General features: G+C 39.8%; 1 protein-coding gene across 1 annotated transcript; it reads left to right on the top strand.

The window, feature by feature from the left end:
- The first annotated feature begins 50,112 nt into the window (after positions 1 to 50,112).
- LOC139213056 (polypeptide N-acetylgalactosaminyltransferase 10-like) lies at positions 50,113 to 112,764 on the top strand. Its single transcript, XM_070843669.1, has 12 exons — positions 50,113 to 50,312; positions 66,568 to 66,670; positions 68,720 to 68,858; positions 73,041 to 73,207; positions 97,303 to 97,488; positions 99,701 to 99,884; positions 102,867 to 102,984; positions 107,272 to 107,379; positions 110,062 to 110,283; positions 111,373 to 111,489; positions 111,822 to 111,971; positions 112,600 to 112,764. Exons 1-12 carry the CDS (start codon positions 50,154 to 50,156, stop codon positions 112,762 to 112,764), a joined length of 1,818 nt encoding a protein of 605 aa, XP_070699770.1. The 5' UTR covers positions 50,113 to 50,153.
- Positions 112,765 to 144,179: the final 31,415 nt, after the last annotated feature.

The following is a 144,179-nucleotide window of genomic DNA, read 5'->3' as shown; positions in this document are numbered from 1 at the left end:
AGCTGAATGGTGCCGCAGACAAATACTGTCAGTGTGTGTTTGCTCATTTGGCAGCACTTTTAACACATTGAGTTTTTCAGAAAGCTTTTATGCAAGGAGAAACGCCACATGGGAGCAACAGCTTGTGTAAACAAAATCTTAAGCAAAACCACCCACCCGTAAATAGCAGACAGCCTCGCACTCACGCACACATATTCCAAGCACAAACGCCGTACCCTCCACCACCTAGAGTGCATCACTAGAACAGCACTTCCCCTGCATAATGTCATCACACCACAGGTTTAGATGCCAATAACAGACTGAGCTGCTGAGATAATCAAACCAATTAGGAGCCCAAATACGCTTCTCTAATGGAGAGACGAGACAAGGGGACTCAAGCTGAGCTCATCGGAAACACCTATCAGCTTTGTAACTTAAAGAAATCTTCCATCATTTAATGTGCACAGAGATGTTGAGATTTTTTTGAGATGGTATGCAAGTATTGTTAGAGAGCAGAAATTGCTCAACGAGCTGCCAGGACAACAACTTTAAGAATTTTGTTCAAGAAAGATTTCAGAAGTGCACACAAAACAACACTTTTCAGTTGGCTGTAATAGATAATTTAAGGGCACTTTCACACTGGCAGTCCAAGAACGGTTTGGCTGAATTTTTTTTTAACACAAATAGTGTTATGCCTGGAGGCGAACAGAACCAGAACCCACACGCACGACTCAAGAGTATCAAAATAAACTTTATTAAGAAAAGACAAAACAAACAAGCACAGGGGCAAAAAGCTAAGACTATGGAAACAAAAACAACTCCGTAAAAGCAGGAGCGAAAAACAAAACAAAACACAATAAACAGAAATACTCAGGCCAAAGGTAATCTATACAAAAATGAGAGACAAAGTCAACAAAGGAAAAATATCAGACTAATCTATGTACAAAAAGTAACAACAAAAGGAGCAAGACAAAGGTCCAAGGAAACAGGACCGCTGGTTGACAAGACAAAGGTACATGACGAACCGGCGCAGGACAACAAGGGGAGATGGAGACTAAAATACAGGAGGTAATGGGGAACAGGTGGAAACAATCAAGGCGGGGCCAGACAATCACAGAGGACAAGACACAGGAGGACAGGAAGTAAAATATCTGAGGACAGGGAATTTCAAAATAAAACCGGAAGTGACACGAGACGAGACAATAATTAAACTCAAGATCATAACAAATAGTTTTGCCCAAACTCTATTCTTGCATCAAATATAAACTCAAGAAAACAGAAAGATAAGATTCCCCCAGATACATTTGGAAACACATTTAGATTGTTAACCACTGGAGCATTCATTTTAGCCAATAACATTACTGAACTAAAATGTGCACATGTTCTTTTTCCCTATCGGTCTTTTACTGTGTTGTATTTCTTATACATCTGAAATATTTGCTGCAAGATTTGAAATGCAAGTGCAGAGCCTTTAAAATATAGGAAAACTTCATATAAAAGGAAAGTAACGTACCGAAATAGGCATGAAGTGCACAGCCTTTCTGTTCGCTCGCTGTATGGAAGACGCTCTTGTCTTTACACCTTGTGTCAGCATGCACTGTCAAACTTGTTTAGTACAAGCATCTACAAGACCACTCCTGTGTGTTTATTGCACTTTGTGTTTAAAGTGATCCTGATATGGCAAACAAGCTCCTCTCCCTCACCCACTGACTCACATACTGATGTGCTTTATATTGATTTCCTGACTGGCCAGATTTCCTTCTCTTCCCAGCGTGTGAGCATCCTGAGGAGTCAGTTAATGGTGCGTTACTAACTCCAGCCCAGTCATCCTTTACATGCTGCTCTCACAAGAACCCCTTCACCCTGAATATCCATTACTGCCGGACTGTATAGTAACGGCAGGCCTTGCTCATAACATATTTATGAATGCGGCCTGAGGGAGGATTGCGCTCTGAATGCTGATCTAATGTTCAGACGTCGCATTTTTATCAGTTTTCCCTTCTCTGCTTTTCTAGCCAAAGGAGTGACAATGTTGGATTGAAATGTGAGTTGGACCATCCTGAAACTGAAATGCTGTGAAATTTTGTATCGACACTTGCCAGGAAGTTGCAAGTCAATGTTTCCTGAAAAAGTTGACTCAGGTTGAGAAACATTCACATCAACAGACAGCGAGACCCAGTCTGCTTGTTTGAACAAAATGTAAAGAGGAATAAAGTTGAAAAATTGATCTGGGCGGTGAGAGATGTATTTTGTTGCTTTTTGCTGCTTTCTTCAGTGCAGCTGCAGAAAATGGTACATCTAACCGTCTATAAACTATTTCCCTCCGTACTAGATAGCTCTTGGCAGCTTTTGGCTTCGATTTTCAGCCTTTGCAAGAGATCATGTGTGATCAGTATGACTGGCTCTAAAAAAATGTATCTGAATATTGTATAACACTACAAATAACAGAACTGATATTAAATGCATGCCTTGGGTCTTTATATTATACTGTATCCAGCTTAATTCATATCATTTAGATATAAAAAAAAAAAAATCCTTGGTGTTCTTCAAACTATTTGCCTTTAACAATGTTCTGATGAGAATAAGAATAAGAAGCTAGGTCTGATGACATGAACAGGATAAGGGCTAAGATACCGTCCAAACAACAGTGCCAAGAGAAGTTAGGACTGAACCTCTTAGAGTTACCTCAACTGCCTTGATGTTGCTGTTATAAACATAAAAGTAGTTTTCCTGCAATTTCCAACTTGGGAAGCCAAAAGATCTCAAGCGTTACACTTTCCTGGAAAACCTTGGCTCAAGAAGAGGAGAGAGGGACCACAACTTCCAAAAGCTGATGGATTCTCCGAAAGTTGACTAATTTGTGTTTAGTTTAGGTCTATGAGACAGTAGCCTATGTGTAACATATTACAATATGAACATGAAATATAACAGGCAATGCAAAAATATATTAAAAAATGTACACTATTAATTATTGTAACAATTTCACGAGTGTCAAAAATATTCATTTAGTGTCTGCTATTGTTAATGATATGCTGATAATAACTTTTACCTCCACCTATGTTGTAGTTCCTGACTCAAAACAATCAAGTCATTTGTGCTTATGGAAGGTTGGAGAGTAGAGAATACACAGGTTTGATGCTATCTTTCACTGCCACAATGTTTACCAATATTCACATCGTGAATATCATCACTCACTCTGTGTGAGAGCATCAGCTGAATGTCTGCAATGTAAATGTAAATGTGATGTTAAATATAAATGTAAATGTCTCTATAAACATGAATCCCCTGTAAAAGCTCTCCTGTCTCAGCTGAAAAATGGCAAATACTGTGATGTAAAACAGCCCAGCGGGACGCGAATGAGTTCGGCTTGGAGGCAGATAACACAAGCATTAATGGTGTTGAATTTTTAGTTTGTTAGAACCTGTAGTGAAGCTGCAGAGAGATTGGATAGCTAGAGAGAAAACCCTTTTTTTTTACACAGAGATCTCACTATATCACACTAAGGACGACTCGCCATTAAGCCAGCTTTGCTCTTTGACACTGAATCAAATAATACTGGTATAATGCTGCCCCACTGTGTGCGTTTCGATTGCATGCTGGCATTCTGGAAGCAAAAGAGGCATTGATGTCTAGTGTAGTCACGTCCTGTCGGATCATGATGATTCACAAGTCTTAGTGAAAATATATCCTCATTCAAAGAGAATTTCAAAGTGAGAGTAACTGTGTCATAAGACAGGTTCAGCAAATCACAACAAGAGACTTAACACATGAACACAACTATTGTATTGCAACAATTGTGGAGCACCATCTTTTTTAGATTTCACAGCATCTGGCACTCAGATATTGGCATTTCTGACCCATTTAGCATCTATTTATAAGAACGTGTTGTCATTTGACTGCTGAGTCCACAGAGATGCACGGGCGTTGGCCATTACAGGCAGTGAAAGCACCCAGTTAACTATTTACATGATTATAAATCGGTGCTTTGACATAGTGTTAGAGTTATTTTTCCATTACTACTCTATTATCAAACAACCTTTCTGGTAGGCTGGTTTCATACCCATGGGTGCTTAGTAAAATGAACACCATGACACTGACACTGGTTAAAAAAAAAAAACCTCATTAGCAGCCAGTAAACCCATTATTGGCTCATTATTAACCCATTATCGTATCTCTGCTATATTGACTCACACTGGGTCCATTTCTTACCCAGTATTACTTAGTGTGCATGTATGCTTTTGCTAATCAAAACTAGATCTGGCCCAGTCCCCGTGTAATTAAGCTGGTGAGTTTTTGAAGTAGTTATCAAACACAATTAAAGCACAGTGGTATGCTGTTCACATTAAAGTTTAACTTTGCCTCCAAGTCTGAGCCTAACTGAGCCTGCCAACAGTATACAGAGCCCAACCACAGCATCATTTTGAAAAAAGGGGACATAGCTGAGTGAGGCAGGAATTGCTCAGTGACATGATCCCCTGGCCAGAGAAAAATGGACAGCGACATAGAATTGCATGGCGCCTACACCACAGAGGGCTGTTTTGAGGTGGAGGACATTTCCCCTCCAGAATCCCTTGAAGCAAACATTAGTATGGTGGGGAACCACGGTCCTGAGCTGAAGCAATTCGCTGTATCAGTTTGAGATGTTGGCTCCAGCCCCAGCAACGTCCAAAGCCAGAGCTCTTGGCTCTTTCTCTCTGAAGAGACAGCTTGGCTCTCCATTCTCTCTCTATACCTTAATTTTAAATGACTGATAAGTCTCTAAGTCGCAACATTAATGTTAATTACAAGACAAATAAACATCTAAATCAGTAACTCCTACGAATGAGTCTTGATTGGCGCATATTTGAAAATGAGTGCACTTTCACAGAGCTGGACATTAACATTCTAAGTTTAAAAAAAAAAGATGCATCCCAGCCAGTCAACTCTACCTCAGCATTGGCCTTGCAGGGTTCAGGGCTGAATAGAAACAGTAGATGGCATTTTGAGTCATTTTTAATCCTTAAAATGTAGATTTTTGGATACCTCTTTAAATCACATCCACCTTGACTGACAAGCTGGCCAAGCATATTTAAACTGTATACTGAGTCTCTTGGATCTGAGAGCTGGACTGGATGCCTCTCTAATCAGGATCCTTGGGATGCCACACACTAAGTTGCATGGGTAGTGCCTGGCATCCAGGAGCAATCTCACGTAGAAAGATTTGTGCCCTTTGTGCAGCTACTTCTGGAGCTCCTCCGCTTGTTTTGGAATACCCCTCAGTTTGGAAGGCCCTCCAAAATAACAGCTATGACTGGCCAAGGTAAAATACCCCAGCTATGGAATATGCCACTCATGGCTTGTACAAATCATTAGAGGTCAAAAATGAAAGGGAATCCATGGCAGGGCTGTGGAGAGTGATTTTCTTTGTACTTTGGTAGATCACGTCCAATTGTGTGATGTTATTACCTGAAACTTCATGAACATCACTATTATGCTGGAATTAAATTTTACAGTTATATGCAGATGTCAACACTATTAAAAATGGCAGTAATGAAGTTATGTGACCTACATTGATTTTTCTTAATTGCAAAATCTGTAAACTGAAGTGTTTTATAAGTCCTCTAGGAAGCTTGTATTTCAAAAGGCTGTCACTAATCCACTGATGAAAGACCTGCAGGTCTGTCTCATTGTTTGGCTCTGACTTAATCAAAGAGTGGGAATTCTCCTTTGATCAGAGTGTGTGGCTTTTCTTTTTAGATCCTTACCAGATGTGTTCATTTAAGCAACAATCGGACAGTGATGAACAGTGCTGCACTCTGAACAAGGACAAAATCTTTTGATGTTCCAAATTGCTTTTTTCACAGTTATATATTTGGCAAACATTTGCACATGCAAAATTCCCTTTGACGGCCCTCTGACAAGGCTACCTCTTCTTTAAAAGACCAGTGTTCTCTAGGTAGACATTATCCTCCTAGAAATATCATATAATATTAATAGTTACAATGCACCACTAGCCTCACACTGGTAAATTGTGTATAACATTGTAATCACACAACTGACCAGGAAGCATAGCAGCTGTAGTCAGGTTGTATTCAGAGCAATTACTGTACCATCAATTCAATGGGGACCAAATGTCATGGCAAAGCAAAAAAAAGTATCACAAAGTCCATTGAATAGCCAATCGATTATTGTATTGTGAATATTGAAACGATAAAGTCTTAGTATTTGTAAGTCTTTATTAGATCCTTTTTATTAACAATATCAGTTGTGTTTTAAAAAGGAAATAGACCAGTTTTTTCATTCAATGTCCATCTTAGAATAGATTTTTTTGTTATTTCCTTATTATGGATTTTCATTCAGTGAATCAGTCACAGAAAATCCAGTTTCTATTGTTTCTACACAAAATGCAAAGTTACATTTAGTGCAGTTAAACACCTTGGATAACAAGGTATTTATTCCTTTAACTGGGAAATTATTCCACCTGAAAGCATAATCATTGTTAGCAGCATCAGTAGGCATATTTTCAAATAACAACAGACTGTGCATTGACCTTTTCCATACTTTCATTAGTGTAATAGGGGAGGAAAACTCTCAGATGGAATTTCAAGCCAAAAACACGCTACCATCAACGTATGTAATAAGTAGGTAGAGAGAGTACACAATATGTGCTGCTGTAGGCCAAAGTTCCATATAGCTTTTATTTACTTAACTGCTGGATCAAGCTAATGTTGACAGTTGATAATAGATGTCAGTGGTATACTGATGACCTGGCATACCAGGACAAATCCCAGTGGGTTGTTGCACTGGATAGCCAGTGGACTGTCAAAAAATGAATAAAATTTTTATTGGTCGCCTGGCAGTGTCTGTCTTTTTACACTCTTGGAACATGGTATCCAGTTCTCACAATGCATCCAGGTACAGGAGTTCAAGTGGACCTATGTGAATGTGATTAAATGATGAATGATTTTCTCAAGAGACCCAATTCAATAGAGAACCGGAGGACAGTCCAATATAGACATGGGATAATTAGACCTGATCGAAAACTATTGTTAAAAAAAGCAGCAATGCATGTCATTTTCCTTGAATCTCACTGTTCATACTCTTGTCATTTGTTTGTGTCAGACTGGCTGGGAGGGCATCATCAGCAATTAATTCAGACTGAGTTTAAGGTGGCATTTCATTTTCCATTTTGAAATATCAGTGAGCCAGGTTGAGATCTGTGGCAAAGCTGAAGGGTCGGCTGGCAGGAAGGACAGATAGAGCTGTGTATCATCAGCGTAGTGATAATGGTGGTGTAAACTTAGAAGAGAAGGGGATTATGTACCAATCTTTGAGGTTCTGCAGTGGAAGATAATATCTATCAGTGATAGATCAGCGATCCTCAGTGAGACCAACATGCATTTCTTAACTTGAGATGGGCTCATCACCATTCTTAATTGTTAATGTGTGGCTGATGTGGAAATCATGCTGAGTTCGTGTTTGTTTTACTGAAGCATCACAGCTTGGTGAATGTGAGTTCTGGATGGGCATTTGCTTGAGGGCAGTCAAAGCTATGTGTCCAAACTGGTAAAAAAAAAACAGAGGGCAGCATTTAGGCAGAAATTATTGTCTTTTAAAGTTTGAGTGTGTGTGTTAGGCTCAAATCTGAGGTGCGGTCATTTTATCTCCCAGAGCTGAATTTGAAAACAATCAAAGAGAGACATGCAAAGTTGAAAATAACTATCAGCAAAATTGAAATAACACCTGGAGGATATCTGGCACTGAGCAGCACCTGCAGGAAGACATATGGTCTGCTTGCTTTTGTTTACTTTAGCACCATATGTGCTGGGAAGTGCCGCAGCTCTAAGCATTCATATTTACACACATATGCTTATGTGTGGGTGCACACAAATAAGCACAACTCCTAAACATAATCACATGCATCAGCTCACACATTTTATGACATTTGAAAATGTATTCACCATCAACAACCAAATCAACAGGAGAGGAAAACAAAGCCAGATGAACACATGGTGCTGAGAGCAGTGATGAATGGCAGAAGGGAGGGTGAGATAGAGGCAAAGTGGCTCCAGAGATCAAGTTGACGAGGCTGCAGGTTTTCCCCTCTCTATATTATTTTTTTTTTCCAGATGCTTCATGACAGACAACTCCTTGCCTTTTACAGAGATGTCTTCCATCATTAATTAAACATTAACCACCACAGCTCCTGAACGTCTGAAAGTCTTGGAAGTTTCTCATGACAGATGCCAGTGTTTGTGAGGTGCCATGGTGCCATAATGTCAGTCAAGGAAGGAAGGGAACCCAGTGCAGCTGTACAACCATTCAAAGATAAATCTGCTTTCTGTGACATATTTTCAGATGAAGTTCGGAATACAGAGGCAAAAAGAATGAAGCAGCGCACTTATCCATTCATTCCCCACAGAGCTGAGGAACCGTAGTTATAGGGTCAATTTTGTCAGCTGATATTTCCTTGTCCAATTTTTCATTCAGTACCCATACTATAACCCCACTTTCTTTTTTTGCAAGATGAGGGAGAAATGAACCTCAGGCATTCAATGTAAATGCAAACAAGATCTGTCAGGACAGTGTGACCCATTAACCAAGTTGCTTGTGTGAACACACAGGGAACATTTTTACATCTATTCTCTGGACATCGCCACTTTTGTCTTGGCCTCATACAGAACCGTAGGAAAAAAATCATATCTACTTAATATATTAATGCCTCAGAATGAGTTCTGTTTAGCCTCTGGGAAGCGTGGATAAAAGTAAAGTAAAGAAACCGGGTAGAATAGGAGGGAGATAGATAGAGCTGCACAGGGACAGTAAAGGGAATGACTATGTCCTGCTTTGCAAACGTTGAAACTGTTAAACTATATTTTCTGGGAAATGCTATTGACTTCCCTGCACATCACAAAGAAAATTGCACTTAAAGAGACGTACTCTTACTTTGAGAAATGATTGATTTGGATAATACATAACAACTGAAAGGAATGCAAGCCTCTAAACAACAGCAACCACACAGTACATTGTACATTTAGTAATTTCCTAGACAGACAGAAAACATCCGCACAATTAGTCTTGGTTGTTTTTGTTATTTTTGTAATAGCCTATATGAGTAGCCTTTGCTTGAATGCAGATGTGTTTTCCAGCAATACCAGTCTGAATAAACCCCTGACTATGACGGATGGGGCTTGTTCCGTGTAGGCTTCATTATTATTTCTATTAGTAGTAGCAGTAAAAATATCATTACAGTTAGCACACTAATTACTAATTCAAGGGAATGATCTGTTATTTCTATAATATATTTCTAAGTAGAGGTACATTTACAAGTTCCCCCAAACACTTACTGAGCTCGGAAGTTATTCAGTGAAATACAAATGGTCTTAGAAATGTTCGTAGAGTCGAGTCAGCACCAACCTAAACAAAAATGACATTTCACAAAAGTTTGTTACTCAATGAGTACCTTGAATATATCTTTTTAGCATGTTGCCCTCTGCTTTTATGAAGTGGTGATTGCTTGCATGACCAATTTAGCCTGTAAACCTAATTCCCTCCACGGGGACAAAAAGGATTTAAACTGGGGTTGCGGCTGGGGTTCAGGCTGCAGCTTCTGTTTACAGCACACAGCTCGGCTGCTTGAAGGTTGTTAGGTTGGAGAAATGGAGGTCTGGAGGCTAAAAGCCAACAAATTGGAGGCCAAGGTCAAGGCAGGCTAACAAACTGATACCAGGATTCTTATGTGTCAGACCCGAGGGTCCAGTATGGGGATTCAGGTCAGTTCACATCCAGATCTCAACACCGCCCACAGACAGTGGACATTTCTGCTGTAGAGGTCAAGACTGAAAATGTGAGCATGGCTAATTGTTGGTGAAGTGCAGAAGTGCTGTGACTTATAATAAAACATGTCAGATTCAATCACCTCAGCTCCACTGCAACAGGGAGACACTTTGTTTTACTTGACTGCTTTGTGATTGATCTCCCAATACACACACACACACACACACACACACACACACACACACACACACACACACGCACTCCCACTACCCTTCACTCATGAATGTTATTTCACTCCATGAATACAGTGACACACTCAGAGTCATCATCTCCCACCACGAGAATAAGAAACCAGCTGCAGTGAAGTGTGTCACATAAATCTTGGACTCATGACAAGAGAACATCCAACTAGTTGTGAGTTGTGATATAAAATCTAAATTCTCATTTGAAAGTTTATTTCTTTCTTTCTACAAAGCAGCATTTCACTTTTGCAGGCACAGTCCACACTGGCAACATGAGCTCTGCTGGGCATCACATTCAAAAGTGACATAATAAAATTATCCTTTACTCTCTGTCTCAGCCTTTCTTCCACTCTAACTCATGTATCCCCCCAAACTGGAGCTTTTTGGGAATGGATTAATCTGAAAGCCTTGCATTGTAACATGGGCAGATAAAGAAAGAAGGGAATCAGATATGGAATACACACACAAATGTACGCAAACACACTCTACTGGTGTGTTATTCTCTGTAACCCTCTTTTCCAGTAACAGGAGGAACTTGTTTTTTGCTTCAGGCTCCATCTGATAAAATGATTACCTGCCTGATCCGACCTCTCTGCTGCTTCAGAGTTTACCAGCACAACCTGGACAACAATCTCTCCTCTCACGTGAGCTCTGACATGAGCGTCACGTTTTGTCATTTGAAATAGACGAAAGCGCTAATTTTGTGAGAATAATAAAATGAGTCCACATCTCTACCAGTGACGGAAATGACAGCTGTTCCAATGATAGAAATTTGTATCTGGCAGCTTTTAGTTCGACCAATCCTGCAAGCCACTTTGGCAGGAAAACAGAGGTTTGTCGGTTCTCTTAATGGCTCATGATACATTGACCCTATAGTTCCATTAACATGCTCACAAGCTAACTGCTACACTACAAGCAAGGTAATTAAATACTCAAATTTAAAAGTGCTACCAGTCAAATATGGCAGCTCTTGTGGCAGCTCTAACAGCATTCCCCCGTGTTATTTGAATTCTATACTGATATTTAACCAACAAATTTCATGGATACCACTTACTCTCTAAACACAGTACTCTAAAGACAGAAAAACTGAAGCTATCAAGAATATATTTGGTTTAAATTGCTTGACCAAAAGCTAAATTTAGCATGCCTCAAATGCCACAAGTTTCGTCTTGTTATTCCACTCCTTTCACAGACCAGCAAAGACAGTGAATGCATGTTGGCAGCTTTCACGGGTTGCTCAACTCCAAAACAATTCAGAAATGATGTGTCTGCGCTATTTATTTCAATTTTAGTCAAAGCAGAAGTCAAAGCTGGATGCATTTTGTTCACATTTGTAAAGTTGACTTGTCAAGTATTTTTACACCCATGTATCCACCTTCTCTGTCTATGCAGATACATACCTATGTTTCCTGGCCATTTGATCGGGCTGCTGTTCAGATAATCAATGAAATAATCAGATTGTTAATGGAATAAAAGTTAGAAAAGTAGTTTAAAGTTCAGTGATTAAACAGATGCTGGATGTTGGTGTGAAGTGTTTTCCTCCCTTCCAGCAGTGATGCTGATTACACTCTGAGGTGAGCAGTGAGCCTAGCTGCTGATACAACTCATTTAATAGCGCACTCTATGCTTTTGTGGTCCCATTTAGATGATTGATTCTGGGCATCTCAACCAGCTCAGCTATGCATTAGTGATGAATGGCGCTGTGATTTAATGTTCTCTTGTGGAAGCACTTGGCAATCAGCTGATTTTGTAAACAACACCTGTACTCTAGTGGTCTTTCCATCAAGGGAAAAGAACAATGAATGTCACAATAAACATGATTTCACTGAGGAAACAGTACTGCGATGTTTAAAATATTATTTACATCAATAACTCATTAGTATGACTTTGCTGATGAGTTATCCTTCCCATATACTTTGGTATCTGACTCATGGCAAAAGGCACGCTATTAGCGCCACACACACTGTGTTCTGCAACATGACATTTTATCTGGAATGTCATACTGAGAAATTTATGTCCTGGCTTGCTGTCATGAAATATCTTTAATCAAGTACCTCTTCATGTAAGGCATCTGCGGGTTAAATGGCTGCATGCTTGAAGCAGATTTCTATAATCTCCTTTGATAAAAGTGCAATTGCAGGATGAACAACCAAACCCTGAGGGTACAATGACATAAATCCTCTGGTGCCTTGATTACAGTGCACTGTTGTGAGTGGTAGCTAAACCACCATGGAGGACATTGTGTTGCATAGACTGTCAGTGACATTATTTGTGTCAAAACACATCATTCCGAAAAGAGCAAAGAACAAAAGACCTATTTTCTCCGTCTCCAGTACAGGAAGATGGGTAAAGGATAAAGATGGACAGAAATTCTGATCAAACTTCAATGTCTGGCAGAAATAGCCTCAAGTCTGTGTGGACAATAGGCGTCTCAGCCATTATGAGGGTAAGACAAGTCCCACTGACTTTCTAAAACGATTAGTGCAGACCTCTCTACTTTTACAATGTTGAATATCAGTGCATTGTCTTCCTGCTCATCATATCATATCCATTCTGCTTTCTTATTGAGAGAACGTACAAATCAGTGAGATTCCCTTTCATGTTTTCACTGCTGCCTTGTAACCCAGGCAGATTCTCACATAGCACGCATGGGTTGACCTGAGTGTCAGATCCGCATGGGTTAGCTTATTAGAAAATATCATGGGTTCGGTTTGGCGGTTCAAAAAGTTACATATCAGCATTCCAAGTAGCCTATAAAGTTATTTGTAAGCTTTTAAAAACCTTTAAAAACCTCTCTCTCTCTCTTTCAAACAAACACACCACCCTCACTCCTCGTCTGTCTTTGTCTCAGCTCTCAGTCCTGACAGCTGTGCTTCTAAAATGCATAAAGTTGGTGGTTTGGGTGTTACCTCAGGTTTATGTGGTTGATTAACACGTTGATTAACACTTATTTTTGTCGATTTGGTGGTGGTGCGGATTGGCTCTCATAATGGGTGAGTGTGGGTGTTCAAAAAACTTGAGCACCACCGATGCACACATTACACACAGACACACGGTGCACAGCGAACAGTCACTGATGGTCAGATGTCAGGTAGCTGAGTTAAGGTGGATCACACCATTACTACAAAATGTTCAGGAAATTGAAAAAGAAAAGTTTGGAATTTAACTAAATCCATTTTATTACAAAGTCTCCATACTGACTGACTGTTATAGCCAAAGTATATGTAAGTATAAATGTATATAAAATATGTAGCTATATATATGAGGGGCCTGTGCCACAAAGCTATTGATGTTATCCAGCTAACTTGATGTATTTGCTCACACACATTCCACAAATATATTCCGCATATGAATTCAAGGCTATTGTTTTTCATGAAAGGTGGCAGATGGTTGTTACACTGATTGTTTTTGTCATGAAATATCTCTGTATGTATTCATGTGATGTGCCTGTCAGTGCTGGTGTTATGTGTGCAAAACAATGTGTGTAAAAGCCTCCCAGACAAGTGCCTAATAACATAACGTAGCTTTGAGACACAGGCCTCAGGTCCCGGTGATTCTTCATAGTAGTAGAAATGATGGAAGATGAATGGGGACACTTAGATAATAGCTGCCCTCTTCACTTTACACATTGATCTGATTATATATGAGAGTTTAATAGGATTGCAGTTGCATGTAAGCATAAAGAGATGCTCCAGTTTAGATAAACAAAGACTGGTTATTACTAAGGGTTGCTCCGAATTAGTAACCAAATTACTTTATTTACTTTTAACTTTTTAATATCTTCATATATGAGATCTGGGACTGACAGCTTCGTCTGGATAAGATCACAAATTATACTCTTTTTCTAATGCTAGTGTTTAGGAAGGTTATTAAGTAGATTTCCACGGACCTTTTCACATATACTTTCTCTAAATTTCTTCATTAAAAACAGGAAACAAAGCACTGACGAATAATGCATGCTAACAACCTATACTACGTTTTAGTTTTATTCAGTATTCTAATGTAGTATAATTAGCTGAGGTGGAAAAGTTGACCTGATGAGGCGAAAGTAGAATAAAGGATAATAGAAATCTCAACAAATAACTGATTGCATGATTCCACTAACTCAACATGCAGTATCACGACTCAATACAGGTTTGATTGCCAGAAAGATGATATATATATATTACATGAGAAGATAAATCCCTATGGTTTCAAGATTTTCACTTGCACACAAGAGATACCTAAATCCATTTGACAGCTTTTTATGAAACGTACTAACTCTATTCACTCTTCTCAGAGGATCCAATCTTTGCATGTTGGAAAATTCATGAACCCGCATTTAGCACCAGCCTCAGGCCAAACTGTCAACGTTAGCTGACTGCTACAAGTTGCTCATTCAACAAATATCCAGTTGTCTGTATTTTGCATTTTGCAGTTTTATCATAAACTCTTTTTGACTTGACCAATCAGGTATTCCTCACCATATTACTTACTTGGCATTATGCTGATCCTGCAATACCTGAGCAGGTGCAATATTATCAGAGCACAGGCCGCGATCACTGATCCTTGCAAGATGCAGAGAGGGAGCAAGGTCATCACCAAAGTTATGAGCTAAATTTATTGCTGGTAATTAATGTGACTTTTCAAGCGATCTTTGGCAAGAACACACGAGGGCTCAATCTATTATCCCAGGGCATTTGGGGAATATATCAGCACATTAAGTGGTTGACAGTACAATTCATTATCAATACTGATAACCACCTGCATCTCACCATACATTTGGATGTCATGAGACATGTCATTAAACTACAATTTGAACAAGTCAATAAAGATGAAAGAAAGCACCAGGGAGGATGCAGCATCAACACTGACCTCTCCCAACAGTTTACCTCTTACTTCTTCTGAAAGCCTCATTAGTCTCTTTCTTCTCCTCTCTAGATTAAGACACCCTTGTGCTGGATTTAATTTATTTCAATATGTGTTGTAGGCATACTAAAAACACAGCTGTTGCTAATAATGTAGCCTTTTGAATAATTTAGTTTGCCGCTGCCGCTACCTGTTTTTTGCAAATTAAAGCAACGCAAAATTGCTTCGAGCTGAAATCCGTCTTGGTTTTTGATTTTTATTATATCGGGACCTCATCCATTAAAATGACTGCAGGTCTTACGTAGGCCTATACATTTAGACATTTGAATATTAGTTTTCACTTCATTATTCAGACAATGTAGTCATGTCATTTCATGTGTGCCATTTATGTGTCGCCATCACATTCACATATTTTTCTGGTTCTGGCACAGGAGGATGATGCCCACATGCTTTATCCCACCTAAAAAGCTCTGATTGCCTCGGCTGTTTCTTTTGGCTAGAGAATCAGCAGTCAGTCACACTAGACCTATATAAATGTACTTTAACTGTATGTGTGGGTACATGGGAATCTAGGTTTGGGTATATGGCCATGGATTATGTGCGTATGTGTGACCACATGTAAATCAAATCAAGTCTATTTTCAAAAAAAGAACTGAGTGCTGCACACATTAGCGTGAGCAGCTGAAAAAGGAAAAATAACGTCAGCAGCATAAAAAGCATATATGGTGGTAAAGAAAAAATCTCAGATGTGGGCAGCAACCCAGAGATTTAAAACCAGGCCAAATTGTTTCTATAAAATGATAAATTGATCTCCAAATTGTCAATTGTTCAGAAACTATTTGCTAGGTGTAGAAATCTCACGATTTCAAAACTTTGTCAAATCAGGAGGAAACTACAGTCTGCAACTACAGTCAATATCTGGACAGTTACATATTTCATTGTTTTGACTGAACTTAAAATCAAATGTGCAAAGTACAAAGTGGTGATTTAACGTTTTGGAGATACTAGGATTTCATGCAGGTTTTAGACAGCTGTTAGTATTCATTGGAGACGCCCTTCCATGAGTACCATTGAGAGTAAGCAGTAAAAGTAAATTTTATGACCATTGCACTCATAAAAGGTATTTAAAGACACGTTGGGAATGGTTTACAATATTAGTGTTATCCTCCTGAAAACTCGTTTTAATGTGGTTTTCACGGGACAGCAGTGTTACAGCTGATGGCCTTTAGATGAAAAAGGCTGAATGTTAAATCTGTGCAAACAGCAGAGCAAAACACACAGCGAGCATGACAGCCACGGAGGAGATAATGGAGGGAAGAGGGAGAGAGAGATGAAGAGGAGGGCACGCTTGAAATATCATTTTGGCAAAAACGAAGGTTCGCTTTCGAGCCGCATCTAGAAAACAAATGGCTCTTCCGAGCCTGCACGGCTGAGGAGACTGTTTACACAATTTGCTTACGCGTGGCTAATGTAATAACTCACAGCAAATATAAAACCTAAATCAACACCATCATTTCTCACATGTGCAGAATTTGCTGAGATTAAAGCCCTTTCTGATGACAAATGGCCCCTGCTTTAAAATGTACAGAATCAATAACTTGTGAGAGAGAAGCTAATTTTGTTGCTTTTTCATCTATATCATCAGCCAAGCTTGCCATCTGCGTGTCATTAGGCACCGTGAAACATATTGATTGTAATATGTAAAAGATGAAAGAAAGTTAAATGAACTTGTGGTCATGTGATGTCTGGAATAGAAAGCAGCTGTTTTCACAGTGCCTCTGGCTCGCACAGGCATGGAAATTGATTGGATGTGTGTTGCTGAAACAACGCTGTCAGTTGCCCGAGGACACACTTTCTAACATCAGTCAGTGACAAATATGCAGATATACTTTAATCTGGTGAATTACAGCAAGGACGCAAACCAGGCTACAGTCAAACTACAGGACTTTACAGATTGTAATTCGAAAAGAAATTAATGTACTGGATTTGTGCAAAGCTGGATGCTACTGGTGGATGGACATCCTCACACCTGTGCACACATCAGTGGGATTAAAAGCTCGTATGTTTTGAAGCTTTTAACTGAGAGTGAAAAGTAAACAGAGACAGACCCAGCAGGTATCCTCAGGATGTTTAAGCCTTGTGTTTACTACAGTTATCATGCATTATGGGCCATTTGTCTCTGGGCTGCTAGATATGAAGAGGAGCTTTCAGAGATCTCTGCCCAAAGGCTGATAAAGGGTTACTTTAATGTGTCCCATAGAGGGAGGTGGCCTTGGATTATGAGAACGATGTGCAGCAAGAGCCTTCCTCCATGTTACCAGCCTAACAGCTGTGATTAAAAAAAACCCATCCAATGATTTTGTGCCACTTTATTTGATACTGTGTGCGACTACTAAACTATAAGCTACGATCTCCTGTTTACATAAACACTATGTTATCGCTGGGATGATGATTGAGGACTAGAAATCCACAGTAGAAGAAGCACCATGAACAACTTCTGTGCAATTCTGAAGGTTTCTCAAAAGTTTTGAAATGGGATAATTCTTTAAAATGATTAAAATGTGACTACTTGCTCAACACAATGCCTTTTTTTCATCCTACAGTTAGGAAAAGTCAGAAATGTTCAAGTCCTACACATTAGAGCACATGTGTCAAACTCAAGGCCCGCGGGCCAAATGTGGCCCGCCACGTCATTTTATGTGGCCCACGAGAGCTTAAAAGGTCTTAAAATAAATAAATCAAAAGGGTGCATTTACCATAAACTACATTTCCCATAATGCATGCCGATTATGTTACCCGCAAAGTGACGGCATCGATTTTCCGAACAAGTGGAATTTAGAAATACAAACAATGATCCCAAAATGTCCAGGAAGAGAAAAATTGATGCAGATGGAAGGCGAATACATGTTTGTGCTTCAAGGAGAAAAACCGGTATGTCTTTTGTGTTTATGAGGCGGTGGTGGTTGTCAAAGAGCACAATCTACGTCGGCATTTTGACACCAAACACGGAGCTAAGTATGCCAAAGTGAGCCTTCAAGAAAAACAACAAATTGTGCAAGAATTAAAAGGTAAACTGCGATCGCAGCAGAATGTGTTCACGAAAGCCACAACCAGAAACATGGAGTAATGTGGGTTTCATAACCTGACAAATTAAAAGGAGTTATGTTATGATAACAGAGCAACAAGCAAACATATTTTCTTTATTTAACATTAAGGAGTAGTTGCATTTATTTTACATTACATTTAGTTACATTTATACTGTCTTACAGTTACATCTGGCCCTTTGAGGGATACCATTATGCTGATGTGGCCCTCGGTGAAAATGAGTTTGACACCCCTGCATTAGAGCTTTAATTCATTATTTAGTTTATTCATTAATCTCTATAGTTATTTCTTTGATAAAGTGGTATATTCTGGAGTACACAATGGTTTCTGACAGAGTAACCAGTACTAATTTAACTCTCAAAGTTCAAAAATCAGTGCTCTACCATGTACTTTTCTGCACAAACTACATATGTAGTCCCATTTTAAGGATCTGCACTCTGTCAGTCACATTCTACTGCAATCACAGCTCACATCTTGACCAGTTTTCACTTCTGCTCTTTTCACTTTCCTCCTCGACTTGAACTGTCTGTCTGTCTGTCTGTCTGTGTGAAAGCAGCTTCATCACAAGCTCACATTAGTTGGCAATAATGTATAGAAACATGCAGGAAAAATTATGCAATAATGCATAAGGTGCTCAGCTGTTTGGCAGAAGTGGCCATCATCACGTTGTTCACATTTTTGAATATAAAAAAATCACAAAAGGATGCAATTCACATTTATTTCCATGTCTGCTTTTAGAAGGAATTGATCATTTATAAAAGCTACGTTTTAATTTGATTATTCAAGTAAGTCTTTGTTTGAGACACATGCGATACATCATTAAAAAACAAAACAAAAGCTATAATGTTAGAATAAATATAAATATATATATAAATATCTACAGTGCAAACACTAAAAGGCCTTGTGTGTCCAGTCGATCATTTTCACATAATGGGAATAATTTCATTCACAGCTGGAGTCACAGCTGCTGACGCTCTTCAGATAGAATTGAAAAGATTACAAGGTTGTTTATTCACTGACTGAAAAATAATCCGCAATCTTTTTTTTTTCACTTTGCTGGCAAGTCTCCACCACAGGGATGGTGCAGACTGAATGTCAATGCATCAGTATTATAGTCACTGATCAATTAATCAATCAAGATTTCAATGTTGTAAGACACCCTTCTTCATAATAAAAGTCCTTCTTATCACTTTCCTCTGTCCAACATAACTAAAGCAGCACATGACACAAAAATGAGGATATTTGCAAAAGCAAACTTGATATTTTGTTGCTATATGATAAGTAAATAATTATATGGTACGAATAAGCAATTCTGCATAATTACTTTGTCATATTCTCCATAAACCAACAATAATAGTCCTCATATAATAAATGGTTTGCAATCAGATTTCCACTTATGTTAATGGACTTTCACCCTCCCAATGTGCCCTGAATAAGAAAATGGTAAATGGTCTGTATTTGTATAGTGACTTTCTAGTCATTTCAACTACTCAAAGCACTTTTACATCACATATAAGTCGGAGGAGAGTATTCTTTCACGCACATTCACAGACTGAAGCTATGCTTCAGGAGCAGGTTGGAGTTTGGTGTAGATACGGGTATATGAATAGAAAGCCATATATGAATGTATTTAATATACAGCACTAACATTAATGTGACTTTAACATCCGGTGGGTTTAAGTGGTGAGTGACAGCTTGATTCATTATTTAGTTCACAAATCAAATGGCGATGTATAGTTAGACTTTAAACCAGCATTAAAAATAGTAATGCATTTACTTCAAAGAACTGTATTCTAATGTATGCCCCAACCATTTCATTTGATGAATTATTTATATTTGCTCTGCATTGATTGGCCATGATGATGCCTTGGAACATCCAGAAACCTTCAGTGAAGATGAGCACAGCGTGTTTCCACATTACTTCCCCCTTTTAAAGCAACAATAAATTGCAGTAATTACACTCTTTTCAATGCATTTGGTTTGCAGTGCATTAGACCTAACACAACAATAATGTCACATTGTCATAGGAAAAAATAATAAGTGTCAATAAGGAGCACTGTTTCATTAGCTTCTAAAAGCTTAGCATTTTTTTGAATGCAGGTTATTGAAATGGATTATTGTGGTTTTTCACAATTGCTTCGGCACACTCTTCACAGCAGAAATGTCTTGTAAACTTTTTTCTTCTTTTTCAAATTCCTCACCATCACTTGCGTCAGGTACATCTTCATTATCAGTACTGCTATCACAAAAACCCTCCAGTATCAAAGAAAGTTTGGTCTGAACTAAACCTGACCCGCAGGTGCTTCACCATCATGTTACTGTGAAAGTAACTTAAAGGAAACAAGCTTTCTGTGTCTGTATTTTTTCACAGTAACAATGAGACAACACTGCTCAGCACAGATTAAATACTGTAACACTCCTACATACACTGGGTCTCTAGCCATAGCATAAGCTTTTTAGAGAAAACATTAGAAAAACAGTGTTTTTTTATCATTTGACATTAGACCACTGCTAAAACAAACAGTTTGAAGAATACCACGGATCTGAGTGCTTAATTGACTGAAATTAATTAGACTGGATTAGACTGTAATGTATAATTCCCAGGTGGTCCCTTAAACCTTTATGTATTCATTTAAGTGTTAAACAGAAAATGCTGCTCTTAAATTAGATTAGATCACATGCTTAGTCCTCAGAATACAGCCAGCTACCACAAGTTTAAATGTGCACTCCTAGAAAATATATTTATACTCTGTTTTGTCAGTGAGGCTTTGATGGGAAATGTAATTTTCACTTGCTGTTATGTTTACTGGCTGAATTATTCATTTTTTATTTTTTTCCTGTTTCCACCTCATACAGACTGATATGAGGCCTACGTGTTGATAGGTTTAGACATCATTGTCATCCACCATTTATGTAGACAATGACAGATACTTGGAAGACTTGACATATATACATACTGCACATGACATATCAAATAAAACAAAGTGTAAACCAGCCTGCAGTTTAAGTATAAAACTAAAAATGAACAAATCAACAGGCCACATTCAGGCCGTCATCCACACTGAAGATTATTTTTTAAAGGCAGTGGAAGACAGCATTAGCTGCAGGCAGAATAAAAACAATTGTACAGAAAACCTGTTGAACTCTCTTCTGCTTAACTGCACACAAATAATTGATATATTGCATCTGTAATAAGATCCGACATCCATCAGAAAAATAGCACCACACTGCCTGCAAACACAACCCCGAAAGCATTTCATTATCCTCAGATTTTCTTTCTGTTAAAAGACAAGAGCTGGATTAATCAAAAACAGCATCCGAGCTAAAAATGGAACATGATTGACGCACATGTGCATATAGTGAGACGAGATGCAACCTTCACAATGAGGTAAACAGGAATCTACATGAAAATGAAATGTTCTCTGCTGCAGCTGAGCAAACATCTCTCCCCTTTTTACTTTTGGAAATCTTCCCTTCCTCTATGTTTTTTGCTCTTTTTCTAACTTCCTATCTTCCTTTCATTCCACCCTGTTCCTTTTCTCATCCTCATCCTTCCCATCTTCCTCACTCCCCATACCTTCCCCTCCTCATCGTCTTCACTCACTATATTTGCATCCATTGTCCCCATGCAAACTAATCCTTTTGCACTTTTATGCAGTATTTCTACAAATTACATGGCAATTAAATCCTTTTCTTACGTGTAGTTGATCAGTTTTTCAAAAATATATAATTTCCATATTAATATTTTTTGCGCATGAAATTATACAATATATTTGAATCAGTCTCCGGCCACCTATCCATCCATCCTCCATTATATATGGTTGTCACAGCTGGTGTGAGCAGAGCAACAAGAATAAGATCCAAATGCAAACAAACATGCTGACTGGTTCAGTTCAGGGATTTATTGTACAAACTGAAGATGCATAAGCTAACAGAGTAATGAAGCAGGCAAGGGTTAAAACCAGGAAGGCAGTCCAAAACATGCAAACAAATCCAAGCGGAGAAGGCTGAAAATCCTAAAGTCCTAAAACATTAGGCAAGAAAAGGCAGATAACAGATTACGGAGGCTTGAAAGCAAAGGCATGGTGTAGATGGGAACTTTGATGATCTTGCAAAGGACAATAGAAGTGAGCTGGTATAATTAGTGAGTGGCTGATGAGATGCAGGTGAGGAGGTGGGTGGGGAAGGCCTTTTAGGTGATGGGGAAAGGACGGAAGGTCTGAGGGCATCTGGTGGATGGATGAGAAATGGCAAATAGGGGCCTGAGGAATAGGGAATGTGGCTGGAGAGGAGGAGCACAGAGACAGACTGTGACAGTAATATAATATATTGTGCATGTTGTGCATTTGAATCAACACAAACAAGAGCACAAACCGTCTCTTGAACACAAGGTACCAGCTCGTGCCCTCAGTGTAATAAATCATGGCTTTGAAATATTTATGGCTTGGAAGGGACCATCCATTTTGCACTTTTGGACTATTTTTGTTGCTGCATCTCTGAAGTTGTTGCTGTTTTTTTGTCTTGTGTAACACCTCTGTCTGTCTTTCTTTGGGATTTTTTAAAATGACTGGAAAGTTAAAAAAAACAAAAAAAAAAAGTATGTCAGTAAAGTGTGGAAAGGGAATTCACCTTCATCATCACAGACAAACAGAAATCACAGTACCAAGAACACGGGAGAGTAAAGTTTTAACCTTGAATAATTTGAAATGTAATCTGACTTATATAATAAATGTTTTTACCGAAAGGCTACACGACCAGATATCTAAATTCTTAACATGAACATTGAGCACCGTGCATCTTTTCTAAAATGTTTGTCTTTGAAAAAAAGTTTAAGAACTGAAAGAACCAAATGAGTTGAAAAGTTTCTCCTCAAGACTTTGTTGAAAAACTGCTTCTACACATGTTGACTGGGAGACTTCTGAGACAGAGTATCTCATTGAAACACCTTGGCTATTTCTATATGTATGCAGACTTGAAGGTGACAGTGAGGGTCACACTGTATTTCCACAGCAGAGACTAGCTTCTCATCCACACCTTATTCTGACTTTAAACGACACGTTCTGTATGTACACGCTTTGGAAGAGGAGGGGAACACATTAAGGATGTTCTATAAGCCGACTCTTTCGCCCGTCGACTCTGTTGATTGTATTTTCCTGTCAGTGAACGTACATCCACACTCTGCTGAGCGGGGACACATCGACGAACCCAAGGCTCCCTTCCCTCCCATGCTGTAACAGACCCTTTGCTGTTGAGCATGATACATGGGTGATGAGATATTTCTCTTCTTTCCACCCCCAATCCCCCTCTTTCTCTCTCCCTCCCTCTGCCCCCACGTCCCCCCTCTCCATCTGTTAGTCAGATGAAAAATTGGAGAAACATTGCTCTCACTATTTCCCATAACCCAAAATAGACCTGGCCTACTAAAATGGCCTCTTCTTCACCTTCCCATTGGAATTGAGCCAAGAATATCTCCTTGGAAAAAAATTTTGATCTGAAGTTTTTTTTTTTTATCTCATAATTAAATGACTTTTGTTAACCGTAAAATGTTTTTTATTTTGTGGTAACTTCATGGTGTATCAACAGGTGTACTCAAAAACAAATTTGCTGTTTTAATCTTTGGCACAATCACATCGCTGAGTTCTGCAGGCGGCTCCTTTAACATCAGGAACATCTCAGATTTTCTCTTGAACCCTCACGTGACTCGCATAAGATGTCTTGCATCTCACTGAGCTTGCTCTGTCGTCCTCAGTGTAGATAAACGAGACATAAACTCGAGCGGTAAAACAGGAGGGAAAAGAAATCAATAAAGTTAACATTTCATCATGCATTACCTAAAGATTATTTGCTCATTTTCATGCAGACAGGGAACTGCTGAAAATCAGGTGTCTCCCAGTAGATTCACTATTGCACTATTTTTCATCCACGTCCTTCCAGAAATAGGAAACTTGTACCTTCTTTATCTCATCATCCGACTTCTTCTCTACATCCACACATTTATGTCATCAAGGATTTTAACACTCTGACTCCCCTTGACATTTTACTGGTGTGAACACTCTTAAACTGCAGCTGTAGGCAGTTTAGAATTAAAGCAATTACACTGGGTTCCATTGTTTTGAAGAAAAGATTTTCAAATGACCATTGAAACCACTGCATCATAAGGTGTATTCACATAAAGCTCATCTGATCGGGTTCGTCATACGTCTGCCCACTGTCACTAGAAGTTACATCCATATCGGACGATTCTGCACCTCGTGATTTAAGTCCAGTGCCAATGTGGGAAGTTGTGCTCATTACTCTAAATATCTACAATAGCATTCACATTTTTAACTAACCATGAAGATGGTCTTACCCTTTCCTTAACCCTAACAATTGCCAGACCTTCACCATAACTCAACCACTGTGTTTGCAGTAACAACAGTCTTTCCCTAACCTTGACCTTACCATAGTTGTCATTGCCAGATATTGTAGTAATATTGTCAGTGGATGTAAAATGTGCCTCTCTTGATGACAGTGAACACAATGTGTGAGCAGACCGCAGAAGCATCATGTTCAGCAGCTTCAGTCCTTCTGTGTCTACACACTGGACAGTAATGAGTGCAGGTGACCTGTGGTCAGCATGCACAGGAAGTGGAAGAAAATAGACTTCACACTTCAAGTCTGTTTAGACATCTGGACTGATTAAAATAGAAGTTCGCCTGTTCCATCAGACATGCGTGAGATGGTTGAACCAAAAAGCGGAGCTGAAATGCTTCCTGTGCAGACATGCTGTGAGTGTGTTAAGTGTAAGTTGTTCCATGACTGAATATAATCAAACCGAACGCAATCAATAATTCAATCGGTTCTTTAAATAAACGTTCCATTAAATGATTCAATAAATACTCCTAAAAGTCACAACATTGAGGCAAAAAATCCCTCTTAAAATATTAATTCTTGACAGACACATACATGCTCACTCTGGCATTCTCTCATACATATTCACCACCTGCAGTCCTTGTATAGAGGCAGTGGACCTAATCTCTTCTACATAGTGTTGGGTGTAACACAGCATGAAAGATGCATGCACGACATGTCTGAGAGGTTACACTCCACAAGGGAGTGACTTTCAATCTGTTTTGGGCAGACTGGTTCATTGTTCGTTTTTGAAAGTAGCACAATTCTCTCTGCAGGGCTGCAGAGTTTGAATGTGAAGTGAAGGTCGATCTTTCGGTCCACAGCTGAGCCTTACACGGTTTTAAAAGAAAAGAGTTCTATCAGCTGTGCTAAGACTATAGAGGGAAGGTTATTTTGTGGTTTCTAACTACATTTCGCTGAGTAATGAAGGTCATTCTGTGTCTTCTCTGTGAGAAGCCATGGAGTTTTATCTCTGAATTGCAAATGGGAATGTCTGTAGAATTAAGGTCACCTTGTGGGTCCATAATAATTTGCTGTAATGTTAAAATGTAACACTTTTCCCAATGACCTAAATCTGTTTGCTGGTTGAATTTAATCAATTGTTTATGTCAAACAGAATATTTCAAGTCTGACTACACTGCAGTCCACATATGTGTCTGTGCTATAAAGTCAACAGCTGAGAGGAAGAAACCTCAGGCTGACACTGGTAGTAGCTGTATGTTTGCATCAGCACTTAGCAGCTAAAACAAAATGGTCTCAAGGCTGCAAAAATGTATGATGGGAATCACGTACAGCACTGGTGCCCTTTTGAATGCTCATCTATGGACATATACGTTTTGTTGTGTGAAATGTGTTAAAATGAGCAAGAACAAAATTATTCATGGTTCCAAACACTTTGCATGTTACATATCTGATGCAGTTAGCTCCTGGTTACAACCTTTTTGACCTGTGATCCTTAAATGAGGAGCATTGTCCTCTTGTCACCCCATTGTCAAAGGTTGCTAATGAGTTGTGATCAGTTCAGCCAAAAAGTGAAGTTCCAATCTCAGATTGTTTAATATGAAAAGTTTAGAGGCCTGAAAAGGTCAAACCAATTCCAAAATGTTACAGTGACAAAGAGAAGATTGGAGAAATGTCAGAAAAGTCATAATTTATGTGACATAATTTGTGTCTTTTTCTACCCAAGAGAGAGAAATTTATCTTGTGACCCCATGAGGGGACATGACCCCAACGTTAGTAACCACTGACTGTGTCACATGGTTGATTGTTATGAGTATTATTAAAGTATTAAAGTTATTAGGACATAAAGACCCAGTTATAATATAAAAAATATCTCCAAATAAATAATCGACCATTAAGATTACAGATGAAAATGTCAGTTGGGAATCTATTACTACTCAAAGACATACTAACTGTTAGTTTATCATTCCAGGTTTAACTTTGTCTTGCCAACGTGGTACAAAAGGTTTTGACTAACGTGAATTTAAGGATAAGTTCAGACTTTTCCAAGTTTATCTTCAAACAATACCTCTTCTCTTTGGCTGTAAAGAGATCCCCTCTGAGAATGTGAAGCTAACGTGAGGATTCAGTGGTCTGAGTTAGAGAAATCACAATGTTCTATTTAGATTTAGCATTGTATTAAGACAGACTTGGAAAAATCTGAACTTATCCTTTGTCTCTAAAGCATTAAGGTTCCATAATTTTAATGTTTAAACTTGCATAAAGCTAAAACTTTTGACCCTCCAGTGGCGGTAGCAAAAGAGACACTGTGGCACTGTGTTAGTCTGAATTGAGTATTTGTCTGCAACTCACTTCACAATTACAGAAATTCAAAGGACAAACTCTCAGAAAAAAAGTAGAATTTCACATGAAGAACACACTGAAACAGGCTCATATTCGCAGGTTATTGCTGATCCACCAATCACAGGCGAAGCACAGGAGGAAATGATGAAACCGAATACTAGCAGCGCATTGCTTTAGTGTCCATCAGTGAAATTATTGCATAGCAGCTAACATCAGCCAGAAAATAGCAGCCACTTAAATACTGCAATACGGTGACTCTGAAAAGATGCGTCCATTTCATTATAGCAACAGACACACACGCCCACTCATACATCTCTCTATGAGGGTCCAATTAAAGTAATGCTGTCTGGCTTAATGTGCTGCCCTTGCTATATTGCAAAATTAAACAATAAAACAAGAATAATGTTTTTTGTCTTAGACAAACAAATCTTTTGCTTGGCTCTGAATGGCCGCAGCTAAGCCAAGTACTTGTTGACTGCCAGCAAATCTGTAGTTTGAGGGCCAACATAAACATAAAACTTGAAAAAGAGAACTCACCGGCTTGTAACATTTACAGGCCAGTACCCTGGCTCCAAAAAAAAAATGTAATGAATAATAAATTCTTGGACAGATGTAGCCTTTGCCCTGCCAAAGTCCCACATTTTTACTGCGAGCCTGCTGAACTACAGCTGAACGTTCGCTTAATTCTCAGAGGGAATTGGAAAAGTCAAGACTGGACTTCTTTCAGAAGCAATAAAGTTGGTTTGATAACTCTGCTGGGAAATATTAGTTTTGGCTTACAGTATACTAGTTTAATTGTATAAACTTTTTTTTCTTCTTCTAATAACTGAAGCTGTTGCTAAGACACAGTTAAGTCCAGGTTTATTTCCTGTCAACTGTGTTCAAGCACTTAAGCCTTAGATTACAAGAGAGCAATAGTGTTTGTACAGAAAATATGTTGAAGTACTCTGCCCCATTCATTTCAACAACTCTGACTGCCCCCGTCCACCATCATGTCCAGGACATTCAAATTCATAATTATAGAGATAAGACTCATTTCAGTTATTTAAGGTCATAAAATTGGACTTGACTTGGAAAATTGGAATTGAAAAAAGCGCCCTGAAGGACTAATACGAGCAAAATCAATGCAATTAAAATGGTTTGAACAGAAATTGCAATTCACAGGTACTCTCTCCTTCTATATCAAAATAAGAAGAAATCAACACACGGGGACCCTAGTGTCCAGTCGTTCTGTGCATCATCCATATCTACGCAGAGCACATGGGAGCTATTCAAGTAGCAAACCAAATATAAAGCTGATGCATACATTAATTTCACTGTGGCTGGCTGCTCATGATTTACATACAGTCAAGGTAAAGAAATACCACAGAGACGTGCAAGTGGTTATAGCAGTGAGCAGTATCCATAGCAACAACCTTATTCTCCATAATGTCCCCAACAAAGGGGAACTAATTATCTATAACAATTCATATCAGTTGGGAAAAAGCATGAAACAGGAGAGGCTTCTACATTTAAAATCACCATAGGATATGGTTTAGAAAGAAGAATCCGTTATTAAACTGAGGGGCACAAATATCTAAAGCTGATAAATATAATTTAAATTCTATGACTTTGTTGTCCCACAGTGTGAGTGTGAGGACAACCATAGAATTAAAAAGGATGGAACTGTTATTAGCATTCACAGAATATTCCTCCACGTCAAATACACAAAAGGAAATAACCAAACCACTGGGATCCTTTATTATGCTGTCCTCAGTGGCTATCAGAGGGAACCTGAACATTTCTGTCGGTCAACCATTAGGCTAATACAATTTGCTATGAAGAGAATGTTAATAAATATTATCCTGGCGACATATCAGGAGTGAAATACGTGACTTATGCCGTCTTTTAAGCCATATTGCATTTTCAACATTAAAAAAAAGCTGAAACAAAAAAAAATGTTTTCAGTCATTTCACATTGGAGTAATAATCTCCAGTCTTTCAGAACATCCTCCATCTGAAGACAAGCCTCTGGATGTACGAATTACTGCTTCCACTGAAGCTACAGGCTGCAGAAGGATGCAGTGTTCTTCAAGTACATCCTCAGCTTGTGTAAAATGTGTTTTCCAGTTGACTTTAATGGTGTAGATAGCCTTCATTTTAAATGTGTCAGCACACACACTTTAGCTAAGCCAGTGAATGTTAGCTATTGTATCAGTGACTCAAAGGTTTCTCCTGCTTTACTGTAGATGGTTACAGTTGCTGCTGCTTGCGTTTGTCATCACAAGTGTTTTGCCTCAACCATTTTAAACAGCTTCACACTGTGTTCAGAGAGAGATAATCGTGGACGTTCACCCTACACAGTCTAGATTCAGGGCCTCCTCATAAACATACATAATGAACCCATTTTCTTGGCGAATGTCTAATTTTATTTTTACAGCTAGTGTATTATGCTATCAAAATTAATTAGATGATGTTGCATTGACTGTTCTACATGTTGCAGTTATAAATGTATAAAATAATCATTTGCATAAATCCAGGACTCTGGAGAGAAGCTTGTTATTTACAGCCTCCATATCAATGCATAATTATGTACTCACAATGCAGTTTTGCTGATGCAACTCCGACCCAATCGCTGTCTGTCAATTACGTCTCCACTTTTACTTATTTCTGTCTTTAGTGGCTGTAGGTTGCGATTCGTCTCTCTGCTGTCAGAGTCCCTGTGGCTCTGAGTTATCAGTCAGTTATTCTCTAATCTCTCCGTCCAGGAGCAGCCTTGGTCTGGCTCCATATGGCAGAGAGCTGAGGTGGCAGCTGGTCCTTTATCGCAGCACAGAGCCCGACCAGGTTACACACTGACACACACCAGGAAAACACACACAGGCAAACGGAGACAGTGCAGGCTGCAGCAACACCTGCACTCCTGCAGGGCCTGGCCAGATTACACACTGCGTGACAAACACACACATGCAATATAAAATGTACATAGAGACTAACATGCACTGGAACAAAAGCAGAGGCTGCACAGAGCAAACATGAGCATTAGTGTACATACAAATTGTCAGAAAACTGGCATAAACATTCATGGCAGAAAGTAGATGCATGTACACAGCATGTACACCAAAGGGAATGGTAAATCAGGCTAGGGGTATAACCAGTTTGGTTAAATGTATTAATATTATTGAAAATGATTTGCAAAGAGAGCACAAACAAATCCAGCTGTAATCAAGATGTAAGTCGATATGTGAGAGCACACGGGAGCAGAATCGTATGTTTTGACCACAGAATCTTGATTTCATGCACAGTTGATTCAAAAATCTTTCTATCACGCTTCCTGCAGCTCTGTCACTTTCCCCCTCCATCAAAGGTTTATTTTTGCATTTTAGTGAAGAGGGTACAGCTGTTGGAAGTCGAGTGCCATCTAAGTCTATCATTTTGAGCAGCCCCGCATTGTTCATTCAGAGTGATGCGGTGCTCTTCATGTCTCAGTTAGAAATCACTTCCTTTGTCAGTCCTGCGTAGACTGCTGGAAATCCTACAAGGTACATTTACTTTTTCATCTTGAAAGTACATCCTTTGTTGTTTAGTAAGTGATGTCTTGTGATTGGACAGATAATGACTGGCCTCTCTCAGAATCCTCTGTCTGAATGCAACAAAATCTGCCAAAGAAGCACCGTACATTTGTTTAATCTGTATAAACGAACAAACAAATAAATAAATGAATAAAAAAACTGAAGTGTAAAATTGATGAAATGTTGAACTGTGGAAGTGCCCTGAAGATGCACAGCTTCTATTAACAAATATTGGTGCTCGCTCCAAACACACGACAAAAGAAAAAAAACATCAGTTGATCAACAAACAACAGAAGAAGGTGGTGGTGACATGCTCAAAGAGCCAGCTCAGTCTGTGGCCACCCCCTGGACTCCATAGAGGTGGTGGGGGAGAGGAGGACCTTGACCAAACTGCCCTCCATCATGGACAACACCTCCCACCCTCTGCATCAGACGGTAGGGGCCTTAAGCAGCTCCTTCAGTGACAGACTGATACTCCCTAAATGTAAGAAGGAGCAGGTCCTTCATTCCGACTGCAGTCAGACTGTATAATGCTGCATTATAGTCTGCTGCACCAACCACAATCACAACCACAACCACCACCTGTGCACTTTATTACTATTATTATTACATAAACTGTGCAATAATTCACATCCCATTCCAGCTCACCCTGTTGTTGTTTTTTTGTAATTATTGTGTATATAATTGTTTCTTTGTGTATATAGGTTTTTTCCTCTGTATATATTATATTATTGCTATTTAATTTTCTATTTCTTTTAACTGTGTGCTTTTGTCTGTCCCCTTTGAACTGCTGTAACTTTCCCCACTGAGGGATCAATAAACGATATCTTATCTTATCTTATCTTGTAATCCTGAGCAACGGCAACGTCAGGAAGAAGGAACACGAGAAGCTGGAAAATCACCAAGAGCTGAAAGAGGAGCAAGAAAAGATGTGGCCAGTGGTGATTGGAGCACTGGGGGCTGTGACCCACAATATATATATATGTATATGTATATATATATATAACTGGTAGTATACAGTTAGTTTCATGGTGTTACATTTTGAGTCTGTGATCAAATGACTGAACTGAACTGTCTTTCCACATTCTCCTTTTCAAAGGCTGATGTGAATATAAAGTGTTGCCTCACATTTACAATTAATCTACTTGTGGATCTAGCAGCCTGGTCCAGTCAGACACTGGCTGCTTTGTGTAATGGATGGGACAGAAGCTGAATCATCTAGCAGTATTATGTATTATCAATTACTTGATTTCTGCCCGCTCTAGGTCAGATGCATTGATATAGTGTGGGTTGACAGTGACAGCGCCATTGTCCAGGCTGTCAATGGAGCTCAGCTAGAGGCCAAACTGGCATTACTAATCTATGTAATGTATGTGGTGAGTTAGGGCTATAGACACACTGTGTGAAGGCAGCTCATTAATCAGGTGCAATAATCTACTGTATTATCAATAAGTTGATTGCTGCCTGGCCTGAGCCAAATCTATTGATACAGCAGTAAGTTTCTTCTCTAATGTGTAATGAATGGACAATGTTGTGCATGTGTGTGTGTGTGTGTGTGTGTGTCTGAGAGAGAGAGTGTGTGGAAGCAAACTCTAACATGACTAGTCCATTAGAGTCTTGTTTGTAAGGCCCCTGAATTCATTATGCTTAAGGGGATCAGAAGAGTGTTTCCTGTTGCAGGCCTATAATATATTATCTGTAAAATCCTTAACAGTCCAAAAGTGCCATGACCTCATTTAAAGCTGTATTGATTCATTTTTCTGTAGCACTTGGGGGCAACAACATCCATCAGACAAAACGCAATGTAAGCATTCATTTGGAGTCATGTTTCTGCAAGAGATGTAAGTCTAATATTCACTCACATTTTAGCTTGGTTTTGGTCTCCACCAACTTCTGAGGAGATGCTAAAAATGACTGTAGAGCTGTAGCGATAGTTTTGGAAGTACCCTTGGAATCAAACACATTGCCAAGCTCATGTTTTATGTGCTCAGTCAGATGCATCTGGTCCCCCTCCTGTTCAGAGATTGTCAGCTGATGTGGTCACAACAGCCATCGTTGATGTGGAACAAACCTTTCAGCAGTATTAGCAGTAACAAAAGCATTAAACAAACAGGGTGTTGTATTTTCTGTAAGACAAGACAACACAACTGGACTCAAAGCTTTGGTTGATAAGAAAGATGTGTGTGTCGTACTTCAGGTAGGATTTGGTAAAAGTTCAATTTACACCCAACAGATTGGTTGTAGGTCTGTCTTATTGCGGCAAAGGTTTTTTGGTCTGCACCCATCAACAATGCCCCTGGAAATCGAAAATGAACACAACTACAAGCAACACTTTTCACATTACAGATGAACCATTGATAATTTGAAAATATGAATTGGAGGACACAGCAGTCCAGCAGCTACTTGTAATCATGAGTCAATACAGTCTTGTTTCCCTTTAAATACACACTGGACAAAATGATATTTCATATGCTGCCACCTTTTGTTTTTCACTGTTTTGTGATAAGCATTACAGTCTCGTGGCCTTAGGCCTTCTTTCTCTTTTCCAGCAGCTCTTTCTTTTGAACATCTTATGAACTGTTGACTCATACCACTGTTCAATAATTGATTTGATTGAATATGTTAGAAAGATGACATTTTGATGATTAGACCATTTTAAATTCATATTTATGTCCATGTTTTATTAACAACAGACAGAATATTGAGATGTTTCTTTTTCCTCTCTTTAACCACAGCAACACAAATTTGGAACTGAAACGAAGTATAATTTTTCCCTTCAAATGTCAACGAAGCACTGAAGCCACTTTAATATGCTCACACAAATGTATGTTCATGGAGATAAATAAACATGGGCATATTTTACCATTACACAAACATGTGCATTCACATCAAAGGTAAATACTGTAGCGAACATTACAAATACAGAAGCAAATGCTTTCACTGATGATATCTCTTGAAGCTGTTGGGATTCTTACAGAATGAAATGCATAAGCCTGTTCAATCAGCCTATTCTCCTCTCACACACAGAAGCGACGGCAATGAGCAGTTAAAGCAGTCATCTTTCTCTGTCAATCAATATGGAAACAATCGCTTTGCTCAGCTTTCGTGAAGAAAAATCACACGGGAAGTAAAGGGAAAAAGAAAAAGATGGAATGGGGGTGGGGTGGGAGGGGGCAGGGATTTCTCATTCATGAATTCAGTTCGACCGTATCTCCCTGTGCCTGAGTAGCTCATATCTCTGCTTAATGTGGTTTCATGCAGACGAGGATCTGAAGCTGTTAAATGCAAAAGAGGCAGATACCGTGCGAGTCATTCACAGCCTCAGTGAGAAAGGGAAAGAGGACTTAGGGAAATCTATTGGAGGAAAAAAGAAACCGAAAAAATGGTGTGAAATTTTACCAAAGTGCACTGATACATGTGAGGAATTGAAACGCCGACCAACTACAATCTCCATCCTTTAGTCCTGCCGTTAGTGTTAATGTATAATACTGAAACTTGATATATTCGCAAGACATAAAAAGTGATGCAGTAGTTGTATACTGAGTGTATTTGTTTAATTCAAATGCACAAGTCTTAATATAAGAAATTGCAGCATTGATTTTAACGGCTTGACTGCAGCTGCAGGAATCGCAGCTGAATCTCATATTTATTTTACTCTCTAAAAATGTCATCTAATCTGTTTCTTTCTGAGCCTTTGAGCTTGAGCTGTCAGTTTCATCCGCCCAGCGAGGGTTCACATCATGTACACAGCTGCCTGTCATTTAGAAGCTCTGTTGCCCAGTGTCCCAGTCGCTTTGTCAAAAATGTTGACAGCTGGAGAGCAAACACAGCCACACAACAAACACCTGCAGTGCAAATAAAAATCACTTTGGGTTTTATAATGGAGCTGGAAAGTAGGAAAAGTGTGACTATAGGTGAAAAAGTTCCTGAGTAGAAGAAGAAGCAGAGGCACCAATCTACTACATGTGATTGATTGTTGGCCTACATGAAAATTCTCTCCAACCTTTATTTTGGAGGAAGGCAAAGGCAAAGTAGACCCACTTCTCCACCCAGTAAAGGAGCACTCCATCTGTTTTACGTATGAAGATCATCAAGAAAACAATCTTTTTCTAACCTTAACCAAGTGTACCTGAACATAACCATACTTTTATTTTATGCTTTGGTGGTACAAGCTGATATTATAGGGAAAACAAATGGCATATGTTGTCTGATTGACTGATTTTTTAAGATTTATCTCTGAGACATCACATTATTGATTTTGTACCAAAATGTGTAATCAGTATGAGAGGGAAAGATAAACACCCCAACAAATGATTTAATCTTAGCCTAATCAGCCTGACGAATGGCTTTCTCTTACTGCACAACAGTTCAAAAGTGGCTTTTGGCATTCTGAAGTGTTTTATGTGAAAAACTGCAACTTCTTTAACATCCAACCGCGTCTCTGTAATGAGTGAGACAGCCCTCCTTCTGTTTTTCCTCTCAATCTGTTTTTTTTTCCTTAAAAGCATGCAGTTAATTTAATTCAGATAAGCTCACAGAAACACATTTAATTAACACTGACTTTCAGTTTACACTTTACAACTTTTCTAAAGTTGGTTTACTTTAGATGGATGAAAACGTAGCTGCTGTCCCAGCATTTGGCCCTTCAGGCATTCTGAGTGTTGGATGAGATCCTGCATTATTTGACTTTAATGAATAATAGATAGAAGCTCAAGCTGAACACACTCCATTCTCTTTGACTTGAAATATCTAGTATGTCTATTCAATTACAGAGACATGGCACTTGTAGTGGGGCTGGAGCAAGGAGGCACTGAAGTGTAGCTGTATGATCTCTCTTCTTTTTATTCTCACAATCTGGTCTGTCTCTTACATTCAGACTTTATAACTCAGCACACTCTTGTTTCCTCCCTTTGCCTCTTGGCTAGGGATACAAAGCCTCCAGACCGGTGTATGCATATTTTAATAGTCGTGACACATGGATATGTTTCAGGTTACAATTCACATTCACTGCTTCCTTGCATGAAAGTAACAGGGTTTTAAACATATCTTTGCGTCATAGCTGATATGCTTATCCAAGGTGACTTATGGATCTACAATAAATGATTCAAAGTTCACTTTTAGTTACAATGAGGCCCTGAATTGCAAGAAACTGAGCATTCATACACTGGGGGTTTGAGTCCTGTGAGAAACCAAATGTCAATTCAGGTTATCATTTTCAGTTTTATTTTTAGACTTATTTGACTGTTAATTTTCAATTTGTTTCAGTTTGGGTTAGGTTTAGAATTACTTGGTTGGTTTTAAGCATCAAAACTGCAAAACTGACACTGACTTTTGGTTTTACATGGGGCACAAACAGTGGCTTTCTAGCAAAAAGCCCTGAGGGCAAACTTGTCCCACATGCTAGCTATGTGCCTCAAAGCTGAAGGCACTAAAGTGAGATACAAATCTAAATGGTTGGGTACATTAAACACAAAACAGAAAAAAAACACAAAACAGAGAATGCATGCTTGACAGGTGTGGCCACATTAACTAAAGGGGCTGGTGATTAGCATATGGACAATGAATCTACAACTGTGTGCAAAAATGGTTGGCACAATCTCAGTTAACTGGATGGAATGTGCTAATCCATGTTCCTTTAAATGCAGCATTCATCATCTTCCATCTGTGAAGGTCAGCAAGCCAGAAATTAGTATTCCTACTTTTATCTCTCCATCTCAGGCAGATTCACTGTCCTCAAGTAGATAAGTTGACAGCACCGTCTGTCTTATTCATTAAGCTTGCTGTTTGTTTACAGGCTGCTGAAGGTTGTATTAAGGCAGCAGTGGGGGGGAAATAAGTTGAAAAATGCGAAGAAAAGTGGATGGGCTGGCTATGTTTATGGAGGGGGAGGGGGGTTATGAAAGTATTTGGATTGCAGGGAAAATACTATATTTGGCTGGCTGGGTAAGATCACTGTTCAGTGGCTGATGAAGCATCAGGAAGAAACAAACAGAGGAAAAAGAGGTAGAGGAAGGAAAGAGAGGGGCCGACAGACAAGGTTTCCCAAAGTATAGGGGTCATAGGCCAGTTATATTACTGTCAATAGGAATACGACTAATAACAAGCAATATGGTAACAATGAGTGACATGACAATAGATAATATATGAATAATAATAATAACATGACTAATATTAGTGAAAAAGTGTCAGCAGCCGACGATCTGCAGCAGCGATTCATGGAAGCCAGAGAACCGCAGCCAGGAGAACCATGAAAACTCAGAGGAAGATACCAAGTTAGTGACACAGGAAGAGGAGGAGGAGAAAGGAGCCCATTGCATCATGGGAAGTCCCCTGGCAGTCTAAGCCTATAGCAGCCTAACTAGGGGCTGGTCCAAGGCCAGAGCCAACCCTCTCATCTTTGTTCCTAATGGAGCTGGATGAAGTCTGTGAAGTCATTCACATCAAACTCAAGGTCTGTTACTGTCAAAGGTGACACTCAGACCGGCATAATGGTAGCGATATTTACATAGCGGGGCCTGTATTAGTGAGGATACAACAAAGCCATGCAAATGCAACGCTTTTTCAGAGACTAAAAGGCAACACACATACTACTTGCTATATCTCTTTTGTAGTGCACAGAATCAAAGCCCTCAAAAAAGACAATTCCAAGGAAAACAAATGTTAATTACCACAAACACTCTGCACTGATTCATTCAGCATTTCAGTCGCAAGGATCTTATATCTTGACATGGAGCAGATCATAGACATAATTAAAACACTACAAAGGATGATGTTTGCTGAAGCTGACAGTGGCCGTGATTACTGAGACCCATTATTTGGAGGATCAGGAATTTGTTATGCTTTCGTTAAGTAATGCTTTTAAGCCTGTCGTCCCAGAATTGTGATTGTTACAATTTGATATCATAAAACTACTTTAACATGACGAATGCTGTCATCTCATAATAACGTGTTTTATCATGTCAGTGTGGTTTTTGATATTTTGACGTTGGCTTGATCGTGGCACATGCTTGATGGCCTTGAATCGAACACAAATGCAAGAAGATGATGTAAGCAAGCTTACTCATAGCATTAATATCACTACTACACTATGACCAATATCTATTATCCTGAGATGAAGAGATGGATTTGACATGAAAAATAAAGATTAAATACAGCACCATGAAGAAGCCTGTCAAAAATGAGCTGATGGTGGTGGCCGGAAACGCCGCAATTTCCATACAGGAACAAAGGAGGGGTTGATGATGCTGTTTCTACCCTAACTAACCTCATTCTTAAATGCCTTGAAGGCACGAGAACACATGCCTGTTCTGTTGTTTTTAAATTTCTCCTCTGCTTTTGTCACAATCCAGCCCCACATTTTACTCAAGATATCACTGTCTAATTTTAGCGTGAATCCAAGCATTGTTGGGTGGATATTTGATTTTCTGGTAAATAGATCCCAGTCTGTCAGGGTGAGCACCATCATGTCTGGTTTGCAGCATTCTTCCACAGGTTCGCCGCATGTCCTTTCCCCTGTCCCATACATAGCCTGCTGTTCGTGAATGATTTGTAGTTTGTTCCAATCCTGACAGATGTATTGAAAAGTTTGTGGATGATTCAGTCATTGTGAGCCTGCTAGAGGGGAATGATTCTGCTCCTGGTTCAGTGGGTTGGTGATTTTTGTTGGTATACAGTAAGAAGAAAAAATTGCAAATATGTGCCAACACTCCTCATTAAGAGACAGATCCTTTTCTTGGCTCATTTTTCTGAGTAGCTTCACTGATAATCAACTAACATTCTATGACAACACCATGGTAAAAAGAATCTGTTAAGGTAGAGACAAGCTGAATAATCACACCAATCTATGACTGGGGGAGATGATAATGACTGGATATATGTAATGCTGTCACTGATGTACATTGTTAAATGTGTTTTGTATTTATTGTGGTTTCTATTCAAGTCTGTGTTCTGTGTTTTACCTGGCTGCAAGACAAATGTGGGAATTTGGTTTTGAAAAAACACGATTTCTAATCTAATGAAAATTGAATAATTTCCCTTTTTTTTTATCCACATTTAGATTTTCTTAGCAATAGCTTGTCAGTGTCTTCATTGCATGCTTTAATTGCCTCTCTGTATAGGAGTACATTGATGATGCAATGAATCCTTTTAGCCCACGGTTTGTCTGGCTGTGCTTTAAACAGATACCCACTTGCTCCTCTTCTGTTGCGTTTCTGACAGAAAAGCACATAAAACCTTAAACATGCAAAAAGATGTTTTTGTTTTTTGGCCACTTGGGGTCAGCTAACCTGATGCACCAGATAACTCATCACACAGAATCATTTGGGAAGTTGTCAGTAGAAACTTTCTCTAAAGAGGCGGGCATTTTCAAAAAATACTTGGCAGGCGATTGGATGAACCACCCATCTGCTTTCGTCTTCACCAACTCCAGTGGAAAAATATTGTCTATTGAAGTGCCTCTCTCTCATTCTTCGGCTCAGGGGATGTGCGCTTCATGCTGGTAATTCACAACAGATTTTGCCAGACTTTGTATGTCATTCCTTTTTCATTCAGTCCAAGTAAAAATATTGGATGGGTCTATTACAGGTCTCTAAAATAAATTGCAGACACTGCCTTTAACCATGCTCACCAGGGAGTTGCTAAATATGTATGTCCGCCTTTGGGTCGTGTTCAATGGGTTTTTAGAACTTGTTCATAAAAAAAGAAGAAAGAAAAAGAATGGCTGCCTGCTGCACAACAGGGTGATAATTAGCTGTGGACCCTTTCACACTGCAACTTGACCATTTGATCCATTGTAATTTGAAAATAATGATTATAGCAACTTAACTTAACCTAACCTCAGGTTGTTATGACTAGAAAATAGTTTATATCGCCGTAATGAGAACATTTTGTTGCGTGGTCTTAATCTGACCGGATCAAAAAGTTATGACAAACATGGCTTCCTCAGTCAACAGTTAAAGTTAGATACTTTGCTTGTAATTGTGTTCAAAATGTTTATATGGTACGTCGTACATACATAAATAAAGCAGAGTAGAATAGAATAGTGGAATCTTTATAGTGGAAATTTGTCTTCAGCTCACCAAACACAACAAACAACAGCATAAAAAGCACTTCTAAATTTAAGCAGAAGTCTGATCACCCATAACACTAGAAAACAGGTCAGATATGAACTCATAGACCCACAAACAGACCTGTTTAAGGCTTTTTCCACTTGGCATCTATGTCTTTCTCTCATCGCTTTATACAGGATTGATGATCAAAACACAAGTAGGGGAATAATGATAATAACGAGGTGTAATGTTTTGTAGCAGCAGAGAAGGAACACACCAGACAAATGTATGTAAATGCATGCTGAAAGGGAAAGAGCTTCTCTGTCTGTCAGCCTGTTCAGATTGTCTAGTTCTTCACTCTAATTTTCAACAGGACGACTTTCTTGCTTCACTATCTCACTATCTTAACTTTTCTTGGCCAAAACAATCACCAGAAACCTACAAAGACACGGTCGCTCTCTTGCATAAAGCTAAAAAGTGTAAACATTTAGAATGTCATGAGAAAAATGCCAAACCTCAGTGAAATATGACATCAAACTTGTATATCCTACAGACAAAAACTAAGAAGAAAACTGGCATCATTTATGAGATTTTTGTGCATCGTGTGCATCATCAGAGAGGCCGAGCCTTTGGTGCACAGAAAGAGAACATGAAATAGGGCAAAAAGTGACTTCTGAAACATTCATTCAAGCAAACAACAAGTCTGCCAAAAAACCCTGAGGTCGGCAATTTCACAACAGCGCAAGAGAGAGAGGCACATTATGAGCTGCTTGGGGGCCAGAAGTGACACATCGGAAAACAACAAAAACCAACAAGAGGCGAGAGAAGTCTGAAAATGGGCACAGCAGACAAGCATGATGGGGCCTATCTATTTTCTTACAACTGGGATTTTATCCAAGCAAGCCTCTACACAACAAGAGAAGTTACTTTTGGAATAATAAATGGTATGTGACCACCAGGCAGTGTCTGCGATATTACAGAAGAAAGTTACAGCCAAAGCTGTCAGGGTAAATAAGCAAATACAAGGAGTTAATGTAATGTAAGGGATGTAGAAAGTACTGAGGGACCAGAGGAGACAGATTTACAGAGTGCACAAGACCAGGAGCAGCTCTGGGAGTGTAGCAGCCTCATCTTTCTTTCTCCGCAGTTACACCACAAGTCTGAGGGAATACTGATGGCACATAATTAATTTACGCACAAAGAGAGCAGACCCCATTAATGTCAACACAGACGGATTCTTGCATGAAAAATGTTTGATTTGGCTGACGCACACCACAAAACAGAGCGATTGTGTTTATGTAAGGAAGCCAAGATGGAAGGTTTTTTGTTAATGAAATAAATAAATGAATAAATTCAAGTGACAAATGTGATTTTAATCTGTGACATTTGCATTCCAGGATTATTGCACGATACAGTGTTGTAATTGGCACAGTTTTACTTTCTCTCAACCTGCCTTGTCTAGTGATTCCTTTTTCCACAATACCTACTGATGAGGCTCAGAGAAAAGCAGTGACGCTCATATCGTTGTAACTGAGAACACTCATTTTAAACCCCAGTCCATCTACAGATGACCACCATTGGATATGGCTGATTGTGCTGGAGGGAATGTAAAAACTTCATGCAATATCCAACAGAATTTAAAAATAAACCTTTACATATACAAAACAAATAAAACACGTGAAATAATAGCAACAGTCAGGACATACTTACATCCACTGAAAGCCTGAGGATCAATTTGTTCCCTTGTCTAGCTGATTCCAGATATAGTGGCACCATAAAATGGGAAGCTGCTAGAGGCTTTATGGTCTCCTTACTTTGAGAGCTACCTTCCTCACATGCATGCCCACATGACAGATTGCTCTGTTATAGTTTTAGCCAAAAAAGCTGAGCAATTATATAGAAGTGATCAGATAGGAATAGTAAAGTGGAACCATAAAACAGTTCTGCTTCAGTTCTATATTCCACTCAGCATACCAGTCTTGCCTGATATTATTTTGCTCGGTCTTGCCATGTGCGATGGTAATTTCTCTGGTGAATTACCACTTCTTGACCTTTCATGGCATTAAGAAAGGGCACTTTCACACATAAATTGTGTGTGGAGTGTTTCTTCTGCCTCTTTATCACCGACAGAAAGAAAGCAAAGGCAGCATGGGAGTTTCATTATGGGAGTTTTTTTTTTTCCATGCTGTATTAGTGATTAATGGCATTTTTTCTGCCCTTGAGTGTGCTTATCACCAACAGTGAGACATCCATTATACACACACACACACACATATGAGTTACATACACACATGGCTGACTCAGGTGTTGTTGCATATTTAGTCTTTATACAAAGATATAATTTACATTTAATAATTCAATGTATGGAATCTTTCTTTTCAGTGCATTGTGCTCGACTGGTGTGAGGCACAGAGGTGCGGTGTTTAGTCTTTGGATGTTATCAGCCCTTTTAAATGCCTAACATCTGTTATTATCCCCATTACAATGATTCAGACGGAGTAGGCCAGAAAGGTAATGAATATGTCCGTAGCAACAGCAGGGCAGCAGCATTTTTCGTCATGGTAACAAGTGGTTAAGAAGTGAAGTTTCGTTATGCACAGCACTGTGAAAAGGTTTTAGACTGGTGTGAAGAAATGCTGTAAAGTAAGAATGCTTTCTAAATTATAAAATTGAATTGTTTACATTTATCAATTTACAAAAATGCTAAGTGAGCGACCAGAAGAAAAAAGCCCTTTGCCCTCAAAACGGCTTCAATTGTTCTAGGTACACTCGCACACAGTTTTTGAAGGAACTTCCAAACATCTTGCTACAGATCTTCTGTGGATGCAGTCTCCTCTTGTAATCCAGACAGACTTGACGATCAGGGCTCTGTGGGGGCCACACCATCACTTTGGGGACTCCTTGTACTTCTTTATGCTGAAGATAGTTCCTAATGACATTGGCTGTATGTTTTGGGTCCTGCTGCAGAATAAATCTAGGGCCAATCAGATGCCTCCCTGATGGTAATGCATGATGGATAAGTATCTGCCTGTATTTCTCAGCATTGACGATACGACACCATTAATCCTTTTGTATCATTCTATATTGTATATCTCGGGGGTTTTGGACTGTTAGTTGGGCGTGCATTTTCCACTCTTTTGTTGACATTTTCTTAACAGGACATTCAACACAAACAATAATTAATTGATTAACTGATAACAAATAATCATTATATGCCGCTCTCCCTCATAGGTGTATTGGGAACAGCTGAAAATAGGACAAAGTTTGGAGGCTTGAACAGTGACATTGGAAAGCAGATGATTTATCACAATCGAGCAATTTTTGAGTCATTGGTATCGATCAGCCCCCTTATCAAATCACCACAGGTAGTGTGTATTATAGTCATTTTATGCTGCATGGCAGAAAGAATTATCCTTAGTTCCCCACAGGGAAAATTTCAGTTTCTCATTTATAGAAACGTGAGATGGTGCTTTGGCTACAGCTGCTGGAGCAGAAATAATTGCCCACATTTATCTGTTTTGTCTCCAGGAAAAGAGTGCCAGCAGTAATGCTCAGCTAATCACAGTTCGCCTAAATTAAAAAACATCATTGTGACGTTAAACAGAAAGAGAAGAAGTGTGCACATGGCACAGGGTATTATTAGAGAAAATGGTGTTATTTGTTATGTTCCAGTGGTGTAGACTGTATCTACTTCTATTTTTGCTGTGATTTTGTGTTTTTTCAGAGATTGTCATGCCTTTTCACTCTCTAATTGCATACCAGCTTTCAGTCACAGACCTTGAAGCATCCAGGGCAAGCAGAATGAAAGAACACCAAGGTGTAGACATTTCAGTAATTAGGCCCAGTGCAAAGAATCTGTTTATCCCCGACAAAAGATCATAATGTCGTGTCAGTGTTGCTGTGATCCCGAAAGTTAATGTAATCAAATGTAATGGACTACAAAAAAGTAGACAAAGACACCAAAAAGACATCTAGAGACAATTGCAAAAACACGTTTCCTGTTGTCTTTCCTCGATTTCTTTATGATAAGAGCAGCCATCAGCTTCCCAATTCTTTAGAACTAAAAGCAGGTAACAGGGTTTTCGAAAAAAACACAACATATCCTAAAATAATGAAAAACAATGCATGAAAACACCTTGCTGTGGAAGTGATTAACTATATTGTGTGCCAGTATAGTGGCAACATATGAAACAAGCTAATTACATAGTCATCACAAAGATGGCTACATGCTTCAGTATCAGGAGACTATCTGTCTTGTTTCTACATATAAGAGCTCTTGTTAGGGATGTGTTCATTAGGAATAATTACTGTCATGTCGACATATGCACCCAAGTGTTACTCTGTTTGCCGTATGTTTCGTTTTGTATTCAGGTGTGATTGCGCTCTATGGGCCAGAGCCTCACAGCCAGGTGAGAGGTGGACACTGTTCAGGACATCTCGCAGAAAGCATCATCTGGCTCAGTTCGAAGGTGGGAGTTCATGCATTCATTTTTTTTTTTTGCTTTTCATTTGACATCACTGAAACTCAAATCAAAGTAATTTTTTGCCGCATAGTCCGACTGTCACTTACAGCAAAGGAAGTGCTGACCTCTCTCCTCGACCTCAAACTGCCCCATGATTCATTATTGTTTCCTGTGGCAGCCGATTTGCCTCTTCCCTGTAACCTCTGACACACACAATGAACAAATCCTCTAAACCAGTCAAGCATCTGACTAATCTCCTCTAACCCTTGTATTTGACAGACATACACATACAGAGTAGAAAGAATGAGTTGGGGTTAACCGAAGATTAGCCACATTGTTTAACAGAGTGGACTTGAACCCAGGATACGTTGGTGCCTCTTCCCCTGCTAATCCTGCTCTTCCTATTCCAGCTCTGGACGCTCAGAGGGGAAAAAAAAACAGCTCATTCCTCTCTCCTTCTTCCTCTCCCGTCTGTACCAGCCTGAGTTGTGACAATTCAATCTGTTCAGCGTCCTCCCACATGAATTATGGATGAACCCAGCAACCTCTGAATGTGGTGGGGATTTACGCTGTATAACTGCTCCTGCTCATGTCGCAGGCTCAGTGTGGATTTGAAAGAGGTTGGAAAAAAAAATCAAGGTAATTCGCTGAGCATCAGTGCAGAGGAAATGCCAATATTAATACCTTCTGATGGCAGACCACTGGTTCACCTCTCTGTGCTGAAAGCCATTAGTACAGCATATACAACATTCATATTCATATGTAAAAATAAGCACCCGGCTAGAAAATGTACATTCCCAGAACACCTTTAGTGCGTTCCTGCAAGTGTAAAGGGTTGAGGGATGTTCCCATTACCTTTGCTGAGCCATCAGTCACAGGAACATTAATGAGACCAAGCGATAATGTTCTCTTTTGGTCCTACTTAGGTGCTTTTATCATATTCCCAGAACATTTTCAGAACTTTCAGTAACATTACAGGATCTAAAAATTGGTTTCATGAAATACCATCACAACATGTTCACACCATCCATTCCTTTATCTATATGCTTATCCTTAGCAGGTTACAGCAGGCTGGAGCCAATCCCAGCAGGCAGTGGGAGAGAGGTGGGGATTACACTCTGGACTGGTCGCCAGTCACAGGACTGACACATAATGTTAGACAACCATTCACGCTCCCACCTACGGGCCGACCCACCAATAACCAGTATGTCTTGTACACACGTGGACAAAATTGTTGGTACCCCTCTGTTAATGAAAGAAAAACCCACAATGGTCACTGAAATCACTTGAAACTTACAAAAGTAACAATAAATAAAAATTTACTGGAAATTAACCATTGAAAATCAGCCATTACTTTTGAATTGTGGTTCAACAGAAATATTTAAAAAAACAAACTAATGAAACAGGCCTGGACAAAAATGATGGTACCTCTATAAAAGATTGAAAATAATTTGACCAGAGGGACATGTTTAACTCAGGTGTGTCCTTTAATTGGCATCACAGGTGTCTTCAAACTCATAATCAGTCAGTCTGCCTATTTAAAGGGTGACAAATAGTCACTGTGCTGTTTGGTGACATGGTGTGTACCACACTGAACATGGACCACAGAAAGCGAAGGAGAGAGTTGTCTCAGGAGATTAGAAAGAAAATTATAGACAAGCATGTTAAAGGTAAAGGCTATAAGACCATCTCCAAGCAGCTTGATGTTCCTGTGACAACAGTGGCACGTTATTCAGAAGTTTAAGATCCATGGGACTGTAGCCAACCTCCCTGGACGTGGCCGCAAGAGGAAAATTGATGAGAAATTGAAGAGACGGATAGTTCGAATGGTATCCAAAGAGCCCAGAACAACCTCCAAAGAAATTAAAGGTGAACTCCAAGGCCAAGGTACATCAGTGTCAGATCGCACCATTCGTCGTTGTTTGAGTCAAAGTGGACTTCATGGGAGACGACCAAGGAGGACACCACTGTTGAAAGCAAATCATAAAAAAGCGAGACTGGAATTCGCGAAAATGCATATTGACAAGCCACAAAGCTTCTGGGAGAATGTCCTTTGGACAGATGACACAAAACTGGAGCTTTTTGGTAAGGCACATCAACTCTATGTTCATAGACGCAAAAATGAAGCATACCAAGAAAAGAACACTGTCCCTACTGTGAAACATGGAGGAGGCTCGGTTATGTTCTGGGGCTGCTTTGCTGCATCTGGCACAGGGTGTCTTGAATCTGTGCAAGGTACAATGAAATCTCAAGACTATCAAGGCATTCTGGAGAGAAATGTGCTGCCTAGTGTCAGAAAGCTTGGTCTCAGTCGCAGGTCATGGGTCTTCCAACAGGATAACGACCCAAAACACACAGCCAAAAACACCCAAGAATGGCTAAGAGAAAAGCATTGGACTATTCTGAAGTGGCCTTCTATGAGCCCAGATCTAAATCCCATTGAACATCTGTGGAAGGAGCTGAAACATGCCATCTGGAGAAGACACCCTTCAAACCTGAGACAACTGGAGCAGTTTGCTCACGAGGAGTGGGCCAAAATACCTGTTGACAGGTGCAGAAGTCTCATTGACAGTTACAGAAATCGTTTGATTGCAGTGATTGCCTCAAAAGGTTGTGCAACAAAATATTAAGTTATGGGTACCATCATTTTTGTCCAGGCCTGTTTCATTAGTTTGTTTTTTTAAATAATTCTGTTGAACAACAATTCAAAAGTAATGGCTGATTTTGATTGTTTAATTTTCAATAAATTTTTATTTATTGTTACTTTTGTAAGTTTCAAGTGATTTCAGTGACCATTGTGGGTTTTTCTTTCATTAACAGAGGGGTACCAACAATTTTGTCCACGTGTGTATATCTAATCTGACCCTGAGAGAACCCACACAAGCATGGGGAGAAAAATGCAAACTCCACACAGAAAAGTGGGTTCAAACCCAAAACCTGAACTTTATCAGCATTTCAGGTCTTATAAAATCTGTTATTCTACATGATGTTATATGTTGCTGTGGTAGATGAAGGGTACGACATCTGGCTTGATTAACAATTAAAGATATAGAATATAGCATTTCTTACTATAAAACACTGTAACATTGTTTGATTATATTAATTCATTATTCAATGGCTAATATGAGTTGATTTATTAAAATCTAAATTGACTCGTTATTTTTTTTAATGATAAATAATGATAATTTGAAAAAGATAAATAATGAATCAAGTTTTAATGATAAATAATGGTAAAGCTAAAAAGATAAATAATTAATCAAGTTGTGATGATTATCTCATTTTTGATGTTCTCAAAGTAGGTTTTAAAGAGAGATCATTTAATTTAAAGTGAACTTCAATATGAACATAGAATAACCAAAATAGAATACTGACTGACTCAAGTACATCTTTATTATACTAAAGACCCTAATGAACCATCTACATAGTGAAGAAACAAGTGAGTGAACAGCTTTCAGTCGGAGGCCTCTTCCCTCTCTAAAAGGTGGCCCCACAATAGTGTAAATAAGTATTGTTTGTCTCCAAACATGGTGTCCTTTACATTGAGAAAACGGGATAGAAAGGATGAGATTTTTGGTTGTGCAAACCAAAGCAGTAGGCTATCACACATATTTGCTAAATGTGATACAAACATGTATCTTTGCTGATGACCCTGATAGCAACAACAGATGCATGTGTTTAGTATTTGATTCAGCTATTTGTGTAGTAGCATTGTGTGCTTTGGCAACATTATTCTTGACACTTCCAAGAACTGAATTGAATTGAATTGAATTGAATTGAATGTACAGAGAAGGACAGGGGCCAACTGAGACATGATATAGCTCTGTATGATCAGGGATCAAGGTTTCTGCTCAAGGCCAGTGCAGCAGGGCTCTGCCTTTATGCACGGTTTTCACTGGGAATAATGTATGGCAAAAGCTCTTGTTGGTGTTAATTAGATAAGAAGTGAGGACAACAGTGCATTTTATAATGCAGTAATTGTATTCACCGTCTCTGTCTGCAAGTGTAGCCTGGAGGAACATTGTGTAAGAGAAGGAGGCAGCGGAGGAGGGCTGGGAGAAATTTAACAGAATTGTCCTCATGGAGGCATGAACAAGTGTTGAAAAAAGTGTCTAAGCTTTTTATTAAAGCACAAATGAGTGCATACAAAGAGACTCTGGGATCAGGACAGTGACACATACTGGAGAGCAACGGCAACAAAATGGCACAGAAGAACTGTCCCTACTGGTCTATTTCAGTTTCCCCTTAAGGAATAGCTTGACACAAGGCTGAGAAGCACTGTTTTACTTCCCTCTCTGGTTGAAAGTTTCCATTTTGACCTCTGTTGGGTGTGGTTAGCCATCACGGACAGCTCTGACTTTGTGCTTGTGAAATGTACATTACTTTTGCATGGCATTTAATTGTAAATGCACATTAATCTGAAATATCTGCACTGCATTGTTAAGCAACAATATAGCTTTGCAAAAACAAACAAAAAATAAAACAAATAAGCACAAAAAAGGTGGACATGATGTTCACAAAGATGCATCAGCGGACTTAAATAAATTCAGTGTATAAATGGGAGTCATTGGCCACCTGGAGTGAAAATGAAACTATGTTTTGAAAAAAGGTCGGCAGTTATAATCCTGAAGGTATAACTGAGCCAGAATGAAGAAGACTGTATCCTTGGCTGTTGAAATAATGAGATGTATTTCCCCTTGAGCAGAAAACACCACTTAGCGTCAGGTACCAGAATATTCTTCATTCAGTCTCAATGTGCTGTTGTGCTTTAGACCTGCTGCACTGACATTTAAGAGATTCATAGATGACTTGTTGCTTAATGACATCACATCATAAATATTTTGCTTTAAAACAGTCTAGGAACTGAATATTTGCTTATCTGCTGTGTTTAAACTGGTATCTCAGCATGTTGTGTTTGTGTTTTGGCTAACACAGCAGGACAAAAGTGACACTTCAGTTTCAGCTTAAGCAAGGACTAAACCAGGAGTTTTTCAGATGTGCATCAACTGAACTAACCATTTAAGTCTTCTTTAATAAGATAACCTGCATCAGACTAGATAAAGAGAATTAGACGACCACAGGAAGTGAGGTGATTAGGCCTTCAAAACAAAAGCTAAGCTAATAACTAATAAAATAGTAGAACGTTTTAGAAAGACATGGTGGATTGTCTGCAACAGACTCAACACACATGAAATACTGCACAAAATACAGATGGTTGAAGATTAAAAAAATATTATGTGACAATAACAGGAGACAAACCTTGTTCACAAGGAACCTGAAGTCAGAGGAAAAGCATCTGTCTCCCTGTAGCCGTACTTTAAGTATCTCTTGTAGCCTGTCTCCGACAAAGAACCCCTTATGAGAAACCTCACAGGTGGCATAAGAGCTCGTGCCTCCATACAATTATCTGATACATACAGCAGCAACATGTGGCAGGCATGTGATATTGTTCAAGACATGCAGAGCTCGAACACAGTTCAGTACAAGGTGAAGCAAAATAAGGGAATAAAAAGGTAAAGCTTCATGATTTCCACTCAGATTTCAGTGCAAAAAAGTGGAAAAAAAATGCCACAGAAAGTGACTGTGCAGAACCTGATCTAACAGAAGAGATCCTTCAGTCGGTATGCTAAATGTCTTCTTTGTCACTTCCCTCAGCCTAATTACATACGGTGCACAGAGTGCACACTATAATTTGGTGGATTGTTGTAACAGCAGCTAAGCTCCCATTCCACATAATCTAGGCACAATTATGCTTCAGTGTTGGCTTTAGACAGACGTTTTGGAAGCAATAGTCTCTCGAGCTGCCTGTGTTGTGTGTTCTTTTATGTCGTTGCTGAACCAGTTTGACTTCCAGAGTCCACTCAAATGTAGCTTTTTCTGTACTACACATTTACTTGGGTTTGTGTAACAGTTCAGATTAAATGTGAGTTAGTAGTTGTGGTGTGTAGATAATGTGACTTTTAATACAGGCCTATATATGACCACGTGTATTGTCAGTGTTCATATCCTGCAGGGACAATGAATCGTCTCCTCTTTGATCTGACACCTGACATTTCCTCATGTTGGAGTCTGACACCGGATGCATGTCCTCTGAAACATTAGTGAACGGACATTCATTTGATTTCAGATTAACTGGAATGAACTTTAACGCAACTTTGTGAATGCAAAGAAAATAATAAGAAAACTGTCTTTTTTTTTTTTAAAGCATATTGTGAATTGTTAGTTGTTAAGATCTCTTTTATCGTGAAACCGGAATCAATTTCCTGGTAAATGGAACATAAATAAATCTATAAAAGTCTGAGTCTGAGGAGTTTTATTTTGAAAGTCATAACCGGACGTCGCGTCTGTTCAACCAGCTCGGCAGCGGTCCGCCCCCCCAGTCAGAGGGAAAGTTGTCTCCACTTGGAAAAGCACGGAGTCGGGACTCGCTAGTTTCCACCGCCGCTGCTCCTCACGCTTCCTCCCGGAGAGATGAGGCGGAAAGAGAAGCGGCTGCTGCAGTTCGCCGGGCTGCTCATCGCGGCTCTTCTTTTCCTCCCCAACGTCGGGCTCTGGTCTTTGTACCGGGACCGAGTGTTCGACAACTCCCCCAGTACAGCGGACGGACCGGGCGGCAGCCCCCCGATACAGGTAAGGGAAGCTCGGCTGTAGCACTTCTGGATTGTTTCTCCCAAACGGGGTCCCGGGACCTTCAGGGAGTCTTAGAGCAAAACAAAGGAGCTCCGCATTTCTCCTCCATGTGGGCGACTTCAGAAGTGAGAGTGTTCACCATGAGGGGTCCGGGAGCGGGAGTCGGGACCCCGGACAGCGCCCGGCTACATGTGGCTCTGCTCGGGTTCAGCACCACGGAGAGCGCCGAGCCTTTAGGGCGAGGGACGACTCTTGGTTTTACAGACCAGCAGCGGTAAAACAATCAGCCAACACAGCTTGAGATCTCATTTATCTTGTGATGCAAATGTGAGAAGAATTAAAGCAGTGATGAGCTTCCCAGCTGTAGAGGCACAGATATTCTGTCATGGAATAAAGTCAGTGAGCTGCTTGCTGCTCTGTGGTGATGCTCTCTGCCACAGTTCAGTGTGCTGCATCTAGGATTTCTGATTTTCCCTTCATGAGAAGCAACTGCACTGGTTCTCATTCAGTGCTCATGTCTTCATTGTTGTTCCAGTCCCCCAGCGCCTGGTCTGCAGCCGCCGCCATGGGAATAACTACGACAGACACTGGTTACTTGAACTATTGATTAGTGTCAAAATTGACTGATTGGTTGGGGATTGAAATGAAAGCGTGAAAGCGCGACCGTCCCACTTTCAGCGAGCTCGAACTGATAAAGAGCTGTTGCTATTTTACTTGGTCTGAGAGACTGAATATAGATTCAGTCAGTGATCTTATTCCAGTCAGTCGGTGAGAAACCGTCACAAACATGAGAAACAGGCGAAGGTTCCTCACCATGAGTACGCTCTAATTGATTTTCTCCTCACTGTTTCAACACAGCAGATGAGAGAAGATGAGAGCAATTGACTAGAATCCATCACAAGGTCTAATATCTGACTGACTAAATGACGGACTAATGTACTCAGTGAAGTGTGGGTCTTTTGTTGACCAGTACTTTTCATCCTCATCAGCGCGTTAGGGTTCATGCCTCATTTTTGATGGAACAAGCGTGTCCTCCTTTAAGGAAATGAAGATAACATCTTTTAAAGAGGGTTCGTGGAAAATCATTTTTCTTTGCAGATCTACTTTAACATTTCAATTGACTTTTATTCAATTTTCCAGTCATTATCCAGAAGAATGCCTCTGTGGCACCATGTTATACAATACATTGTAAAAATGAAAATGCATTGCCGTTGTAAACTAACTCTCAGGTGCTTTGTGCTGTGGGGCAAATTTAATTTGACACCATCCTGAATTTTGCATTGATTGACTTCATTATCTCTCAAGATTTCCACAATGAAAAAAGCTAATTAAACAACATATCTTCATTTCTATGTTGGATTGGAAAAGCGTGTCTTGCTAAATATTCTGAAAGAGCGAGATCATTTATTCATATTTGTTCTATTTAAACGGTGATACTTGTCTCCCAAGGACTCCCAAAGTTGTCCACTGAAACAGAAAGTGAAAAGATGTATGTCTGTGTTTTGCTGCGAATACTTGTGTAGTTTTTCTACATTTACTACAATACAAGATCTGTAATCACAAAACAAGCACATTTTGTCACGCAATTTCGAGGACGTTTTTTCATATTCTGAAGTTAAAAGTAAATTTGTCAATTCACCCACTCACCTTTTTATCCCGCCGTTCTGTGGCACGTCGCTTGCTGTGGGGTAGGTAGCGAGCAATGCAAAAGATGTTTAGGAAACGATTATGTTCATGACTTGCAAGCTCTTGCCTCATCAAACAATTCAAGACGGTTGACGTGACGGGAGGTGTGATTGTAGTGAGTGGTCGTGTGAAAGTTAAAGCACAATACCTTTTGATTGAGCGTGTTATTACCTCGAGCATTGGAGCTACTGGCCGCCACAATGTGCTGTGTGGATTATCCAGAATAAGAAGGACTTTCTGGAAGTCGCAGATGAATTTTACATTTTTCTGTTTTACCTAAACTGACTGCTGTTCCGGTACTGATTATAGATCTATCCAGTGTTTTGAGACAGTCAGCGACAGATTTCCTTTGATTCACATGTGGTAAAGAAATGTCCTCATAGGATACACTTGTATATCCTCTGAGGCCTCCTCTCTCCTCCATTTGAAATGCATTCAAGGGATTCAAACATGCTTCACGATAGTGAAGTCAATTGATTTGAGGTCTTGGGCTGGAGCATGGAGGATCAAGGAGGATGGGAAGAAAAATAATTAGCTGAATGAAAAAAAAAAAATTATTCTTAAGCATTTTTGTCATGATTCCTGTGTGTTAGTTGAGTTCCCATTTTATTATTCCATTGAAAATATTAGATTTTTAAGACACATGAGGCTTCTCTGTTCGTTTGCATCTATTTTCTAGCCCTAAGTTGTTGCACTAACTCCTGCATATTGCAGTAGGTAGAACATCTCAAAAGGAAAACTGTTTTTTAACTCCTGTATGACATTAATGTGACATTACTTTAGGGCCACGTGGATATTTCTTCGAGCATGCATGGGGTGAAAAGCGAGGAAACAAGCTGGGGAGGCTGCCACTGCTAATATTTGTTATTTTGTTATTTTAGCTTGTAATATAACAAAGAAGTTGTTTTACACTGCTGGAAACTGGCTGCAAGCGTTGATCTTCTGTTCCCTTTCTTTTCTTGAGAACTTTTAATAGCAAAAGACAAATGGAACAAAGGACAAATGAGGAAAAAGGAAGAAACAATCTGTGTGTCTGTGTTCTGTGTTTGAGTGCTCCCTGTGGGCTGTTATGGCTTCACTGAAGTAGATAAAAATCAATACCCTTATCCCATTCAGCTTTTTTCCCACATAAGTCTTGTTAGAGACATTTGTAGCAGATATTTTCTTCTCCTGGTTGGTTTCTGTCTACTTCACTTGCAGACGACAAAGTGCTTAAACCATCGAAATAAGATCAGAGCAGATTAAATACAAATAGAATGAGCTGCAGTCTCATTCATACAGAATCTCTCCCACTGATGGATTCGATAAAATAGAATAAAAATGAGCAACATTCATACATATTGCTCTTTAAAGATTTATTTACCCAGGGAGGAAGACAAGAAGGCTTTTTTTTTTTTTTTTTTCAGCAGTATTGTTGTTTGCATTCATTTGTCTGGGCTTTTTTCACAGCTGGCTGACTGCTGCTGTTTGCTCTGAAACATTTTAGCTTAAGGAACTCGCGGGCTGTGATTCTTTCTTGATCCGTCAAAAAGAACTCCACCAGGAGTCAGCTTGGTTTCACTGCAGGTGCGGTGGATTACAATGGCGACACAAGTTATGCCAAACAATTGTCAAAAAGTATCCAAACAGCCATAGGAACTTCTCAAACCACTCTCAGCTTAATCCACTCCTTAATCCAGCACTGACCTACATGCTCAGTGTGTTCCCAAACTCATAGCTTCTCCATCATTATTAAATGCATCTTATCCTGGCTCTGAAGCTAGAATATTCAGCAGTTTGGGGGAAATCAACAATTGCGTGACCACAGCTGTTGTCCTCTGCAGAACACCAGGCTTTCGACTTTTCAGTGCCACGTTTCAAGCCTTCACTGACTTCGTTTTTCATGCTGAAAAGATACATTTTTGCTGGAAAGATTCTGTAGCCGCATCACTGCCTGACACAAAGCTGCTTCGTGGAGATTGAGAATGCAGTTGGACGTCACTATGAATAGTTTACATTGGAGCTACTGGCCGCCAAAAATGTGCTGTGTGGATTATCCAGAATAAGAAGGACTTTCTGGAAGTTGCAGATGAATTTTACATTTTTCTGTTTTACCTAAACTGACTGCTGTTCCGGTACTGATTATAGATCTATCCAGTGTTTTGAGACAGTCAGCGACAGATTTCCTTTGATTCACAACTGGTAAAGAAATGTCCTCATAGGATACACTTGTATATCCTCTGAGGCCTCCTCTCTCCTCCATTTGAAATGCATTCAAGGGATTCAAACATGCTTCACGATAGTGAAGTCAATTGATTTGAGGTCTTGGGCTGGAGCATGGAGGATCAAGGAGGATGGGAAGAAAAATAATTAGCTGAATGAAAAAAAAAAATTATTCTTAAGCATTTTTTTCCTGTGTGTTAGTTGAGTTCCCATTTTATTATTCCATTGAAAATATTAGATTTTTTTTTTCAAAGTTTTGCAGAGAAACAAAGTGAAGAGGCAAAAAGCTGGTTTTGCCAACTTTGATTTTTTTTTAAATGGCCTTAGGGCAACTTGCCCTACAGTTCCTACAGTGTTGCTAAATGCATTTGAGCAGCACACTGACAGCTCTTAGTGTTAAACCAATTTATTTCCTCCTCTTAGCCACACTGAGCATTGATTGCGGTAGTAAAGAGAAGGAGCTACCTATTTCCGGCTCCTGGGCTCAGAACAACACAGCACAACTGAGGCAGGCCCAGCAGAAGATGCTATATACAATATGTTAGGATCTATCTCCAAAACTAGAGGAATTATCATAAAAAAACACCCCACTCACTGTGCCGTAGACACCAGTGTCAGAACTTGTTCGATATTATTGCTTGTTTATGAGTTGGATCCAGATCTGCTCCAAAATTCACCGGGTTCTTCCTCGGCCCATGCCACACCTCCGCATAGTTTCATGATAATTATGAAAGGACAGGACAGTGATTTCTCAGTAATTCTGCTGCCAATCAGACAAACAAACAGCAACCAGAGGCATTACCTTCTTGGCTGTTACAACAAAATACAGAATTTGTAATTGCCCACTGGAACGACAAGCCAGTGCCATCCAACTCCTTTACAAATCACTTTTGCAAAACTAAACTGAGCCGTCAAATCACTCCAACCCACCTCGGTGGATTTGTGGCTTTATAACATCACCTAACTTCCTTCAACACAGTTCTATTCTTTGATCTGCCACAACTGTGGTTTAGACAACTAAAAACATTTGCCATCACGGGCACAAGAAAGTGAGAGACAGAACATGAACAAATGACAAATACAGTGACTGTACCAATACTCGTCAAGTCTCCCCTGCCTAATTGCATCTAATTAATCAAAACAGATCCAAACACGAAACTAAATTAGAATTACTAATTAACACATAGTTGAATAGCTTGTAATCTTTACATACATTGGCTCTAATACACATACATAGCAAGTGTCAGTCTATTAATAAGTGAGTTTGCTCCCTTGATAAAAAACATAAAGCATATATAAAACTGTGATTTACAAATTAACAATGACTTTTTTTTTAGCTATTTAGCCAATCACAGTGACATCAGAATAGTTAAACGACCCAACTGCTGTAAAATTGATCATCGCCATTATAATATCTGTGCAGTAACAGCAGCAGGCTGACAGACTTACTACGGAGTCTGTCAGCCCTAAAATAATATCATGATACACAGATTTTTATTTCACCAGTGCTAATGTATTGCACAAGGCTGCAAATTGGCACAAGATTATTTTTGCACATTTTAGACAAGGAGGCAAAAACACAAATGTCTCCCACATGGAGTTAAAATTGCTCATCTAAAAGCCTGGTGTATTATTGAAGTTTGGAGCTGCTCTGTGCAGCCTGTGCAGAGCAGGGAGTCGAGGCTGATAGTGCCGCCTGTCCGTCAGCTTTGCCTCTGGCTGGGATGGGACAGGAAGCTGCTCTCTGTGGCTCAGTGCTTAATGACCACCACATAGCATTTCTGTGCTGTTATTCCCCTTCCTTCTTCTCCCTCAGACGTGATAATAAGGAGCTTATTTGAACAGATCAAATGGGTTTGGACAGGAGCCAGTGGAGGCTGTGATGCCAGCAGTGCCATCACAGTTGTAAATTACCACTGAACCCCCCAGCAGGTCCATCACACCATGCTTACAGCCCATCATGTGTTTTTGTGTGTTTCTGTGTTGGCCAGTCAAAATCCTTTACAAGAGTATACAGTACAAACATGCTTAAATTGTATTTCCTTTCTCTTCTGAGATTTTTCTTAAAGGTTCCATTCACTAAATAAAAAAAAATACATATTTCTCAACCTACCCGTAGAATTGTCTGGTCCTATAGAAATTTATGATTTCATAAGCTGAAGTTTTTAGCCAGACACCTCTACCATAACCCCAGTACAACTGAAATGAACCGAATCTTACATCCCCTTCAGATTAGATTTTTTTTTATTATAAAGACCAAGTCTTTTATAGTAACAAATCAACTCAAAGCAAGCCATATTTGACCTGAAAACACAGTATCGAGCTTGATCATTGAGTTTTATGACTACTACAAGGTCAAGGTTAGTATTGAAGAAGTTAGGTGCTGTACTCTGCTCAGTACCAGTAATGCGGGTTTAAATTCAGATATCTGCTTTCCTGCCTGTATCCGCCAATAAAATGTATTATTAACCTTTAAGCTCTGTAGTCAGCTGTTAGCAGGTGATAGCAGGGCTGCTTTTAGCTGAATGTGTGTGTGTGTGTGTGTGTGTGTCCCTTTTATTTGTGCTTCTCTTGTGCATGTCTGTCCTCTTAGTGTATACCTCAGGAAGGGTGCTTGCTTTCTTGTCCTTTTTTTTGTTGTTGTTTGTTTATTCATTGTGTGTTTGTGTGTGTGTGTGTGTGTGTGTGTGTGTGTGTGTGTGTGTGTACATGTAGATCTGTGCAGATACAAAACCTGCAAACTGAAAAGAGCTACAGAGAAAGAGAGAGCAAATGTACAGCTGGCTCATTCCAAAGCCATGCCCATCAATCTGCTGCTGGAACGGCCTCCCCTCTTCTGGTTTCAGTCATTCTACCAGGTTTTGGACCCTGGCTGCATGCAGGGATTTGCTCCCATTCATATATTGGAGATTCAGTGAGGTCCAACAGTGTGCTGAGTGATAAGGCTTGACTTGCAGTCAGTGTTCCACTTCAGCTCAAAGGTTGAGGTAAAGACTTTCTGCAAGTTCTTCCAGATCAAACCGGGAGAACCATTTATATATTATATATATAGACAACCTTCACTAAACTGTTGCTGCAATGTTGTATACACACTATTGTCTAAAATATCATTGTATGCTATAGTATGAGGAGTTCTGTTGACTGAAGCTTAGGGCTTTTGCTCAAACCAGAAAAAAAAAAAAAAAGAGTACAATGAGTCTGGTGCGTGACTGACAGGCTGAGAAAAGGGTGATGGTAGTGAAATTCTCTGGAAAGTGAAACCTTTCTTTGGAAGTGATGTGCTCTGACAAAAAAGCTCCTGGGTACAGCACCTTTTAAAAGAGCACCTGCACTTTGAGAAACGTTGAGCTGCTTTTCATTGCTCTTACAGGGAATAAACAAACAAACTAAAAACAACGCCATTTTTTAACAAATAAATAAATAAATGAATAGATGCATGAATAAATAAACAAACACGGCATGTGAGCACACTAGTTTGAAGGTTCCTTTCAAAATATATCCTCATGTCAGGAACGTGAGCACATTGTTGGAGAGATTCTTCCTCCTTGATCGTTACTTTGACATAATTGTTAAAAGACAGAGCCTTCATCTGGATTTATCTTCTCCGGCCATTTCATGGAAACAGCATGTGGTCCATACATTTTGTAAGACCAGTGTTCACATCGTAATCCATCAATATCGGAGCATAAAGTGTGAACCCGCAGGAGGTGGAGGATTCTGTGAGTCCTGCCCTCTCTCTGGTCCTCTGCCTGCTCTCTTCCTCTCAGCGGGACTCTGGATAATGACTCCTTTTGGGAGATAATGAACTGTGCGGTGGCCTCACTGAGCTCCTCTTTGAGGGGGGGTTTGGAGTGCCTCGCTGCGGGAGCCTCTGCCTGGAGGTCCTCTGACTCAAGTTCATGTCCGGCTCAGACAGGATGGAGAACAGACGTCTAGAGCAATTTACATATGTATCTCAATAGGGCTGCTCAGGCATCCCTGAAGTAGTAGTTAAACAGACACATCTTTTATGTTATTAGTATCGTTCATGACTTATGTAGGATGATAATATTTGCTGCCTGCTGCGTTAAAAGGGATTTGTTTGCTAACATGCTAGTGTTAGTAATGTTAAAATATTAAAATCTGTGCGTCAGCTTTTTGTGGAGTTCTTCTGCTTTCTAGTGGCCGAAAAAAAATACGTTTTCTATGCAGCAACAAAGCATTTTTAGCCAGTGTTGTGACTTGTGAACGGACAGTCATTAAACTAATTCAGCTCTCTAGCCTGGCCTCTGACTGAAATGACACAAGAGAAGGTCAATTAGGGCATGCTGAACTTTCTTGTTCTTAGAAGAGGTAATGGGGGATTTGCGCGCTGGCAGCATAGATTGACTTATCTGTGAAGTGGCTGAAGGTGGCGGAGGAGCAGAGGGATGAGGTGGGACAGGTAAGACAGGTAATTGTGTTTCTGGGGTTCGAGGTGGATCCCTCTGCGATCTGACAGGACAGGAAGGGGAAGAGGAAGAGGAAGAGAAAAGGAAATGCTGCTCGTCTCAGTTTGCAGGAGGAGAAGAAACAGAAAAGGGAAGTATTGACCCACGGTGGTCTGATTCATCCTCCTCAGAGAATGACTGGGCAGTTCTCTTCTTATCAGACACATTGCACTACTGGTAATACCAGCTTCTCCTCTGGGCCAAACAAAGGCAGTCCGATAGCAGTCCTCTATCTCTGCTTGTTCACCCCTCGTCTTTGTTCAGCACAACAGATCTCTGCTCAAAAGTGGGTACTAGAGAGAGGAATGTAACAGTATAACATGAGGCAACACTGCAAATCTCTTCTTTTAAAAAACAAACAAACAAAAATAAACTCACAAGGCCTTGGATGATGATTGCATGACCAGACTACCAGTGTACCAAGTAGACCGACTATCACCTGGCAGGAATCACTGACTATTTTTCAGATTTGATTACAAAATGTAAGTCGTTACATGTTTCCAAGCCTCGAAGGGAACAACATTCTACTGTGATTGAAGCCAAATAAAAATGTTATTCACATCGATTCATACATCAATTCATCTAATTTCATCATAACACAAAGACCTGGCCAACAAGAAAGTGCAAGTGTATCCAGTGTTGGTGTTGCTCAGATTAGAGATTGATTTATTGCTTGTGTATAGTAAATAATACAGAAGATAAGGAATCAGAATTCTAATATTGCTGTAAATTAGATTATTTTCCTATAATGTTCAGCCCTAATTTTGAGCCATCAGCTGTTCAGAAGATTAGATTTTTTACTTTTAATCCTATACTTTTAAATCCTGTTTAATCCAACATTGTCATAATTTACTCAATGCAGAGTTACGTCAGTACTTCAAGGCAAGCAGCAATGAACAACAACTTGAACTCCATGATGACAGATGACCAAGATAAATACAAATGGGCAATAACTAAATGCACTAAATGTAAACAATAGGATGTGACTGATCTCTAACATCGACGATCAGCATGGTGAAAATAACAGTAACAGTAACTAAGTACTTATTTTACCTCAAGCCACGACCTTTCCCTAAACATAACCAAGTTGTTTCTGTGCCTGACCAAACCTTAACCATAGTTAAGGTTTAAAACTTATTTATTTGTCAACAGTGGTAGTATCATCCTGCCCACGGGGGCGTCAGATCAGAAGATAAGGTGTATGTCAAAAGGCACAGATAAACAATGTATTGGCTATGCAACATCTGTTAACTTCATTAGAGTGTTTTCTTTCCCACTCCAGTCTTTCAGCAAATGGAGATGGTGGCTGGTGGCCATAGTAGATACATATAATATACTAAAGCTATATACTAAACCCTATATACTGTATATTCACTGGAATTATTCATTATACTTGTACAGTGGATGCATACATTGAACCTACCTTAGGCATTATTAATGCCATGCCTGACTCATTGACTCAGTGTGTTCAGTGTTAGGTAATAACTCTGGATTGGTTTAGAATTCACATGCAGTAGAAACAGCTCATCAAGAGCTTTCATTTAATAAATGGAACTAATTTCCGTCCAAAATGTCAGCCCTCGATGTGTACTGTAGATATTCATAGTAATTGCACAGTGAATGCATACATTTTTCATGACGTCCTACTGAAACTATGTCAGGCATTATTAATGATATGCCTGTCTCATACGATACAACTTTGTGTAAACTCAAGCGGCTTAGAGGAAAGCAAAGCACATTTTCTAAACAATTCCTTGGAGACAGAGCCAGCAGTAGCTTATACTCTAAACACCAGCATATGCCATGCATCTGCTCTTTCACAAATCAAAAATACTAATTTATCCTGTGTAGTGATTTAATGCTCATTTCTGACAACAGACACTCTTGTCATTAGTTCAAATATTTATGGTAAATCATTGACTTGGCAGTTTGGAGATACTCTTGGGACTATTTCTCACTGCAGTAATACATCATAACAGCCTCGAATACATACCAGTACACAGAAAGCAATATAAGCAATACCTCTATAAGATTTATTCAGAAAAGACAAACAAGAATGCTTTCAAACAGAAACATTACAAGGAATTTAAAAAGCAACCATATATGTGTGAAAACCACGACATTGGGTTTAACTTTTTCCCTGCAAAGTTTTCACACTGCTTTATTAGAAAGTTTAGAAGGTACAAGTGTGACCTCTGAGGTCACTGGCATTTTGTTCTGATTTTGCTGTCACTTACGTCTCAGGAGAAAGGTTTCCCCCCTGTGCCATAATACATCCACTGAGAAATGAAACCACTGCCACAAAGCATGGTGAGGCACCTGTTTGCAGAGAAGGTGATGCCTCAGAGGTTAGCATGGCATTTCCATTCATTGTGGTTTCCATTGGTTTTTGAGGTGCTGAGGGCCTTTGTGAGTCTGGTCAGGTGCAACATAGGAACATTTCCAGAAATCAGGGAGAGGTGCCACAAAATTGTTAGCTGCTATGTCAAGAGTAAGAAGTAAGGTAGAATAATAGATAAAATAGAATCAAAAGTGTGGCACAAAGACATGCTGAAGGTTTGGTCTCTCATATTTCTTGACATTAGCCCCACCGACCTTGGTCACTGTTTCTATGTCTTCAAGCTTTTCATTCCAGAGTGGCATGTGTGCAGTTCATATAATGATAATGGTGGCAGATTTACCTCACAAGTTTGGACACAATGGCATTTTTACACTGCTTTGAAGAATGCTCAGTATTTTGTGCCAAATTGTTGATTTCTTTTTCTTGCTACAAAGTTGTGTATCGAGTGGGATACTGTACAGTAACTTGGAAATTGTGTCATTCAGCCTTTTGTCACATCTGTGACTGAACAAATATTGACAAGCATCTTTTATCTACCTGCCAGATGCCCCGGTGGAAACACTATCTTTAGACACTCTTTTATGACAATCACTGTCCAGGGGACAGTTGTAGCCTGCACTGGGAAAATAGACCCTCCAACTCCATCTCTGTCCGTGGTGCTGAGAGAGTCCAACCCAGTTTCTTTTTTTGTACACACACACACACAAATCAATAAAAAGACTTCAAAGTGGAACTCATAATGTTTATCCCCACCCAGGGACAGATACTTTGTAAACAGAAAACGTTAGATGAATAGACCACTAAAAGGCTACATGAAAGTTAATTAGTGATCACTCATGCAGGTGAAATTGGCCACTTCCTTTTCTCTATCTGTCTCTCTCTCTCTCTCTCTCTCTCTCTCTCCCCCTATTGTAAGCTGAATGTTTTTCTTGATAAATTATGAATTTCCATCCCTGCCTGTCACTTATCAGACATAGTGCTTTGTAATTAATGATTACAAAGTTGATGGAGATAAAACATGGGCTTCATGGCCTGTGGTGTTGCTCCTGTCACGCCCTATTAGCTGGTGTTTCCTGCACCTTGAATATTGATGGAGCAGAAAAGTGCCCAGAGCAGACATTTGTTTGTGGCAGTGTGAAGTCTGGTCCTCGGGATGATGGCCATTAGGAGGGGAACAGCAGAGTACACAGCGGGGAGGCACAGAAAGCATTGTTGAAAGCAGGCTGTGTTCACTCGTTTATTTCATTATTTACTTATTTCTACAATGTGAATGGCACTTACAGCAGCTTTTAGGAGATGCGTATTGCTGATGTCGTTTATACTACTTCAGCGGTATGGATTCACTCACATTTGATACCGTACCCTAACCTGCTTCACCAGTTGAACTGGATCTTTTTCAACTGTGTGAGGGGATAAGAAAGGGTCTCTAAACCCCAGAGGTTTAGTTCAGTAAGGTAGCCGCAGGTGAAGAGAAATGATGATTAGGTTTAGCTGAAAGGCTTGTTTGTAACTTTGACCAATTTCTGTATATCTGGACTTGTGGGCAGCATGGTGGTGGTGTGAGTGTCTGTCTCTGTGTGCCAGCCCTGTGATTGACTGCGACCCTGACGGATAAGCGGTATAGATAATGGATGGATGGATTTCTGTCCGTTTTGTTGTAGCTAATACACCACTAACACCAAACTAGTGACTGGCGATTGATCAAATTTGATGTTTAAAGAGTTTCTATATGACACTGGTTTGTGATATAGTATTGAACACGTATTTGCTATGTAAGGAAACAGTGGAGTAATAACAACCTGAGCAGAGAATGGAGTCACAATCCCTCTGTGTGCATGTGTTGTAATCTAAGCTTGTCTGTCCTTCGTTTTGATCATCAGAATGGTCATGTTATCAGAATCAGCTTTACCAGCCAAGCATGTGAACACAATCAAGGAATCTGACTTCAGTTTTTCCACTGTACTCATGTACTTACACATAAACAGAGGAAACAAGGTAAACCCGCATTTAACTTAAGCATGAACATTTAACCTCTATGTGCAATGCAAATATACAATATGTATATAACAGTATATATGTGAGAACTATTACAAAAAAGAGAGTGCAAAGATGCTGGAATAAATATGAGTTGACTGTGGAGGAGGTATTATATACATGAGGTAGATGGATATGACAGGATATGGATGTAGACTGTGTATGCAGTATATGCAGTGTGTTTAGATTTGTATTTGACAGTAATGGTGAATTCGTGTCCCTGAATTGTTGAGTGAGAGAACCTGTTGTGCCGTGAAAAATGAGGCTGAGCCGCTGCCCAGAGACAGACTCGGCTAAGGTAATGAGCTATGTCCAAAAGAGTGAGAATTCTAGCTCTTCCTTTTCTAAGGGACTGACACGAAATTCAATTTGGCAGAATACAAAACACCTCTGCAACTGTAATATACTCTTGCATAGGCCGATATTGCACTTTTTTATTGTTTATCTTTTTTATTGCACTGCATTTTTTATTATTTATCTGCTTTAGTTTGGCTTTCACTGGAACCTCAAGGGAAATGGCATACCCTTTAGCCGTGCACTGGTGTGATGCAGAATGACAGTAAATTCAAACTGAACTGAAATGAATTCAATTGAAGTGAAATGAATGAAAATGAATGTGCCTCTATGGTTGGGAGGAAATGGATGTTCCACTAGAATTCTGGGTTAATGTGGTGTCCAGTCTCATTTCGTGCATATTAGTGTTGAGTGATTACGACAGCTTTTCTGGGAGTTAAATTCCCCTGGCTGTTTGTTCTCTACAAGGTCCTCTACATCTGCTGGCACAGTCGCTTCCTCTTAGTTGGAAATACACAGATGGACTCCTGCTTCATGTCAGGCCCCAGTGTGACACACTGAGAGGAAATATGAAGCAAAAAGAAGAGAGAAGAATGACACTGTGAGCCACCGGCATCTAACATAGTGAAAGAAAAAATAAACAGTAGCCCGAATCCTGTGAGGAAAGCTAAAATTAGGTCTTTTTCTGTCCATGCCTGATGCCGGGATCTTAATTCACGTGTTTGTTTCTTTCAGACTGGATTATTTGAATGTTTTGTTGTCTGGTCTGACACATGGTAGCACTGAAAATCTTCAAATGGTTCAGAATACATCAGCTACACCCTCAACTAAAACCAGAACATCTTTATCTTTATTACACCAATGAGCTCACTTCTTTAGCACACTTGAATCCCTGTTCATATCAGATCAAACTTTCAGGTGCTTCTTATGGCTTGCGAAATTGTAAATGGGATCGTCCCTTAATATCTGTCTAGTCTCATTATAGCTTATATATTATCTCAGGCACTACGCTCTCAGACTACAGGGCTCCTGTGTGTCCCCAGAGTTAAAAAAAAAAAAAAAAAAAAGTCAGCTGGCTTTAGGGCCTTTCCCTGTCATGGCCCATTCCTCTCTGCTGATATCAAACAGTCTGACTCCACTGAGGCCTTTCAATCCAAAATGATTTCTTAGCCTTAGCTTTTAATGAGTGCTTACTCTTTGGTTAGTTCAGGCTTTGCACCTGTTACCGTTATCCTTTCACCGGGTCAGTCTCAGCCTCAAAGATTCCCTTAATTTAGACTTGTAATAACCACTGCATTTCTCTAATGCTCTGTTTTTCTTCTGTTCCCTCGAGCTTCCAAGCTGTGTGAGTTTTCACCTCTTTCCGGAGAGGAAGTCTTGTGTGGCTCGGGAAGATTTTGTGAACAAAACAACCTGGGGTCACTTAGCGTCCTCCAGGAGCCACATTCTTCATATTTATTTTATAATCTGCATTTAGCAAAAACATTGTCATTGGTGAACAGTTTTTTCTTAATCAAGGGCCTAAGGACAGATGCGGCTATGCACTGTACCGTTTGTAAAGCCCCCGAAGGCTAATTGTGATTTGTGACTTTGGGTTGTAAAAAGAAAACTTGATTTGACTCAGAAACTTACTGTGGAGTTCTCAGCCTTTGTTTCGACGGATGCTAGTGGTGTCTGCTATGGTTCAGTGACCTCCTCATACAAATCATTCATAATGGACCACATAACCAACGCCATCAATCAGAATAATTAGTCACTGAGCCTTAAAGGAGCTGGCACTGCACAATTGGGATGCTGATTTCCACACTTAATTAAACTTAAATTGCTGTGATATTGAAGCTTTGTGTTTCTGGTGTCTGCTGTGGTGCATCAATTCCAGCCAGTCTGTCAGTCAGAACGGACACTCAGACCAATCACTGCCTCTCAAACTGAGCTGCAGCTAAGAGCATTTTCAAGACGTTACATTTTTTTTGGCATGTAACTACTTCTTTTCATCACACTTAATTATATTGGAATGAATTGATTTCATTTGATTGCATGTTTACTCCCAAGTCCAGTTTTATTGCTTGATGGAGGCACTGCTTTTAGAGAAGGAGAAAGGGTATTAAAAAATAAATGTACATGCAAGTTATACTTCTAAAATAATTAGATAACATGATAAGGTAAGATATCAAGTGTCTGTTATTTCAGGCATCATTGCACAACACAAATAGTATGTTCTAAATAATAGAATCTAGACTTGCTGCCTGAACTATGTATGTATGTTTCTGTTCTTAGACTTTAGTTGTGTTCTGAATCCATATAATTTCAAATTATAACTATGTTTTGTAGTGTGTCAAGTAACAAATCTAATCTTAAAACTGACAGTATGCTTGACTGTGTTTAATTCTTGTTTCATACAGTTTTGTCCACCTTGGCTGATGTACAGCAGACTGAAAGCAAACATAAAAATGTACAACCGCTGCTATGGGTGCTTTACACTCACATGAACACATGCTCTCATTGTTCCCTGTAGTGGTTCATTTGTCTGTAAAGTGGTATCAACTAACAGCCTGTTAATACTGTTCCATGCAGATGTGTCATTGGTAGTAACAACAATACACTAATTGCATCCTCCCATGGAGCTTATTCATCTGCCGTTGTGTTGTGATCCTATAATATCTTGAGTCACTGAAAGTAATTTCTAAAGCGGAGAGAATTTCATAAATGGGTGCTTTTTCATTCCAATGCTGAAGAGAGAAAAATAGCTCATAGTGATGAGGTTGTAAAGACTGCTTGTGTAATGGCAGTTAAACTGAATGCCATCGTCTAGGTGTCATACAAATAAACACTTTTTTATTTTTTTTTTATTTTTGTGTATACTTCCTGCTGTCAGCAGCACAAAGCAGGAAAAGAAATAAAACATGTGCAGATTTTGGTCGACAGCCAGGAGGAAGATGAAGCCGATATAAATTCAGTTTTCGTTCTACAAGCTTTTGTGTTTTTCAAGGACATATCTCAAGATAACATATATATATATATACACACACACATATCTTAAGTTAATCAGGTTTTCATAAATAGCGCCCATGCTTTTTTGAAATAATGAGATGTAGAGCTTTTGTGTGATCCAACTAAGCCCTGGAGCAATTTGTGGTCAATGTGTTTCCGTAAAACAAGAGTCAAAACAGCAGAAAAGGCATGACGGAAGTTCTAAAGGTTTGTGGGGTTTTTTTGTGTGCTCTTGCAGGAGTTGAATCAGATGAGGAAGGTCGCTCAGGTGGGACTTGATGGTGTGCGGCGGATAGACTGGCACAATTACGAAGCAATGAGGAGAGACGCTGCTCGCTCTGGTAGGTCCAAACTCTTTGCTGATGCTGCTGTTTTTCTTTGGGCATGTTTGCTGAGAACATCTGCTTTGTTTCAGCACAGGGCCACACACAAACACATACACACTGCAACACTCAGCACTCAGCGTCACCTCTGTCTTATTTTTTTTCTTCTCTTAATTCCTACCATTTGGATTTCTCTCTCAGAAGCAGTGTGAATCAATTCTGCCAGTGCAGTTTTGAGTTCATAATTAAACACAGTTAATCTTCTACAATAAGCATTGATTCAGCCCGAGGCCTTGCTCGAGTAGGGAACATACCTTTTTTCTTTTTATTACAAATGTAACAGATTTAACTGGCTATTATATGGTATTAGATTATACTTCAGAGGCAAACAAACTGGATTTGAGATAAAATACCAGGTGGGTTTGGACTCTCAAATATAAACGATTGTTCAAGGTTTGTTCATACACCCTGGTGAGAAGCACATAAAGATGAAATATCACAACGCTGTAGAATGGTCCCTCTCAAAAGCCCTTTGAGCTCAGGTTCATCGGGTACAGGGGCAAACCTCTAATAAAGGAGCATTCTACAGCGTTACGAGTCCTTGTGAAAGAGTTGGCACTTGGCCTCGGCGCCTGGACAGAAAGGATTTGTGTGTGTGTTTTACAGACTGATTGATGATCCATAAGTTAATGTCCTGTTCATGTACTTTTACAGCTTTGATGGGCACGAGCTCCCGGCTGAATCATCGGCAGAACAGATAGACAACTGTAAACAACTGCCTTTGATAAAGCTGAAAGTCCAGCCTACATACACAGAAATGTAAAGAGCTTAACATTCTTTTACGTGCACTACTCCACTGAGAAAACAGATGATACAATCTGCAGACTACATCACTTTACCTTGGGTTCTGGATCCATCCAGCAATAAACGCTTGACTTTTGCTTTTCTACTGCAAACACACTTCATACTGCTGAGAGGTATTTAGAAATATGAGTTTGAAAGTCATCACTGTACGTGCAAAAAGACACGCAGAAACAGTCTTAATAACCAAACCTGTCTCAAGCACTTACAATGCTGCCCGCTAACTGTTCCACATCTGAAAAAAACAGTATATGTAACTCCCACTCCTTTAGAGACTGTCCTATATTATGTATATTATGTATCTTATATGAGAATTTTCTATACATTTCGGCTCAGATTTACCTGCGAAGGATTAGAAAGCCTAATTGAAGTGATCTATATAACAAGGTTGCTATGCAGGGAAAAGCGGAATGTTAAGTAGAAGAGTTTATCTCTGAAATGAGCCATTAAAGCGAGGAGTTATTTTCCACAGCTATTACCTTCAAGGAGCGTAGACAGATCATCTCTGTTTAACGGAACAAGGCAGCTCACCTGAATTCGATACCGTTTTCTGAGCATAGATCCGACTCCTTGCATGCGTCTTTATGCGTTTATGTGCACTGCATTGATGATGAAACAAGCGGCACTTTGTAATTTTTTGCACTCCTGAAAAAAGCTCACATTTTCCAATGTTTGTGAGTTGTAAGTGGAAGTGAGTCATATTTAGAGTGCTGGACTGTTACTCAGACAAAACTAAAATAATACTGGTAACTGTAGTGGACATTTTCTGTTTGTTTGTTTTTTTGATGATTAATCAGGAAAATAATCAGCATAATAATCAATAATGAAATTAACTGTTCATTACAGCCCTGGAAAAAAAAACTGTCTGTGATTGAATGCATTGATCGTTTGCTGCACATACAGCATTATCAACATTTGAGCTAGTTTTGTTCAGGTCTCTCTTTTAAAAGTGATATAGTGTCTCAAGAGACTTCCTGTTTAGATAAACAATAGACACATTAGAAGGGTCAGCATGCTAAAACATCACTAATGTTAGGAGAATACAATTGTGAAAAGTCTGTTAAGAAAAATAAAAAGGTATCAGATTCCTAGATTTGACATGTTTGACTCCAAATGCAAGTGTCTCTAATGCATATGCGCCGTCTCCTGGGTACTGAGGGAGTTTGTTTATTCCACTGACCTGTACGACCTGTGTGTTTGATGCAGGTAACGGTGAGCAGGGGAAGCCGTTCCCTCTGACAGAAACTGACCGGGTCGACCAGGCCTACAGGGAGAACGGCTTCAACATCTACGTCAGCGACCGGATCTCCCTCAACCGCTCGCTCCCTGACATCCGCCATCCAAAGTGAGTTTTTTGTTTGTGTGAGTTATTGTGTGGGTGTGTTTGTGCCCCTTGGTCAGAAAATTAATTTGCTATGCACAGCCAACGCTGAATTCATTGCCGTTGCTGTTGAAATTCTGTCTCCTGAAATAATCTTTCGTCATTGCATATTCATCTCATTCCAAACTGGGTCCTGAGACACTGGGACTTGCAAGCAAGCAACATTTTATTTCAGAGATAAAGTGGGTATTGTTTTCAGGGGTCGTTCCGCATGTTAAGTTATTGAAGCAGTTTTTGGTCCTCTGTCACCAGCTCTTTGGTCACTCCTCCACTAAAGCTGGTGAAAATGCAGAACCAAGATGAGGAAACATTTTGAAAGCAGTGGTAATAGATAGTCCTGCAGCTAATTCTGCAATAATCTGCATCATGGTTATGAAACTGTGAAATAGTGGGGAAAAAAAACAACTTAAAAATCTTCAGAACTTCTCTGTAAAAAGCCTGAACCTGTCCAGACTCCTGTGACTGTGTGCTTCCTTTCAATCCGAGAATGGCACTGTGGAAAACGTTTAATCACAGCTTTTCTTTTGTCTGACAAGAACTTTGCTCCAACACTTGACCTTCCCTTCTCTTTCACGTGGAATACAATTTTGAACGCTTCCTCTCTGACAGTTTCCCCATTAGGGCTGATTCTTTTTTTCATCTGTTTATAAAAGCAGCTTCCTTGACTTCCTTGACATCTCTCACCATGACTTGTGTGTACTGTACAATAACAACATCTCAAAGCATTCTACCTCACATTTTTTGTATGGGACTGCAATTCAGTTCTTAAGTGGACTGAATGCATGTGAAAATGTGAATCCTGCTTTTAGTACAGTCAGGGAAGGTATGGTGGCACTTCTGCATCTTATTAAATCCACTTCTATTGATTCTGAACACTCGTACAAGCACATGACAGGGCTGCTCTGAAGTCAAGCCAAGAGAAATCTCCATCAGACCATTGCAAGTCAAGATGCAAGTCTGATCATTACAATGACACCGGATTTGGATATTCTGTTTTCAAAGTTGTTATTATTAGTATCTTCTACATAATTGAGAGCAAGTCTGTTCAAGGCTTAATAAGTAAAATATTCAAAGTGTGTCACAAAAATGTTTTGGCATGTCTAAGCAAACCATTTTTGGATTTTAATACACCAAAACTTTTGCATTCAAGTATACACACACACACACATGTATATATATATACACATATATATATACACACATATATATATATATATATATATATATATATATATATATATATATATATATATATATATATATATATATATATACACACACACACACACACACACACACATATATATATATATATATATATATATACACACACACACACACACACACACATATATATATATATATATATACACATATACACATATATATATATATATACACACACACACACACACACACACACACACACACACACACACACACATACATATATACATACATACATACATACATACATACATACAAACATTATCTGAACCCACTTATTCTGTACAGGCCCCAGAGGTGTGTGCCCTATCCTAGATTACACTGGGACAGATGGCTAGTCTGATATGTGTTAGGACTAACATTTAGACAAACAACCATTCACAGTCAGTTTCACAGCCATTTAGAGCGTCCAGAAACCTGTTTATCTTTGGATATTGTGAGTAAACTAGGACAGAATTGGATACTTGACATCCAACAACAGTGTTAAATTGTATTGGCACAAGAGGATATTGTAGGGTGACAAAAGAAATTAATTTTCAGTCAATGTTTAGATAATTTTCAGTGTCTTGGCAGATACATTAATTAACATGGTTTCTTCATTATGTTGCTAAAAATGTTTTTGGCCATCATTGTATTTCTTTCAAAAGTTATTTGCTGCTGCAAATTAGTCATAAATGTAATCAATAGACAACATGGTTAAAAAAAAAGGCTTCAACAGGCCACGTCTTCAAGGTCAACTCAAGTCACAGTCTTAGGTCTGGGTTTGCCAGGTGATAGTGAATTGCCACATTTCAAAGCTTGTATGTAGAACATCCATGTTATTAGTTATTCTGGTAGTGAGCTTGTCATTGCAGAAAAAAAAAAAAACAATGACTGAAATAGTTCAGTGTTTGTGTGGGTTCTGGCCCAGTCATCAAAGTGTCACTGTGTCAGATCCCAAGGGTGAGGAGTGTGCTGGCGTGCATTGCAAAAAGTCCTCTGATCTAAATCACAGAATTATTCTCTGCAATGACCCACATTAGCACTTTCTGATCTAGTGCCTGAATCGGCTAGACAACATCTTTTGTTAGGTTGTTCCAAAATGCACATGACCATTACAATAAAATGAATATGACGCTTGATTTAGATTAGACCGATTTGGGAAACTAGAGAGGCAGCGGTCACGTAAAGTGTGTTTACAATGACAACTGCTGTAATCAGTCTTGCTTTAGCGTGGTTGCAATTGAATTATTTGCAAGTAAATGTGCTAAATGAATGAATGGCAGCTACTGGGGCTACATCAGTTCTCAACACCAGACTCTTGTCACCGTGTTGTGACCAATCAAATGGACACACCTGCTTTCCAAACTCACCAGTGACTCACCAGCCCCCCACCCGGTCTGCCTCTCGGTGATTGGCATGTTGTCGGTCCCCTCTGAGGAAGCCAGTCTCAGACCTGTGACTGACACGTTCGATTTCTGCACGCTCCCGCGATTTAATTGAAGCACGCACACACACAGACACACAGACACACAGACACACAGACACACACACATAAACACACACCTCAATTCCCTGTGGAACTGGACAGGGCTTGTTAAGAGTCAGCAGCCGGCCGCCTGTCGATCACTCTGCCTGCCTGTCTCGCAGTGTTCATATTTGAATGAATAACACGCAGGCTGATGTTCAACACAGACATGGATCGACTGACACAGTTCACTACACACTTTCTCTCTTTCTCCATCAGCAAGGGAACATAAGTCTCTCCCAATGATTAGCTCCTCTGCAGGGGTCCCGCGGCTCGCTGTGATGATCATGTACAAGGTGATTTCTGTAACCCGTCATCGGAACACATGTTGGCGGCTGATAACAGCTCTATGTGCAGCAAATAATAAAATTACAGCTGGCTCCGGTGCAGGAGGAACATATCAGTGGCATCACTCCAGAGCCTGCTGCATCGAGTTCCATTCAGTGGCTGGGTGATGAATCATTTGTTTGTTCAAAAACATTAAAACATAATAAATACATTTATAATACAATTCTGTTGTGTTGCCACCAGTTCTTTTTTTTTTTATTGGTTTACTTGTTTACCTTATAGAGGTTTTTATATGTTACTGTTGTCTTTTTTAATGTGTTTTCTCATGTCATGGTTATTATTATTACTATGAGTCTGATGTTAATGGATGGAGGTTGATGTTATTATAGATCCCCGGAGTCCCAATGTGTGACAAAGCGTCAGACTTAAATGCCCTGTTAGTTTCTTAACAGTCAATGTCAGTTTCATTTCACCAAGATGATGGAGGACTAGGAGTAGTAGTAATAGTAGAAGTAGTTTTAACCACAGAAGATTTTTAACCACATCATGATCCTTTCATTGTGCCTAAACCTAAGTAAGCCTGCAGATTAGATAAAACACTCATATAAATGATTAATTAGTATTTCAATTAATTCAGTTAATGGACTGACTAATTATGTTGGTTTGCCAAAACAGCCTCAGACCAGCACAAGGCCAACAACACCAAAAATGGATGTGTATGTATAAATGAAATGTCACGGAGTCTTTTTTTCTTTCTTCTCTGTTTCTTTGAGAGGCGAGCAAATGTAATTTTCAATGTAATAGCAATTGATTGAATTGAATAGCGCTTTCAGAGAAGATTGCATGTGGATTTCAGGAAGTTGAGTACACCTGCTGTCTTCCAGCCTACTCAGATGAATATGTTTGTGCACTGAATCCATTTGTCACCTTAGTGACCTGCGATCTGCTGAGGAGGTGACTGTGTAACTAGAAGAAAAGTGGCTGAATGAGGGATGTGAATGAGATGCTTTCTTCCTTCCTTCCTTCAACAAGGTGGATGGAGAAAAACAAAGGCAGAGTTGTGAAATGGCCACCACACCAAGTATTAAGTAATATATTTCTGCATTTGTTTTCCCTGTGTGCAGCTGTAAACAGAAGCTGTACGCAGAGAAGCTGCCCAACACCAGCATCATCATCCCGTTCCATAACGAGGGCTGGTCGTCGCTGCTGAGGACCGTTCACAGCGTGCTCAACCGCTCTCCCCCACAGCTCATAGCAGAGGTCATCCTGGTCGACGACTTCAGCGACAAAGGTACCGAGGACACACAAACAGATCACACACCTCCTCTGATATGTGCAAGCAAAACAGTGCTGATTTGTGTCACTTCATTAAAATGTGTGCTGTGGCGTTTTGAACAGTTTGTTCAGTTATATAGTTAAGTGGAATATATCAGTACTTTGTACTTGATTTTCTATGAGACCCATATGCTACATTATTTTTCATGGGTCATTTTGCTCAGATAAATATAGTATATTTCTGTTGCTCTTTTTGAGTTGTCTTATCCCCAAGTGTATGGCATAAAAAATGGAAAATGCAAATGCCAAATATAAAATTCTAGGTCAGACCAATTAAATATGATTTCATATGACTCCTATTAACTGTGCTGTGCGCTTGTATCATTGTTATCAGTGGAATAAATGAGGTAAGTGTTACACTTAGACAATTCACCATGAGATGCTAAAACCTGAACATTGGTCCCTCACTGAGAACTGAGTGGCCCTGAAGTAGACGCTTCCATGTCTGGCTTGGTTTCTTGGTTTCTAGTTTTCTGGGAAAAGATGAATGTATGTATTGCCGGCAGTGCTGACAGGTTAGTATGTTTTCCATCCCTCTGGGTTTGAGTTAAAATTTCAGGAGGTTGTGAGCAAGAATTTTACTTCCAAATAGCAGTAAAACAAAGTTACTGAACAGAACCAAAGAGACAATGACTGGTGGGCCAGGGGCTGAGAACTCTTTCTTTCAAAACTCCTTTGAAGCATCTGAACTGCTGAACTCCTCTTGCAGGAAAGTTTAAAAAAAAAAAAAAAAAAAAGATTTCAGCTGACCTCCTTGCACTCATAAAGCCAACCAACCTTGTGCAAGTTGTGTTTCTGAGATATTAGCAAGGGAAACATGCACAAAGAGCAAACTAAACCCAGCAGCCAGACACCAGATAGAATTTCCAGGATTACATTTCAACTAACACTTTTTTGTGCTTCACACTGACTGTTGCTCAAACATGATTGGTCAGTTCTACTCAGACCGCAAACAGAACTAGAACAGAGGAAGGACCCATGGCCGCCAAAATGAGGAGGTGACTGTGGAATGTGGAGGAGGCTTGCATCAATTTGTCTGAAATGACAACTGACAGGGCAGAAAGAGAGGGACCATGTGACATCTATGAGGGTTAGGGCGAGTATTTGGCTGGTTAAATGCAGGAGTGAAAAAACGGCCACAATCAGCTGATGAGTAGAGAGAGAGAGAGAGAGAGAGAGAGAGAGAATGCACATAATGAATGATATGACAAAGTCTCCCTGGTTGAATTTTTGCTAAGCTCCATTGCTACTGAAGCCCAGTATTCCAGTAAATCCTTCCCTCACCCAAGCAAAGAACAGACACTCAGCGGCTTTGCCCGGCCTTCCACTGATAAGTCACCTGTGAAGATGCAAGCTCAAACAAAAAGTCACAAGTTCAAATCTTAAAATCCAAGAACTTCTTTCAAGAAAGTGAACGGAAAATACTAATTTCCCCCGAACCCCAACTTCTTTATACAACAGTTGCATTTGTTGCTGCAAATGTGTATACAGATTCAACTTGAATACGCCCAAGCTGCAGGAAAATACTGGCTGAAGGGAATTAAGATACAATCAAGTGTGCTTCATCTGTTTTCACCTGGAAACAGAAAAGACGCCTGAAGCACACATATTCTATTCTATTCTATTGGTTTAGCAGCATGTCTCTTGCTCGCTGATGACGACAGTAAATCGGACATTTAATGGCTGCTTAATTTGCACCGGAATGGTTAAAGTATAATGATATGTTACAATAGAAGGAACTCTCTACGGCAAAACAACTCAGATTCACTGATCAGCATGTGTGGGCTTGTTTTTTTTTTTGTGCATTGTTTTTAGCAGCTCTTTGCAGCAAATATCTCCTTTCAATTGTTGCATACCTTTCTGTTAGAGTGCTTGTGTGTGTGTGTGTGTGTGTGTACGCGCACCTGTCTGTGTGTACTTTCTCGTTCACTCTCCCTTCACCAGCTCTCTTAAGAAAGTGTTTAATTCCTTGTTAATTAGTGCTCTCTGTCACGGTCCCTCGTTGAAGGATGTGTTTACCTCTCGTCTCTGCGGTAATGAGATGTTCCGCTGCCTCAGACTCATTTAGAGGTTAACACCCATCAGAGCTCAGAGAATAAACCCTCCCACTGCTACTGCTTAGTGGTATGGAAACAAAACAAAAAACTGGCACAAGTACTACTTTCTCACCTACATTCTAAAATTACAGGGTACTTAATGAAAGCTCCATTCCACTTATTTACAAATATTTGCACAGGTCTTGAGTTTACAAAAGATGACACAAAATTGTTAAAAAGCACCATTAGGCCCAGTCACAGAGTCACAACCTGCAAAATGCAAGGCAATTTTTGGCGAAGCCTACTTTTTACTTATTTTTTTTTTTTACTTCTAAAAAAAAAAGGAGAGCTTGTTTGCTTCTTTTGTTGTTGTTGTTGCTAGGCAACCACCACACTTGCAAGACGGCACGTGTTACCTCTGAATCAGTGCAGCGATAAGCAAGCCATACACAAGCCACATATTTATACTGACAGTCACTGTTCTTGATATGTTATTTGTGTGATTATGATGATCTGTCTCAGATTCACGGCGTTGTCAGCTTGCATCTGTCATTTTGAAGTGAGGAACAACCGCCGGCACAATGACAGACGAGGCTCATATTTTGAAATACTTTTGTTGTGCACTAGATAGTTAATGTTAGTTTTGTTGTCTTTGCCTTTTCAGAAAATGACATTGTGTGCATATCTGCTCTTGCCACTCTTGGGAAAAATGCAAGGTGCAGAGAGCGGAAAAACTCAAATTATTGCAAAAGCAACGACAATAACAGCGTGTGCTAGCAAGCGATGCACATGTTTGTAGCACAACTCAGGCCCATGTCATCAAATAACCAAATTTAATTTGAACACACATTAAACTGTAGAACATTATGCAAGAATTTAATGGAATCAACTAATCTTTTCCTATTAAGTTGATGTAAATACAAAAGTTTAATTCATTTCAAGTTAACTCATCTTCAAATTTATAGTTTTTTTATTCTCAGTTTACTTCAGAATTCATAAACATGGGTCGAGTGAAGTTTACTTCTTAGAATTCACTTAATTCATCACATTAGATTTCAAATAATCTAATCACAAGTCTATGTGCCAAGATATCCTTGTTGCAAGGACCAATTTTAAAAAGTCAAACACTGAATATACAAGGACAAAGTCAAAGAGCGTTGCAAAAACTTGCCATACAGATAAATGTTAATATATCAACTCTTAAGTTATTGTTTTAATCAAAATGTATTCCCGACAAACATCCACTAAAGTAAATGTTTACATTAGAATTCAGACGCTCAATCTTCTCTTCCTAAATCCTCCCTTCCCCTCTACCCTCACACGTCCCTGCATGCGTGAAATGAAGCGCAACTCAGTCGTGTGAAAATAGCCTGGGACGGGTCTGGGCCCTCTGTCGTCAGGATAGATGAGAGAACATTACACAGCTGCAGGGAAGGGATTTAACCTCTGTAGGCCGTCTGCTCAAACACTCCCTCTCACTGTCACTGTCCTTAGATAAGAAATGAGTCAAGCTTAATTAAGGCTTAAGAGACACGAGGACAAAGTGAACTTCAATCAGTTCTGGTCTCTGGTTGAGTAGCTGGTGTTACAGTGTTGGAGAGAGTAATCCCAGACACTTTCTGTGCAGAATACCACAAATCAATGCATTGAACCCTTGCGTAATAAATTAGGAAGCAAGTGCATTACAGAGAGAAAAATTGATTTATTATACCGTGTGATTCAGGCTTACAGTGTGGTGCTTCATTTCTGGTTCACACATTAATTTACCAAGTTGAGAAATGATTCTATGTATGAATGTGGAAAAAGGAGGAAGACGATGATATGCATGTGCCAAAGAGTGAATAAGTATAAAATAATCAACATGGATCTCAATCAATACACTCGTCTACTACACCTGTCTCAACACAAACCAATCCACAAAACACAAATATATAACCAAAGCTGCGTGCGTTAATAACGAGAAAAAACAATGTCAACAAAAGGTCACAAATCTACCGCGGCAGCAATATGTTCGTGGAACAGATTTATTACAGTAAAATACAGCCGGCGTTCACAGCAGCATGTTGGTCTGTGCAAGTGGAAAGTGGAAGTAGAGCCTGCAGGAACAACTCAATCTCAGAGCGTCAAACACAGATGCTTAGGCGTCTGATACCAACGCACAAGGTACTCTTCTGTTGCCAAAATCAGACACAGCAACTGTTCCAATCCGAAAAGCCACACGGTTAATGCTCTGAATCCGTCACAGATTCTGTTTCAACCCATACACTGAGTCACAATCAAAGTCTGGCGTTCCAGTCATCTAACCATACCTCCACCTCTATGTGCAGACATTTAATCTTATTATACAACACATTGCCCTTTGCATCCCATATAGAAGCTGAAGGGTGCCTTGTGTGTTAGTATCAGATGTCAACGGGGATCACAAAGCAAGGGGATTTGATGCCCTGGGAATGAAAACGCAAATCCCTGCACAACGGTGCTGCACCCACACAGGTGGGTGGGTCACTGACTTTGGCTGATTAGACCTGATCTCAGGTCTGTTTAGGTGTGCAGACTCTCTCAGACCTTTCTTACCTACACTAGCAGGCTAAATGATGCCATGACTCCTCATGAAGTCAGTGCCTTGGTCAGTATGCTTTTACTCTCTCTAATTAGTCCTTTTCTAAAAATAAATAGACATGGTGGACACATTCTACAGGCCACATTCACTAGACCACAAGTCAGTACAGATCCAACAAGTTCAAAATGAGCGTCTCCACTTTGGCAATTTATTGAGTGGGACCAAAGGTTATGATCTTAATTGTTACATGGCTGAACTTCTGTCTCATCAGGGGTGAAAAGATGAGTGGAGGAATAAATACTATGTCTACTATTCTGATATGTTGTTTGCCAACACGTCCAAATATTAGAAATTGGACAAAATGAAAACCAAGAAAAATGGTTAATTTAACGATTGGTGAAACTAAACCACAAGCATCCATACACATTTAAATGCACACTTGAACCTAACCTTTTTTGTCCTGTTGTATGCTTGTTCCTCTTTACTGAGAGTTGAAATTGTGATCTAATTCTCATTCACAAAACATAATCTGTGTGAGTCATTAATGTCCTGGCATTTCTCCTTTCATAACACACAAACACACACACACACACACAGAGGGTAAGAAACCCTCCTAGTCACTTCTGATGCTGAGTTACCGCCCTGTGCTTAACAGCATAACAGGGCCTACAGTCATACTAATGCCCTGCTATATTTATAACACTTCATTATGCACCGGAACTGCTTGTAACGGTTATCCTGAGGCAAATTAAGTCACAATGAGGCTGTTTTTTTTTTTTTAGCATTGAGAAGTTTGCCTGTAAGGTGGGTAAGATTACACATGTTGTAATTATAGAAATGATCTCCAGTTTTATTAATGTGGTCATTAAAAGGATCCCTCCAGTGTTGGTGAAAGTTTTCCTTCTCTCTCTCTCTCTCTCTCTCTCTCTCTCTCTCTCTCTCTCTGCCTTATCAATCAGCTGTGGGAATCTGAAGCTGTATGTACATAGTTAGCTGAAATGAAACAGCTCTTATCCTCATTCCCATTTAGATCGCTCTCCATGCACTAGCAGAAAGAAATGCAATTCTTGTAGACAAGTTGACAAATAATTTATCAACCAAAACTGCCAAACATTTATTACTCAAATGGGAAGATTTGCTGTTTTTTTTCTGTTTTCCATCACAGTAAATTAAATATCTTTGGCTTTTTATCTGTTGGTTGAGCAGAACAAGCAATTAGAAGATGTCACATTGCGCTCTAGGAAATTATAGATATTTCGTCACTGTTTTCTGGTATCTATCACGCTAGAAAATAAATGTTTTAATCAAAAATAATAATGATTAGATGATCTGATTATAAAAAAAATAACCCTTAGGGCAAGATTCAAGATAAGGTAAAGTAAGTGCACTTCACTCTGTCTCTGAGCATTTGGCATATATGATGAAAGTCAGCCGTGGATGGCAGCCTCAGCACTGCACCCTGTAGTACTTTTACGGTTTATTTTATTTGTTCAGTTTTCATCTCTCTCTGTTTGATCACATTCATCAGACAGGGAGTTTTAAACATCAGACAATCCACTTTCTTCAGCTTTGTTGTACTTGTTCTTTGGTTTATCTATTTCTGTAGAAGTGCATTCAAAGCAACAGAAAAAAAAAAAAAAAGAGTCAAATTCCTTGTATCACCATCGCCATATTGATGCTGCAATCGATTTCTGTAACATTTGTTATCCTTTATCTTTGCCGTCTTGCGCCAAAGGTTGATGTTTTGATATCAGTCTTGGGCTCCATAAAGTTACATCTAACCATCTATGAATCACAACTTGAATTTAGGCTTTGTTGTAGCAGAGCTGACTATCCTCTCAATGCATGCCCTCCCGTCTTCATCACCTGGATAATGGCAAAATACACTAAAAACGATGATGTACTAAAAACTGTTGTTTACCAAATTCCTACCGAGAAAAATCTCTTCAGTGACTGACTCCAGGTTTAGCTGCCGTCTGTTTCACAGCGAGCTGCTGATGACAAATGGTATTTGTCAGGTGGCAGTGATGTTGGAGAGGTATCATAGCAACAAGAGCCCCAGAGGTATGTTGGGAAAATTGGCTGCGGGAGTAAACTTTTGTCCTTTCATTCATGGAACCATACATCTATGTATTCACACCTGCAGTTATTTCTTCTTTTTAAAAAACGGTGGCTTTTTCCATAGTGGGTTGGGGCTTAGTTGTGTGGAGCCATGCCATGAACGGTTGCGCACAGCTGATCTGCACTGTCATGGTGTCAGTGTTTTTCCACTGCACAGCAAGGTAAAGTTGTTTACCTTCATGAGGTGTTGGCCACAGTGAGAACCCTGTCGCCTACAGCTCAGCGCTGCCGTTTCTGTTGTTCAGTTCCTCACTACAATACATTTAAAACTGATCTGTGGAATAAATAGCACAGAATATGTCCATATCTGGTTGATTCCAGCTGTATTTATTGAAAAGTAGCACCAATAATGCTCTACTGCCTTCATGACAAACCCATTAATAATAATAATAATCCTTTATTGATCCCCATGGGGGAAATTCAGGTGTTGCAACAGCCAATGTACAGGTATACAACATTAAAACACAAAATTAAGAGCGCAATAGAAAAAAGTAACACACGTTAAAAAGAAAGTGTCAATTTATGACAGTGACGTCATAAATAAGTAGCAGCAGGTTTGAGAATTAGTTTCCTATATAATACATCTGCTCTGTATGTCTCCGTTATCAGTTGTAAGCTTCGTTTTTCACCACTTTCCCCAGACAATTGTTTCGTGAAAGTGATGGGTGATGATGCTGCAAACTTATGTTGTGATCAATCGATCAATTAATTGGACTCATCAAAAAGGCAGCCTTTGCTCTCTTACATAGTTGGCCTCCTTATCTCACTCAAAACTTAATATCTATATTATATATATATATATATATATATTTATATATATATATCTGAAAGTGCATTCATTTCTTCTAACGACAGCAGCAGTGCTCTTCAGTTGGTTGTTCACAGCAGACATTGTGACTTCCTCAAGCCCATGTTTATTTACTGCTCTGAATTAAGTAGCTTGCTAACAAAAAAGTGAGTGAAACTCCATTTCAAAATGGCGTATGCTCATTCAGTCTCTCTCTCCAGGTGTCTGGTATTGTGCCAGGCTATGTGTTGCTTAGTTTTGCAAAAGCCAAAAAAGTGGGATCAGAAATTGGTAATATAAATGAATGGACAATCTATTTATTGTTTTGGAACATGAGCCTGGTATGAGATGGTTTTTTGTCTCCTCTGATTTTGTAATCCAGTCAACTATTATCTCTAGGGGGGGTTACAGACACACAGCGCAGTGAGCACACGAACTGTAGTGAGGGAGAGACAAGAGAGCGCGAGAGAGCACTGCTACATGGTCAGAGACTGCACGCAGGAAAGGTGAGAAAAATGAGCGACAGAAAACGTATTTGGACACGTTTTAATATAATTGATAGTTCGAGGGCAGAGTGCAGACTTTGCAAAATTAAAATTCCATATCGTGCAGGCTCCACAAACAACCTGCACAGGCATGTGTGTACTGTTCACTCATCAATTCAGTTAGAGGAGGAAGGACAAGCAAGGGAAGCTGCTGTTAATGAAGGTGCCAGTGTGTCTACTGCTCCTACAATGTCTACAGCATCATCCAGGACAACACCACAGCCACCAAGACCTGCAGCCCAGAGCTCTATGACCCCAGTAAAACTAAATAATTTAAAATTAATAAAGCAATATGAATAATACATATTCGATACAATGTGTTTTTTACATTAGTAATTCATTTTACACATAATTTGGTAATAAATTTATTGAAGCAACAAAAAAATCTGAGGAGCCTCTTTTTAGGGAGCCGAGCCAAAAGAACCGGCTCTCTAAAAAGATCCGAAATTCCCATCACTAATTTGTAGTGACCGGGTTCAGAATTACATCCAGGTTTGTTTCAGTTACCACCCACAAGCGTCCATTGATCCAATCCTAACTTTCCACATGGCCCGCGCAGTTTGACTCCAACCTCCAGGGGAAACACACGTGAGTCTCAGAGACGCCACCTTACCTCGGCATCCGGTCGCGCGTCAAAATCCGCGTCGGTTCGGTACCCGGAAGGAGCCTCTCGTGCCGCCAGGATCCTCCGTGGAGTTCATGTGGATTAAATACTTCCCTACTGGAGCTTCCCAGGAGTTACCGGCTCAGTGGAGCCCAGGCCGAAGCTGTAATCCTGTCCGACGGACCGAGTAAAGTGACGGACTGGTCCATGGTATCGTGAGTACCGGATGTAAACACTGTCCTTATTATATAGTTACGTTGAGAGACGCTGCGTGTGATTGATTTCCTGTTTTGGCTTTGAGTTGGACATCCGTGGTAAAACCCGGAGCGGGATCGGGACGGACTGTACTTCTAATTTCCATTCACACATTCAGCCATGCACATGGACGCCTGTTTTTGTGAATACACGTTTAGATGCTGATGTTGAGCTGTGGTCTGACTGTTTGTTCGGCCACTGCTGTTTTCTTTAGTGTGTTTGAATTCACTCCCAGTTTTGTGTGGTTCGACAATTTGACTGTTGTTCTTCTTATTTGTCAGACTTGACTGTTGACTGTCACCCTGCACGATTAATCAGGTCAAACCTGCTACACAGACTTGTTAGGATTTTTTTGTTGTTGTTAGTTTTATTTTGAGTTATCCAATCGGAGGAATAGATAGTTACAAGTGACATATATTCCACCCACTCTCCATTTCCACCCTTGACCCCTTTCCAAGGTCAATGTACTTACCTACATACAGTGGTAGTGATGCATTTATGTTAACCAGCAATGATTGGTTTGCTAGAGCTGAAGGATGGATTGTAAGCTACAGCAGCGAGAGGTATGATGGAAAAATCGTTTATCCCCTGACCCAGGGCACCAGGACTCGTACCGTATGAAACCTTTTCAGAGAATTCAGAGAATGTTATGTTCTTATTGTATGTCGACGTGTCCTTGGGCAAGACACTGAACTCCAATCTGCTCCTGAAGCATGGCTTCAGTGTGCGAATGTGTGTGAAGGAACAGTCTCCTCCTGTGTGAATAATGTGTGAGCAGGTGAATGAGGATGTGACATAAAAGCACTTTGAGAAGTCAAAATAAGTAGAAAGGCTCTGTCCAAATACAGACCGTCCTTTTTCTTGAATCCGACCAAGTCGCCTTGTGCTTAGCTGTAAGACTAGTTTTCACTCTGCTGATCAAGCAGTATGCACGGGCAATCACGCCATAGTTCTAGCTCATCATGCTTTAGTTAGATGAGGACTAGATATTGACCCATTGCACTTATTTGGTAGTCTTTCGAATTACCAATACATAATTGCTTTCTGCTAAAAAAGATATACATGACATAACGCACTGCTGTCAGCTAATGGTGAAAAATCAGGAGACAGCATCTTCATTTTATTTTCATTCTATTTAATTTTCACGGTGTGACAGATTTTCCAGTAAAGAGTTCATCCTCTCCCTCCTATATATGCCACGGGTCTTCCATGTTGTCGCTGGATACTAAAACCCCCTCACTTCTTCACCACTCCTTTCCTCCACTGTATTTTATATTTCTTTAATTACAGGTTTCATCTGAGGCCGATTCACCAACATGTCAGGGGAGAATGACCCCTACTATTCAGCCTCTGCCTCTCTGTTTATCTTTTGCTCTGCCTCTCGTCCTCACTCTGTTCTCTGTTCCCCCATCTGACCAACAGGCAGCTCTGATTTACAGCCAGCAACTCAAGCGTGACACTGAACTACAAACAGTGAGCAAGAGCTGCTATCAGAGCTGACAATGGCTGTTTTATATCAGCTCGTTTCAACTCTTTTCTTAGCTTGTTCCTTCGCCTCACCACCGTACATATAATATGAGGCCTTGGAAATTGTAAAATGATTTCTGATTATAGCCAACCATTCTTATATTGAATATGACAGCATGATGGCTGTGCAAAAAGTAGACAATTTATTTCAAAAACATCTAAAACCCATTGTGCTGTCCAGACAAATAGCGACTTTTTCAAACTATTTTCAAGAATTTGCACGGACTCAATTTATTTCACTTCTCTTAAAAACATTCTGTGGCTCAAACATAAAGATGTCTTTATGGGATGTGTAAAATCAGATGAATGGCGTAGCTGATATTGCAAATATTGCAAAAATGACCTGACCTATGCATATGCTATATCATATGCAATTGCTTTGTTTAAAGTCAGAGAAAAGCCTTTGCCTTTTCTAGATCTATTCAACTGTCATACAGTAATTACCTAAATAAAAACAGCAGAAATGAATGATTATATACACAGTGGATTTGCCAACATTGTACTATTTTCTATTGTCTCTGCACTCACTGAAATTCTCTTTACATTGCTTCGAAAACTTATTGTGCTGCTCATTTTCTTTTCTTTTTTTTTTTATCAACAAAGGTATTGAGTTAAATTATTGTCATATGACTGATGTCAACCTCGCCTCGCTCTACTAATGTGATCATAACAGAAGAGTGGTTCATATAGGCTCCCTTGTGCTGTAACAATGGTTATGTTGGGTAAATGGTTACACCTTTGTCTTGCCGGTTAGCACTGGTAGAGGAGCATGGGCAATGAATTCTGCTGGTGGAGCCCAAGTCATTTCACAGATTTGTGGCACTGAACGTAGTTGTGGCTTGTTACATAAAGAAACAGAGAGCAGACCCCTTCTTTTCTATGTCAAGGGAGAGCAAATAGTGCATGGGAGGCAAGGAGAGGGAACACTGCATGTACGTAAGAGTGTGTGTGTTACAGTCTGTGCCTGCTGGAGCCTCATATGTTCCATCATATCAGCTTTTCCTGGGATCAGATCAGCAAAGCTCCTAAATCTGACTCTCACAGGTCCACCAGAATCAGTTCAGCCACTGCAGGGACTCTTATCGTCCAAACCTCACCTCTATTCCCAATGCCTATAGCTGATGACTTGGAATAGTTCACCCAGTGGGAATACTCCACTGAAAACTAATATCAAAGTATCAAATTGTACTTGAAAGTGTTTGCAGCTCACTCCCCCTTCACAGGAGCTGTATTCAGCTTGGATTCCTAGCAGTTACAATGGAGTTCAATTGGATGCCAAAAAGTACAAAATAACCATTGACATTTCTCAAACCACTCCTTTTGTACATTCACTAAGTACAAACGCCATGTCCAGATGCTCATTGCCTTACCAATACATTGCTAAAAATGTTACTTTTGGCAAAACTTCAAATCTCTGTCATATAGGCAAATACACAGCCTGCATATGTCACTATAATTCTGTTTATATAGTTTATATTTGTTGTTTGCACCAATAGAGGTAAAAATAGGATTTCAAGTATGTATTGTGTTTTGATGAAGAAGCCCAAAATACACAAATACACATGTATATACATGAATTTAGTGAAATATAATTTATATCAAGTAGCTTCTATGTTTCTTTCTATTGATTTTTTGATCTGTGAAACTAGGTTGCTCGTAGAATCCATTTTAACTGCTGAGACTTCAAATACTGGAGGAGGTATGGAGTGTGAATGGTCGTCTGCCTCTGTGTGTCAGCCCTGTAATTGACTGGCGACCTTGAAGCATAAGCGGTATAGACAATGAATGGATGGATGATTGTAGCTGGCTGCAGCACTGTCTATTAAAATGTGGAACTAAAACTTAAATCTTAATTAGCCAATTTCTGGCACAATTATGCAACTATAAATGGTTTTGTTTGTGGGTTAAGATTAGGTAAACCTTGTTGTCTTTGTTGAATGTTTAAGAATCAAACTTCAAGCATGAGACACAAAAACTACTGTCTTTCCCTACCCTCCACTCACTGTTTCAGTAGCCTAAACCTGACTGTGCGACAGACAGTATAAACCTTTGGGCTCCTGTATCAAAGACCAAAACTTTGTATATCTAAATATCTAAATAGCCAACAACTTAGGAATGTCACACTTCCTGGACTGGAAAGAGCAGTAAAACAACAGCTATTAAGTGCTCTCCAAATCCTATTTCGTAAAACATATTAGTAGTAAATTTGTTTTGTAGGAGGTAGAGAGGCGTTATGGCATTGTTAGCTTCTGCACATCACTACCAAATTATCACAGCCATGACACCACACGAACACTCACTTTGGGACTTATTAATGGAATAAAGAACACCAAAAACACTGTTAACCGCCGTGGCTGCAGGGGAGAGCGGTACACATTCACACCTTGACACCTGGGAGCCGGCCAGTATGACCACAGCCTGAGTCTACTGGCACGTACACAGCACCAGTAGAGCAGTTTGGGGCTCTGTGCAGGAGTCTGACAGGAGTTAATGATGCAGGGAAAGGTGTGATTCATTCATTTCCCTTGGCCGTGTCACAGTGGAGTTTCAAAGGGGTGAACTGAGTTACCATGTGGGGAGAGTGTTTTTGTGCTCGATTGAGCCATGACTACTCTATATTGCTGATATTGGAGTAACATTCATAAGTTGAAAAACGCATTGTATATCTCAATTTAGAGTAGAAGTCTGTTGGATGAGTCTGTGTGTTACCTTTCCTCCGGCGAGTGGTGTCAAGTACTTAAATACATAACACTGATTCATTCATTCCTTCTTGTCTTCACTTTTGCATATTTTATAAGCAATATAAAGAAATCATCTTGCTGTCTGTTGCATCCTTTATCTCCATTTACAACTAGATTTGATTTGGAAAGATTTCTACAGGCTATTCTGTGATCACAGCTGACAAATGGTATTGATTCCAACTTCCATAAGCTTTTTGTTCCATGTTTTTGGCCTTTATTGTGTTTCTCTAAATCTCATTCAATAATCTTCCAATTGGTTTGTCCTAGTTGTTCAAATTGTGTTTGAACTCTGACGCGTCCTTCTATTTAGTTGTTTTGTTGTTTGTATTTTTTGTGTTTAGTCATGCTGCCAGCTGTCGGCTTATATTACATGGTACCAGAAATATGCCAATAGTCTGAAAATAGCTGGGTCTGCCTTTGATCTCTCATAAATACGCTCCTTAAAGGTGAAAATGCATTTATGTAAATACTCTATTCATGTAGAACGTATGCTTATGGCTACATCTTAGCCTTGCTCACATACATTTTCCAAGTTGGATTCACCAGACTGCACAAACTAAACCTCTCATCTCAGCAAGATGAATGTTACTTGTTCTTATGGGGGTTTGTGCCACTACTGAAAACTACTGAACTGTATTTGTTGCTGTGCCAAAATATGCAGATATAAATCAATGAATTGTCATGTCATCATGATGATTTGGTGAAAATCCTACCGAATGCAGAATGCTCTATCCGGGTTCTTCTTTTTCCATGGATGAGTGTTGGATTTAGATGAAAACTCTTCATTATGTTTGCCTGCTACAAAGCCTGTAAACACCTTTTTATGCCATTATTTTCTTCAGCTCTCGTGTAAATTCTTTAGCTGCATTTGTCAATAACATCGATTTTTCTTCAGAATGAAAAAGACTGGTGTCGTGTAATCACAGCCAAGAGCAGAGCCTGTATTTACTCAACAGGGCTGTGGTGACACACTGCACAATCAGCTTCTCTTTGATGGAAACCTGCCATTGGCTGATTCATCATCCAATTACTTTCCAGCTTTCTGCTCCCTGATGGGATCAGTTGAACAAATGGCTGCAATGCTTCATTTCAAATAGGGAGTGGCCTGTGTGCTGCTCTTACACAGAGTGACTTTGGATGCATTTTCAGTTAGATGTAGAGGCAGTTTGGCCATCAGACAGCAACACGGCATCAAACCTCGAGCCACCGCAGAGCCGACCATAAGAGGTCAACCGCTAACTGTGTTGAAATTTGTTATTGTGATCAAAAGGGTAACGACTGTAACCTTCCACCAGTGCTGGTACACATGGTTGCCAACCAAAGCTACCGTTGGATTGAAGCCACAGACATTTTTGCACCTGCTCTTATGGTGAGAATAAAGTAGTGAAAATGAAATACTGAAAATGAAAAGCGCTACTTTCTGTCTGTCAGAATGACCATGACATGAAGAAGACAGTAACTGCTGCTGTTTGCTGCCATGCTGTTATTTTTTGCACCACACTGTGAATTCAACATAGGAGATGAATGACACTAATGGAGTTTGAGTGCTGAGATGCATTTGTCAGATTTCTGTGATGCCTCAGACAATATTTCCTGTGAATGTCCCTATTTTAACTCTGATAAGCTTTTTTCCCACCAGGTACTGATTCTCTCCATGTTTTTTAATCTGATTGTATTTAGGTATTGCATTTTTTTCCTTGTTCTTGTGATGAGGATCATCTCCAGAGTAACCAGACCATTATTAGATCACGAGATATGTCATGTGCAAAGTTGACAGTTTTGGCATAGTTAAGAGGAGGAAAGTTCCTGGAGTGTCAAAAAATGTAAAACGTTACATTTACATTGCATTTTGAAATAGTGTGAAAGGCAGGGAATGCACCACAACCATCGGGATGCATTCTCTGAATCCGATACGTAAGTTACGTAAATGTTTTGTCAAGGGCAAAACTTTTTTCGATCAAAGTGTTGATCTTGTGGTGATGGTGAAAGAGTGAAAGAGTCCGCCTCTGCACCTTGAATATTCACAATACATTTTTTAGCAATCTGTGTCAAAATTAAGAAATATGCTTTGGAGTAAAGAGTTTGTGATTGATGGACAGACTGACTGACAGAGCTACTAACCAACTGGTGTCTCTATCCTTTCTGCCCATTTGCAGGCAATAATTGGGGCATCTGCTGTGGAGAAACAAACTTATACTGTATACTGCAGAGTTTTTGATCAGTTCTTAATGGACTTATTTAATTTCAGGACAGTTTTATTAATGACTTAGTTGCTTTGGCTGCCCGGGAACGCTGCTGTCAGCACTGTAGAGCTACTTTGAACAGTCTTATCAACACCAGCAGCCCGACTATCTGCATGATGGAGAGGTGGGGAGAGGAAGAGGCTGTGATGAGGAGATAGGAGACGATTTGTGGGACAGGCAGCGATGGAGGCGAATGCATAGGGAGAGAGAGAGAGAGAGAGAAAGAGAGAGAGAGAGAGAGAGAGAGGCAGCAATGCAGAAAGATGGAGCAAAGAGCAGCATGTTTATTCATTCATGTCAGTGTGTGTCCCTGTTTCTGTTTGTGTATGTGAGTGAGAGTGGAGGGAGATAATGAGGTAATGGTGCTCAGTGAAGGGTGACAGAGAGGCGAGGGAGAGAGCGATATGAAGAGGGAGGTTGAGAGGGAGACAGAGGACAAAAGGAGCTAATTAAGTGTTGCCATTTAGAGATGTTGAGCCATCAGTGGGAGCTGATCGATTTAAACGTCTTTCTGAAGACGAGAGGACTAGATGAGTCACATTTATGTTCAACCACTGTAGCTTTGCGTCCGCATTTAAGCAATACCCTAGAAAATGTAGTCATTCAGTTCATTTGAAACCAATTTGGCAAATTGACGGATCTCTGGTCCAGCCCTCCGTTTATTTAAACTGCATTTAAAAGTAAATTAATGGGTAACGAAGTGAATTCAGCAACAAATCTTTATTTTCCATTTTTTTAAAATTCAAAGTTAACTTTTATTCCACTCAGAAAAAATCATTGCAAACATATTGCAAAACATTTTAGTAGCTGTTCTGTGGTTTATAATAAAAACAGTATAGTAATCTACGTGAATGCCTTTACAATATGTAGAATCAAGTTGAATTTTAAACACTTTTAATTTCATTAGCAAAGTGTGTGTGGAGGGAATATGAGTTTTCTAAGCTAGAAATTTAGGCTTGATGGTAATTAAAATGTTCTTCTACTTCACAACTACGCGATACTCAACACCAGTGTACAACTTGGATTGCAGTGGCTCTTTTACATAGAAAACCAGTTCCAGCTGAGGTTTTCAAATTACACCGATAAAGAAAATTGGATGTTACAAGGTTAAGATACAGCACACGTACAGTTCCCTGGGAACAAAGTCATACAAAGTTCTCTCTCAGTGCAGTTTGGCTCAGATAAAAAAATGTCACTCATGAGTGATAAGTAAACTGTGAGAAGAATTTCTTCCTCCACACTTCGCTGTCTTGTTTTGTTGTTTGTTCAGTTATTTGCTCATGCATATTTATTTGATATGCAATTTTAGCAGGAGCTTATATTTAGAAAATCAGCAAAACAATAGGGATTTAATTATCTCTACTGATCTGAACTCTAGAGTATGATGTGTGCTCAAACTTAGCATCGCTAAAACCTATCAGTGAAAGTCTGTTATTTAGATAGCAGTTATTTAGAGGCAGGATGTTTGACACTCCAGGTAGGTGGCACAATAAAATGCAATTTTGGTGCTTAACACATGCAGCACTGACTACAAGCTCCCTCTGTAAGAAGTGATGTAGACTGTGCATGGGTGTGGCTGCAGAGCCTCTTTCAAAACAGAGCTGCAACCTCAAAAATGAAACCAACTGTAGAAACTATCCACTCGTAATGGATACGATGTTCCATTCACTTCTTTTTTTTTCACGTTCCCCACCCACTGCTTAGTTTAGATCTTCACATGTTGATTACGTTCATACCTTTCATATATTTTGCTTTTCTTCATCTTCTACTTCTCCCCTGGTCTCCACGTTCCTCTCCGTATTCGTCTGCAACACATTTGGCTTAGTTGGATAAAACTTTCACATTATAACCACAAATCTCATTGTGCATTCTTATATCAAATGACATGTCTCTTGAGCTTAAGACAGTTGATCAGTGAGACATCAGTGACACCTCTTCTTTTCCTATGTTTTTACTGACTGTAAAGCTGCTGTCTACCCTTTCCTGTACACGGCCAATGTTTGGTCTAAGATCTTGTCTGAAAGAAAATTTAAGCTGCAAATAACTTACTGAGGTCTTTAAAAGACCGTATTGTTCATTGTATTCTTGAATATATAAGATGGGCTGCTTTTCGAGCTTCCTTTTGGTTCCAGTGACACCTGGACTAAAAGACATTATTACACAATGTCACTGTGTAAATGTTAGATGCCCAAATGCCAGAGTATCTCCATTAAGATTTTCCTGATTTGTTTTTGGTTTAATCTGTTTCTGCCACGGTCATAGAGAAACAATGCTGTTGTTGAGACAGGCCGTCTTTGTGTTCTGCCATTTCAGCTGTATGCTCTTTTAATTCTATGGGAAAATGAAATCACATCCGTTACAGTGAGAAATGTACTACCTTTTTTTTTTTAGCATTTTGGTTTAACACACTGGATTTTGCTAGAGATGGTCGACACTGGGGTATGTTGTCTCTGAGAGTGAAGCTTATGCATGATTTATACTTGACACAAAGAGACAGTCCCTTCACATATGGCATATTTCCTTTAATTATGATGTAGAGTGATGGTAGGCTACATAGAACTGCCAGTATACAGTGGATTGCCACAAAATGTGCATTCATTAATTTTTTAAACATAGCAGCAAAATTTCAAGTTTATGCAGGAAGGGAGTTGACAGAGTGTGATGGAGTTCACAAGGGCATTAGAATATTTTGCTGAGGGAATAAACGAGTAGCTCCAATCTTTGGTGGTGTGCCAGAGCATCTTGGGATTAATCCACCATCCTGGAAACAGAGCTAGGTGCGCCATGTTCGATCCACTGTGTCTCAGCGCTAATTGAATTTTTAAAAAAATGCATTAGGGAGGATGTTGCTCGTGGTGTTGGTGGTTGTGTGTGTGCGCCTGTGGGATGTGTGTGAGGTTGTCTTCATCTCGTGCAGGAAGCCCATTTGTAATTCAGAACAGCTCTTATCAAATTTGACATTAGTTAATGTGGTTTAAACCCACTAATCAATTTAAAAGCCCAATCTGTAATCATACATTTGAAAAAAATATTGAAATATGTACATTATATATGTGTGAAAAATGTGAAAACACACAAGTTGACTTATTTATATGCCATTTGGTGACATTAGGCTTTTTTATTGTGTGTATTTAGTTATATGTAGTTGTTTCGTACTAGTCTTTGTTTTAAAAGACGTGTCAATCATTTTGTTTATGAAGCTCATTTGATAAATTGTCTAAATTGACTGTCCTCACTAGAAAAACAATGACATTAACAGTTTGTTGTTTTCCTGACAAGGAAAACTTGAAGTCATCTGTATAATTATTTACCTAAGTACTTGAGGATGTGACTTGATGCAAAACTACTGCAAAACCTTCAAGAGACAGCAGAGACCAAGACTTGCATTACATCTCCAAATCCAAGAAAACACTCATATCAATAATTTGGGGTATGAAGACTTATCCCAGTTATTTCTGTAGTTGTTGTCAGAAGGGAAGCTGTGTTGTAGCAGTGTACGTGAATAACTGTAGACATCACAGGTCTCCACATCTCTGAATGACACATACTTTAAGTCTTGAAATTGAATTTTTTGGCAACTAAAAACCAAGTAACATGCAGGTGTTTAGAAAGGGCCTGAATACACTGAAATTGTGTTGGGAACACATTGGAATCACACATTAGCTCTTTGTTTTTGTAATTTACATAAAAGAAAGATATGTCCACACAACTCTAACTGACGTGCTAAAAGAGACTTGTTCCGGTTAAGGTGCTTATGGCGTAGTGAAAGACACGAATTGACAAACCGCTCCTTTAAAACGCAGCGGATGTGGTTTCATTTCACTGGACATGCATCAAAGCGAGACAAGCATGAGCTACAAACACATGTACATTTTATCACTGACATTTTAAATGCACAGAGACGTTTTGACAAGAGCCTGAGGCCAATTGCTGCGGCTTTCAACTGCTAACTGCTAATTCATGTTTGAGTACGTCCCCATGTGAGCAGATGAAAGAGGGCCGGGCAGCTGCAGCACCGTCCATGGGAGAAGTGAGTGAGTGACTGACAGACTGCAGGGAGGTGGAGAGGCAGAGAGGGAGGGATGTTATAGTGGGAGTCCAGGTGGAGTATAGTCTGTGCTGAAGAAACGGCCTGGATTTTTATCACCAAACTGGCGTGTGATGAGTGATTCATCCCTCTGCTCCATGCTGTGAAATGACCCCGACATCCATACCGCCTTAGCCCTCCAATCTCCTCCGCTTCACATTCTAATAAAGACTAATGTGTTTGCCGACATCAGCTTGCTCTCATTAGTGTGATTAATTGCCTCCTTGCTTTCGGTAAACAGTATGAGCTGTATTCCAATTTATTCAGCGAAAATTAACCAATCATAATTAAATGCTCTGATCTTTCTACCTCACCTCTTCCCATACAAGCTCTTCTCACACACGGGGCAAATGTTCATTGATTAATTTTGCCTCGCTTCCTGTCATTACCAGGATGATGTAAGCGTCACTTTGTGTAGGGTGAGCGTTTATAAAGAGTCAGACTCAAGCTCGTAATGGTCAGTTTTTAATGGGTTGATTTATTGCAGGACCAGAACAGCTCACCTTTTCCATGCCGTCCGACGCCGACCTTCTGGAGCCCTTCTGCCCTTGTAGCAGTGTCACAGTCAGCTGCTGTGCAACACAATAAGCACAGCAACTGAAAATAAAGATAGCTGACCTTCAGTGGAGTCAGACAGAATCTGGAAAGAACACACAAAGACGTCATATAAGCCTGAAAATCTAGGATGGAAGGATGGAGGGATTAGATTTGGGATTCATTTTTGATGGGGTGATATAGATGGAGACATAAGAGATAGAGTGACGGTTTTAAACAGGATCACGAACAGTCAGCTTGAAGCGACAGGTTGAGGTGGGAGTCGGTTATTTGCAGGACTGATTGCTGCTATTGAGCGCTTGTTTAGGTGTCCAATACTAAACCTGTGTCTTCATGCTGCATCACAGTAGACACTGTGATTACAAACAGGGGGTGTGTGAAATATTATGTGAGTGAGAGAAGTGCTATACAGCTGTAAATGCATCTCTGTGAAGAATCATACATTAGCTGTTAGCACCCGACTCACTTTGCTTGTAATTCTGACGAACCAGAACGCAAAGATGTAACACAAATAATGCTTTGATCAGAGCTACTTACTCTTTACAGAGCTAGCAGAGCAGCTTTGATGTTTGTCAAGGATAAACATCCATAAATCTGTGGAGACATCACTTTGACGTTTTCTGTAGCATCAAGGGTGCTCCTGTTGAGATATGTCTGCACATCCATGGTTACAGTGCGGCATGGATGAATGAATGGAAACAGAATGCAGATGTTCAAACCAGTACTACTTAAGTGGTTTACTCCACTAACCCCTCAAAAAAAAGTTTAAACGGACTGCATTGAGGCACAACCAGAGAAAGTAAAAAGACAAATGAACTGTTGAGAGAAAAGCACAGTGTTTATAAAATGGACAAAGAAATAGGTCAGCTGCACGTCTATTCAAAAGGTAGCCCTTCAGAACACTTTCTCTATCTGCTTCTCTGAATGCCTGCCTCTCTCTTTGCTGTCAACTTTGCCTCAGTTAGATCTGCAATTGGCATGAAGTAAAGAAAGTTTCCAACAGATGAAGTTAAAAGGTCAACCTTTCAGCTTCTCTCTGCCGTCTGTCGGCAGGCGGCATTGTGGGTTTTTGTAAAGAAGCTGTCAAAGTTATATTTCATATTTTGACTGCTTCAGGAATAATTTCTATTCAAAAAACTGAGAGCGCTTTTATTCTCAAGAGGGAGATCTTAGTGTGAAGAATCCTATTTTCACATGCTCTCCAAAAAAAACATGAGCAACAGCCTCCTTAATTAAGACATGGTAGATTTGCACCATTTTCACAAACATATCAAGTTTACCCAACCTTACTGTCAAATCACTAACTGAGGAAACACTTGTCAGAGAATAACTTCTTATATGAAGCTTTTCATCTGCAAACAGAGAACTTTGTCTCCTCTATCAAGGTCAACTACAATCTGCCACACAAAGAACAAACCATCAAACCAAAGGTCAACAGAGATGAAGGACATTTTACTAAGAATTATTGCCCTTATGTTATCAAATGAAGAGCCTTCAAACTTGAAATGTAAAAGTCTTCGATCTCATTGAATCACAGACCATTAAAACAACCTGTGTCAATGACTAATGGTGGCTAATTTTGTACTTAATTGCACTGATGGATGTGACTAGATTACAGTGGCAGTCACGTGGTTTTCCTACACAACTAAATGTCTATCCACCTGACACTACTGACTTTGATAAAGCTTTGGGTCATACATTGCTAAAGCTTTTGTTTACTTGTAGTTTGTCTAGAAGGAGGCCTGCAGCATTTGACAGGGGTGACAGGTTCACTGTGGTCATTTTAAGCTGTTAAGAGAATTACTCTGCAAGAGTGGCTATTTGTTTCAAACACACACCGTTTGGGAAAACGGTCTATATCTGTGGCCAGGTAAGAGATAATCAGTGGAGTAATGCGCCTCAACGAAGAAATTTGTTTTATGTTCTTTGTTTTTGTCTCTTTTCTCCACGGATCAAATGTTCAACATTTTCTGATCTATCATTAAATCAATATATCTCAGCAACATAGATTCATGGGCGGTTTAGAATATGAACCGATAAAAGATAATCATCATTCATTCTTTCATTTGAAGACCTTTGTCCTGCAACAATAAAGCAACAATGCTCTGCAGTTTGTCCGTCTGACACACTGACAAACACTAAAGCTGCAAAAACCAGATTAGTTTGTCTGATTTATAAGAAGATGAAATGGAGTGTGTCGACATGGATGGAGTCAGGAACGTAAGGCACGTATAGATGAACGTCCAAAATGGCATTTCAGCAGCAACAATGTGTAACACCCCTCCCACTGTGGAGGCTGTCCTGGCAACCTGAGCAGAGGAATTGGCTACTGTGGGAGGGTCGTCAGCTGATTAAGCTCGTCTGGTCCTCGAGCTATAAAAGCTGTGATCACTCTCAGTTCCTACAGCTGGTATCCACTCTGCATCATTGCTTTTTGGTTTAGTTTGACTCTTAATAAATCAAACCTGTTTTATGTAAAACCTCGTGCATGGACTCCCGACTTGTCACATCCCCTGAGCCAGGTTGAGACAAATAATAGATAATAAATCAAACAAAATATGCCACGCTATACAGATATATACACAGACACAGTATACACAACATTGTGTGTTTTAATGTCACATACCAATTCAGTGTAGTCTGCTTAACTGTTTGAGAAGTTTGTTTTTTAAAGTCATTGTGGACCCTGTATAACTTCAGTTATCCATTTTCAAAACTGTTGAATAATTAGTTTTGCAATGTGCAGCAAGTAAATTATAATTTGACCTCGACCCTCAGCCAAGCAAATAGTTAGATAGATGATGTGAATCAAAGTGTATCTTTTTCAAAGCAATGATCAAGGAGCTTGCTAGTTACAAATTCCATACAACTACAAAACATAGTGATTTCATGAAAGTGAAATAGTATAATATAATGTGCAGCCTGAATCCACGTTGCAAGTTGAAACTTTCATTGCTAGAAGCTACTTTTTGGTTACAGACATGCCTTCATTCCAGGTTTAGTTTTGTCTCATGCCATCTTTTGGAAGCATATTCTTCTCTCTACAGCCACCACTCTGCACTGTGGTTAAATCATCACTTTCAGCATTTACTGAGTCAAAAAATGCAAAACAGATATATATATGAATTGTTAATGAAATTGAAGTTTGTTTGCTGGTCATGTGTATGTGCATTTGATTGAAAGCCTCTTCTATGAAAGCCGTTGTCGTGAGTAAAATAATTGTAGAGACATGTCGGACTGGAAGATCGGACGAATGGCAGGGCAAAGCAAATTACACCACTTCAAGTAGAAATGGACAATTTTTTTACTTAACTTATAATGACACCATCAGCATGTAGATTGGTTCCCTTTAAGTCACACTTTCACAATGCATTTCTTTTCTGCTGCTGGACTCGACTCCCATGGGAAAAATGAAGGCTTTATTTATTGCACAAAGGAAGTGCACCAACTATTCAACCAAACCGCCATTCAGATGGGATTGTTAATACAATTGGGATTCTTACGGATACTTCTTGCTATGGATAGAGGCCAGGCTGCTAGTGGGAGCGTTAGCCATGTCGCTAATGCTAGTGTTAATAGATGGCATTCTTTTTACTGTTACTTGATAATTGGGATTTTTAGTTCAAATTGGGATACTTACGGTCATTTTGTGCTTTGGAAAGTAGCCACGCTGCTATTAACCATTGGCAACATGGCAGCCTTTCTACTTTATAAATGACGCAACCTTCCTACTTCTTAAAATAACCATGTGTTTTACTCTGCCTTCACCACTCGCACTGATAAAGAGATTCGATAATTTTCCATCCTAAAATGACCAGTAACTATATTCTGTAACAACCAAGGAGAAGGTTGAATATTTCAAGAGCAACAAAATAACACAAAATGGTCTACTTCCACTTTAATAAAGTAACTCTTAACAGCACTGAATATGGGATTGATGATATTGGTCTCTCCCTGTGTCTCCTCCTACCTTCACTACCCTGTGTGCAGAGCACCTAAAGGTGGCGCTGGAAGAGTACATGATGCGGATGCCGAAGGTTCGTATCCTGAGGACCAAGAAGAGGGAGGGGCTGATCAGGACTCGCCTGCTGGGAGCTTCTGCTGCTAAAGGAGAAGTCATCACCTTCCTGGACTCCCACTGTGAGGCCAATGTCAACTGGCTGCCTCCACTGCTGGGTGAGGATTAAACACACACATACATCATTCACACACTCGCTTCCAACACATACAGTGGTGTGAAAAAGTATTTGCCCCCTTACAGATTTCTTCTGCTTTTGCTTTTTTGTCACACTTACATGTTTCAGATCATCAAACCAATTTTAATATCACACAAAGATGACCTGAGTAAACACAAAAAGCAGTTTTTAAATGATGATTTCATTTATTAAGGGAAAAAAGCTATCCAAACCAACCTGGCCCTATGTGAAAAAGTAATTGGTTCTATTCTCCTGCCAATAAAAACAGGTTATGTGATGATTAGATTCGCATAACACTTTTATGGCTTCTGTTATCTCATATCACCCATCAGATGTTTGATGGAGAGAAAATATTTTGAACTTTATTTTACACGCTTGCATAACAGACTGCTGCATCTGAAACAACCTGCTTCATCCTCCAAAGCGAGGTTGGGGAGCAAAGGGAGGATTGCTTTATGGCTCCAGGTCAAAGTTGTTGCCATCTTCAGAGGTAACCTCCGTCTCAATCCTCAGTTGCTGGTGAACAACACAGCTGAACTTTTCTTGACTCTGGAGGAAATGTAACATTTATTTTCTGAGCAACTTTAGCTCATTCTGAACACTCATTGATTACCTTCCCACGGTCAGCCTGAAAACACGTTCTCTCAGACTATACGTTCCCACAGGAGCTGGACCATTCTTATTTCATGATCGTATTACACCAGGAGAAAGTGGACACTCACCTCACAGGCGGTGTATTCTTCTTAGTGCTGCAGCAGACTCTTACATACATTCTCTAATAAAAAAAAAAGAAGAAGAAACAAAGAAGAACCACAAGAAGATCCGCCTGTAATTTCCTGTATATGGAGAACCATCAAGGTTGTCATCCACCATCTTGTCTGCTGTCACGGTCTTCTTTAAATGTCCTCATTTTCCCCAAAAATATTTCCCATTTCAAAAACATCCTTTATAAATCTTTCATATTAAAGATGTCCTCTTTCAAAAAAACTCTTTACTTTCCAAAAACGACCTCACTTTCCTAAAATACCCTGTCCTTAAAAATAATGTCCTTAGTCTCCACAATGTCCTCACTCTAAAAGTCCTCTTAAAGATAGAAGTAACAGAGTACACACACACACTCCACCCCTGCTGTGAGACTGAGCGCCTCATCTTCTGCTTGATGGACTTGCTCACAAACAGCCTGACTTTCCCAATTACCCTTTTTCCACTAAGGACCCGTGTTCAACACTGTTTCCCAGCATGGCGCCGTCCCACATGAAACCATTTTACAACAAACCATATGACCCATGTTACCTCTGTGTCAAGCTGTTCACACAGTACTTGGCAATGAAATGTCTGCCAGTGCGTAACATAAACAGACAGTCTTTGTGTTCATTGCTGCATGTTGTGACATTTGGAATATCGATAGTGAAAAGAGGGTAGAGAGGCTGTCACAAAATAATAAAAAGTACATAAAACGCATTTGACATGCGGGTTCGCATCATCAGTTTAATAATCTATAATCAGCTATCATTTTAAAGAAAAAAGATAAATTAAAGAAGAATCACACACTAAAGCACCATGTGCGTACAGTACCAATCTTAATCCAAATGCCACCAAGAAATGATTTGCACCCTGACTCATAAGTTTCCTTGAAACTCTTCTGGGTCACAGATGATCTAGGAAACAGGGCTAGTCTCTCCCTAGGACATTATTCAGGCCTAATATATTGAGTTGGAGCACAGGATGCAGTGTGATATGCAACCAGAAAAAGCCACCTTCTGAAACTATCTGACCAAAACATTTTGAATTTGGCAATTATTAAAAATCAAATTATAAAACCACTGGGTGCACTCCCTCTAGATTGCCCAGCATGCAACAGGAGGTTAATGGTGATGTGTGGTATTTTAAAGTTTCTTTTTTTACATGTGTAATTTTTCTGTTGCAGCCTGTTGTTGAAGGTTATGGTTACACCGCGGCGGTTGTATATGTGGAGTTGAGTGACCTGCATCAACTCACTGGCAACCCTTTTTCAATATGGCATAGTGCACAAACGGTATCCTTTCTTCCTGGAGAACCACTGACTTCCTCCTTTACTGCTGTAGATGAGGGACACACTCTTACAAACAAGCACAAAAAGACAAACAAATCTAAGCCCTTACTAAGGTTCTGTGAACTAAACCGAACCACCTGTCTCCCCATGTGTCTCTCAGACCGAATCGCCCAGAACAGGAAGACCATCGTGTGTCCAATGATCGACGTGATCGACCACGACAACTTTGGCTATGACACACAGGTGGGGGACGCCATGCGAGGGGCGTTTGACTGGGAAATGTACTACAAACGGATACCCATCCCTCCTGAGCTGCAGAGGAACAACCCCAGTGAACCCTTTGAGTGAGTGACAACACACTTATATACTGTTTCGTCAAATTTTAAACAAAGGCGGAATCTACACTTTGTACAGCTGAAAGACATGAAGTTAAGATTGCCATGTACGCTTTTGCTTTTCAACTTTAAACATTGGAGGGTGTTTTTAACCCGACAGATGAGCAAATAGCAGCATTTTTGTTTTGGATGGAACAGAATGACGCCCGGTTGCGTTTTGATGTGGTATCTTTGTTTTCAGACTCCTCCAACAGGCTTTAATTTAGCATCACCTCCCCTTCAGCCCCACTGATCTGTTAGAAGCCTTTTATAAAGCTACACATTGTGCTTCCTTTTGATGTCTCTGTTGTTGTTGTTGTTGTTTTCCTGGTTAAAATGTTCCATTAACTAAAATGATAATCGCTGTCCTGGCCTGTCCTGCTGGATGGTGAACACCGCACCAGCTATGACTCATAGTGTTGCATTATTTGACACATTTCAATTGGTATCTGGAGCAGACACTGGGTTTGCTGTACAGACAAAGTGCAGTATCCAGGGCATCGGGAGCAATTGTGATAACACTGCTGTGCGGCATGTTGACAGGAATATAGGACATTGATGTATTTTGACATGTTGCCGCATATCAGCCCACAAAGGCGTGCATATGGGTGTACTTAGCCAAAATAGGTGTGGGTGTTTTGATGTGCATATCATCTGCAGATGTGGTGAAGCCCTTTAAAGAAAGGGAATATTATAGTGTGTGTGTGTGTGTGTGTGTGATCAGAGTTATTAGATACAAACAAGCTATGCTTTGCTAGCTTCTCTGTGCTTCTCAGTGCTTTCATTTGACTTAATTATGAAAAAGAAAGGGCACAGTAAAGCTGGAGTAGGGAGCTCATTTTTGGCATCAGTGGTCAGAAATCTCACAGCGACCTCATCATTTTGCAATTCAAGCAGTCTGAGAGAAAACTAGACTGCTGCACCTTCTCTTGGCTCTGTTTTCAGGCTTAAGAAAGCCTAGACCGTGCAGCAGGAGGGCTGTGATTTTAAAAATTGTGGATTTTTTTTTTGTTGTTGTTGCCTTTTGAAGAGAGCTGCCTTCCCCAACTTTAAATAAGATTCAGGAGTGTTAAAGTAAAAAAAAAACAACAACACAGTTTGGCGAGAGTAATACAACAGCATTAAAAGACCTTATACAGAAATGAGTGCTGGAGAGAAGTACAGAGGCTTTTTAATCTCTGCTAGATTCATTTCATCCCTTTCACCCTTGGAGAAGGAAAACTACAGAAACCTGCCTGTTACCACCACGGGACTCATATCTGTGCTCACTGCTCATGAGGCATGAGAAGCCCCAGAGTGTTTCTCACTGCTGACTGTACAGTAGCTGCCCTGTTTGCCTTTAATTGATCCTCCTCAGGGACAACTTTGGCTGCCTGGCTCTGACTTATACCTGATGAAAAGCACGTTACTATGACAACAAGCGAGTGTGTATTGTGCACTGAAGAGAGCGGCATTTGGGGCGAGAAACAGATGAGGAAAATCGAATTGAGTTTTGACTGATTGTTAAGATTAGTGCTACATTAATCGGGTTGATGTAAAGCATGTGGTAGGAAGAGTTGGGTACCTCACAAGAAATCAAACATACATTTGTGCGTGTCTGCACCTGCGCCCTAATTTTTCTGCCTCAGGTGTGCTGCGCCTACAATCAAGTACAGCATTATGTGATACAATAGCTAACAAGCCCTGCACTCAGCAGCACAGAGCTTGTCACAGCAGACAGAAGCCACGGTGCCCTGTGGTAGGTTAATTGGTTCTGCACTGTTCCGAGCATCTTCATTATCTGGTGAGAAAATAGTGCCACCGTAAAAACATGAACTCCGACTTACTGTCTGCGTCTCTTTGTGTTGTTTTCTTGCTGTGAGCTGAGAGTTTTTAATCCTGTGGGCTTAAAAAGGTGGCTCTGAAAAGTTTGTAGCTCCTTCTTCATAGACAGCAGTTGTATTCAGCTTGGATTTGCAGCTATAGTTACAGTGGACGAGGCCCAGAGTGATGGCAAAGAACATACATGCATAGAATAGAATTTAATTTACAATAAAAGAAACAATAACAATAGAGTTAACAGTAAAAAAAGAAAAAAGACAGCTGACAGTTATTTACATTAAAATTGAATGGGTGTGGGTTGATCGCTCTTCTGCCTCAGACTCTGCCGGGACTTTCACAGAGACACCGTTGTTCATGTCCTGTGTGAAACAAACTGTTAAAGTTGAGTTGTGTTTACATCCAGTACGTAAATGGACATATGAGATATTTTTCTTTCAGCCATTTCAGTCCATTATCTATGCTGCTTAACAGGGGAGCTGGAGCCGATCCCAGCTGACTTCAGGCGAGAGGCGGGGTACACCCTGGACTGGTTGCCAGCCAACCACAGGGCCACATTCATATCTCTTTATTCTTTTATATTCAAACAAAAGGTTGCAACATTTTCAATACAAGGGACTGTTAAAACAAAATGGCCACTCAAAGCTCATTCACCCCATTCACACATGACACACTGATGGCAGGGGCTGCCACGCAAGGTGTCAACCTGCTCATCAGGATCTAATCTAATGCTCATTCACACACACACACACACACTCACGCATCGATGTCACATGTAAATGCACGCTGTTTATTGAGCTTTCGATTACATCCTGATCGTTCATACACATTCCAAAGCTCTGTGTCATGAGCGATTTGGGGTTCAGTGTCTTGCCTAAGGACACTTCGACATGGAGGAGCCGACAATTGAATCACCGATCTTTTGATTGGTGGATGACCCGCTCAACTTCTGACAACCAGCCATTAGCAGCTCTTTGATTTATTTAGACATTTTCTTTGGCAGGTAAGAGGTTGAAAATAATGCTGCTGCCTGTGTTTTTGTCATTGTAATGCTTTAGGGTACAGCTGCTGTACAAAATGCACTGCAAGTACTGATTGTGTATGTGTGTGTGATGTATTTTTTGTGTCCTGCAGGTCACCAGTGATGGCAGGCGGGCTGTTTTCTGTAGACAGGAAGTGGTTCTGGGAGCTGGGAGGATATGACACGGGTCTGGAGATTTGGGGAGGAGAACAATACGAGATTTCGTTCAAGGTAAAACTGATCAAATCACAGAATAGAAAGATGTTGATATAAGTCTGTCTTTAATTGCAGTTAAAGACAGTTGCCTAATATTCTGTGCTGTCTGTTCATCCATCCATTATCTGCACCACTTATCCAGTAAAAGACAGCTGGAGTGGGAGCTGGACCCAATCCCACCTGACTTTGAGATTGGCTGGACTCGTCGCCAGCCAGCCGTAGGGCCAACACACAGAGACATTCACAGTCATACTCACACCTACGGGCAATTTAGAGTCACCAATTAACCTAATCGGCATGTCTTTGGACTGTGGGAGGAAACCGGAGTACCCAGAAAAAACCCACACAAGCACAGGGAGAACATGCAAACGCCACACAGAAAGACGGCAGGTTCCAACCTTCTTGCTGTGAGGCAACAATACTAACCACAGCACCACCACGCTGCCCCCAGTGAGCAGTGTGACAAAAGTTATTCAGATACACCGAGCATCCTTTTTGATTCTCCTGATGAACATGAACAAACAACAGACAGTTGCAGTCACATTTTTCTCATCCCATCCCACGCCAACTTGAAACCAGCACCATTACCAAGACATTTTCGTGCCTGAACCTTTCTCTAACCGTTGCTTGAATACACTGACAAGCAAAGTTGTGGCATCCTGGCAATCAGAAAATGCTCGTGAGGGTAATTCTTGACGGTAACGACAAACAATACATTGTGATTCTTGATGACAGCCAACATCAAGTAAGCTGAATGACAGGCCTCGAATAACGCCGGCTGTGACCCACAGCTGAGTCTAGTGCGATGAGCTCTTATGTTTTAAGACTTTTTTGAAGCTTTTCATCTTATTTAAGTAATTACTGAGATAATATCCCATACCAAGGTTATTATTTTGGCCAAGATTATCTTACTATTACATTTTGTTATCAGCACATGCCTAGCTGTGCCTCTTAAGTCTACTTCATGCCCTCAGATATTCAATTTGCTTTCCTTTTTATTAAGATCCCTATTAGCTGATACAGCGCAGACAGCCAGTCTCCTGAGGTGAGGAGATTAACCGGCTCTCAAACTAATCCTTACAACCAAACTGCTGCTCCCACAGTCAGCCAGGCCCTGCTCGCATGTGAAACACAATCACTTCATTCACTGGAAGAGATAATCTAAAGCTCCATCCTGGTCATACTGGTATGGGAACACCTGACATTTCCAACTCACACAGTGAAATAACGTCAGTGCACGCTGGCATACAGAGCGCAATAGGGGCAATATGGCTCCACATGCCAAGCGAGAGAGGAGGGTGCAAGGCATAAAAGTGACAGCAGATTTTTTTTGTTATATTGCGGTTGTGCAAACAAACACAAACACAGCTGCTCCAGAGGCAGAAATAATTAAACCTCCATGGATGGAGCCAGAGTAAAAGTAAGCTTACTGGAAAGGACTTTCTTTAAAAACATATATTTAATAAACATTGTGCTTTTTTACACTTGGCTGTAAAATTCAGAATATTAGGCCTCCTCTCCTCTGATGCCAACCCTCCTGACTGCACCACTCAGGGCCCAGTACGGATCTTGAGTGACAGCCTTCTTAATGCTGCCCCCTCCTTATGGAAGCACATCTGAGACTGCACTGATCTGTCCATGTTCCAGTAACTAATCAAAACTCAACTTTTCAGAACTGCTTTGAATATTTTCATATTCATTTTAACTCATATAAAGTGTCGGTAAGATCTATAAATCCATTCGTTGTCTATGCCGCTTATCCTTAAGGGTAGCGGGGGCCAATCCCAGCTGACATTGAGTGAGAGGCAGGGTACACCCTGGACTGGTCGTCAGTCAATCACAGGGCTGACACATGGAGACAGATAACCATTCAAGCCCACACTCACACCTAAGAGCAATTTGGAGTCCATTCTAAAAATGAAATGCATTATCATTACTATTATTATCAACTTTACTGTTACTACCATGGTAATACACACATATCATGGGAACACGTCCGAATTGTGTGTTTCCATAACAACACCATGAAATAGTCTATGCCAGCCAAAGAAAACTAACTTCAAGGCTAGTTATATGTAACTTTGTTTTTACATCATGTTTATTACCAACTCTATATTACCCCCTGGCCCAGGTGTCAAACCAGGCTGAGCGCAAAACACAACATGTAAACAATGTTTTTTAAAAAAAAAACGTAGGGTCAGTCTATTCAGATCGATGTCGGAGCCAGTACTGACCTTGAGGCATGAAATTCCTGCTTTATCCTGATATTACATTTATTGCTGCCAGCCTTTGGTTAAGTCATCATTATTCATGTAGTGGAAACAAACACAGGAGCCACAATATGTGCCGAACTGTATGCATTTATGTTTTATTTATTCAAAGACACCAACAGACACCAACTCAAGTTTTAGTTGCATTTTTAGTCAATGCTGGATTTTGTCTTGCAGCAATATGTTTTATTCATGCAGTTGGGGTGAATTTTGTTTTTCTGTAGTTTCTCTCTATCAGTTGAACTGTGTGCACTTGTGTGATCTGAGTTGATTCACTGGTGGTGGAACTTCATTTGCAATAGACCAGAGAGACAGTGTTTGTGCTGCAATAAATATGAAGTCAACACAGGTTAGTTATGCCTGGGTGGTTTAATAGCCTAATGTTCATCGGTGCTTGAGTATGTCCATGTGGTGAGCTGTTTTGTAAAAATACAAACTTTTAATTCAAATAAGTGAAGAAGACTAGATTGGCTTTTTTCACTTTCCTACCCTGTCTGTGGTACTCTGCCCCAAACCCATTGCTTCCCTTTACTTCTCTAACTTTTCTGAGGACATAAACCCTTGAAAACAGGTCATGAATACATACATGTAATTATTTTTCCTTTAAATAAAGGCTAAGGAGTTAATGTGTTTTTGTGATTGACCAAACCAATTGGGATCATCATCTGGGGACCATGCATACAACCGTGTCTAATGTCCCCTGACATAAGGTGTCAATCCAACATGTTGAGCCCTATCCCAAGTTAAGTTCATCTTGGTTAGCTCGTCCTTCGCAGTTCTGCTGCTGGTCATTTTTGGTCTTCTTTACCATGATAAGTCCATTTCAGCACAACCTTTGGAATATGATCTGTCTTCATTTGAAATACCTGGCCCAGTCATTGCAGTCACCTCTGCCTTATTTCACCGATGATGCTCTTGCTTTTTGGTTTTCTGTAAAGTTTCATGATCGGCAACTTGTTAAGCCAGAAGATGCCACGTGCTTAAATCAGGTGGGCAGGAGGTTGATCATTGCCTGTACATACTTGTTGAACTTGTACTTGAAATCACATGTAAAATACGTATATTTCATGATCCATCCATGGCCTCAGCCTGCCTCTACCCCTAAAATAGCAAAACTCTTATTTGCATATTAAAGGACTTTACTCTGCAGAAACAATTTGGAAGCCCTGCACCTCTTTTTCCCATACTTAACTTGTTTGTTTTCATGTTTAAATCCAGCTTTTCATTTCCCCACTTTTCATTTTGCTATTGTCTTAAAAACAAAACCCTTTTTGCTTCTCGCCTGCTGTCTCTAAGTCTTTCTTTCTTCCTCATCCTCTTCATTGCCTCTCTTTCTTTCACAAGGTTTATTTTCAGCATTGTAGGCCAAGAAAGAGAATCATCACTGCTGTCTTCATTATAGTTGGAGGATTAAAACGAGGAGCTGCTACTGGTTGGCTCTGTTATGTGAAATAGACCAGGGGAAGGAAAAGAAACAAGATAAAACTGCTGTAAAGGAAGACAAGCACATTATGGTGCTCAAAACATATTAAAATGTCATTGTAGCACTGCAGTAGTTCAAGAGACAGCATGCCTTGTCTTCCTAGAAAGCTCTTGCAGTTAGCAGTTTTTCCAGCTGCCATTGTTTCTCCGACACCAACAAGGTGGTATACAATGGCTCAATCATTCTTCAGTCTGACCCTGCTGCTGGGGTGAAGTCAGGTCACCATCATATCATAATAAGGTTTTGGTGTCTTCTTCCTCCACTATCCTGCCATTTCATCTTTATTGCCTCTCTCGCTCTGTCTCCACTTCTCTCTCTCCTCTCAGTCTCCCAGGATTTATAAGCCTGTTAGAACCACTGTACTTCATGCCTCTTTTCTTCTGAGCCATCAGTCTCCTACTCGTCTCCTTGATTGTCTCTTTGCTTCACCTTCCTTTACCTTTCCACAACCTTCTGTCTTGTCCACGTTAAGACGGACAAGGCTTCAAAATACGATAGAGATCCATCCGATGAAAGGGCTTTCTCTCTTTCTTTTGTGTGTCTCTGTAGGTGTGGATGTGTGGTGGTCGGATGGAGGACATCCCTTGCTCGAGGGTAGGACACATCTATAGGAAGTACGTCCCCTACAAGGTCCCTGGTGGGATCAGCTTGGCAAAGGTAATTCTTCACGCTGTGTGCCTCCACGGTTCATGATAAAGTACAATACAGCAAATCAGTCACAGATTTTCTGTATACTATAACAGTCTGACAAAGGGGTTTTCTGTCAGTACAATGCTGTCACTTTACTAGTGTTAACATTAAGTCACTACACAACAATGGATTCCTTTATATTGTAAGTGAAACTCATCTGTGAGATTGACAACAGGGCTAATCAAAGCATAATGGATCTCCATTTGATATTTGAAGGCTGATCCATTTAGATTCTATGTTTTACAATGATGTAAGCTCGTGGAGCATAAAACAAAGGGTGCACATGCTGTCGGACACCCCAATAAACAGCAGCCGGCACTCTTAATGAATTATATCCAGCAAACAATGACAGCAAATTGGGGTGAAGAAATAGGCACTTTGTGTCTGCTTTAGCAACAATTCTCAGGTGCACATCTTCAGTTTATTATTCATGGCATCATTCCATAAAGACGGGCTAAAGCAAAATGATCAAAGGACCACATAATGAGACTATAGGACACTATACATAATGTAATAGAAAATGTATAAATTAAAGACGCAATAGATTTTCTATTGTACTTTCATAAAGAAAGTTAATTAAAAGAGAGGTCAAGTCAAATATAGCAGTTGGTCGAGCTCCAAACACACTGGAATGTCACATTTCCAATAATGTGATAAAATTGTCTTTTTTGTTAGTCACTGCCTGCATAAGAAACATGATAAACATCCATATTAATCAATTTCAGGCACCAAGTTTATGACTCAGGGCTCATCTGTTTAAAAGAAGTAAAAAAATAAATAAATAAATAAAAAGCCCAAGCATGACTTTATTGTAATTCCATTCATCAGGTCAGAGTGTTCCCAAGTATTCTATAGCTTTTAAATGGAACAGACTACAAATGTTGTTCATAATAACAATATTGTATCTTACATGTTTATAATAGCGCATTTATATCAGTGCTGTCTCTTACTGCGTCTCTTTAAAAGGCTCTTATCAGGAATGTTTCTTGATTAAACAAACAACAAATGAAGCAAAATGCAATTTTGCTCTTGCAAAATTAAAAACAAATTCGTATCAGCAAAACTGATTTTAACTGTATTAGTATTCTGTAGTATTCAGACACAGGGTGCTTCAGCATTTCAATGACAATTAGATTTAGTTCACAAAAACAACATATTTGGCTTTGTGCTGCGCTGTGATAAAATTGAGGTTGATGTCAAACAAAATGTATTGCAGCTTAGAAAAGGAGGGCTGAAAGCCTCATGCACACACACACACACACACACACACACAGTCATGTTTCCATCATCTCAGAGAGCATTACATTGACTTACATTAATTTCCTGGAAATCTATTTGAACCCTAAACATAACCACTACTTACCTACCCCTAACTTACAGACTTACCTAACTTTAGCCTAAACCGACCTTACCCGAACCTTAAACCCAATCTTCACCATCAAGTTTAGGATTTACTTTAGAACTTGTGTTCTTCAAAAGGACGGTGAGTGAAACTGAACTAAAATCACATGTAACTCAGTACATCTAACAAGAGGAAGTGAACGAACCTTTGTCTAACTGAGCTCAAACACACAAATAAACAGACATATATAGTAAACATGCATAAACACTACGCTTATACAAACACACATTCTGCACACTCGCAGTACACGCGCTCACACACACATTGTACGTGGTGCAGTATAACAAATGGCAGCGTTTTTGTTTCGTATGTACTCTACTAAGTAGTCTCTTCTTCCTCCATGTGCCAGAACACTTTACAGTCGGCTCAGCATCCAGTAACAAAAGACCACCAGATGAGAGGCAGCAGTATGCAGTCTATCCACAGTCTACGCCTTATAGCCTTTGCAGGTGTTACTGTGAAGAATGAGCTTAACTTTCTTTGTTCCTTGTATTCTTCAAAGTACCTACACGGAATGAAAAATTGTCTAAAAGCGCTAAATCATCTGGGGTGTAGCTAGACACCATTCATTATGTATGCCTTTGCCACAGTCTGGAACTTGGCTTGGTTTGGCTCAATATGCAACTAAGGGTCTGGCTTTTGTTTCGATTTTTTATTCTGTCCAAGAGTCTTTAAACCTCTGTTGAATACTGATGGTCCTGAATCAACCTGACCCTGCAGACTAAGGAGAACATTTGCATGAAAGTGCATACTTGTTCTCTGCACAAATTTATGTTTCATTATCGTGGTTATATATTATAATTAATTTAGAAGATATTTTTCTATTTTGTTTTCGCATTTTCTTCTTTTTTTTTTTAGAGAGGATTAAGAGTACTCCAACTAAAACCACACACCAACAGATAAGGTCACTTTAAATTCACCTGCCTCCAAATGGATTTCAATAGTAGAAAGTTTTATAGCTGCACTAAAGTTGCAAAATGCTGCTGCAATAATTTGTTATTCCGAAGCAGAATCAAGAAATCGACAGAGCGGACGCCCTGAGACATTAGACTATGTAAACATTTATGTTCACAAAGTCCAGTGTGGTTTCTTGAGATCATCCTCAATGCCGGGGACTGTGGGATTTTTCTGTTTATCTGTGGGAGGCCCAAAAAGCATTCTGAGACACATTGAGATGCCTGCTAAAAAGGTAGGCTGTTTTAGTGAATATATCAATCCGTCTGACTCTCTCTTTAATTTGGTTTCAGAACCTTAAACGCGTGGCAGAGGTGTGGATGGATGAATACGCAGAGTACGTCTACCAGCGTCGGCCTGAGTACCGCCACCTGTCAGCGGGAGACATGACGGCCCAGAAGGAGCTGAGGAACCGCCTCAACTGCAAGAACTTCAAGTGGTTCATGAACGAGGTGGCCTGGGATCTGCCCAAACACTACCCACCGGTGGAGCCTCCTGCTGCGGCGTGGGGAGGGGTAAGGGCTGGTTTGTGAAATAGCTTTGATAAGGATGGTGAGATTAGTTCTAAAAAAGATGTTGGATGTTACAGATTGCATGCAGAAGAGAAGGTACAGAGAAGTATACAGATTTGGAAATACATTCACCCGGTAAGCTAATGATAAACCAACAGAGCACAAACGCATTCTCCTATCTAACTTATTATCTAAACGTATTCTTGCTGGTATCAGTAAAAGAACTGATGCGATGGATTGGACCTTACAAAAGTTGCACAAAGTCAACTGAATATATTGAATATATCAGAAAACCACAGCACAGCACATTTTACAACTTCAGAAATGTGATCAAATGCATTAAGTGTTAAGCATGGCACTAATTATAAGAGAGGATATACTGTATACTAAAAAAAGGATCATACTATGGAGATCCACGTCTTACTAGTGAAGTTCTTCTAGCTTCTTTTTATTTCAGAAATGGAGCGAAAACTGCAAAGACAAATGTATTTAGAATTACAATATCAAAGGAAAAGGAAAATGAGAAAAATATGTATAAAGTCTGCTCCTATGTTTAAAAAAAAAAAACTGTGTTTTTATCCTGAGTTTGAAAATGTCAGCGGTTTCTACTCCCCCTTTAATTTTATGAAAATGTTAAGGCTCCTTCACTAACTCTGGTTCTCGGAGCAACCAGTCAGTCTGATCTTATCATTAATATATTCAGAATCAAGTCATGGAAGTTCAGTATTTACAAACCTATGAGCCACTTTCTTTACTCAATGCCAGAATCTGCCTGTGAGCACAAAGTGTAGCACAAATTCTCCATGGTGTTGTTAACTGCACTGGATATCAAGGTGACCAAATCAAGGCACATATCATGTTCAATTCAACACAGGACAAAAACTGAAATACTCGTGGAAAGCAGAGCAGTGTGCTTGGAGCTGGAGAGGGTGATTTTTGGCAGGATTTTTGCCCTTTCCTCCTGCAAGCTGCAGCTATCATCAGGCTAACCTGGGTGCCCACCCAGGGGCCAAACCGAAACCTCCGAACCGAAGGAAAGTTCACCAAAACATGAGAAAAACAATGCTTGATATGTGTGTGTGTTTATTCTAGATACGGAACGTTGGTAGCGGGATGTGTATGGAGATCAAACACTTTGTGTCAGGGAGCCCCATCCGCCTGGACAGCTGTGTGAAAGGGCGGGGCGAGGTAGCCTGGAGTCATGGACAGGTGAGGGGCACCTGTTAGGTGTTTGTACAGCTTCATGCTGCATGGCTGGAGTACTGCACATGTTGTACCTGAGACATCCATGACTCACAACCACACTGTAGCGGGTGTTAATTGTTAGTGCAGCCCATATGCCACATGTTTCAGAACTACTCCTTGAAGGGGTCTTACATTTTCAGGTTATGTGACATACCTTCTAATGCTAGTATGGCAGAAATTCCACAAAGAAACGCTATAATAGAATTAAAAAAAGAAGAAGAAACAAGATAGAGGCCTTTGGAAGAGCAACAGAGGAGGTCAAACAGTTTGTTACAGTTGAGATGTGTTCCCTGCAGGTATTAACGTTTGGTTGGAGAGAGGATATTCGGGTGGGTGACCCCATGCACACAAGGAAGGTCTGCTTTGATGCCGTGTCCCACAACAGCCTCGTCACCCTGTACGACTGTCACGGCATGAAGGGGAACCAGCTGTGGCGCTACAGGAAGGTACTGCAGAGGAATGTGCTGCTGTTGAGATTTCTTTGGCCAGATAATCATCATTTAAGTACATTTAATGAATTATTTCAACATAACGGTGAACATCTGTTAAACATCTAATTAGATAAATGTGAGGGAAAATTGAAGTATGCATAAGCAGGAGACATACACACCCTCTGTTCTTGTTTTTTTTTTTTTGCTAATACCAGAGAACAAGGAATTACAGTAGTGCAACGGACTCGTGTAGAAGGTGTGGATAACCGAAAAATTACACAAATATTTTAGTGGCTGTTTATGTCTAACTTGTTAGTGAATAACTCAATTGTCAAGGCAAACAGTGAACAATTGAGTTATTCACTAACAAGTTAGACATAAACAGCCACTGAAATATTTGTGTCATTTTTCATTATTAATTGCACTGGATATGCAGCCCCATGAAATCAGCAACATTTAGAAATTTGAATCCAAGTGGAACAAATTGTATTTGCAAATGTTGGCTAATGCAAAGTATGTTGTTGATTATTGATTATTTTTCAGTGAAAACCACCTAAAACCTTGTCAGGAAGGAAACAAGTGCCCTGTGAAAAAGTGTATTACTTGAACTGGGCTGTTCTCTTCACCACTCCCTCTCCTGCAGGATAACAGTCTGTATCACCCCGTCAGTAACAGCTGTATCGACAGCAGCCCGAGTGAGCGGCGAGTCTTCATGAACACGTGTGACCCCTCGTCTCTAAGCCAGCAGTGGCTGTTTGAGAGAACCAACGCGACAGTGCTGGAGCACTTCAACCGGGACACCAACTGAGGCCACTGAACGGTGAAATGAGGCATCTTCCAAAGAAACAGCTCATGAAACAATGATCACTTTTGATCAGGTGAATAACAGTACAGTAACAATAATGGCTTTTATTTCACGCCGTTTTATCAGAAACATAATGGTGCTTCCATTTGTTGTTAAGTGCACGGTTCTGTATTTCAAGTCAGTCATTTCAGTCAAGCACCTGCTAATGTACAGCTAAAAATAGTCCCTAACAAATTAATTCTTTTTTCTCGTGTCTTTGTTGTCCAGATACGAATGGAAGTTACAGGTAAAATAACATGCTGCTTCAGAAACATTCCCCATGGTACAGCAGTGATCCAGTGTCTGGCTGTGTAGCTGAAGAACTGGTCGGACCACAGACCGCAACATCCAGAATACAAGCATACAGTCTGAGCTTGTGACGAGCAAGGAGGTAAAGGCATTGCTGGCCTGAGCATCAAGGCCAATCTACAGTCAACTGAAATGATTAGAAATACTACTTACAAATGCTGACAAACTAAAAAAAAAACCATTTAATTTGCTGTCTGTGTTCTGTCCTTCTCCAGGATGGAAGAACAATAGTGAAAACTAATGGTCCTCTGGAAACGCAGAACACACAGAGCACTTGCAGACTGAAGTTTGGACCTCAAGAATGAAAAAATGAAAATTTGCCGTTTAATTCCGTCAAACACAAGCACTGCAGGATTTAATGGACCGCCTGTTCTTTTGCCTCTTTCCACCTTGCATTTTTGAACTGTTGCCTTAAAAATGGGAAATACCTTCTCCCTATGTTTTCATCCAAGGTATCACAACAGCATATGGTGACATATGTGGGACTTTTCCTTCTGAACTAAAACTCTGTGAAAACTGAAAAATGCAAAAAAAAAAAAACATTGTTTAAACACATATTCCTGCACAGTGTGTAGATGCATTGCAAAAATATGCCTTCTGTTGAAGGAACGAAATCTTGTACAGACTCATCTTCAAAGTGCAAATGTATTTGTACCGAGCATAATTATAGGTTATATCAATCTCTATGTCAAGATGCAACTTTTTCTTTCCATTTGAATTCTTATAATATTTTCTGCTGTATGACAATTCACAGGTAGCATTCAAATCCCACAATTTGAGGGAAAAATACAGAACATACATTTACTGTATATTGAGGAGAAAATGCCTCTTCAATTGGGATATGTTACTAGAAAGTGTAAAACTGGAGAGTTTTTAATATCTGTCCATTGGTAAATATAAGCTAAAGGTCGTATCTATCTGCTGTATGCGTGTTCATTGGTGTGTTGGTCCATTGGTTGCTGGGAAACTTTGGTCCAAAGTGAAATATCTCAACAACTATTAAATACATTTCTTTGATATCCATTAATGACTGTATCTAACGCCACTGTTGATAGCTGCTCGATGGATTACCCCCAAATTTGCTACAGATAGTCCAAGTCCCATTTGGATGACTTCTCATGACTTTGGTCAGTGCTTGACTTTTCATCTAGTTCCATCTTCAGGTCGATATTTTGGTTCAGAATAAAATATCTCAACTACTATTATTAACTTTACTTAAGTTGGATTGAAATTTGGTAAAGATTATCATGCTCCTCACTGGATGAATTGTAATCACTCAAAGCAGCAATAGTAGCCATTTTTCATTGTAATAATCTATCAGATGACAATGTATAAACAACATGACAATATAAAAGGGGCAGCTTGTAGTGTTGAAGCTACAGAGAATCATCACCTCAGTGGTGTCACTGTTTAGTTGAAAGAGAGTGAAATATTGACATTTCTGTCATCAGGCAGCCAGAAACACAACACCAAATGACTGATGAGTAGATAAGCAACTGTGTTGGTGACAAGTTCACCATATCGCCTTGAAACGTGATGATATGTGAAAGTTGTCATCACAGCTTCGGTTTGTTGCTCCCAACTGGCCAAAAAAGCAGTTATTGAAGGTTTAAACCACCCATGACTTTTACTTTGTCCAGACTTGGAAAAATACCAGTGAAAATGAAATGACATCCTCGTCGGTATGTACCTGTGGGCTTCTTTTCACTGACAAGTGAAAAGAAGCCCACAGGTACATTTACAAGAAAAAAAAAAGCAAGTTGGTTAATTTTTCCTCCACATCCTTCCTACTGAAAGGTTGTCTCCACTAACCAGAAGATACCTGCAACCCCTCCAGCCACAAGACACCACAGGTTGAGCCTGTAGGAGTGGCCATGCTGGAGACGCTGCTGGGCACTGAAGTCGGCTCTCTGAGTTCATGGATATGTCAACATGCTAACATTTTGCTGTATGTATAAGTCTTCAGTTCTTTCTGCAGCACAATGAACAAACACTCTGGGACACACAGTGAAAATGGTCATTATTAAAAGAACACATTGTGTAATCAAACATCTTTTGGAGTTTTGAATAGGGAAGACAAACACTTATTAGCAGCACTTATTAGCAGAGTACTACTCACTGTAGCCTCTGCAAAGACAGAATCCTAACACATAATGGTACATTTTATTGTACACATCAATATTAACCCATTAGTTACCACATACTGTTAAAGAGATGCATGCAATCAATATCATTTCCACAATCCATATGACTCAATATCATGTAGTGCGAAATATTTATCAAGTGCATTTGGGCATATTTATACGTACTAATCATGTGCTTTAAAGCCAACATGGTAAAGATAAAATAAGCTGTCATAAGTACAATGCGTCCTTTTCACTCTCAGCCGTAGTACAAGAGAATTAGAGTTTCAACCTAAATGATGTAACACTCCTTGAGGACACAAGCCAGTGAGCTTCCCTCCTAAGTAAAGGCTTGTTTAGAGTTGGACTGAGAGTAAAATTTGGCCTTTGCAATTTTCGCCTGGACGGGCCCCATTTTCCCCCAACATATGCACCAATGTCAGGCTATTTATAACATCCGCTATCTCTGTAAACACTGTCACTACTTTGTGATGCGCAGATAAAAGGTATATCCATGGGCACCATGGTTAATCTGGAGAGTGGTCATAGACATATTTACATTCGGATTAATAGCGAAAGGGTTGTGGGTGGGTGAAATGATAATATGTCCAGAGTCATAGTTCTGAGGATTTGCTTTAAAAATCCCCAAAATTGGAATTTAATTTAAGCCATCAGAGTTGAATATGAATGTCATGCACAGCTAATATGTGATGCACATTTACATAACGATTAAACAAAGACTAATTCTACACCCACAGTGTGATTGAACAATTGGATGATGGACTCAGCAGCTGGATATGAGTGCAGACATATTTTGGAAATCTGATAAAACCGAGGTCAGACAAACTCATCATCTCTCCTCAGCCTAAGGATGAAACCTGCACAGCAAGCTAACATTTCCCCACAAAGGACAGCAGCTGCTGAGCCCAAAAGATCATTTGCCACTTTCACTTTTTTTTTTTGACAGAGTGAGTCATCAACCTGAATGACAAATCCAATACCCCGAATATGAGTCAGGGGATCTTATTGGCTGTGTAATACCACCAAAGTCAAACAAACAAACAGCCGAGGCCACTGCAGAAATGTCTCTAACCTTGTTTTTTTTGTGTGCTATTGTACTCTATTGTACGCTATTTCCATATTAGTCCTCTGATAGTCCAGTTCTTTTTACCATGAAAGAAAAAAGAGAGAGAGAGGAAATCTACAGGAGAGTTTAATGTCCAGAGGAAAGTCACATGACTGACCTCTGTGTCTCTGTCACCCAATTCTCCCTCCACTATGCTTTTTTCACACTGTATATATTTACTATAATTTGCTATTGTAATTTGTAAGGCCAATACTAATACTCACTGTTATTCACCCAGTAGTCTGATAATGACTGTAACATAAATGATAATATGTGGGTGATTTATTTTCTGGAAAAGACTTTGAAGTGTGAGGTGTGTGTGTGTCAAGCAGCATCACCATATGGTGGTGTATGGGTGGACCATGTTTATTATGCGTAGAGACCAAGTGCAATATTTTTTTCTTAGTTTTGTGTGTTTTATACACTTCATCTAAATTCACAACTCAGTGTGTTTGCAGTACTTTTGATATTCATATTCAATTTGATATGTGAATATAGATATAGTTTATATATCAATAGTATTTCCTCCATTTTCAGTTACTTTCTTTCTTTAATTTTGTATTTCATGTTTGGTATGTACGTTGTACTTATGTTGATTTTCATATCTTGATGACTGGGAACCTGATGGTAGACAAAACTGCAATTCTGCTTGTTAGTGACACTGACAATAAAGCTCTCTTGGATATCAGATGTATTTTTTCCCGAACACCAGGAGGGCTTCCGCCTCGTCTAAGGCTAAGTCAGGTGTAACATTATGTTGACCAGGGCATAAATCTTGTGCCTAGTCAGGAGCTGGCATGAAGTCATAATCGAGGCCGTTTCTACTGCAATAACAAAGACAATGGCACGTCTCATACAGGAAACTATGATATATGGGAGACAGCAATTAGGGACAGAACCAACCCATTACACATTTACAATGATGAGCTGATTGAGGGCTTTTGATTCTGCAGTAAAAAAGATCTACTTCACCAGACCCACAGTTTGTGACAGACTGCAGCACAGCGCTGTCAGCTGTGCCCACTGTTATTAGAAATAAAATAAACAAAGAAGTTAATGTATAAAAATGATCTGTCCCGATCTGTACGACAGAGAGCATCATGGGCCAAAGGAGCAAAGAGAGCAGAGGGAGATGGAAATGAGTGTCGACAGTGCTGACACACTCGTCAGGAGAGATCACCGCACAAAACAGAGCTGACAAAGATATGTGCCCGTTAAGGACATTGATTGATTCACTTTTTTCCTTTAAATTATCGCCTTGTGTTAATATTTTTCTTATTTGTCATAATGTTGGACTTGTGTCTGTTGCACAGCTCTATTCATTTTTGTACTTCACTGTCCATGAAATTAACATCTCTTTTTCTCTGATCCTCCATATTGTTGCCGCAAATGAGAACTTATCAGCATCAAAATTAGGAAGACAGCGGGAGACAATGTATCCTAGCAACACATGCTGACAAACCACAGCCATTATGGAGTGGGCATTCACATGAGCATGTATTGTTAAGACCGGGCTAACTTGGCAGTTATGAACATCAAGCAACATGGTTGAGTTGATGGTATACATTTGTCACCATGATACACACACTATCAGATTTTCAGCATGGTACAGTAACATTAGTTTGTATGTATACATATTCTTTTTCTACTGCCTCATAATATACCATTTCATCAGTCGTTTTATGAATGTAAAAATGTTTTTCTTAACATTAAATACTTCACTGTCAAAGATCTTCATGGAGCTACCTCACTAAATCAAATTTTGTCTTAAACTTTCGCAGCTTCCTCCATTTTCTTATTGTGGGACAATATCCATCAGCACAACACTCACAAATCGATTACTCGAAGTGTGTATCCACATCTTGAACATACTAATTTTGTCATGAATGCTTTTATAATTTGCCACTACAAAACTAAAAAGAAATATCAGAGATTAGGGTTTATGAAAAACACGAAGATAAACACGGAGGGAAACTGCCATATTCTGTTTTTTCTAAATCTGAATAGCTGCATGTGTTTTGATCATCACAGAATCGCCGTCTTGAGAAATGATTGTAGGCACAGTCATTGCTCATTGTGCTACTCTAAAGTGAAATTAGCTTGAATTGGCGGGCTGACACATGCTTTGATGAAATCTAATATTTTCACTGGCTTCCAGCTCTTCATCGTGAGTGTTGTTTGAAAAGGCGTGTGATTGAAACTTTGACGTGTGGAGCTCTAAACAGATGCAGAGACAATCAGAAGTGAATGGCGTGTAATCTTTGCAGTTACTGAGACTCTGGGGCTGGATGTGTAATGTACTGTGTCGAGTCACTTTTACAAAGGGGGAGTGCCCACTGTCATTTAAATGCCATTTCTAACGCATCCAGCTTCACGTTCGCTTCCATCATATTACGACTCTGCGAAAAGCACCTGCTCCTTCTGATGATGTGTGGGAACACCAAGCAGCATCAAATGGAAAGATCGTTTTCGTCCGTGGGTCGCATCTGACAAAAAAATGCTAATTGAATCCTGCCTTGACTAAATCATAAAACTAATTTCCATGTCAACTTTTATCTTTCATATCCAGAAAAAAAAAAGAAAAAAAGGTCAGGATGAAAAGCTACTTATTAGCATGTGCGTTAACCGGGCTAATAGAAGCATTAGTCACATGTTGGAGATAAGACTGAAAGAGTCTTCAAATGAAAGATGAACTGACTCCTGATGCTGTCTCTCTCTCTCTCTGGGGAGATGCTTGCCTCCAAGTCTCTCTAATAACCAAACACTCCTTCTTGCCGCTGAGTCGCTCAGTCCATCGAGGCAAAAGAGAGGTGTGACAGGCCTGCTCTGCTCATAACCTATCAGCTGAATAATTACAGCTAACCTGCTTCTCTTCAGGACTTTGCTGCTATAAATGGCCTTGCTGTCACACGCTAATAGAAAGTTACAGGCGTGTGGCAGTGGCAGGCTTATTTCACCGGGGACCTGGGTGGACGCATTAACATGCTTCGCTGTTGGAGCTGCTCTGCAAAGGTGTTTTTACGTGATGTAACACATCTTCTGGCTGTCAAGTTCAACTGAAATCAAAGCACCTGTAAAGTGTCTCCAGCTGTCCTTTAAGAAAACAATTAGCACCCACACAGCACAAATGTATGTAGCACGTATTGTTATTTGTGCATATTCAAGTCAGAGTGCCTTTTTATTGTCAGCAATCAATCAAATTTGGCATGAAACGGGTGACACGGGAAAAAAAGCCTCACACTGTGAACTGCAGCTTACATTAACTCCTTAGCTAATGTTCATCACATTCATCAGGGGGAAAGTGAAAGGCTAACATCATGTTGCAGGCTTGATGGCTAATTAGCTGGTTGGTTAGCATTTTAAACAGCTATAAATATATCTGCAGAAGTCATGAATGTTCAGCTTAGACGATAAAAGGTGTGAAATGTATTCCCGTCTGTCCTCTACTTGTAAGATATATTTACCAGAATCATTTTTGTTGCATTGCATCTCCCTCATTGCAAACACAGACACCAGCCTGTCCGCTCACAAGCTCGAGGGCTAAGGAACTGATGTTTCTCCAAACACTTTTATTTCCTTTGATTCAATAATAATAAACCATTATTCATAAGTTTGATTACACTCTCATACATAATTCTGACAGCAGAAAGGGGTGACTTTTGTTGTTTTTCAATGTTTCCACAATAGCAATTCATTAGTGCTGTTATAATTTTAGAATGTTTTTTTTATTTGCTAAGGAAAGAAGCTGTAAGAGGAGTAAACAGCCACAGACAGGTGCGACAATTAATTGAGCGGAACTAAACTGCGGCGGCAGGGTTTCTACCTGGGACACACAGAGGGACGCACACAGCACCTGAGGGAGCTGCTGAAGTGAGGAGGGAGGCTGCAGGCGAACAAAGCTGCTGTTCAAAACGCTGCAGAGATCTAAGGCCAACTGTGCAGGACTGATTCTGACACAAGGTCCGGGTGGCAGCAGGTAAGATGCAGAACTCCAAACGGATTAAGAAACTTTTTAACCTGCCGAAGTCTGCTGCTGCGGGTTGTGTTAGCTTTAGCTTTAGCTTTAGCTTTATGAGTGGCTCACAGTTTGAACCTGTGATAGAAGTTTGCCATTGCTTTTGAGATTTGCACTTTACTGGGGTTTGGAAAAGATTGCACTCTAAAATCACTTCATGCACTTTTAATATAGAATAATTTAAAAACACAAGTAAAAAAAAAAAAAAATTATAAATATGCTAAAAAGTTTGATAAAACTATTGAGTAAATATGTTAAAATGGGATTAAAATGCAGTAAAGATCCCTGCGGTACATGATTGGGTTAAACGGTTTACATATAGGGAAATGTCTGTTTATATTTGCAATAGGTTACAGTAATGTGAACATTTTTCCTTTGTGTTTCTGTGTCACCTTGTTACTTTGCTTTTGTTACATCTGTCCAGGTAGAAGGGATCATCCTTTTTCAAGTGGGGAAGCTGCACATATTCAATTCACAATTAATGAAGGTGATGATAATTGTAACTGGGAGAACACTTGACCACTTGAAGACACATTCATAAATATCCTTGGGTTTGTGTGTCTTTTCATGGCCTGTTTTTATTCATCTCCAGTATCATTAGCAGTGGCCACAAAGGCTTGATTCAGTCAAGTCCGTTGGCTGAGAGGACTGGTCTATATTTATCAAAGGTCTTTCATACCTTTAAGCTGTAGAAAGTCCTCTTAGACGGTATTTTCTTATGAAGGGTTTGTAATGAATGTGATGTTTTGTACATGGAGAGCGAAATGCTGCACTGTACAATAGTTCAACGTAAAAGGGCAGAATGAGAAGGATCCCTCTGAGCAACAGTTAAACAAGAGTGTAAGAAACTGGAAGCTTGGCATCAAAATCTGTGCTGATTTAAACAGCAACAGGTTTCTGTGGCAAGTGTGACAATAACAGGGTGGAATTTACAGTTGTGTTGCTTTAACAAAGGTCGTCTTCAGACTTCATAATGGGAATAAAAGGTTAGTCTAGGGTTCTGTTACAACTGGAGTATATCAGCTGAACATATTCTGGACTGACACAGTTTGAACCCATTCAACCAAACCACTGAGTAGATTTCAGGGAGCCCAAATATTTAGGGCCCAATCGCAGCACTGTTGTGGTTCAATAATTATCTTGGATCACTTGTGCATTTTATAAACTGTAAAACACAGTAAACATTGAAGGTATTTGAGGAGAATATTATATACTCCGTCATGCAACGCTGCATCAACTAAATGGGAAGTTTTAATCATTTAATAACTCTCAGGGCTAAAACTGTTTTAAGGGTAAATAATGCATTTGGTGTAATAGTAGCATTTAGCGAATATACGGTTGTTAAAATGAAAATGACCATTATTGAAGGAAAGAAGAAAGACATCAACGTGACAGGCGACAGTCATGCATATCAATCCTTCCTCGCTATCAGCACTACATTCTGCACTGCACTCCAGCATTTACCGCAAAGTGTTTCTTTTTTATAAATGCCTGTGACAGTACATTTACTCGTGCTTGAATACTGAAGGTCTTTAGCTCTGGGGAAACAACTCTTGTCAGGAGTTAATTATGTTAGTTAAGTGTTTCCACCTCATCCTTCAACATAACAGCTTGTCCCTCACTCTGCATATTTTTATCATCATCCTTCTAGCAGCGTGGCGAATTATTTTTTCCCCACTCTTCAGTCTGTCTGGGACTCAGTGACTTAGTTAAATACCTGTTGTTAAATTTACATAAACCCACTCAGCCTGGGTAAGTAAATTGCAGGCCGGAGCCACGGAATAACAGCAGTGTTTTGACAGCAGTGAGCGGAGAATGCAGCTCATTGTTCTGCAGTCGGTTACTCGCTGGTTGTTGGCGACACACACATGCTGCTGTCACCTCAGTGTTTGAACAGATTTATACAGCATGCTATATATTCCGTTCAGGTTGCCGCCACCAGGCACGCGTCCAAAAGCAGCTCGCATACGGGAGCCAAACTGCTCTTCACCAACTCTTCAGCTGAGAGAAAGCAATAAAGAATGTCAGGCGGAAAATAGAGTTTAAATTACATAACAAGGTCTGTACTGATGTTTTTGCATTTTCTGTCCGTTTACTACAAATCAACTCTTTACTGCTGTACGTTTTGAGCACTTTTCCCACCATCCAGGCAATAAATCTTTCCTATTTATTGCGCTACAGCGTGAAAATCAACGCTCAAAGACATGAATCTTGCTTGAGTTTAGCATTCTATCACAGTGAACATCATGTCTGCAAGAGCTACGACTGTGACTTGGGCCAAGATACAGATTATTCAGTGAGATCACGTATAATTTCACAATTTACTTGTCATTGTAGATTGGTTTGGATTGCATAACCACGTATTTTAACAAAAATAAAAGATGTCCGTGTGCCTGCTCTGATGGATTACCTATTTCAAGCAAGTTGATTTCCTTATTGTACATTAATGAGGTAACATCACAGACTACGTAGAGGGGAGCAAAACTATGTTCTTAAGCAACTACATTTTACAGACGTGATTTGTAATAAAGGGGGTAAAACATGCAGCAGCACTGGCATGATGCCTTAAATGTTAAGTTTAATCAACATTTATTCAGCTGACAATTTCATAATTTAACTAACTTACTGAATAAATCAATAAATGCATAGATACATTGGTAAATAAATAAATAAAACAATCCCTGAAATGTTTCTGTCCGTCTGTTCCTTCAAGCTGTCATCTAAACAATAGCAAGCTGCCCACTGCATTCTGTTAAGTTAGAGCTGCTTCTTTAGTGAGCAGAGGTCTTGGTAAACTCTGGTTGGTTGGTTTCAGATATGTGCCGCTCTGCCCTCCTACATGTTGCGTGTATTTGTGTTAAGGATGGGAGCTCGATAAATCCAGTCGCATTCAATCTCTTCTGTCCTTCAGGTAGGTAACAGGGTCTGAAGGTTTGAACCAGAAAGCTCAGAAGGATGTTCATAGTGCTTGAATTTGTATTTTGGTGGAACCTGGAAACACACCCGTCGTTCAAGCCGTGCTGTTTTTGTTCAGAGATTCTCCTCGTCTGTTGCGTCTCTGATTGTCCAGGGACAAACATTACCAAAGCCACATGACTGATGAAAGCAGTCAGACGCCTTGGATCTCTAGCAGCGGGAAGTTTTTCATGCCTGGCTGTGTTGTAGGTAAGGGACATTCAAAGGGTTATTACAGTAGAGCAATTGTTTCCATCACATCACTGGGTTAATATTTTACAACTCCATCAGCCAAAGAGGAAAAGTCAGCAACTCCTACCTTTGCCTTGTCAGAAGGAATCAGAGAGCTTGGAGAAGAGATCTAGTGTGAAAGCATCTGCCAGATAGTGGAGAATCAAAGCCGGTTCCAATTTCCAGTTCCTCCGCAGAGCGACACAAATTGAGTAAAGACAACAGAACAAACAGAAACAAGGATGACAACATCCCAGATGTGTGAGCAAACAGTTATCTGTTCTGGATTCGTAATGGTACATGGAAGGAGAAGCAAGTGAGAGAACATCTTCATAATCATAAAAGATAAGACTCTCCTCTTGCTTGTAGAATAGCACAACAGTCAGTATGTGGTTATTTCTGTCCAGAACTTTCAAACTGCAGAGTGTATAAAAGGATGGTGCAGACTTTAGAGGTTGCTAGTGAGGTTTTAGGCTTTTAGTCTTGATTTGCTGAATATATGAAATACATATGTCATATACGTAATTGCGTGTTATTCCTTGAAATAGCATGCAGGAGACATTAGGCACAAAAGGATGAATAGCATACATGAGTGGGAGATTTAGATTCTCACTTTTGACGGAGGCTCGGAATCTTCTCAGCAGTTGTGGAATGACATCCACAAAATCAGGCCAATCCGCAGAAGAAGGAAAAAAAAGCAGCTCCATTCATTACCTAACTGACAGATTTGTACAGGGAGGGCGGAGCTGAGGTGGATATGAAGCCTGGGTTTCTGAGATCACACACGTGTTCATCTGAAAGCCGGGAAGCTGAAAAGGAAACACACTTCTTTCTGTACCCCTGAGATGGCCTATCATTTTAATTCCATTTCATCCTGTTTAGTTCACATCTTATGGCATGTGGTGTTTTCAATCCTAAATTTGAAGCATTTATCTGAATGCTTAAGGGCTCTCTGATAGGATGCTGACAGCTAAAGAAAAATCCGCCATCTCAAATCAGCATACAGTATATCATTGCTCTGCAATCCAGGAGGAAGTTTTGTCATTAAGTGGTATAATTTGCCAATTTACACTCAGAATTGCCACATCTGCTTTTACTTCGGTTGTTAATTTCATACATTTTGCAAAATGCTTTTCAATAGTCCCCATATAATTGGTATGGCACTGGTTTTAAAAATACATCTAGCTATAGAAGTCAGTGATGATAAAGTCTCATTACACTTCCTTCCAGTCAATTTTGGAATACATTTTAGATAACCGATCAGTTTTATTGATGTATCTGTTAAATAGTCCCAAACTGACATTAGTCCCCTGGTGACATTATCATGTCCTGTATCCCAGGCACACTGAAGCCAATTCTAATCAATCCACATGTTGATTTTCTCAAACCACAGTCACACTTGAAGCTCCTCTCTACTGTACAAACACTGACACTCTTGCTTGGCCCACATCCTCATTTTTCTCCTCTCACCCAGAGAGAGTAATTACTTTTTTCATGTCAGGACCACAAAGCACAGAGGCACTCATCCCCCCTAACAATAAGTGTGAAAAAAGAAAGAATACAGTAATGAATGGTAATTATTATTCTTTTTTTTTTTTTAAAAAAAAAAGGTTTTCACAAAGAATCTATGATGAAAGAATCCAATAAATTCTTTATAGACCATAGGACTGTCCTTTTTCTTTCACTATATGCTTGGGTATACAATGAATGAGCTTTACTCGAACAAGAAAGCAAGTTTGCTCATCAAATAAAAGCACTTTATATTGGAACATTGGACAGGGCACTGAAAGCTAATTGTTTAGGTAATGTAATTACCGTATTTTTCGGACTATAAGGCGCACTTAAAATCCTTTAATCAAAAATCGACAGTGCGCCTTATAATCCGGTGTGCTTTATGTATTAATTCTGGTTGTGCTTACTGACCTCGAACCGATTTTATGTGGTACACAGCGCTCAAAATCTGTCAAAATGTTTTAGTACGACTTTGGTAAACTACGAAGCCGCACCGCTTGATGGATTGTCGGAGCATTACGGCTACCGTGGTCAGGAGCTTCGCGGACTACCGTAATACGTACTGTGCTTCAACATAATATTATGGTGTGTGTATAAGGACCCCAAAATGGCACCTGTTAAGAGACATGCTTACGAAGCGGATTTCAAACTCAAGGCTAACAGTCACGCAGTAGAACATGGGAATAGAGCAGCTGCGAGAGAATTCAACATTAATGAATCAATGGTACGGAAGTGGAGGAAGCAAGAAGATGACCTGCGCCAAGTAAAGAAGACCAAACAGAGTTTCCGAGGGAACAAAGCGAGATGGTCACAGTTAGAGGACAAAATAGAACAGTGGGTTATTGAACAGAGAGCAGCAGGTAGAAGCGTCTCTACAGTCTCTATTCGACTCAAGGCAACAGCGGTAGCACGTGACATGAAGATCAGCGACTTTCGACGAGGTCCTTCTTGGTGCTTCCGTCTTACGAAAAGGCGTAATCTCTCCATCCGCACAAGAACTACCATCTCGCAGCAACTGCCAAAGGATTACGAAGAAAAACTGGCCATTTTCTGCACCTACTGCAAGAACAAGATCACTGAAAAGAAGATCTGTCCAGAACACAAAGTGAAACTGAAAAAGTGAGTGTATTGTTTTGTATTTTATGTGTTACAACTGAACAATGTTGAGTTATTGTGAATGAGTTGAATAAAGTTTGACTTATCTGACTGTTTTGTTTTGCTTAATGCGCCTTATGTATGAAAATAGACCCGTTTATTGATATTGCGCCTTATAATCCGGTGCGCCATATAGTCCGAAAAATACGGTAACATTAAACACTAACCATCTGGAAAGAAGTTGGGAAGAAAACTAAGACTAAAGCCCAACTGTATACTGCACCGTTCACTGCACCGTGCAATCTGAATGTGTTGAAATGTACATACTGAAGACTGTAGAGCAACACGAGCAGTGCAGATAAAGTATCACAACTACTCATTGTGAGCATTCATTTGCTAAGTGAATTTGATCACGAATCTTCCAATTAGCATAGAATAACTCTCATTTTAATCAAATAACAGGCAGCATCAAACAGAGGTTTTAAGCCTAAATAAAGATGATCTGAAAATTCAGGCACACACCAAGTTTTCTTGTAGTTTGCTGTCACTTCTTTACCATGCGCTGCTTTGATGATGTGGGCACAGTAAGACCGTCTGAAAGGTCTGGAAGGTTCATAATCTAGAAGCAAATCAGACACATATTTTGACCCTAGAAATCATTCATTCCTTTTTCAAACTAGGTTTTTGTTGTTAGGCCAGTGCAAAGTTCAGAGGACTAGAGGAAGAGGCTGGATCAGCAGCGTCCACGACAATATCAGGAAAGATGAGTGTCACAAATAGAAAGGGTTTACTGCCTGGGAAGCATAAATATAATCAGTTAATTTCTTGCAGGTATTTCCATCACAATTTTATGATTCTCTTGTACACTTGCAGAGAAGCCCAAGACACTAATGTTATTCTGCTGGAGGCCATGAATAGTTCAAGCTAATTGTATGTAAATCACTTTTCAAGTCGCCTCTGCATCGACTTAAATGAGACGTTACGCTCATTTTCGAGTTCATACTTGCATTTAGGGGCCCTGATAGAATATGTTTATCAGCTGTAGTGTTAAGAAAAACACATTATTTGACCTCACGCTGTGCATACTGCACACTGCTCTTTTCAGCCTCTTCCCCAACGCTCTGTTTTAGCATTCAGCAGCCAAGCATAATTTGTGTGCTTTGCTGTACCTTCAGTATCTTTACTACCAGTGCCACATAGCCACATAGCAATCTCAATAGCGAGGTGGACTCAGGTCTTCATTGCGATTTGCTAGCTGAAGAGGCATTTTCACTTGAGACACCAGGAACACATATTTTTCATAGTTTTGGCAAATGGGAAATTATAGTCTGTAAGTGACACTAGATGAAAGAAAGGGGTCACTAAAATCATTCAGATCTCATCTCTCATCTCATGATGATCTTATTTGTAGTTGTTCTGTGAAAAGAGGGTCAGTCGGAAATATAGCTAGAAATACATAAAAAGCTTTAATCCTGCCAACCTTACTAATCTGTAGTACAAGACACATCCAGATGCAAAAAATACATGTGATGCAAAAACCAGCCAAGCACACACAGAGAATTGTAGATATTATCTGTGAATGCCTGATAGTACCAGTTACTGCTGAACAAGAAGAAGTCATAGAGGAAACAATCACACCGTGATTTAAAATGGATTTCGGCAAGGATGATCTGGCCATTTGCCATTTCGGCTTTGTTATATTGTTTTCTCCTCAAGTTAAACACAGCTACAGGAAGGGAAAAAAGCTAATTTACTGTGTTGGTTTATTCAGAAACCCATTCACAGCAGACGGAACACAGAAAATGCATCCTGTAGGCTCTTAAACAAGACGTAATCTCCACAAGGGAAAACCAGTGTCTGTAAATGAGAGATTCTTTCTAACACACATCCTTCACCTTCGATGTCCTTCCTGTATTTGTCACTCTAAGACCAACCATAACACATTTATGTAGATGACCTGATGCCTGACCGGTGTATATATACAGTTCTGATGCTGATATTATTGTAGAATAAGAGTGATATTAGCATATAGTCATCAAATTAAAAGGGAACTCCACAGACTTTTCAAATCAAAGTCTGTTTACAGGTCTTGGTCACTGGAGAGGGAGGTGCGTGACATCTGATTAATGTGTTCAAGTGATGTCTGTTGAGCCAGTGTCAGTTGGGGCTGAAGACTACAAGTTTGAATAAATAAAAAATAAAAAAAATAAAAAAGAAATCAATCTAATCTGGGGGTGTGGAGTTAATGAGAAGTGAGTTTACCAGATTCTCTGCTCCCTTATCTCTGCTGCAGGCTAGCAGCTCAAGGCAGCATAAGCCGCTACAAGCATAACACACCTGAATCTCTAACTGAGCTGTTGGTGGTTGTGTATTGAGTAATGTAGGTGCCAGGTTTTGACAGGGCAGAGGAGTGCTTGGCTAAAAAGGTGATCTATGTGGTGGTTCTGCATAGTTTTTGATTCTAGTTTTCAAACTGTCCAGTGTAACGGGTAAATAAATCCAAATCCTTTTATACACCTAATATTTATATATTACATGAAATATTCCATGTTTTTTCATAACATTTCTGTTTATGGACAATTTGTACATGGGCTCCATTTAAGCTGCCAAAAAACATAAATTGATGTTGAAATGCATAAAATGTCTCGTAACTTACAATATTTAAGAGTTCCTCTCGATGGTGATTGAGGAATTCCATGTGCTGTTGGAGTTGCTTAATCAAAGCTGAATGAACTGTACCCTGTCTTGTCATTGGCAGTCTGCTTGGACTAGTTTTGGAAATCCCCTTCACATCCACACATCTCCACCGTAGAACTGTGGGGAGCCATATCCAACCGTTTCTGTAACAATGCTACAATCGCACTGTGTGATTGTCCACGGCGTCGTGCTTCTCTCCATCAACTCCTGAGAAAAACGTCTTGTTTTTTTTTTTTTGCAGCTTAATCTTCCATTCTTATCACCAGTTACTCCCTAACGTTGATTGTGGCCATTTTGGTACTCGGTCAGTAACATACAATGAGTTCATCAGAGCTTGTTTGCTGAAATTGGCTGCCTGCTGCTGATGGTGTTTAAGGCTGATAATATAAATATATATATATATATATATATATATATATATATATATATATATATATATATATATATATATATATATATATATATATATATATATATATATATATATATATATATATATATATATATATATATATATATATATATATATATATATATATATATTGTATGAGCTTCTCACATTGCAGATTAATTCAATGTAATGTTAATATCAAAATTATTGATGCGTGCATGTTGAAGTTCCCCAAATTAAACCAAATCCTTCCCATCACCAATGCATGTGCAGCCCCCTTTGGAAATGTTGGCTGTATGTTAATCTTCAGATTTAATATTGCAAACATGACCCATTTAGTTCAGATTCACCCAGCCCATAAAATTCATTAATCCTTCATGGGGCAATTTTCATAGAAGACATTGAACCAAACACGAAAGACACACACACACACACACACACACACACACACACACACACGCAAAGTAACCTTCAGAAACTTGTTCTATGTTCGGCAGCATGAATCTGTCACATAAAGAAGCGTGAAGAGTGAAGAGCCTCTCTAATGTGCCTGCCTCGCCTCCATTCAGTGTCCCAAAAACCATCTGACTTGTCAGAGTAATTTTCTTCACTTGAAATTAGCTGCTTCTAATAAAAATTTAATTCAGTTATTACAAGCACAGTAACGCCTCAAGTGCTGCCCCTAAGCCCTGTCTGGCTTTCGGAAATGTATCCGCCAGATGCACTTAAGCTTCATGCAAATGAATTTTAATTTGGTGGAAACTGGTTCTGTTCATTAACAGGACATTAACTGAGGTGGAAATAAAATGAAATGTGTCCATTTGTCTCCACACATTGACATCAGTCCCTATGAAGTCAATAACTGCATTTGCACCAAATTACTTTCTGCAAAACTTGGGGCAATTTCCTCTGTTCCAGCTGCTCCAGTAATGGCCTGAAATCTATTTCAGGAAGGACAGAAACTGTAAATGATTAAAGTTAAATTTCCCAGGAGATGCCACAACAACATGTGAATGTGTAACAGGATACATCTAATGCATTGTTGTACACACAACGGTGCATTCTGGAGTGTTTGGTGATCCTCTCTTGGCTGAAAAATAGATGCCCAAATAGGTGCAAGTGATGCATCTCATGACAGTCTGACAGCTTTTTAGTAATCTGTCACATGGAAGCTTTTCTTTCCATAAAATGTAAGTGGTTACAAATATACAAACAGCTCGCAGCACAAGCTGTCTTCTGTTTTTACACTCTGAAATATTAAATATTAGTACTAGTCCTCATGAATTTAAGATGGATTCTCACATCAGCCTTGCTTTACCAAAAGCTGTCAGTAAGTTTAGTGAGGAAGGGACTCAGGAGGCAGCCCAGTGAGAGATCATTACTGTAACCTGATTCAGTCAATGCATGTGTCCTGTTCAAGTGTACTGGAGCAAACCACTAACCTCATAAAATTATTCATTGTCACAAAGGAAATAGTGAAATGCAGCACGGGTGTTTCTCAAATACATCCTCTATTCTCATCTTCGTGCCAGTATGTGTCTCTTAAATGCACACCTAAGAAATGATTGCAATAAATTATATCAAAACACTGAACATGTTCTAATCTGAAGAGAATGTTAACTTTTTGACGTGACACTCAGGAGTATGAATTAAGAGTTATTCATGAAGTGCCCCACTCTCTCAGTGAGTAGATGTTCTCTAGAGAAACAATGACATTGTTTTATGACATTCAGTCATAAAATAAAATTAATGACAGCTAACAGCCTTTTTCCTCAGTAGTGGAGCTGTGCATGTACAGCCTAAAGGCAGTGCTCAGTGACTGGAGAAGACAAATAAAATGTAGATGTGTGGGTGCAGTTTCATGCCGGTTAAAAGGTAAAATATGTGCGACACCTTGCTTAGGCTTTGATACAAATACAGGTGACCTTCAATAACACAGCCAATAGTCGGTGTGGGTCAAAGTGCCATAACAGGCATAAAGGCCCACTAACATCAATATAAGACACCAAAAGTAGAAATAGTGCCACAGCAAACCCCAAATGATGTCACCACAAATCAACAGGTGAACTCCTACTGAACCAGTTGCTTCTGAGACCGGGACCAGTCACAAGAAGAAAAACAATGTGGAAAAAAATAATGAATCTAAGCATCAGCCTGCACTTTGTCTTGCCACTGCCATTAATCCTGGACTGTTTTGACCCAAGAGAGCATCTGGTGATCACCAGAGCAGGAACTAAACGTGCACACTTGTTCTCCATTAGCTTCTTAATCTCACTGTGATTGGGTCCTAGTGTCCCCCTGTTGCATATATTTTATATGATTGAAAGCGATCGTATATCATTTCACTAATTTTGTCGATGTTCAGTTGGGCTCACATCTTGTGTGTGTGTGTGTGTGTGTGTGTGTGTGTGTGTGTGTGTGTGTCATCTTCAAGCTTGTTGGGACCAACTGACTGCACACATGCTGTGATAAGGGCACCACAGAGGGATGACTTCATGCATTACGTTGGACTTTTTTTAAGTGAAAGATGCTGGGCCTGGAAAGAAAAACGATCCACCTCATACGGAGGAAGATTATCCTATAATCCAACCTGTGATGATGTATGGTGGCTTCCCTCCTGACCGCCCTTGATCAGAAAAATGGGTTTTCACACGAGCTAATACATTTTATCCTTGTGTGACGTGTTGACCTGTAGAAAACAAAGGTTCCAAGTTCGAGAGGAAACTTAATTATTTTATTGATTATTTGAAACGCAAGATATTTTCACCTGTTTCGGCTCCTCTGTAGCGAAGTCAGTTGCTCTAATTACTACCCCTGTGTGACGTGTTAGTGGATGACCAGTAAGATTGGAGGATGGTACAGACTGAACATTTGAGCCGCTTCTCTTATTTTCTCTCACCTGCGTCCTTGAAGAGATACTGTGGCCTTCTAAGTTGCATGAATTGATGGAACATATCTTATTCGCAAATGTGGATACAATAACTTTTCCTCTCTGTGGTTGCTGTGTTTTCCTCATTATCTTAAACACCACCACACAATGCCCTTTGTTATAGTTAGAATGCAATAAGACAAAAGGAACAAATCAAATACAACACACAACACAACACGTATACATCCAGGAAATAATTCTGTAGTGCGTTTTTTGAATTTGTGTATGGCAGCAAGAGGATGCTGTTGATATGATCAGATTCTTAACATAGAGAATTCTATATCTGGGAAACGATGTCCATGGACATTGACTGTGTTTGCCTTTCATTAATCTTTCATTTCATCTACACGATAATTTATGGAAAACAACAGCAAAGCATGAAGAAGTGAAAACTGTAGAAGCAGGATTTTCTCAAGCACATCTCAACACAGTTGGGATGCTTTAATGACAAATTGTCTCAAGTGTGGAGGACACTGCTTAAAAATAGGATCAAATGTCTGTCACCTACAGTGTTGGGCCTATTAGGATCAATATCTGTTCACATATTGTTAATAAGTACTGCAAATGTACGGTACAGCATACTGGAATCCACCTTGTTCAGTTTCTAAAGGAGAGCTGCAGTCGTATGCTCAGAGGCGCTGATTTTTACACCTCACAGGTATTGTCCTCTCTCTTCTCTACTGACAAGAATCAGTGTTACATCAGTCTCTCAGCTTTCTCTGTTCTTTCAAGCTTCACAGAAGGAGGAGGCATCTGCTGATTTTCAATCTGGCATGAAAAAGAATACCTGCTAACAGAGGGGCAGCCTTTTCAATAGAAACATTCACAAGTGTATCATACAGAGCAGGGCTGACATGAGTCGGACACAGAGTCTAACAGGACAATATTACAGTTGCGCCTAAAATTATTCGACCCCAATTGCAAATTATGTGTTTTGGCAAAATGTATAAATTTTCAGTCGTGTTCAATGAACAGCTCAAACAAGAACAGTTGAGATAGCTCAACACAACTAATATTACAGGCGGTGTCTCTCAATTCAACACAGTATGCCACTTTAAATGACTACTGCAGTCTCAAAATTACTCAACGTCTTCTTGACAAGCATCTTCAGTATTTAGTAGAGCAGCTTTTTGTTCTTTGACCTGCTGCAAACGAGAAGCGTAGCCAGACACCAGGTTGTGACAGTGTTCCTGAGGAATCTTTGCCCAATCCTCATAGGCAATAGCCTTCAGCTGTGTAATATTCTTGGGTTTGTGGGCTGCAACCGCCTTCTTCGAATCCCATCGGAGATTTTCCATGGGATTCAAGTCAGGCGACTGTGACGGCCACTCTAGTCTATGCAGATATATTGTAAGAGAACCTTTTTACATTAAATTCTCAGATAACTCGTCTAGATGTGATTTTTGCTTAAAAAGCTGAATAATTTTCATGGTGAAGTGAAACTTTGCTGATTGGAAATAATGGTATGCAAGGTTAAATATGCCAAGTTCAGCAGTATTAAAGATCATGGTATCAGTTTATATAGCTGGTCCAGGGACACCCTATGCAGCTCATTCTTAGAATTCTTAGAATAAGCCCCACCTTTTCAGTCAGTAACTACTTGTTTTGCTCACATCGTTTTCTGGTTTCCATGGTTCAACATGTTTGTATCAGGGAAACCAAAGACACCATAATGAGGCTCTCAGTCTCACCACTAACAACTCTACATGCCCCACGAAATACCATTCATGACAAGAGTAAATTCAAACTTCAGCTTGTTTTTGGATGGACTGGATGAATGTGGCCTTTAATTGGGCTGAACTGCCACAGAGCAGGCAGTTAACTTGTGACATGTCAACGTTGACCTCATTACTTCCATTTTATGCTACTTTATACGTCCTCTCTCCAGAGGGAACTCTTTTTGCAGACGGGTTGGTGCAGCATCAGCAGTAATGCAGGTGCTGTACTGGACCATTGTGGTGAAGAAGGAGCTGAGCCGAAATGAGAAGCTCTTGATTTACCAGTCAAGTCATTAGCTTTTAGCTTGGTCATTAGCTTTGGGTAATGAGTTTCCTCTGGGTGTCTGGGCTAAGCCTTAGAGATGGGGAGCCCAGACATCTGGAGGGAAGTAGGAGTAGAGCTGCAGCTTGTTCGCATTGAAAGGAGTCAGTCGAGATGGTTCAGGATGCTTCATTGGCTACTCACCTTGGAGGTCTTCTAGTCATGTCAAAGTTGGAGGAGACCTTCTCAAGACCTGTTAGATTTATTTTATGACACTTCAGAGGGGGGGGGGGGGGGGGGGGGGGGGGGGGGGGGGGGGCACTGAATGAAACCAGCTAACTTTATATAAAGTAGTTAAAACTAGCTCCACCATCACCAGCAATAACACAAAAAGTCTGCTTATGCATCTTAACAATCTAATAATCCAACCATCCATTAGCTTATCCTTGGAGGATCCCTGGAGCCCATCACAGCTAGATGGGAGGAGGGACAGGTTGCCAGTCAGTCTCAAGGTTGACACAGAAACAGACCAGCATTGGCATTCACGCCTACAGGCAAGTCACCTGTTGAAGGATGCTGGAGCACCCAGAGGAAACCCACACCAACCAGCCCATTGCACCACTGTGCTGCCCACAACCTGGTAATGTCATATATAATAATCACTCACAATGGACAGGTTTTAACAGAATGAGTAGCCTTCCAATAGTATTTTCTACTTTAAGTGCATTTCGCTCATAGTACTTGTCCTTTATTAGGGTTTTGAATGTTGTATTGTTATTTGCAGTGGAATATCTTTTTAATACTGTTAACTGTGAGTGGAGCATTCAAGTGCAGTGAGAAGTCTTCCAGTGTTCAAGTCCATAACCAACTTTGTGACACCCGTTATCTCTAACTGTGAGTTTAGGTCTTGTCGAGCTTACTCACTCAAAGAAAGCCTGGCTCTGCTGAACTTGCTTCACAGCACAGAGAGCCTGTCATTGTATTTCAACCATTATATCAGCCAGCCTCATTTCAGTAGGAAATGTTGCAATGTTCAAGTATATGTTTGAGAGCTTTAATCAATGAGCTATTTTATTCCAAAACAGAAAGTTTGAAATTCTCATACTCCAGCAAAAAAACTTTACAGAGGTGTCTCTATGCTTAGTTTCTGTTGAAAGAAGTGCTTGTGGTTGAGTGAGGCCAAATACACACACACACACACACACACACACACACACACACACACACACACACACACACACACACACACACACGAGTACAGTACATGCATGCTGTATAGTGTAACAGTACCCTCACACTAACACTCACTCACTCATGCACACGGGCAATTATCTTGCATAAATAATAGACTGGAGCTGAACGTAAACACAGCCTGCCAGTTTTGCTAAACTTGAAAAGAAGCTGCAAGCGAGAAGAGAGTGACTAAATAATAAATGAGGAAAAGCTTCATGTTTTTCAGCTCGAGCTTATATGGATGCTTCACATTCCACTGAAGCTGGAGCCAGAAATATATTGGAGCTGGGAGAGATAAGAAGTGCTATATCATGCAGGAAAACAACATGGAAGAAAATATTACATGTTAAAGCTGCTTTTTTAATCACAGTTTCACAACACATAATGGATTCCATTGGATTCCAGAGTGTGAAAGGGTATAAAAACAAAAAAAAAAACACAACAGCAAAGTCCATTAATCATGTGTCATGTTTGTTATCATATTGAAAAATGAATGAAATGTAACCAAAATATGGCTAGGCTGTTTTTTAAGGAATCCTTGCAGCAGCAGATTATGACCCCTTGATTAAAACTAAAGGCTCTGCAGCAGCATGTGCCTTCAGGGATATTGATGCAGCCTCACATTGTCCTGCTCTGCTCTGTATTCATAATCAGATGCTCTATGTGAGTGTGTGTGTGTGTGTGTGTGTGTATGCGTGCATGTGTGTGCCTTGTCTCCAGGCAAGGCCATGTAAAGACAGAGAGGTCAAGAGTCACATGGACGTGTGGGTGGGATGTAGCCGAGGTCACATCGGGTAGTGTCACTACACACCCAGCATTCTTCCTCATGATATGTAGACTATCCATCGTATGTACATACAGCAAGAATATTCTAATATTGACAACAGACAAAACAAAAGGTTAATGTAATAAATGTCATTTATACTGGAGTCAAAGTCATTGACCAAAAGTCTGTGCATGGCAGGAAAAACACCAAGTAGACCATTCACATCTGAAACCATGGTGATTACTTTACCTCTTTCAGGTCTGAGGATATTGTGCTTTTTGTCAGTTAATGGAGTAAATGTTTTTATGTGTAATCACATTTGCCCAGGCCTCTCTTTTAGTGTAGATAATGCATCTCAAGAGGCTTCCTGGTGACATTCAGGTTGAATAAATGAAATCTCTGAAAAGAGACACAAAAGCTTGTACTTAGGCCACATTATGACATCTGGATCTGCTCCATCACAATGGATCAAACTCCATGTGCTGATTGTGAATGAGGAACATGGTTTAGTTGGATTTGTTTTATACCTACTTACCTTGTATTTTATTGCATAAAATGATTGTTATTGGAATGTAATGCATTTAAAGAGTACATCAGCTGAAAGAAAAGGTTTCCAGAAGAGGCCTTCACAGGTCTACCTCGGATCCAAGACCTGACCTAGGATCTGCGGGAGTTTCGGTCCACGTTTTATTATGGTCAAATGTGCCTGGATCACGTCCCATTCTATTACCACGAGTCCCAGGTCTGTTTATCATTTCGGGTAGCACCTGGATGGCTCTAAGAAAACCTGTGATCAACGCTGATGACTAGGCTGAGCATTAGGATGAGATTACAGGAACAGAAATAAGGTGAAAAAAGGGGAGCTGGATCGCGTTTTTAGGCTACCACATGTTACGTTCTTAGTAGTAGAATGGCATTTTTAGTAGACATTAAATTACTGGATTTGTTGGGTCCATAAGATAGACTATAGACGCGTCTCCTCAGACGTGCACCGAGTTGGGTCTGTAATATCTTGAACAAAAAAGGGTTGGTACATACTGTATATGTATTTAATAATTATCAGGACCAACTGGATCTCTGAACTAACTTCCCTGGCCTGTTAGGGCTCAGGTCCATCATTTTGGATGAAGGCCTCTACTTTCTATCATTAGCCACTGTGACATGTTTCAAATAGTGGATAATGGTGAGTACACTGGACACCTGTTGCACAGTCCACCACGATCTGTTTTGCTACCACTGGCTTCCTTGTTTTATTTCAGGCTGCACCCCAACCATCTTGTTTACATGCAGACATCATCCTGAGCTTGTGGTTTTTGGAAAGTCTTTTTACGATTGACATTTCGGGGTTCGACTCATGAAGGTCACTGGGTGACCTGTTGCAGACAGAGATGGATGCAAGATTTCTCCACATAGCTTCTCCTCTGTCACTGCTTTTCCGGCTCATTACACCAACGCAGTGTTCCACCCACACAACATCACAGCTCACAGGCCGTCTGACAGATGGCCGCCGTGTTTAGTCCATTAGAGCTGGACAACCGGGAGAGTCCCGGCGTTGAGGTCAAGAGTAAGAGCAACGGGCCGACAGTTGGTGTCCTTCTGCTGTGCAAGGTAACTGAGCTTATACAGACACAATGACAGCTTGTCACCTTCTCGACTGAACGCTCACAGATATCAAACTTGGGAAAATATGTGATTTACAATACTAAAGGCACAAGCAAGAATATTGACTTATGATTACAAGAATACATTATAATCTCATGACCGCAGTTAAGATGACTCTCCCATTTTGTGTTTACTTCAAATTCTGAAGCAAAGGTTGATGTGATAGGCCTTGTTGTTGTTGTTGCTGCAGCCTCATCATTTAGGCAAACTACAAATGTAGTTGCTGATACATTTTCATGTGCGCCTTGGCCACAAGATGTCCTTTGGTATACTTTCCTATGCATTTTTTTAAATATTTCTGCTATCCCAGTTTTGATGTGCTCTTAAAAGTGCTTCCTCTGGATTCAAGATGTCTGGGTCGTGAATATTTGCAAGAGGGAAGAGGTAGTGGAAGCAGATAGGATCATTTTCTGTGTTGATGTAGATAAGAGCTGATCTCAATGGATGTTTGTAGACCACAATGAATTAGAATATTGATTTTTCTTGTATCTAATATTTGTTCTGTTTTAGGGTCTGAGGTAGGACCCCACTCTTAGGTGGAGAGTGTGACTCCCACTTGACACTGATTTTCTGTGTCACAAAGGTGGCCATCTTTTAACCTGGCTAGAAGACTGTGAGATTAGGTTTTGTCAAGCTTGCTCACTCAAAGAAAGCCTGGCTCTGTTGAACCTGCTTCGTGATGCAGCTGTGTGTACATGTTCAGACACTACCACACTACACAAATAAGTGATGAACTGACGGTAAGCTTAATTTAGCTTCCTTAAATAGATTTTATTTTATTATTTAAGAGTCGTGTGTGGTTTCATTTTGTCCATCCTCTGAGCAAGGTCATGACATATGTCACCCAGATATTTTCTGGGAGGTTACTGACAGCATGATGAGAGGGAGCCTGTCATTGTTTTTCAGCTGTTCCATCAGGCCGCCTCATTTCACAAGCCTTGATTGAATCAATTGGGAATTGAAATTAGTCACGCTCTCAACATCTATTTTCTCTTTATTCAAAACTAGGAGCCATTTACAGCCATTTCCCCAGGTGAGGTGAACAAGGAACTTTTATTAGACTTTGATCAATTAAATTTGGTTAATTGAAAAAAAAAAAAAAGGAAAAGAAAAAAACCCAGAATGGATGGAGAAATTTAATTGCGTGAGGATCTACACACAAACGGGCACATACACACACTACCTGATGAAATTATGATGTACGAAATGCACCAGACACATTTAAAACTCAAAACCTGCATCAAAGGTTGTTGTCGGCAGTGGCTGCAAAATTAGATTCATCAGTCATAAAGCAGCCAGATTCGGCATTTAATTAATAATCAAATTGTCGGTCCAACATTAAGTCGGATGCTCTTTTACTGATGGTTTTACTCTGTCTCTCGCTTTCCAAGCTGTTGTGGTTGACAAAGGTGGCACAAACCTGATACAGCCTCACAATGCAGAACTTTTAAGAAAGCTGTCTGTGAAGATTCTCGGTCATCCAGATCATAGTTATTCCTTAGGAGTTGAGCAAAAGTCAACTGGACTTGTTGAAGGTACTTGAAGACATTTCGCCTTCAGGGAGGTCAGGCACAAAAACTTGTCGCAACTAAAGGCTTTTTTATGTGTCATTACCCAGGTTTAGTTGGCTGGCATGTTGGTAATAAATAAGAATGTTGGTACAGTGACAATGCTCTACCAGGCCTGGGATGGCTGTTTGTTTGGCCACAAAATCTCCTTGATGGTCTTTTGTTCACTACCCTGATAGATGTAAACACCCTCAAATTAAATGGTAAATATATTGCATTTATATGGCACTTTCATTCAAAGCACTTCAATTTGTAAATATGACTCATTTTGGTATATTTTTCAATTTTGACGTGAACAAAGCAGCTTTTTCTCTCTAAGTGATCTCTTTTCTTGATGCAAACTAATCACCACACAGGTGATTTCACTCATGTGTCCTCCCTCTCTGATTAAAGGTGTAATAATCAGTGAAGTCACAAGCTGTCACAGCAGGGACACAGCTGCTTATGCTGATTTAAAAAAAAAAAAAAACACTTTCTTTTCACCTGCAAATTGCTCCATCTCGATCAAACGAACACGTTACATCTGATGGTGCTGAAACCTTTCTTTCAAGCACTTTGTTTGCTTTGTGCTTTGGATGATCAAAGTTGACCTAATATATTACTGATAAACTCGGCAGGTTAAAAACATTATGATGCAAAGCCAAGTCGTCCTTTCTGTGCCAAGTCTGTATCGGAGTGTACAGTAATGTGTATCAGGACACCTTGTCATGTCCCCATGAATCATACTACTTCTGTCACGATGTATCGTCTCCATCGGCAGGGGTCAACTGAATTTTTTATGTGTGCTTATGTTTGCATGCCTGCCACCTCCAATTGCCACTTGAGGGAAAAATAAAGTATTTTCAGCTTGAATTTGAAATGTTTGAGTGTCAGGAGTCTGACTCTGCAGTGAGAGAAAAGAGAATTGTTTGTAGTCTATCAAAAAAGTCTCCTCAAAGGTCCCATTTACTTGGTGTTTACAAACTGTCAAAAGACACAAACCTTACAGACATATCTTGGATCCTTTCTCCCTTTTTGAGGGTCTACCTGCAGAGATCTGGAAGCGGTCATGGTGTTGGTTAAGTGCTGACGTCTCATGAGTTTAAAGCTTTGGCTAGATGCTCTGACAGCCCGGTCATGTAAGGGAGTCCCATTTGGATAGCTCTGGTGGTACAGATTTCTTATTTTTGAATCTGTTAGCACAAAATACACTTTTAGAGAGTGCCTTCAACCTCCAGCTGCACCAGAGAAGCTTCTCATTTGACTAGAGCCAGTTTTAATGACCACACGCAGGCAGAAAGACTCAACACACGGTTAGCTTATAAATGGTTATGGCAATTACATATTGCACATCCAGCAGACACAAAGACAGCAACATTAGCATCTAATTGGAGTCATGTTTGTGTCCATCATTCTTTCTTCTCATAGTTCTGGTTTCATCTCCACCAACTCCTAAGGAAAATGTCTGGCAGTTAGATGTTCTGCTTTAATTAGCCACCAAACCCTGCTGTTCAAGCTCGAACCAGTCAACTTTATGTTCTCTTTGTTTTCTGCCCAGTGCAAGAGCAAGCTGTCCATTCTTAGTGGGTGACCATTTCACATTATATAGTCACTGTATTCAGTAATGCTATCTGGAATCACTCACTAACATCAGATAATTCAGGTTTAAAGAAAATATATATAAAAAACAAGGGTAGTTGCCTCATGTATTAAACTTTCATCATATTTGTGGCAGAGCTGCACTTTCAAAACTTCCATGATCTTGTTAAAACTTGATCTGTAATGTATTCAATTTTCTCAATATGCAGCATGTAATCCATCATTAAAGCGATGGGGCCTATAAAAAGTGTATTCATTCATTGTGCTGTAGGAATAATGTTACAGTGGAAATTTGATTCTCATCAGAATTCTTGGTGAATACCCAATCTGAAATGAAGGGCCACATTAATCAAGCAGCAGAACCCAAATGAGATGTACGAAGCCCTCAGCCCTCAGCCCTCCGCCCTCAACCTCGCCTTGCCACACAAGTCCTCCTAATTCAGCCCTCCTTTTGGCATGAATCTGAATAAGGGCATTTTAAAGATGTGACATTTGTTAAACTTAGATTCCAATTGTCCAGTTCAACAGTGCGTCAAAATCTTTCATCTATCATTTGATACATTTATTAAATATCAGTTTCATAATTATGATGGCATCCGAGCAGGTGGAGGAGCTCACTTGTTAATTTCTCCAGCAGTCCCTTTCATTATTTAAGCTCCTCCTGGGAGATTTCTAGATGCTCCCAGGTCTACTACTACTACTCTGCAAGAAAAACTCTCCCTGTCTTTGGATCCATTAGGGGGGGGGGGTTCCTCACTGTCAGCCTGATACTGTCCAGGGGTCCAGCTTTGATTCTCAGCCTGATTACATGATAACAAAGTAGTTCTAAGTTGCTAACAGTAATGTGTTATGCTATGTATCTTTTTTGAACAGATTTTTTTATGCTTAAGTTACAAAACAAAAACAATCCAAATTCTTTAAGACCTTAGTTTAACAAACAAAATCCTTTTTTTCCAAAATCAACCCATTTTAGAATAATGCCAAAGCTCGGGAAGAGAAAAAGACCTTAAGTGTAAAATTAGCTTTTCATTTGATGAATGAAAAGAAAGGATGATTAACAGGAGTGTTGGTAGTAGAAAAAAGATTTTGTCCCGTATCCTAGCTTTTCTTCATGGTAAAGTAAAGGAAACAGAAACTTGGGTCTAGATGGAGTAGAATCAATTATTGATTGGCTTTTCCTACGAGTGGTCCAAATGATATTTATTTGAGCCACTTGTTGGTGGTCTTGGTGATTCCTGACTTCCTGTGTATCTGACCCAACAGCTACAAAATGAACTGTGGTGAAATTAACAGAACACGATGAGGTTTAAGGAAGCAAGCAGATGGGCAGAGAGCCAAGTGAACAGTTCTGATGAGTATGAACAAGGATGGAGTTGAGAGGAAGATTATCATCAGGCAATAACTGCTCACACACACGCTCACACACGCACATGCTGTCACTCACTGTCTGGATCTGAGTGTATAAATCTGTGAGCCCATCTGTCCATCAGCATGGAGAAAAGGAAGCAGTGTTGGTATCAAATTAACAGTATTAATTTATAGATCACATGGCAAATAATGAGATGAGGAGACTAAAGTAGAGCCTGTTACTCCAACAACATCACACAGAATTGTTACTGCACTGATGTGTAGTCTATGATTCGTGATGCAATGCTGACACTTAAAATGCACCTTGAGACAACAAGTTAAAAACTTAAGTGTACATCACAACTTGTGAGCTTTCAAAAAATCACCACTTACAAAATAAAGTTATCGCTCAAGAGCATAGTAAACACAACCCCACTTAAAAGCACCATTAATGTGTGAACAAATAAAGTAGCGTAAATGAATAAAAGAATACTATTTTCCTTATTTAAATTATCTGTACCTTAACCTCTAAAGACCTGGCATACACATGCGTGGACATCACATTTTGGGTTATATTACCATAGTAGTTAATTCTGCTTAGCTGGGGCCGTATGGACATGCATGTGGGCAAAATTGTTGATATTTCATATTGTTTTTTGCACCGTGATTTTCAAAACATGTTCAAATTATGTTTTGTATGTGTTATAAATACATGCAAAAGCAGTCAGGAAAAGAAACTGCTATGTTCAGGGTGGAAATAAAGAGTTCTGATCAAAGGTGACTTTATTGTGTTTTCTGGAAATTAAGACCGATTGTCCACATATGTGGACATAATTTTTCTCTAAAACTACACCATGTAAAAAGATGATGCTTAGGTTTTATACTTATCAGGGTCCAATAAGCCCAAATAGCAGGGAGAAATAAAAAATGCATATCAAACAAGAGCTGGGGTCTTAAGAGGTTAATGTCTCCTTTTCAAAGCACTGTGAGGAGAATTAGAAAGAATTCTTAGTGTATAAAAGCATGCATTACTTCATCATTTTAAAGCAGTGTTCTCCAATATCTGATTTTATATCTCTGGTGTGTGGCCATATAGGGGCAAGGAAACTAGGAGCACCAACAGAAAGGATAAAAAAGCGTGAAAAATGGAATAAAAGTACCCTAAGCTAAACCTGCGGCTGCCCAGACACCACCAATGGCATGTAGTTGTACTGTCACTGGGCTGCTCCATGTGGCGACTGGATCGATGTGACTGCAGGAAGAGAGAACATCACGCTCAGCAGTTTCTCTCAGACTGGGCCGCTCTTCCACAGCTGGCTGCAAAACTCTCTGACGGATTTCGTGGTGACTCAGAGTATCACAGCAGGAAGTTGAAGTAAAGACAGAGCAGGAATCTCGCTGGCGGTTTGTACAGAGTGCAAAGCTGTGAGACTCTCCCACCAGACAGGGGGACACTTCAACCCGAAAAGGATGACAAAACTTACTTAAAAAAATAGATCAGTAATGAATTAGCAGATAGAACAGAAATAGAACATTGTTATTCATTAAAGGCACAGTCTGTAATTTTCCTGAGCATAGGTCACCCTGTGTCCTAGAATTTGTTCCTTAACGTCCCAAGTCACAAAATGTTGAAATTGACCAATAAGATATTCACTGACAATGTATTAAACTTATTTTCCTACTTGCAGTGACTAAAGCATGGTTTAGACATTTTTATATCAAGCACTTGGGCTAACGTTTGAGACAGACTGTGATCTTGTTTAAATACTACAATTGTCAGGAGTGACTGAAACTTGTTTATCTCACCAATTAAAGTGAATTGGACCCAAATGTCAATGAACTTGCAGAGGAAAAACACAGGT

The sequence above is a fragment of the Pempheris klunzingeri genome, chromosome 14, assembly GCF_042242105.1.
Source record: "Pempheris klunzingeri isolate RE-2024b chromosome 14, fPemKlu1.hap1, whole genome shotgun sequence".
Lineage (NCBI taxonomy): Eukaryota > Metazoa > Chordata > Actinopteri > Acropomatiformes > Pempheridae > Pempheris > Pempheris klunzingeri.
This window is presented reverse-complemented; position numbering and strand designations above follow the sequence as displayed.

What these genes read in the sequence shown, in the direction of transcription:
- LOC139213056 (XM_070843669.1), top strand. Translation starts at nt 50,154, where the DNA reads ATGAGGCGGAAAGAGAAGCGGCTGCTGCAGTTCGCCGGGCTGCTCATC. An exon ending in GCGGCAGCCCCCCGATACAG is followed by an intron (nt 50,313 to 66,567) that starts GTAAGGGAAGCT and finishes GTGCTCTTGCAG; the next exon opens with GAGTTGAATCAGATGAGGAA. An exon ending in CCTGACATCCGCCATCCAAA is followed by an intron (nt 68,859 to 73,040) that starts GTGAGTTTTTTG and finishes CCCTGTGTGCAG; the next exon opens with CTGTAAACAGAAGCTGTACG.